The sequence below is a fragment of the Heterocephalus glaber genome, unplaced genomic scaffold (genome assembly GCF_053883595.1).
Source record: "Heterocephalus glaber isolate CG9 unplaced genomic scaffold, H.glaber_assembly_v1.0 deba00001428, whole genome shotgun sequence".
NCBI classification, from domain to species: Eukaryota; Metazoa; Chordata; class Mammalia; order Rodentia; family Bathyergidae; genus Heterocephalus; species Heterocephalus glaber.
The window spans coordinates 20,705,356-20,812,483 of NW_028258293.1; the positions used below are offsets into that span (position 1 = coordinate 20,705,356).

At 41.2% G+C, this 107,128-nt stretch overlaps 2 protein-coding genes across 4 annotated transcripts; both read left to right on the forward strand.

The window, feature by feature from the left end:
• Window positions 1-7,687: 7,687 nt before the first annotated feature.
• On the forward strand, window positions 7,688-105,688 carry Dennd5a (DENN domain containing 5A). 3 transcript variants are annotated; one of them, XM_021263775.2, is made up of 24 exons: window positions 7,688-8,053; window positions 53,236-53,307; window positions 54,059-54,168; window positions 56,612-57,269; window positions 60,372-60,559; window positions 67,879-68,196; window positions 69,744-69,959; window positions 71,667-71,901; window positions 75,125-75,275; window positions 76,121-76,214; window positions 79,787-79,918; window positions 82,987-83,139; window positions 90,133-90,217; window positions 91,925-92,009; window positions 92,440-92,568; window positions 98,043-98,164; window positions 99,575-99,720; window positions 100,280-100,398; window positions 100,798-100,979; window positions 101,665-101,747; window positions 102,301-102,424; window positions 102,966-103,134; window positions 103,939-103,990; window positions 104,644-104,828. In XM_021263775.2, the coding sequence occupies exons 1-23, from the start codon at window positions 7,930-7,932 to the stop codon at window positions 103,967-103,969; spliced, it is 3,726 nt and encodes a 1,241-aa protein (XP_021119434.1). In that variant the 5' UTR covers window positions 7,688-7,929; the 3' UTR covers window positions 103,970-103,990; window positions 104,644-104,828. The 3 variants fall into 3 exon arrangements, with proteins under 3 accessions (XP_021119434.1, XP_004851831.1, XP_021119433.1); XM_004851774.3 differs by lacking the exon at window positions 103,939-103,990 and having other exon boundaries at window positions 104,644-105,688; XM_021263774.2 differs by lacking the exons at window positions 53,236-53,307; window positions 103,939-103,990 and having other exon boundaries at window positions 7,909-8,053; window positions 104,644-105,688.
• LOC101700068 (mitochondrial import inner membrane translocase subunit Tim8 A) lies at window positions 40,056-40,600 on the forward strand. Its single transcript, XM_004851398.3, has one exon. The coding sequence runs from the start codon at window positions 40,155-40,157 to the stop codon at window positions 40,446-40,448; it is 294 nt and encodes a 97-aa protein (XP_004851455.1). The 5' UTR covers window positions 40,056-40,154; the 3' UTR covers window positions 40,449-40,600.
• Window positions 105,689-107,128: the final 1,440 nt, after the last annotated feature.

The following is a 107,128-nucleotide window of genomic DNA, read 5'->3' on the forward strand; positions in this document are numbered from 1 at the left end:
GAATGTAGGATGGGCAGGGAGCCTGAGGAGTCACGCTGGGAGCGTTTATCTAAGAATTTTTGGCCAGTGGGTGTAACATGGCCAGAGATCTGTGTGGCTGGCTGAATTATCTCCTGTGAGTACAGGAGACTGGAGGAAGGGAAGAGGAATTTTTTTAAAGTTTCAATTTTTGGGGAGGGGGGATTAGTGTGGTGGTTAATTTTAAATGTCAACTTGACTGAGCTAAGAGATGGCCAGGTAGCTGGTGAAAGTTGTTTCTAGATGTGCCTGTGAAAGGGCTTCCAGAAGAAATTAGGATTTGAATAGGTAGTCTGAGGGCGCCCTCACCATCATGGGTGGGCATCATCTAGGCCATCATCGGCCTAAATCCAACAAAAGGCAGAGAAAGGGGAAATGTGCTCTCTCTTCTGGAGCTGAGATCCATCTTCTGCCCTCTGGCATCAGCACTGCAGGTTCTCAGGCCTCTGGGCTGCAGCAGTGGCTCCTGGGACTTCTCAGCCTCCATGACCATGTGAGCCAAGCCCTCATCATAACCCTCTTTCTGTATATCTACAGATTGCCTATTGGTTTTGTTTCTCTGGAAAAATGCTAACACAAACAGAAATTGTAGCTGGCCGTGGTGGCACACGCTTGTGATCCCAGTATTCTGGGAAGTAAGGCAGGAGGATTGCAAGTTTGAGCCCAGCCTGGGCAATTTAGTGACTTACTGGGAGTCTATCTCAAAATAAAAAAATAGTAAAGAGGCTGGGGATGTAGTTCAGTTTGAAGACCCTGCTTTCAGTCCCCAGTACTGCAAATCCAAACCAAACCAACGACAACAACAAAAAACCAAATAGGAATTATGTTCTTATGTTTAAAACCTCAGGGTACAGAACAATATACAATGAACCATTTTCCTTTCCTTCAATTTTTTCCATCCTATTTTTAATCCCAGCCATTCAGTTTCCTTCCCTAGTAGGAATCCATTTTAACAATATTTTATTCTTCCAAAAATAGTCTACGCATATCTAAGAAAGAACCACATAATTATTTTCTCTTTTATACACAGATGATAGTGTATTATACATACTGAGTTATTTTGGATTATCTCTTTCAATTCATACGGAAAACATATGAGACAAGTGTATTATTTCCTTCACTTTATAGATGAGGAAATTGGGTCATTGAGAGGTTAAGAATTTATCTGAAATTATAGATTTTGTAATGACGAAGATCTGAACATGGGGAATCTGACTTCAGAGACACATACTGTTGTAGGAATAAATAAGAATACCAGGGTTTAGGGCTGGGGATTTCGCTCAGTGGTTTCACTGCCTATTGTGAAAGCGCAAGGACCCGAGTTTGATCCCTGGTACCAAAAAAAAAAAAAAAAGAATACCAGGTGTTTTTTTTTTTTTTTTTCCCCTGGTAGCAGGGATTGAACCCAGGGCCTTGGGACTGAGCTACATCCCCAGACCTTTTTATTTTGAGACAGGGTCTTCCTAAGTCCCTAAGTTGCCCATGTAGGCTCAAATTTTCCAACCTCTCTGAATGCTGGATTACAGGCATGCACCATCATGGCTGGCTACCAGCATTTGTTATACAATATTCCAACAGTAAAACTTGTAAGTCAGGAATATAAATCAGGGAACTGAGCCTTTTAGCATTAACTGAAAAATACCATAAGCATTAATTTCCATAAGTAATTTTCCAGTTGATTATAGAATTTTCATTTCTACTCAGAGCTATCCTTCAATAAATGAGTTAATTTTTGCCTACATAAATAATTGCTTCTGATATGTGTCTAGCTCAGATATTTCTTTCTTTCTTTTTTTTTTCTGTACTGGAGATTGAACCCAGGGCCTTTGTACTGAACTACATACCCAGTTCTTTCTTTCTTTCTCTCTCCTTTTTTAAAAAAAATTTTGAGACAAGGCCTGATGAAGTCCTTAAGTTGCCCAGGCTAGGCTCAAATTTGTGATCCTCCTGCTTCAGCTTCCCATAGGTCTGGGACACAGGTGTGCAGCACCATGCCCTGGCTACCTTTTCATTTTTCCCATTTCTTTTTTTTTTTGGTTCCAGGGATTGAACTCAGGATCTTGTGCTTGCAAGGCAGGCAACGGCACCCCTAAGCTAAATCCCCGGCCCCTACCTTTTCATTTCTTTTCTTTTTTTTTCCTACCTTTTCATTTCTACTTATTTATTTATTATTTATTTATTTTTCCTTTTCATTTTTAAAAGCCAGCGTTCAAGGGCTGGGGAGGTAGCTCAGTGGTAGAGTGTTTTCCTAGCATGTGGAAGGGCCTGGGCTTAAACTCCAGTGCTACTAAAAAATAAAAATAAAAAATACAAGCCAGTGACTAGAAAATGAGTTCAGAATGACCGAAGAATTATTATTTAACTTGAAATTACATTTTCCTTCAAGTGTGATCTTTTTCTGTTTTAAAAAAATTGTGGTAAAATACACATGTAGTTCAATGGCATTAAATGCATTCACATTGTCGTGCAGCCAATACTATCACACTTCTCTGGGACTTTTTTCATTTTGCAAAACTGAACTTGGCCAAGGATGGGGCTCATGCCTATAATCCCACTCTCAGCAGGGTGAAGCAAGAGGATCACCTAGCATTTGAGGCTGGCCTGGATACATAATGAGTTCAAGGCCAGCCTGAACTACATAACAAGATCTTCTCTCAAAAAACCAAAAGAACAAAGAAAACAAGCTGAAACTCTGTGACCATTAAATGATAATTTCGCACTCCTCGACCTCATCCCAGCTCCTGGCAACCATCATACTACTTTATGTTTCAATAAATTTGACTAATTTAATTAACACTTATGAGTTGACTCACATAGTATTCAGGAGTGGCTTATTTCACTTAGCATGCCTTCAAGATTCATACATGTTATGGGCTGGGGACTTAGTGGTTCCACTGCCTGCCTTGCAAGCGCAAGGTTCTGAGTTTGATCCCCGGTACCAAAAGGAAAAAAAAAAAAAAGATTCATACATGTATGAATTCAACAGTATCAGAATTTCCTTCCTTTGCAAGGCTAAATAATATTTTGTATGTGTATACCACATTTTGGTTATCCATTTATCTGGTTGTAGACAATTAGGTTGCCTCCACATTTCGGTTATTATGCATATCATTTTATACCCTGCTTTTCGAGGGGGATTGGTTTGAGATATGATCTCACTGTGAGGTCCAGGCTGGCCTTGAATTTGCAGTCCTCCTGCCTCAGCTTCCTGAGTGCTAGATTACAGGTGTGTGCCATTATGGCCAGCTTTATTCAGTTTTTGGTTTTTTTCCAGTGCTGGGGACTGAACCCATTACCTTGCACATGCTAGGTAAGTGCTTTACATCAAGCTATACTTTGTGCACCCCAATCTCCTTTCAGGACTGGGGATTGAATCCAGGGGCAGCCAACCACTGAGCTAGATCTCTCACCATTTATTTATTTATTTATTTGGTACTGGGAATCGAACTCACAACCTTGAATGTGCGAGGCAGGTGCGGTCCCTTATTTATTTATTTATTTATTTATTTATTTATTTATTTTTTGGGTACTGGGGATTGAACTTGGGACCTTGTGCTTGTAAGGCAGGCAGCAGAACCACTGAGCTAAATCCCTGGCCCTTATTTATTTGTTTTTGAGACAAGGTCTCCTTATGTAGTCCAGGCTGGTCTTGAATTCACTATGTAGCCAAGACTAACCTAGAATTTGTGGTGATCCTCCTGCCTCAGCCTCCCTAGTGCTGGGATTATAGGAATGCACCACTATGCATGGCTGATTGGCCTTTTAAAAAAATGTTTTTTTAGGTAGGGTTTCCTTGAGTTGCCTAAGCTGGTCTCCAACTTGGGATCCTTGTGCCTCAGCCTCCCAGAGTGCTGGGATGACTGGCATGTGCCACTGTGCCAGGCTGCAAAAGTCTTTATTTGTAATGTGCCTTCAAGGCTCTCGGTAATCCATCCTCTCACTACTGTTCTGCTATAACAAATAAACCCCAATAGCTCCAATGGCTTGGCGTAACTGAAGTTTATTTCTTTTCTTTTCTTTTTTTATTTTTTTTGCTGCCAAGGATCAAACTCGGGTCCTTGTGCTTGCAAAGCAGGCAGCAGAACCACTGACCTAAATCCCTGGCCCTGAAGTTTATTTCTTCTTCCCCACAAAACAGTGCAGTGTGAGTGCTCTTGGTGAGGCAGACCCTTTCCTCCATGTACTTGATTCAGAGATCAGGCCCCTTCTGTTTTGTTTTACCATTGCTGAGAATCTCTGAATTTTGTACCCATACCTGATGGAAGCCAAAGAACATAGAGGGGACAAACCTCATTTCAAGTTCTCATTACTTTGAAAATTTCAGATAGAGGGCCTTGTGCATGTTAGGCAAGCACTCTACCACTGAGCTACATCCCCAGCCTGAAGTTCTCATTTCCCAAATGCCTTGACCTGGCAGCTGCATGGGTAAAGACATGCATATATTTCATTCGCCACATCTGGATGCAAGTGGGACTGGGAAATGTCCCTGACATTACCTGCCTCTCTGGGATAGCCCCACACACTATGGAAGTTGAAGTATAGGCTAACTCCACCATAGCTTCTACCACCTTCTACATCTGTTCCCAATCCTAACCCTCCCCAGCCACCCAGGCCTTGCTCCACAGGTACTCCAGGGCCTCTCTGCCTCACCCTTTCCTAGAATTATGTTTTTTCACATGTACTAAGGCTCTCTCATGTCCTTCATGTTGAAATAGTTGCCACTTATTAAGATAGCTGGGTGTGGTAGTGCATACTTATAATCCTAGCACTTGGAAGGCTGAGGCAGGAGGATCGACATAAGTTTGAGGCTAGCCTGGGCTACATAGTGAGTTCAAGGCCAGCTTGGATTATATAGTGAGTTTCTGTCTCAAAAAAATATATATATATAATATATCCTAGATATATAAAGTTCCTTTTTTGTTGATTTTTAAAACTAATTCACAAATCGTCAGTGCAATCCAGTGAGTTTAAGAATGATTACTGGGAGTCCATAGAAGTTAACTGATGTGTCTCAGTTTACACAGCTAGTAAGAGTGGATGGCGGTGGGGATCTAAACATTAAATCATAAGAGCATCCAGTTCTGCATTTCCTTTCTGATTCTCTTAAGAAGCAATCATTCTGCCAAACACATTTCCTATTGGGAAGGAGATCACTTTACAGTTGGGTATTCTGGGCCTCTGAACAGTTTCATTTCCCAGGGCAAATTAATAGTCATGGTTTTGTTTTTAACTTGTGTTTTATGAGTTCAGTTAGTGTCAGAGGTCTTCTAGCACCTGGTTACCTCGGAGACTTTGGTTTAAAAGTTTCTGGACTTTTATACTTGAGACACAATAACATTTATTTCTTTTTCAAGTCTCTTCTATGTTACCTTCAGAGTGATCATTCTAAGATATGGGTAAAATCTTGCCACTCCTTGGTTTAGATTTTTTTTTTTTGTAATAGGGATTGAACCCATGACTTTTGCATTGAACTACATCCCCAGACTTTTTATTTATTTTATTTTGGTACTGGGGATTGAACTCAGGACCTTGCTCTTCCAAGGCAGGCATGGTGCCACTGTGCTAAATCCCTGGTCCCAGCCTTTTTATTTTTTGAGACAGACTCTCTCTAAATTTCCCAGGCTGAGCTCATATTTATGATTTTGCCTCAGGCCCCCAGAGTCCTGGGATTACAGGTACATGCCACCATGCCAAGCAAGGATAATTTCTTTATTTAAAAAAAATTTTTGGAAGTGCATTTTATTTATTTTGGTGGGTTTTTTTTTGGTACCAGGGATCAAACTTGGGACCTTTGGCTTGTTAGGCAGGTGTGGTGCCACTGAGCTAAATCCTGGGCCCCATTTTGGTTTTGAGCTCACTCTGTAGTCCAGGCTGGCCTCAAACTCATGGTGATCCTCCTGTGTCAGCCTCCTGAGTGCTGGTTTGCACCATCACACCTGGCAAGGATAATTTCTTTAGTCTGGCGTTTGAAGCCTTTCTTCCTTCCTGGTTCTGACCCTTTAAATCTCCATTTCTCATATTCATGCATTACTCACTGATGCCCGAACACCATTTTATTTGTCATCCCTGTTGTACCTGCTGCATCAAATACAGTATCTTCTTTCCCGCTCTCTTTTTACCTGAGAAATTCCTTTTGATCCTTCCGATCTCAGGTCAGAGTGGATCTCCTGGAAGTTCTCTTACCATGCCCCAACTGGGCCGAATGCTGCATTTCTGTGCTCTGTAACTACTGAGGCCTCTGATCTTCATCTCTGTCTCTGTGTCTCCACATGCAGGACAGGGTGGGCAACACCTTTAATGGGCTCTGTGAAGCCACCTTCTTCTCCCCACCTTTCTCCATCAGTTCAGGCAGGTTAGATAAAAGGAGCGACAGGTGCTATGGTTTCCAGCGACTTTGGCTGTGACCTCCAGGTCATACTCCCCAAGGGCACTTGAGACAATTGCTCAGGAGAGAGCCCAGGCTGAATCCTTGGGGAAGTCAACTGCCTTGTGGCCCTTAGTGGCAGCTTGCCAGGGCAGAACTTGAGCATGCCTCTTTCTGGAACAACAATAATAAACTGTAATATTTACTGAGAGGCTTCTCTGTTTCAGGTACTCTTCTTACCATTTACCTATCCATGCTTCAGTCTTATGTTGTCCTCACAAAAACCATGACTGCTGGCTCCTAGAGGTTAAGCAATTTGCCCAAGGTCACACAGTAAATGATAGGATTTAAATCTGAGCACTGTTTGTAGAGCCCATGCTATAATGTGTTGCCTTCTGGGGCTCTGATCTCCTGTCCAATAAGGACACATGTTCTTTAGTTTCTGTGGGAAACAAAATCACAGGGTCCCAGGACCAGGACTAGGGGGTAAATTTCCCTCTGCCTCATCTACCCTCCTCCCACACAGGAAGAGGGCTCAGGTATGGACAGATTTCTCACAGAAGAGAGAAAGGGGCTTCCAAGTGGCAGGGGCCCTTGGAGGTTCCCAGAGAGAAAAAGAGGGTTGGCTGGGGCAGGAGAAAAGGCCTGGCTGGGATGTGGGGGAATGATGAGCTGAGTGACAGCACAGGATCCTAGTACAAGTTTGTCTCTTAAACTCAACATAACCTTGGGGAAGTCCTTGTTTTTCTCTGAGCCTGAGCCTCAGTTTCTCTATTTGTAAATGAAGTGTAAATACTGTGTAAGACCTTCTCTAGCCCAAAGAGGCATCTGGAGTCCTATGAAGGAAAAGGCCCAGAACGGACACCAAAGAGGAGGGCAGAGAGAGAGAAGGCGCTGAGTAGGGTCTATGGGGCCAGCTGGAGAAAGGATCGGCTGGGCTTCGGAGCTCAGCCCTGCAACTTCACTCATTCGGGATGACAGGGCCGGGTTTAAGATATCCGGACCTCTAGTGTGTGTGGGGTGGACGGGTCGGAGCCCAGCACCGGCCAGGGTCGCGGCTCTGAGGGATGCGCCCTCTCTTCCCGAACTTCGGCCCTCCGCATGGGAGTCGTAGTCCCGCGGGGAGGCGGTTGCCGCGGGCGGGCAGCGGTGGACCGCGCTGCTGCGGCGGCCACCCGGGAAGCTGCGGCCCGCTGGGCCCAAAGAGCATCACGTCATCCTCTCCGCCCGGCGCCGCCCCCTCCCCGATGGCGCGTGCGCAGGCGCGCCGGGGGCTCCCGGGCGCTTTCCGCCCTCTCCAGGCTCGTTCTGGCCGCGGCGCTCTCGGCCGGCAGCGAGGAGGGAAGGTGTCCAGGATGCGGTGCGGGGCGGCCCGGTGCCCCCCTGCCCCGTCACGGCCGCGGCGGCCGCGGGGACCGGGCCAGGGCCGGGGGCAGCGACCCGAGCCGCGGTAGCGGCGGCGGCGGCGGCGAGAGGGGCGGCTGAGGCGGGCGGGCGCCCGGGTGCGGGGGGCTCCGCGCCGCTCCGCACGGCCCGGCCCCGGCGCCATGAGCGGCGGCGGCGGCGGCGGCGGCGGCGGAGGAGGTGGCTCGGCGCCCAGTCGCTTCGCCGACTACTTTGTCATCTGCGGGCTGGACACCGAGACTGGGCTGGAGCCGGACGAGCTGTCGGGTGAGTGCGCGCCAAGCCCGGGGCGCTTCCCCGCGCCCGCTTCGGCCAGGGACTCTGGCGGAGCCTCCCCCTTCCCTGCTTTGTCCTGTAGCCTGCCAAGGGTCGGTCAGCGGAGCGCTGAGCGGCGCGGGCGACGGGGCTTTCGCCGAGGGGGACGGTCTCGGGGTTCTGCCCCCGCCGTGGGGTCCGCGCGGCCGCTCTTGCCCTCTGCGCTGCTGCGCGTCGGCGGCCACCGAGAAGGGGGAAGGCAGGGTCGTGCGAGCTCAGCCCAGCGGAGGTCCAGTGACTTGTTAGGAAATAGAAAAAAGCTTGCCCTGCAACAATCATATGGGAGAGGAGGAGACATCCTACGTCCTAGTGAAAGTAAGTTCCACCCAGAGTTTAAAAAGCAAAACAAAAACTTGGTGAGTTTATTTGGCCTCGCCCCAAGATGCTGGGAGGCCGGTTCCTCAAAACCGTTAGAACCCAGCCCATCCGCTGGGCCTTCGAGTTTTCCTCCCGATTGCAGCTCTGTCCTTCTCCATGGGACAGGAATGAAAGCAGTGAAGTTGGACGACATCAAGAAGGATGGGAACTCTCTTGGCACTAGAAAGGGCTTGTTTGTACTCTAGGGGCATACCTTTTTTTTTTTTTTCGGTACCGGGGATTGAACTCAAGACCCTGCGCTTGCAAGGCAGGAGGCGGAACCACTGAGCCAAACCCCGGCCCAGGGGCATGCCTTTTTATGAAAAGTTGTGACCTTTATGAGGCCAAGTTCGTTTGTGAAGAAAAGGGCAGCATCTTAGTTGGAGAGGCTGGGATGTGTTGTGATGCTTCTCATATCGTCTTTCAAAGAGCAAGTGTGGTGTTAAGATGGATCCTGACCAGATTTAGCACTCCTTACAGAAGGGTTTCAGAATGATAATATCCCCCAGAATTCCACTACACTCTCATCGAAGCCTTTGAGTTATGGCAGTTTGGAAAAGTTTTTGTCTGGAGTATCCAGTTATTGGGGTTTCAAGTGGGTGGAAGTTTGTTGTGGCATACTTTAAAGTTATGTCATCCTGATTTGATCAGGGAAACTCCTTTCTACTTTTCTGTCATTATGTGGTTACTATTCACTTTAGAGTTTCTTTTTTGAAAGTGATTATCCTGTTGACTAATCTTACTTTATATATGACAGGATGGTTTTTTTTTTTTTTTAGTCACCAGAAAATTTCCAGTATTTCTTTTTTTCCCCCAGTGTTTCTTAAGAGAAAAATTAGATACACACTTGAAATGACAAAAGTGGGTTGTCTTTTCTAAAAGTACAAGCTGGGTTTGGTGGTGCACACCTGTAATCCTGGAACTCTGGGAGGCTGAGGTAGGACAATTTGCAAATTTTAGTCCATCCTGGGCAATTTAGCAACTTGGGCAGCCCCCCTAAAGGATAAATTGATGCTTTATCAAGGTAAAGAAAATAGGCTATTTCCTCAAATTGATAGCAAGTGGAAGAAAATCGTGAAGCAGTAATGTAGTTGGTAGTAGACCATTGTTGGGGTGCTTTATTTTGCTTTTTTTGTTGTTGTTGTTTTTATTTTTGTACTGGGGATCGAACTTGGGACCTTGGGCTAGTGAGGCAGGATGCGGAACCACTGAGCTAAATCCCTGGCCCTGGGGTGCTTTATTTTTTAAGTTCACTGTTTTAGGTTTTCAATTTTTTTTTTTTTTTTTTTTGAGACAGGATCTTATTATGTAATTCAGGCTGGCCTTGGACTCACGGTGATTTTCTTGCCTCAGCCTCCCAAATGCAGAGATTACAGGTGTGGGCCACACACTTAGCTAGGTCTTCAAATTCTTATAATACAGTTGGGGTAGTTGGCACACACTTGTAATCCTAGCATTCAAGAGGCTGAGGTAGGAGGAGTGCAAGTTTGAGCTCAGCCTGGATAATTTAGACCTTGTCTCCAAATAAAAAAGGGATGGGCTGTAGCTCAGTAAGAAGGCCCTGGGTTCCATCCTCAGTACTACAAAACAAAACAAAAAAACCCAAACTTATAATATAGATGTTGGTCATGTTTCATATGTATTAAATTTGTGATTTGGGATGATATAGTTGGAATTTAGTTCCAGGCATTAGTGCTGGAATGGGCCTCAAAGAGGAAAATGAGGCCCAGGAAGTGTGTAGGGCCTACCTCCTGCTAATTTTGTTGCTTGACTCTTTGTCCAGCTCTCCATCCCCATTTGCAGTGGTGGGGATGGAACCTAGGGCCTTGCACATGCTAGGCAAGCGCTTTACCACTGAGCTACATTCCCAGCCCAGTGCTCCTCTCTTGACATGTAACCGTATTTCATTGTCCCAGCTGGAGGTCTTTAGAAAACATTAACATATTGAGAAAGGTTTTAAAAATAGCACAGTGATTCAGGGATGGGGGGAGGTGACACGCTTGTAATCCCAGCACTCTGGAGGCTGAGGCAGGAGGATCACCTGGAGTTCGAGGCCAGCCTGGGCTACAAAGGGAGTTCAGGGCCAGTCTGAACTACAAAGCGAGACCCTGCCTCAAAAAAACCCCCCCAAAACAAAAAAAACACCCCAAAACAACAACAAAAAACAAAACAAAAAACAAAACAAAAAAAAAGTGTACCTAGTACAAGTAAATCAGATGTTCAGCTGGGCATGGTGGTGCATGTCTGTAACTCAGGAGGCTGAGGCAGGAGGATCGATGTAAGATAGAGGCCAGCCTGGGCTACATATCGAGGCTGTCTCAAAAACCAAACAACAAGCAAACAAACAAAACATAAAGATGTTCATTGTTCTTTCTGGTTTTGTGGAGAAGGATTAGGATTTATCCTATTTTGTTTTCATCAGTAAAGTATGCAGCTTGCAGTGTTGCATAGACTCAGATCTTTGGATTTTTTTTTTTTTTTTGGTGCTGGGGATCGAACTCGGGTCCTTGCGCTTGCGCAGCAGGCAGTGAAACCACTGAGCTAAATCCCCGGCCAGATCTTTGGATTTTTGTAGGTGTTTCCTGCTGTCACCTCTTCCTCTTCTTTGGAGTCTCAAGCATATTAAGCAAGTCATGTAGCTCTTTGATGTGTGAGAGACTAAGGAAGGTGTGAAAATTAATTTTCTTTTCTGATTAGTTGAGGAAGTACTTTAGGTTTGAAGGAGAGGAAGGTAATCTATAAAGCACAAATATTGGCAAACTTCAGGAAATGATATCTACTTGTGCCATTTATTTGTTTATTTAGCTTGTGCCTTTTAGATAAACTGGACAGGAAAAATTGCTTGCAAGTTTTGTTTTCCATTATTGTTGGTGCAACCTAAATGGGGGAGGCAGATCATAGCAGAGTCCAGAACTTTCTGCCTGTTTGATATGTAAGTGTCCTGGGGAATCTTCATTTTCCTTGTTTCTTCTTATGGTCACAAACAGGTGACTGCAGGAGAAGGGTTTATCTTGATATAGGATTCCTGTGTCAGCTTATCTTTTCTCTATCTGAGAGTTATGTTGCAGAAAGCTTGTGACCTATTTCTTTTTGTTTTCTTGCCTTCTTGACTGCTTGCTTGCTTTCCTTTCCTTTCCTTTCCATTTCCTTCCTTCCTTCCTTCCTTCCTGTCTTTCTGTCTCTCCCCCACCCCCCTTTTCTCTCCTTCTCTCTTTCTTTCTCTTCTGGTCCTGGAGATTGAACCCAGGGCCTCATGCTTGCTAGGCAGGTTGCTCTGCCCGCAAACCACATCATCCCAACCCATTTTATTTTGAGACAGTCTCACTGAGTTGCCCAGGTTGGCCTTGAACTTGTGATCCTCCTGCCTCAGTCACCTAAGTAGTTGGGATTACAGGTGTGTACCAGCATATCCTGCCCAGTACATCTTTTAGCCAGATTCACCGGTAACACTTTGCCCTAGATATATATGACAGTTTACTCAGATAAAATTCACCTTATTTTGAGCATATAGTTCAGTGATTTTTAGTGCGTTCAAAGTGGTACAGTTAACCACTACAATCAAATTTAGAAAATATTTATTACTTTACCCCAAAACCTATACATCTTAGTATTTTCCATTTTCACTTAAACTCCTACCTTTCAGCCCTAGGCAACTACTAATCTAATTTTCAATCTGTGTATAATTGCCTGTTTTGGACATGACATACAAGTAGAGTCATGTAGTATATAATGTGCCATCTCTCTCTTTTTCTTTTGAGACCATGTCTTGCCGTGTAGTTCAGACTGGCCTTGAACTCTGTAATATATAATCTCTTACTGACTTCCTAGCATAAGATTTCCAGTGTTCATCCATGTTGTAGCATATAGCAGTGTATCATTCCTTTTTATGGATGGTATGAATGAATTTACCACTTTTTTTTTTCTGTGGTATTGGGAATTGAATCCAGGGCCTTCACACTAAGTTACATACCTCCCTCTTCCCCTTTAACTCTTTATTTTTTTAAATTTTTTAATTTTTTGGTACCAGGGATCGAACTCGGGTCCTTGCGCTTGCAAGGCAGGCGGCGAAACTTAACTCTTTATTTTGATACAGGGTCTTGGTAAATTGCTAAATTGCCCAGGCTGGGGTTGAATTAGAATCTCCCTGTCTCATTCTCCCTGAGTGCTGGGTTGCAGGTGTGTCTCCATGCCTGGCCGAATGTACCACATTTTAAAAATTTATCTATTTGCTTAATTTATTGTTAATTTTGAGACAGGAACTATGTAGCTCAGGCTGGCCTTGAACTCACTGTGGATCCTGGGCTGGCCTTGAACTTGTAGGGATCCTCCTGTTTCAGACTCCCAAGTGCTAGGATTACAGGTGTGCGCCACTACGCTTGGTGACCACATTTTATTTATACATTAGTTAATGGACATTTTTTCCCACTTTTTGATTATTATGAATAATACTGCTATGTATATTTGTGTACATTTTTTGTGGGCATATTTTCATTTCTCTTGACTATATATATAGTATCCAGGAATGAAATTTCTGGGTCTTAGGGTAACTATGTTTATCCTTTTGAGGGACTGAGTACCCGCTAGGCTCTTTTTTTTTTTTTTTGGCACCGGGGATTGAACTCGGGTCCTTGCGCTTGCACAGCAGGCATTCGAAACCACCGAGCTAAATCCCCGGCCCACTAGGCTCTTTTTTAAAAAGAGCTGTATCAGTTTTCGTTTCTACCAGCAGTGTCCATATCCTCATCAATACGTACTATTTTTTTTTTTTTAATTATAGCTACCCTAGTGTATGTGATGGGTTATCTTGTGGTTTTGATTTTATATCCGAGATCCCTAAATATCTTATTTAAAAGAAATAAAGGTTATCTCCGCCTCATTTTATAGAGATGAAGTGGCTATAAAATTTTGATGAAGGGGCTAGGTACATGACCCAATTTGATCTCTAGCCTAGAAAAAAAAAGTTTAATGAGCCAGTTTCAAACTGGGAATCAGTATGAATTAAACTTAATTTTTATCTTTGCCTACCAGTTTGGTTGCTGAGCAGATTCTTTCATGTTCATTTTATAAGGATATCTCTGATGTGAAACCCAGATTACTAGCTGTAGCAACACTCAAACCCTGATGGCTTGCTTTAGTCAAGGCTGCTGTGGGAGTGGGAGATTTTGTAAGTCAGGTCATGTGTTTTCTTTTGTAAGGTAGAAGTCAGGAGAGGAGACCAGCCCACAGGAAATAATTACAGAGCCACCCAAAGCAGTTTAAAACACATGCTGAATTTATTTGAAGAGAATTTATATTTCTAGAACACAATAACCCTACTTGTCTCCTTCATGTAGAAAATAAGTTGATTTTACTTTAATGACATTAGGGTTCTGCTTTCTTCTTAGGAGTCACAGTGTTTGGTGCTTAAACAAAATTCTCTTAGATTCTACTCAGCCCTTCCTTCCTAGGTTAAAAATAAAGTATTCTTTGCCCAAGGCCTCCTTTGGCAACACCCTTTTCCAGGCATATATCCTTTTATAAGCTTATTTTTTTTTTTTTAGTTTATGTTTTTCAGTTAAGACTGGTAGAAGCTGTACTTGAGCTTGGCTCAGCTCTCAGTTCCTGTTGTTCCTGGATTGGATTTACTGTTATGTAGGGTTTTTTTTGGGTTTTTTTGGTACTGGGGATTGAATTCGGGTCCTTGTGCTTGTGCAGCAGGTGGCTAAACCACTGAACTAAATCCCTGGCTACTGTTATGTAATTTTAGCGGTCTCTCAAGAACCCATTTCAGATGGGAGCCCCTATACTTTGCTGTAAGTTCCTGTTTGACTTGACATAGGAGACACAGAGAGAGAGAGAGACAGAGAGAGACAGAGAGAGACAGAGAGAGACGGGGGGGGCAAGTTTGCCTTTCAGGAGCTGGTGGCTTCTTGTGAAATTCGTTGATTAAACCCAGATTATCACTGGCAGATTTTTAGATTTATATCTTAAAAGTTATTAAGTGAGGCAGGTAATAGTCATATGCTTATATTGTAGATGTTCTGTGTTGATTTTAGTTTGGGAATATTTAGAACTGCAGGCTGAATATATGAGTGACAGCGTCCTATCATAATGGAAAGTGAGAGTCTGTGCCAGATCACAAACTGTTCAGTAAGTTCCCAGGGGATCAGATATAACTCCAGGAAATAAGATGGCAACAGCTACAGTTGGGCCCGTTACATTTCTCAAATATTATATATATATATATTTTTCGGTACTGGGGATCGAACTCAGGTCCTTACTCTTGCGAGGCAGGTGCAGTTCCACTGAGCTAAATTCCTGGCCCCCCATTTCTCAAATATTATTCTTAAGATATTTGCTTGGTTGTCATCCATGGGATCTATCATAGCTTCCTGTGCAAGGTTAATCTTTTTGTTGTTGCTCATTAGTGTGATAAAAAGGTCAGGTCAAGCCAAGCATGCTGGCTCATACATACCTGTAAATAATCCCAGAACTTGGGAGGGTGAAGCAGGAGGATCACCAGGAGTTTAAGGTCAGCCTCAGCTACCTAGTGAGTTTAAAGCCAGCATGAATTACATAGCAGGACCATTTCTCAAAAAGGGGAGTGGCTGGGGATGTACTGTGTTTCCTGGAAAATAAGACCATGTGTTCTGTTAATTTTTGCTCCAAAGATGCAGTAGGGCTTATTTTCAGAGGATGTCTTATTTTTTCATGAATAACAACCTATATTTATTCAAGTACACTTATTCAGATGTAGTCGTGTCATCTTCTGGAACATCATCATAACTCTCCAAACCCTGAGTTCCGCCTGAATTTCTTGCAACTCCATTTCCTGTAGAACCACTGGTCCTAATCTCTCATGTCCAGCAGTAGCGCTCTCCTTAAATGAGCACTTCTTGTCCATGTGGCTGTTCGTAGTGCATTGGCACACAGCCATCAATGATTTTATCCCATGAATTCTTCACCCAAGTCATGACCTCTTGTAGGCCAGGCTTCACAAAGTTTCCATCAAATCAAGTATTAATTGAAGACTTATGAGACAGGAATGGTAACAAAAATGATGACAAGTTAAGAATGAAGGTCCACACAAAAGTGATGAAAAATTGCAGGCACCAAAATTCAGTAAATTTTTAATTTCATAAGAGTGTATTAAGTATGTCTGTTACAACACAGAAGATATTAAATTATGAAGATTCATATTAGGCACAACCACATCTGTTCATTCACGAATATGTTATTCGTGTGTTGTGTCTACTTCAATTGGTCACTCGGCAGTAAGTCTTGAGTTCATCTGTTTACAGAGGCATTTACCTCTTATCCAAAGGTTCCCGTGTGGGTATTTACAAATACTTAATTATAATTTATATTATCATTTATTTTAAGTATTAATACCAATAATATTTATTTATATTTAATTATATATTAATATTATTTTATTATTCAATACCTCTGTCGTGTGTTGCAGCAGATGTACTAAATGTGTCTGTCTGGCTGATAATCTTAACTAGGGCTTATTTTTGGAGTAGGGTTTATATTACGAGGATCCTGAAAAATGGTAGGGCTTATTTATCAGTTAGGTCTTATTTTCTGGGAAATATGGTATAGCTCAGTGCTCCCTGAAAAAAAGAAAATGTTCTCATGGAATGCTGAGAGGGCTGAGCAGTGAGGAAGTCTTGGAAGTTCCTGTCATTCAGCCTTATTCCTCTGTGAGTGTGGTATTCTTTGATTTTCAAACTATTCCCAGTTGGCAAAACCTGAGTGTGCACTAGTTTATATTGGTCACTGAATCAAAAAAATGCCAGAGCTAGAAATCAGAGATAGTCCAAGTCACCATTTATGACAGATGATTGTGGTTAATATTTGTAAATTACCTTATAGTTTTGCAATGTACTTTTTTTTTTTTTTGGTACCAAGGATCAAACTCGGGACTTTGTGTTTGAGAGGCAGGCGGCGGAACCACTGAGCTAAATCCCCCGGCCCCTCTGCGGTGTACTTTTAAACTTTAGTTTTTTCAGATCCACATGTAATATAATGTTCTGTTTGGTGTCATCCAGCAAGTTAGAAAGAACTGTTAGAATACAAGTGTTCTGTCTGTTGCTGTACGATTGATGAGGTTTGGCTTCGTTTTTGCAGTACTGAGAATTGAAAGCAGGATCTTGCCCACACTAGGCAGAAGCTCTACCACTGATGTACATTCCTAGTTCTTTTTTTCTCGGTTTTTTGAGATAAGGTTTTTTGTTTGTTTGTTTGTTTGGGGGGGGTGGGGGGGCAGGGAGATGGGAGGAGGGCCTTTTTCATCAAGCTGGCTAGTGTTTCCTACTCTGGAGTCTCCAGGCTGTGAGGAGTAACCCCCCAGGAGAAACATAGATGTTTAAAGGCCAAACAGTTTGAAATGAATCACACTTATCACTTGGTCTAGTTCACAACATGCCCCTGTTGCCCCTACCTCCAATTCCAGGTTGTAGGATGGTTCCATGCAGGATTCTAGCCCACTTCCTGGGGCAAGAGAGGTCCCAGCTGGAGCACACCAGCACCACTCAGCACTGCTCCTCTAGCACTGCACACTGGCCCTGCTACTCCTAGCAATCGCCACTTACAGGAGAATCTCTGCAGTAGGAGAGATTTTCTGTGGTGGTTTGGAGAAACATCTGGACTTTGTAATAATGAGCCATGGTGTAAAAGACATGGAGTTGTTTGACAACTGTGTCCAACACCACTCTCACATCCCTTCTTTTAAGAACAAAGATGTTTTTCTTATGGGAAATCCATTTTATGTGGTTCTGGTGGAGCCAACTTTCCCAAACAATGCCAGAGAGATGAATATGAGATTTGATTCTGGTCAGGCAGAGTGGTTCATACAGTTGGGTCAAAGTTGGGCATATGGCTAAAGTCAGGTAAATCAGTGAAACTTGGCTAGAGCTACTGTGTCCTCCAGGGTCTCCCTCCATCTTTTCCTTCCTGGGAGGCTGTGCTTGGCCTCCCTTCTCTCCTCCTTCCTGCAGAGCCTATCTTCTCCTATATTTACCTCTTTGATTTTAATCCTTGGGATGCACCAAGGCTCCTCCCACCTAGCCACAAAATTCTTAGGGCAGCAGTGGTGTCTCAGACCTGCACAAAGCAGGATGTTCCAGGAAAGACTGAGTGGAAAGCCCATGGGGCCAGTCCATTGGCCTCCAACTCCTCTCAGAGGAGGTCACCTGCATTCTGAGGATGAAGCACCTGGGAAAATGAACACCATCTCCTAGGTTATTTCTTCTGTGACTTGGGACGCTAATTCATTAACATAAAAAAAGTATCAATGTGTTGTCTCATGTAAGGTTATAAAAAGGCAAACACATGACTTCCTGGGAAGAGAAATCTGTTCCCTTAGTTTAGTAAATAAGAAAACTTACAAATAGGGAAACCAAAAGTGGGCTTGGTGAGGCGCTTGGGAGCAGGTGCAGCTCTAGCCTTAAAAGAATGTCCAAAAGGAAACAGATGTGAAGGCTCTGACCTTCAGATGACTTTCAGAGTACCTTGGCTTTCCATACCTGGCTGATCTTGGTTGAGAGAGCAGAGAAGGGTTCTGCAAAGTGTTTCTTGAGACTGCCACATGTTAGTTGCCAGCTGGCATTTATCTTAGAGACAAGGATCAAGAATTTAGAAGTGTAAATGGATTTTGTCCACTTGTGAGATGTCACAGGGCATGGATTTGGCTTGAAGGTTGTTGCACTTAGCAGTGCTTTCCAAGTCTTCCCAAAGACACGAGACTTCATATTTATCTCTTAGAAAGAATGTCAGAAGTTTTCTTATCACTTCTATATTACCTCAATTTAAATTCTTAATGGAACACTTGAGACAAGGTTTTGCTAGGTAGCTCAGACTGGCCTTGAACTTGCAGTGATCCTCCTGCCTTAGCCTCCTGAGTGCCGAGATTATAGGCATGCACCATCATGCCCAGCAATTCCTAGCTCTTTGAATTTTATTTTGAGACAAGGTCTCATTAAGTTTCCCAGGCTGGCCTTGAACTTGTGGTCCTCCTGCCTCAGCCTCCCAAGTAGCTGGGATTAGAGGATGATGTGTCTTTTTTTTTTTTTCTGGTGCTAATGATAGAAGCCAGGACCTTAGGACTGAGCTGTACCCCCAGCCCTCAGCCCTTTTTTATTTTGGAGCAGGGTCTTGGTAATTTAAAAAGTTGCTCAGGCTGGGCTTGAACTTGTGATCCTTTTGCATCAGCCTCCAAGAGTCTTTTTTTTTTTTTTATTTGATACCGGGGATTGAGCTCAGGACCTTAGCTTGTGAGGTAGGCAATGGAACCACTGAGCTAAATCCCCAGCCAAGAGTCATTTTTTTTAATTGAGAAAATTTTTTTACGGATGTGGGGGAAACTAGTGCAATGGCTTAGTCATTGACTCTCAGGGGTTCCGTGATGTGGCATTGTGTGATGTGGAGTGCGGCCTCTTTGTGGTTCAGTCACCAACCCATATTTCAGTAGAGGAGATGTGTCAGCAGAGGAGGCACACCCCTTGTTTTCTGAATTGTGGTTAAGACTTCTTGGTTTTTCCTTTCTCCCCACTGTTTATCAGTTCTGCAAATGCTTTTCTTAGACTAAATACAGTAGTGGGATTTTGCTTCTAAGAAGCACACTCTTTTGTCTTACATGTGGTGGTGGTTACAGGAAGTTTTATGCTTTTTACCTGAAGCCTGTTTTTTTTTTGTACTGGGGATCGAACTCGGGTTCCTTGAGCTTGCGCAGCAGGCGGCGAAACCACTGAGCTAAATCCCCGGCCCTGAAGCCTGTTTTTTTTTTGAAAAAAAAAAAAAGATTTGCGTATGGTAAGCTCAAGAATCCTTCTGTGTAGACTTTAGTTGCGTCTTTTGTGATTGTAGTTGGGGTCTGTTTGTGACATTTATTATTTGCAATGAAAGGTTATGGGAAGTAACAAGTAAACTTTTAGGATTATTAAGGGAATGAAGCCAGGCGTGATGGTGCATGCATATAATCTTGGCACTTGGGAGGCTGAGGCAGGAGGATCACCCAAGTTCAAGGCTAGCCTGGGATACATAGAGTTCAAGGACAGCCTGAGGGCTGGGGATTTAGCTCAGTTATGCATCCGCCTGCCTCACAAGCACAAGGTCCTGAGTTCATTCCCCAGTTCTGCAAAACAAACAAACAAACAAAACCCCCAAAAAACTATTGTCAAGGATAGCCTGAACTACATAGTGATATGATAGCCTGTATTGAAAAAAAAAAAAAAAAAAGGAATGAAGACAGGGGGTGGAAAATGACTTAGAGATAATAATCACAGGCCATGATTCATAAAACAGTATTAATTGTAGATAAACCCAATTAGTTTATAGCAAATCACATGTATTTTTGTTGTAATGTATTTGAATTACTTTCCGGGAATATTGAAGGACTTGGTTCTTCACTTAGGATTGGAGGTATCATCTCTAATACCAGTTTCTTTCCTCATTTTTGGAGTTTTGAAACATGGGCCTCCAATAGTGTTTTAGCCTTGTTAGGATGATAGGGATTAATTTGGGGCTATATTGTTGTTGAAGAAAACCTGAGATTTTATTTTGGATAAGTTAGATGTCTCTTCTTGTTTTTCCCGGTCTTCATTTGATAGTGACCATTAATTCTTTTTTCCTGATTATAAAGCCATGGGCTATTATAAAGCAATGAGTCATTATAAAAATTAAAACATTATAGAATTATAAACTCTTGTTGCAGACAGGATAATTTAATAGTGAGCAGAACTTGCTGGGTGTGGTAGCACACACTATAATCCCTGTACTCAGGAGGTAGATGCAAGAACTAATGGTGAGTTTGAGGCCAGCCTGGACCACATAGCAAGACCTTGTCTCCAAAAAAAAAAAAAAGCAGAACTTTTATTTGTCACTGTCCTGTAGGTTGGTGATGCTATGTCCTCACATGGCAGAGGCAGAAGGCATGCTAAGTGCCATGTGATGCGTCTATATTAGAAAAAAAGACCCTTAATCCCATTAATAAGACTGGGCTCAGGGGTTGACCACCTCTTAAGGGTCCCACCTCTTAATACTGTCACATTGGCAATACCTGAATTTTGAAGAGAATCTAAATAATAGAAATACAACAAATATCTAGAGATACTATGTGCTAATCTGACATCCAGTTTTGTCGAACTCTGAGGTTATGTCCAAATAGTGTTTCTTTTTCTCCCTAATACTTGATGTAATATTCTACCTGTTCCCTCTTTTCTCACATTTATGTCACACACATTCTTTCTCCCTCATTTCTATTACATGGAAGATGGTGCATGTGTAATTTTGTCTACCAGAAGAATGTTTAGTGTTTTGTGGAGGATTATTGTTCTGCTGATCTAGCTCACTTGGTTCCTTTATTCATTTGGTTATGAGTTTGGCGCATTCAATAAGGCCAATGTTATTGAACTGGTTGCCATAAAAACCAGTTAGCTTTTTTTCTACCCACTTTTGTGCTAACCTCAGGTGATTGCTTGGTTACAAGTGCCCTGTGGGATATAAGGAGGCAAGAAAGTGAGGTTAGAGCAGCAATTTACCCATTATTATTATTATTATTATTATTATTACTACTACTACTACTATTATTATTATTTTTTTTGAGACATTGGCTGGCTATGCAGTCTAGGCTGGCCTTCAACTCTTGGCAGTCTTCCTGCCTCAGGCTTCCTAGTGTTGGGGTTATAGGCATGCACCACCATGTCCAGCTAACAGCTATTGTTTATTTCACTGTTTTTGTTTTTGGTACCGGGGATTGAACTCGGGATCTTGCACTTGTGAGACAGGTGCCGGAACCACTGAGCTAAATCCCCGGCAAACAGCTATTGTTTATTGACTGCAGTTCAGTGCCACATACCAGATGGCACTATCCCCATGTTGCAGGTTAGGAAGCTAAAATGCAGAGAATTTAATAAGCCAAGGTTAAAAAAAAAATTTGGAAATTTGTTCTCCTTGTCTGTAAAGTCCTCTACCATGTACCTTTGTATTGAAAGACCAACTTGTTTTCAAAGATGTGTGTGACACAGTTCTGCCCTTGAGGAGCTTATAGTTTTCTGAGGTTAGGGATATAAATCAATAACTGCAATATGGTAAGTAACATAATGAAAGTATGGTTATAATTTAGAAGCTGGGCTTGGTGGTGCACGGCTGTAATCCCAGCACTCTGGGAGGCTAAGGCAGGAGGATTGCAAGTTTAAGGCCAGCCTGGGCAACTTAGTGATTTAGTGAGACCTTATCTCAAAATAAAAAGATAAGAGATAAAAAATAAAAAAAAGGCAGGGGATGTAGCTCGGTTCAATGCCCAGTACTGCTAAAAAAGAAGAGTGTGTTTATAATTTAGAGTTGTATTATAGGTAGTTATTTTTCAGAAGACCACAAAGTTAGTTTTCTTTGTTTTTCATTCCCTCATTCAGATATTTTCTGAGTTCCAGTTACTTCCTTGTAGCTATTTGAGGTACTTGATGCGTTTCAATGAATGAAGCTCTCTTTGTGAATCTTCTGTTATACTGGAAGCCAGAAGCTAACAAATTAAACATAAGGTAGTAACTTATATAGTACTATCTTAGGAGGCAAAAAAGGCTGTGACAAAAGTAAAGCAGGGTAAATGGGATCAGGAATGTTAGGACCACACAGCTACAAAAGTTGCACTTGTCCTTTTTTTTTTGGTGGTAATGGGCCTTCACATTGAGCTATATCCCCAGCTCTTTTTCTTTTCTTTTCTTTTTTTTTGAGACAGGATCTCACCAACTTGTTGAATTCCCAGGCTGGGCTCAAAGTTGCAAGCCTCCTGCTTTACCTCCCAGAGTGCTAAGATTATAGGCATGTGCCACCACTCTGGCTGTATTTTTTTGTTGTTTTTTTTGAGACAAGTTCTCACTATGTAGTTCAGGGTGGCCTTGAACTCCTGCCTCAGCTTCCTGAGTTCTGGGATTACAGGTGTGTGCCACCATGGCTGGGATCCAGGCGCCGCCCCCCCCCCCCCCCATCAAACCCAGGACCTTGCGCTTGCGAGGCAGGTGTGGCGACACTGATCTAAGTCCCCAGCCCAGCATCTACTTTTAAGGCCTCATTGAGAAGGTGATAAGTAAGGAAAATTTTAAGGAATCAGTGGAGTGAGCCAGATATATATGTGGAGAATTACGTTGAGGGAGAAAACAAATACACACGCATAATTTGCCATGGAGCATTTGGACTCCCTTTTTGTTGGATTGTCTCATATTGCATCTGTCAGTCAAAAATATATTTTTTGTGGGCCTTGCACATAGAAGGTTAAGTGCTCAATCACTGAGTTATATCCCTAGCCCTAAAATTTTTTTTCTTTTTGATATTGGTGAATCACTGAACACACTACTCCCTGCCCTCCTTTGTTTAGCCCTTCTGTGAGCCTTAGCTTATCAGATTCTGTGCTGAGTGCTGGAGAAGAAGGGTGTGTTGTAAAACAAGGTAGACAAGAATGAGTTCTTTTTGTTTTTTTTTTTTTTAAGAATGAGTTCTTAAGAGAGGAACATCTATCTTTTTTTTTTTTTTGTACCGGGGATCTAACTCGGGACCTTGTACTTGCGTGGCAGTGCCAGAACCACTGAGCTAAATCTCTGGCCCAGGAATGTCTATCTGATGATGTTCAAAAGAGGGATAGAGTACCGTTCTGTAGCCCTCCAGATTATGTCTTGCAAAATTTGCTGTAGAGGTAAGAAAATATGGTTTCTCTAATTTCTTCATTAATTCAGTATTCATTTAATACAGTACATGCACAATCACTCATAGCCTGGAAAAAAGTGAAGGTCTCCTTCATGTATGGAATAGCTTCCCTCTTCTCTCTTTTTCTTTCCCTTCCCCTTCCCCTTCCCCTTTCCTTCTCTTCTGTTCCTTGTACTAGAGATTGAACCCAGGCCCTTCACTCTGAGCTACATCCACAGCCCTTTTGGTATTTTGAGATAGGCTCTTACTAAATTTCCCAGGCTGGGCTTGAACTTGGAATCCTCCTGCCTCAGCCTCTTGGAGTACTGGGATTGCAGGTGTGCACAAGCTTTAATGTTCTATTTTTAAGGAGAGAAACATGACATTTCAGCATAATGGTGTACATTGCAACTTAGAACTGCTTCAAAATAAAAAAAGGATTGGGGATGTAGCTCACTGCAAACCCCCTGGGTTGAATATCTAGTACCGCAAAATAAACAGATACACGAAAAGTTGAGTTTTAAGCTATATATTTCCAATAGAGAACTTAGAAATTATAAAAAGATATAGAAATCTCACCAGGGATTTAGCTCAGTGGTTCTAGTGCCAAGTGCAAGGTCCCGAGTTCGATCCCTAGTACCAAAAAAAAAAGATAATAGAAATCTCTTATAATTCCTCTGTAATTGAACTCAAAAACATTTGGTTGTCTTTAATGAAGTTCCTTTCAGTATTGAAATATTTTTATTGTATAATTTAAACACAGTAAAGTGCATAAATCCTAAATTATAGCTTAATATATTTTTTATCTTTGTATATATGCATGTAACCATCACCCATATCAATTCCAGTTTTTATTGTGTGTGGGTGTATGTATTTGATAATGTAAAGTGTAAAATTTTATTTTGACTTTTCTCTTGATGTTCTATCATGAGTGTTTCTCAGTTTCATCACTGTAGTCTCCTCAAATTTCATTGATTATAGTTAGGAGTTATTTAATTACAAGGAACAGAAACTCACTCAACATGATGGGGTCTGTTTCACATTGTGACATGTTCTACATTTACAGATAATTTCCTAAGAGAATATCTTGTATCAATACAAAGATCTTTCTGCTGGCCATTTGGAATACTTTTTTTTTCTTTTGAGACCAGGTCTTGCTATGTAGTTCAGGCTGACCTTGAACTCACTGTGTATTCCAGGCTGGCCTGGAACTCGTGGCAATCCTGCCTCACTCCCGAGTGCTGGTATTACAAGCATGCACCACCATGCCCAGCTTGGCATACTTTTAAAAGTATCCACATACATTTATTTTTACAGACTTAAGGGAGTCATTCTGTGGCATTAGTTGCTAAAACTGGACCTTGTTTTTTTTTTTTTAAGCAAAACATTTATTGGTACATTTTTAGACATACATTATTATTATTATTATTTTTTGGTACTAGGGATTAAACTCGGGGCCTTGAGTTTGTGAGGCAGGCAGCATAACCACTGAGGTAAATCCCCGGCCCTAGGCATACATAATATTAACACTTATCATAGGGAATTTGAACCTGTACTTGATATATCCTGACTATTCTTTTTTCCCCATTCCCCACTCCCCTCAACCTCCTGCTCCATATATACAAAAGCTTTGTTTTCATTTTTCCTTCTATTTTTACTTTTTTTCTTGTTCCTTCTTTCCTTTCCTTCCATTCCCCCTCCTTTGTTCCCCTTCCCATTTGAACACTTTTTTCCCATTTCCCAATATCGTACATTTTAGTCCTTATTTCCACTTTCAGTTTCTCATACCAGAGAAACAATGTGGTATTTAAATGTGTGTGTCTGATTTATTTCACTTAAGAGTATGGTCTCAGGGTCCATCAATTTACCTAGAAATGTCTCAAGCTCATCCTTCCTTATGGTAGAGTAATATTCCATTGTAGGAAAAGACCACATCTTCTTTATCCATTCCTCAGTTGATGGGCATTTGGGCTGTTTCCAAGATTTAGCTATTACAAACTGTGCTGGTATGAACTTGGGTGTGCATATATCACTATGGTATGATGCTTTTAATTCTTTTGGGAGGATACCAAGAAGGGAAATAGCTGGGTCAAATGGAAACTCTAGCTTTAGTTTTTTGAGGAATCTCCACACTGATTTCCATCGTGGTTGCACCAGTCTACACTCCCACCAACAGTGGAGCAGGGTTCTTCTTTCCCCACATCCCCACTAGCATTTGTTATTGGTTAATTTCTTGATAACAGCCATTCTTTCTGGAGTGAGATGGAATCTCAGCATTGTTTTAATTTGCATCTCTTGAATAACCAGTGATGTTGAACATTTTTTCATATATTTATTTGCCGTTTTCTGCTTCTTCATCTGAGAAGTGTCTATTCATTTCAGATGCCCATTTTTGGATTGGATCTTTAAAATTGGGGGGAGTCTAGTTTTTTTGAGTTCTTTATATGGTCTAGATAGTAGTCCTTTGTCTGAAGAAGAGCTGGCAAAATATTTTTCCCATACTGTGGGTTGTCTCTTCACTCTGTTAGTGGTTTCTTTTGCTGTGCAAGATGAGATCCCAGTTGTTAATTTTTTGTGATAGTTTCTGTGTGATCAGAGTTTTGTTCATAAAGTCTTTGTCAGCACCATTGTCTTGAAGAGTTCTACCTATTCTATCTTCCAGCAGATTTAGTGATTCTATTTTAGTATTTAGATCTTTGATCCATTTTGATTTTAGTTTAGTGCACGGTGAAAGATATGGGTCTAGTTTTCATCTTTGACATGTGGAAAGCCAGCTTTTCCAGCACCGTTTCTTTTTGGTACCTGGGATTGAACTCAGGACCTTGGCTTGCAAGCCAGGCAGCAGCACCACTAAGCTAAATCCCCGGCCCTTCCAGCACCATTTATTGAACAGGCTATCTTTCTTCCAGTGAAGGTGTTTGGCTCCTTTGTCAAAGATAAGGTGGCTGGGCCGGAAATTTAGCTCAGTGGTTTCGCTGCCTGCTGCAATCCCTGGTACCAAAAAAAAAAGATAAGGTAGCTGAGTGTGTTTGGAGTTGTTTCAGTATCTTTTAGTCTGTTCATTCATCCTCAGGTCTGTTTTTTTGCCAGTAACATGCTGTATTTATCACAGTAGCTTTATGATATAATTTCAAGTCAGGGATTGTGAATGCCCCATGCCTTGCCTTTGTTGCCCAGAATTGTTTTTGGTATTCTAGGTCTCTTCTGGTTCCAAATGAATTTTAGGATTGTTTTCTGTAATTCTCTGAGATATGATATTGGTATTTTGATCAGGATTGCATTAAATCCGAATAAAAATTTTGAAAGTATGGCCATTTTCACTATATTGATTCTTCCTACCCAAGAACAAGGGATATATTTCCACTTTCTGGTATCTTCTTTGATCTCCTTTTTCAGAGAACTGTAGTTTTCAACATAGAGGTCTTTTACTTCCTTTATTAGATTAATTCCTAGGTATTTCATTTTTTTGCTATTGTGAAAAGTGTTGTTTCCCTAATTCTCTCTGTGAGTTTGTTGTTTGTGTACAGAAATGCTATTGATTTTTGAGTGTTGACTTTGTATCCAGCTATGCTACTGAATTTGGTTATTAAATCTAGAAATCTTTTGGTAGAGGTTTTGGGGTCTTCTATGTAGAGTATCATGTCATCTGCAAATAGTGATAATTTAACTTTTTCCTCTCCTGTCCTTACTTTTTAAATTTCTTTCTCTTGTCTAATTGCTCCAGCTAATGTTTCCAGAACTATATTGAACATGAGTGGTAATAGTGGACATTCTTGTTTTGTTCCTGATTTTAGAGTGAAAACTATCAATTTTTGTCCCTTTAGTATGATGTTGGCTGTTGGTTTGTCGTAGATGGCTTTTATCAGATTGAGATAAAAACCATCTATACCAATTTTCTGTAGGGTTTTTATCATAAATGAATGTTAGACTTTGTCAAATGCTTTTTCTGCATCTTTTGAGATGACCATATGGTTTTTGTCCTTAGGTCTGTTAATACGGTATATTACATTTATTGATTTGCATATGTTGAACCATCCCTGCATCCCTGGGATGAGTCCTACTTGGTCATGGTATATAATCTTCTTAATGATTTTTGCTGCATCCTGTTTGCCAGTATCTTATTGAGGATTTTTACATCTATGTTCATTAGGGAGATTGGCCTATAATTCTCCTTTTTGGTTGGATCCTTCTCTGGTTTTGGTATCAGGGTAATGCTTGCTTCCAGGAATGAATTTGGGAGTATTGCTTCCCCTTCAGTTTAATTTAATTTTTTAAATTTTTATTTATTTATTTTTTTCTGGTACCAGGGATCGGGCTCAGGACCTTGTGCTTACGAGGCAAGTGGCGGCACTACTGAGCTAAATCCCCAGCCCCTATTTCAGTTTTATTAAATAGTTTGAGAAGTAGCGGCATTTAGCCTTTTCTAAACTTTGTGAAAATTCAGCAGTGAACCAATCCATCAGGCCCTGAGCTTTTCTTTGTTGGTAGGTTTCTGATTACATCTTCAGTTTCATTGACTGATGTTAGTTTATTTAGAACTTTTATATCTTCTTGAGTCAGCTTTGGTAATTCATATGTATGTAACAATCTATTTCTTCTGTATTTTCTATCTTATTAGAATACAGGTTCTTGGGGCTGGAGATTTAGCTCAGTGGTTTCGCCACCTGCTGCGCAAGCGCAAGGACCCAAGTTCAATCCCTGGTACCAAAAAAAAAAAAAAGAATACAGGTTCTTGAAGTTATGTATTGATGATCTTCTGGATTTCTGCAGGATCTGTTGTGATTTCACCCTTTTCATTCCTAATTGTGTGGATTTGGGTCTTTTCTTTTTTTGAAAGTTGGCTAAGGATTTGTCATTTTTATTTAATCTTTGAAAGAACCAACTCTTCAATTCATTCCTTGTATTGTTTTCTTAGTCTCCATTGCATTAATTTCTGCTTTGATCTTTATAATTTTCTCCTTTATACAAGCTTTGGGCTTGATTTGATCTTCTTTTTCTAGAAGCTTGAGGTTCAACATTGAGTTATTCATTTGAGCTTGTTCTGTTTTCCTGAATGGGAATTCACTGCCATAAATTTCCCTCTTTTTTTTTTTTTGGTACCTGGGATTGAACTTGGGTCCTTGCCCTTGCAAGGCAGGCGGTGGAACCAGTGAGCTAAATCCCCGGCCCTAAATTGCCCTCTTAAGACTGCTTTCATTCCATCCCATAAGTTCTGATATATTGTATTGTTATTATCATTTAATTGTAGAAACTGTCAAATTTCTTCTTTGACTTCATCTGTGACCCATTGGTTGTTCAGAAGGGTGTTATTTAATTTCCATGTGTTTATGAAGTAAATATGCCCTCAATATGGTGATTTTTACCCTCAGCAGAGAAAATTTAAAAGCGGTTAGGGAGAAAAAAATAGAGAAGTAGAAGAAGAGGAAGAGATTAAAAGCAAGGCTGGAGGAAAAAGGGAAGATTACATGAACTTTGGGAAACTGGTGAAGAAGACAGGAGGGAACAGGAGAGGGAAGAAATAAAAGCATGAACAGAACAACAACAAAAGTAGAAACAATGTTCATACTCGTAAAAACAAGAACAAATAAGAAAAAAACAAAACAAAACAAAAAACAAGAAAAAAATGAAGGAAAAGAAAAGTCTACTTCAGGGCATGTCTCTTTTGTCACTGGTAGACAGAGTGGGCAGGAGCCCAGACCTGTGTTGATTAATCCCAGCAAGCCAGCCCTACATTTATGGCAGGGGATAGTCGATAATTCTAGCAAGCCTGCACCTTTAGTTCCGCTGAAGTTCAGGTTTCTGGTGTGGCTGGAAGCTGATTTGTTCAGCCCGCAACACTCTGTGTGCCTCCTACTGGCTTGAACTCAGTTCTGCCTCACCCTGACACTGGGAACTGCTGGATAGAGCCAGCTTGCAGCTGCTCTGAGTTCCAAGCTCAGTTGGCCCCTTTCCAAAATGGCTACCAGCTGGTTGCCCTCTTCTGGGGAGTGTCTGAACCTGAATAACTCACCAGTCATTGCAGTCCTCTGTGTCCACTACTATGTTCCACTGGTACATTTTTCTGTGGAGGCCTCTGGAGTCACCAGTAGTGACTGTGTGCAGTTTTGAGCTGTGCCTCCCCTCAGTGAGTCAGGGCTCAGGGAGAAAGTGCCACTTGGCACCTCCTTCTTCAGTATTGAAGTCTCTCTCTTCACACTTCCTGTGGGCTTCTTCCCACTTCAGATCCTTGCTCGGCCCACTTCCCTCCTCTTCTTCTTCCTCACATTGCTACTACAGTCCAGTGTCTAGACACCAAATTTTGGAGAGGCTGTTTCTCTGCTATTCATGACTCTGCCATCTTTCCAGAAGTCTCAATTCTTTAACCTTTTAAGGAATTCCCAAGTTTTATTTTTGGTGTCAGGAATTGAATTCAGGACCTCACACTTGCCAGGCAGGCACTGTGTTCCTGAGCTACATCCCCAGCCCTCCCAAGTTGTTTTAAAATTTTTTTTTTTAGTAAACAGTTGAGTTCATGATGATTACATTCATTGTGAGGAGTTGGTTCATGTATGTAGCACATGTTCAAGGTGTTTTCTATAGGAGCTGCATCAGTTCACATTCTGACACTATATCATGTTTCCACTTTCTCCACATTCTCTCTAATACTTGTTATTTTACATATTTTTGATATAATTTTATTTCATGCTACATTTTTTGACTATTTGTAAATATATTTTTTTTTGTTTGTTTTTTGAGACAGGATTTCACCTTTTTTTTTGGTGCTGGGGATTGAACTCGGGTTCTTGCGCTTGCAAGGCAGGCAGCAGAACTGCTGAGCTAAATCCATGGCCCCCTAGAATCTCACTTTTAAAATAGCTTTTAAAAAAGCTTTTCATGGGCCGGGGATTTAGCTTAGTGGTTTTGCCGCCTGTTGTGCAAGCACTTGGACCCAAGTTTGATCCCTGGTACCAAAAAAAAAAAGCTTTTCATTAGTCCTTTATATTTTTATTGTGTATTGTCTGTATATGCTTGTTATTTCTTTTTGCTCATTTAGGGGTTTTTTGGGGGGAGGTAGTAGAGAAGGTAGTATTGGGGTGCTTTTTTTTTTTGGTGCCGGGGATCGAACTCGGGTCCTTGCACTTGTGCAGCAGGCAACAAAACCACTGAGCTAAATCCCCGGCTTTATAAGTTCACCACCACTGCCTTTTCTTTCTTTCTTTTTTTTTTTTGGTACCAGGGATTGAACTCAGGACCTTGCACTTTCGAGGCAGGTGGTGGAACCACTGAGCTAAATCCCCGGCTGGGGTGCTTTTTAAGGGTAATATAGATCTGTCTTGCTTAGGAAAGCTGATGAATTTACTGTGGAAGCAGGGAGGGTAATTTTGTTTCAAGGATACATTAGTTTGCTATCCTGCATCAAATTACCAAAAACTGGGTGGCTTACAGCAGCACAGTGATTTATTTTCTCACTGTTTTGGAAGCCAGAAGTTCTGCCAGCAGGCCAAAGTCCTTCAGAGACTCTTGGGGAGAATAATTCCCTACCTCTTCAAGCTTCTGGTGGCTTTTGCCATTCCTTGGCCTCTGGCCATGTCACTCTAATTTCTAACTCTGTCTTCACATTCTCTTTACCTTTGTGTGTGTCTTCTCGATGTTTCTATCTTGTAGAGATTCTTGATGTTGGATTTTAAGTCCACCCAGCTAATCTAATATGATCTCATTTTACAACCCTTAATTACATCTGTGTCTTAGTTACTTTGCCTTTGCTGAGATACAGTAGCCAACATCCATAATTTAAAGGAGGGGAGATTTATTTTGGATTATAGTTTTACTCAGTAGTTGACAGCTCCAAGGCAGAAACAGGATGGCAGTAGGGCATAGTGGAGGAAAAGGTTCTCAATCCTGATTGGAGGATTAGGGGAAGAAGATACATATTTCTAGGTCACATCCCCCCGGTGACCTGCCTCTTCCAATCAGGCCCCACCTCCTAATAGCACACTCAGCTATGAGCTCATCAGTGGATGAATCTACTGGTGAGTATAGCACCCCTGTGATCCATTTTCCTTCCACATACATAAGAATTTTGGGAGGCACTTTAGATCTAAACTGTAACAGTCTTTATGAACCTTTCCCAAACAAGTTAACATTCACTGGTCCTGGGGATTAGGATGTAGACATGTTTTGGTGCTACCAATCAACATACTGCAAAAATGCTAAAAGATCAGGTCTTGAATTTCTTCAGTTGTGAGCAAGAAATAGAGAGGAGTAAAAGGGAGAGTCTAGGAAGAATTACCAAGGATGGGCCCAATTCTACCAGTGCTTTTACTGTTACAGTAAACCCTTGAGTTATGACTGGCCTGACATGCGAACAACTTGGGTTATGACCAGAATTTTAGTTTTAACTTATGAACAAAGTCTTGAATTATGACTCAAATGCCAGCTGCTTGTGCTTCCAGATGGTCTCAGATACAGATTTAACCCTTAAAGAGTTCTGGAAGGAACATTATAACATTCTTTCCTGTGTGGGGTTAATTGAGAAATCTTGGACCAGTGTCTCTCTAAGGACACTGAGATCTGCCTAGAACAAAATATGGCTTAAAATTATACAGGAGAGAGGCTTTCAAGGCTGTGCAGAGGAGCCTGAGCCTTAAATGGACCATCTGGAGTTAAAATCAACCCTTGAAAACAAATTGAGTTTGTCGTAAGTCAAAGGTCCATTGTACCATACTGGATATTCAGAGATTTCACAGGATTTTAGGATACACAAAAATGACTTGGGTATGACATTTTTGACAGAAGCTCGTGTATCTCAGACAAAAATCAAACTTCTAGGTAGAATATTGCTATCTGAAAAAGTATCTTATTAGTAGCCAAGTTGGAGAAAGTCAGGCACTGTACTATTTTCTTCTTCTTCTCCTTCTTCCTCTTCTTCTTCCTCCTCCTCCTCCTCTTCCTCCTCTTCTTCTTCTTCTTCCTCGTCATCATCATCTCTAAGCCTGGAATTTGTGACATATTCTTATAAAATAGCCAAATACGCCTCATAGATGAGAAGAAAGGTTAGAATTTCCAAGATTTATTTTATAGAGTTTATTTTCCAGAAGAAGAAAACGTGGCTGACAGGGTTCTGAGTGACTTGTTCAAGTTTTCATAGCTGGTTAATACCAGAGCTCATACTTGAATTTGGATTCCTTAACTCTTACGTGCCTGCTTTTCCCAGTGTGACTCCCTGGAAACTGACAAAGAAGTCTTCTCCTCATTTAAAGTTGATGTTCTGGGCCTGGGATTTAGCTCAGTGGTTTTGCCACCTGCTGCACAAGCGCAAGGACCTGAGTTCAATCCCTGGTACCAAAAATAAGTAAGTAAGTAAATAAATAAATAAAGTTGATGTTCCCTACTGTGATGATAAAGGAGACGGTAGTGCAGCTGGGGGTTACATTTGTCACCTGGGTTTCAAACCCACCTCCTCTTTTTACTATTTGTGTGACCTTGGTCATTTTATCTTTGTGTTTCAGTTTCTTAATCTTTAAAATAGAGATAGACCGGGGATTTAGCTCAGTGGTTTCGCTGCCTGCTGCTGTGCAAGCTCAAGGACCCGAGTTCAATCCCCGGTACCAAAAAAATTTAAAAAAATAAAATAAAAGAGATAGAATAGAGTTGCAGAGATTAAACACACTGGCACAGTGATGGATGCCTGTAATCCCAGCTACATGGGAGGCCAAGGCAAGAGGATTGCAAGTTTGAGGTCAGCCTGGGAAATTTAGTGAGACTGTGGCTCAACATAAAGTATAAAGGGGGTTGGAGATGTAGCTCAGTGGTAGAGTACCCCTGGATTCAGTCCTCAGTACCCCACCCCCCAAGATGAAATGAATTAATACACTAAATTTTACTGTTACTAACTTTTTATTTTTCATTACTTCTATATAATTTTGACATCATTGGGACGTATTGATAGGGTAATGCTACTATATACATGATCCCATTTGGGCTTGGTAGCAACAACATAAGGAAACTCTATTCCCATTTTATAGATGAAGCAACAGATGTACAGCACAGTTAGGTAATTTGCCTAAGGTTACACAGCTAAAATGAAGAAAGACTAGGTTTTATATTCAGATCTATGAGAATCCAGAGTTTATTTTCTTAAATTCAAAAGCTATTGAGGGCCGGAGATCTAGCTCAGTGGTTCTGCTGCCTGCCTCGCAAGCGAAGGGACCTGAATTTGATCTCCGGTACCAAAAAAGAAAGCTATTGAAATAATCGTACATAAAGTGCACATATCAAAGTGTACACTATGATAGCATTTTTACAAACTGCATCCACCTGTGTTGCCAGCATTCCAAAATCATTATTTGCCTTCCCACTCACCAGTCACTATTCTGACTTTTAACAGCATAGTTCCGTACATAGTTCCATATGACTGTAATCATATACTGTGAGCTCTTTTGTGTCTGGATGCTTTTGCACAATTATGTTTGAGAGAATCATTCACTTTGTATGTAGTTTTAGATTGTTCATTCTCATTGCTGTATAGTTTTTCACTGTGTGACTTTACCACAGTTTATCTCTCAGTTTTGCAGTTGGTAGGAATATGAATAGTTTCAGCATGTTGAATATTACAATATTGATATGTTGTGAACATTTACCTAAGTACATTTTTTATAAATATGCTTTTTGGTCTGTTAGGGGTGTAGTTAGGATAGAATTGCTGAGTCATAGGTATAAATAGGTTCAGTGTTAGTAGACGCCATATGGTTTTCCATAGAGGTTGTGCCAGTTTACATTCCTGGCTGCAGTGCATCAGAATGTAGGTTGCTCCCTGTCCTCACTAACACTTGACATTTTCTTTCCTTTTTGTTTTACCTATTGCCCTGGTTATGCAGTGGTATTACATTATTTGAATTTGCAAGTTCTGGATAACTAATGCAATTAAGCACATCTCCAGGTTATCAGGTATTTGTGTGTAGCCTTTTCTTTTTTTGAGGAATCTAGGTCTTTTTACTATTTTTTTCTTTACTGATTTAATTACATTCTTTATATGTTCTAGGTATGTCTTGTTATATGTGTTGCAGATATCTTCTTGTATCCTTTGTTTTCTCTTTTCATTCTCTTAATGGTGGCTTTCAAGGAACAAAAGTTAAATTGTACTATTAATTCTTTATGGTGTATTTTTTATTTTGTATCTTTGCTATTGTGGAGTTATGATGATGTTTTGTGTCTTCTTCTAAAGGCTTTTTTACCCTTCACATTTAAATATGTAATCCTAGAGCTAATTCTTTTAAGTATTATGCTTGTAACACTACTGGTGTAAAAAAAAAAGCATCTCCATGCTTTTTGGGGGTTATTTTTCAGTATTCTACAGAGTGAAAGAGATATATTTCCATTGCTCACAGCTGGCCTTGGAGTACAAGAAGTCTTTGATATGACCAATATAGTGCTTTTAATGCACATTTTGCTAAACAAATACTAGTCTTTGTGGTTTGATATAGTACCGATTTGTAAAATTTTAGTGGTTAGAAAACTCTGTAAAAGAAGAATTTACTACTATAAAAGGTCTTATGGATATGGGAAACTTTTCTGTCTTTGAAGGTAAGTTAGTGAAGTACTCAGATTCCCTTTTCTTTCTTTTTATGGCGATGGAGATTGCACATGCTAGTTAAGTGCCCCTATCACTGAACTACATCCCCATCCCTTTTTAAATTGTTTTTTTTTGAGACAGGGCCTTGGTGTGTATGTAGTTCAAGGTTGTCTTGAACTCAGAATGTATCCTAGACTGCCGTGGAACCCATGGTGATCTTCCTTCCTTAGCCTTCCGAGTGCTAGGATTATAGGAATGCACCACCACACCTGACTTTAAATTGTATTTTTAGGGCTGGGGATTTAGCTCAGTGGTTCTACCACCTGCCTTGCAAGCACAAGGTCCTGAGTTTGATCCCTGGTACCAAAAAAAAAAATTGTACTTTTGAGATAAGGTCTTGCTAAGTTGCCCAGGCTGACCTAGAACTTTTTTTTTTTTGGTATGGGGGAGCGAACTCAGGTCCTTTCGCTTGAGCAGCAGGCAGCGGAAACCACTGAGCTAAATCCCCGGCCCAACCCTGAACTTTTGATCCTTCTGTTTCAGCCTTCCTAGTAGTTGGGCGACAGGCTTGGGTAACCTTGCCCAGTGGCATCCAGACTTTTATTTTAATTTTATTTGGTACCGGGTATCAAACTCAGGTCTTTGCGCTTGTGCGGCAGGCTGCAAAACCACTGAGCTAAGTCCCTGGCCCCGCCTTCAGACTTTTAAACCTCGTTGTGTGCTTTTGGGAAGAGGATGCTGGGTAGTTCTTTATAAGCTGTAGGCTGAGACACATGTTAGTGTTTGGGAGATGGCATTGTTTGCTGCCATGCTCTTTACTTTGGAATACATTCTGTGAAGTCAATGTATGTTGCCGTTTCATGCAGTAGAGACTTCCTTCTTGGGAAGTATTTGGGAACTTCCAGGACATTTCTGTATCTTGTTTTTAGGGACTAAAGATTTGGAGATGACTGTTACACGTGTGGCAGTCCATTTGGGAGGAAAAGAGTTAATATTTGTAGAGTATCTTGTGCTCCATACAAATATGTTCCATATGCTTTACATATGTTAATTTACTCAGTCCTCCCAATAGGCTTGATAAGGTAGGTATTGTTATCTCCACACTGCAGATGAGGAAACACATTTGTAGAAGAGAGACTGTTTTTAAGTGTTTCTATATATGATACTTTTTTTTTTTTTTTGGTACCGGGGATTGAACTCAGGACCTTGTGCTTGCGAGGCAGGCGAGGTGCCACTAAGCTGAATCCCTGGCTATATATACTTCTGACAGTGTGGTTCCCCTCCCCCTCATTAACCAATTCTCCAACTCTCTGGGGATCAACTGGGTGTCCTCAATTTCATTCAGTTCTGACACTAATGACCTAGAGTTTATGCAGCCTCTACAGGTTAAGGGCTCAGTCCTATAAAAATTCTTTCCACTTTAGATGTTAATCAGAAGTCTCAGGTGTTGCCCTCTATACTGCTGACCAACCAGCTGTATATAATAGGGGTTTTCACAACTCCTTAAGTTCAGTAATTTGCTAGAAAGGCTCACAGAAACCAGGAAAATGCTTTACTTACTATTATCCATTTATTATAAATGATATAACTCAGAAACAGCCAAAATGTGTCTAGCTCCAGACCCTTTCTCTTAGGCCACTCTCTAGCACCTCAGTGTGTTCAACAGCTCAAAAGCTATTCCAGTCTTCTTGCTTGGAAGTACTGTGTGTGTTTGTGTTTCATTACTATGAGGCCTGATTGATTAAGCCATCACTCATTGCTGATTAACTCAGTCTCAAATCTCTTTCTCTTCTCTGCCTGTAGTGTTGGGAGGGTGAAAGTTTCATTCTTTGAGTCATCTTTTTTTTGGGGGGGGGCATCAAGGATTGAACTCAGGACCTTGCACACTTGCAAGGCAGGCAGCAGAACCACTGAGCTAAATCCCTGGCCCCGATCCTTGGTCTTTTTGGTCACTAGCCTCTATCCTGAAGCTGTCTCCTGGTCTCATGGCCCTGGTCGCTAGTCATCTCATTAGCATACAAAAGACACTCTTGGCACTTAGGTGCTCTGGGAAACCAAAGGCCAAATACACATTTATTACAGAGACCATGGGCAAGTTTCTTAAAGATCAACAAAACATGGAACTAGTATTTGAGTTTAAATTTGCCTATCTTTAAACATCTCTTTTTCTCCTACTGTAGTGTATATATCTTAAGATATATTGTGGTATATTCCCAGCTGTATGTGCACGAGAGACCCTTTCAGTTTGAGAGTGCCCTTTGGTTAGAGGAGGAGAGACAAACTTAACAAAATGTGTTTATGGATTCCATAAGGAGTCCCCCCCCACACCCCCTGCCCCCGAATGAGGGATCAAACTCAGGACTTTGTGCTTGTGATGGGTTAAATTCCCGATGGGTTGGTTTTAATTTTTTTTTATATTTATTTATTTATTTATTTATTTATTTGTATCGGCGATCAAACTCGGATCCTTCCGCTTGCAAGGCAGGCGGCGGAACCACTGAGCTAAATCCCTGGCCCCTAATTTTAATTCTAAATTTGTTTGTCTCCTGTGGAGACACTTAGAACAGAGCTTTTTGAATGGTAGGAACTGGATAAAAATTGTGCATTAATTGAATATGAATAATATAGCAAAATGGCTGAATATGGGAAAGATACAATCTTTATAAATCTCATAGGAGCTAAGTCAAGAAAATATCACTGCATTCATTTATTCATTTATTTTTGAGACAGGATCTCACTCTGTATGCTAGGCTGGGCTTGAACTTACTATGTACCCAAGACTGGCCTTGAACTCTCAGCAATCCTCCTGCCTAAGCCGCCCCAGTGCTGGGACTACAGGGTTGTACCACCATGCTCACTGCTTATTTTTATGACTTGAATTGATTGAGAGGGTGTGAACATGATATGAGCTTTTAGGTGAGTTGTTTTGCTTAAGTGTTTTTGCGTATTGAGAAAATATTTGTGGGTTGATATGTTGATGAATTGTGAGAAAATTTTCACCTTGAACTAAAATTTTTGGCTTGGCACATCTCTTTCTCTGTGGTAGCAAATGTGTGATAATTTTCAGAGTTTTTTTGCGGGGATACTGGGAATCAAAATTCTTTAGCTCATTTTATAATAGATTGGCTAGTTTGGTTTTAGGAGAATTCTGTTATAATTAACTTACTTGCTTTCTCTAACTTTTTTTTTTGTTTGTTTTGGTGCCGGGGATCGAGCTCAGGACCTTGTGCTTGTGATGCAGACGATGGCACCACTGAGCTAAATCCCCGGGCCCTTTCTCTAACATTTTTATGGATTTGTTTTGAAGAACCTAACAAAACCCTTTTATTGTGCTAAATATTTCTGGAAGATGTGTATTTTACTCGATGCTCTAATGTGAAACTGCAAATAACTATATTTGAAAAAAATAAATTGAAGAGTGAGATAGCCTCATAAGTTTTTTTTCTCATTGTCAAGGTTAAATATGTATAGATCGGGAAAGATAGAACTGAGTTCGTAAGAAGACCCTGAAACTGATCCTTAGGCATCTATGCAGAAACATTTAGTTCCTGTAAATGAATGAATGTCTCCCAGCCCAGACAGTTACACTGAAGAATTCCAAAGAACTTTGGGATGAGGTCATTCAGTCACATTCAGTAACCTTTAAGGGATCATAAAATTGCTGCAATAGATGTATTTTTGAAACCAGAAAAAAGGTGAGAGCTTGGATATAGTCCTTGTCAGAATTTAGAATGGAGGCTAGGAATGTAGCTTAGTGGTAGAACACTTGCTAGCATGCTCGAGGCCTTGGGTTTGATCCTCACTAGTGCAAAAAAGCAAAACAACAAAAACAAAACTAGGGCATGGTGGTGCTTACTTGTAATCCCAGGACTCTGGGAGGGTGAGGCAGGAGGATCAGAAGTTCAAGCCCAGCCTGAGAAATTTAGCCGGTTAATGAGACTAAGGAGGATGGGGTGGGCTGTGGGGGCTGTGGCTGTAGCACAGTGTGAAGGCCCTGGTTCAGTTTCTAGTACTGAAAAAAAAAATTAGAGTGTTGGAATCCCTTGCTTTCTTCCTGTCCAATGTGGGCCCGGCAGAATGGCTGCTCCAAAGGAGAAGGATGACAAAACCTATGTTATACTTTGGATATAATATGTTCTCCAAAGGCTCATTGTTGTTGAAGGCTTGGTTCCTGGTGTGCTTTTGGAAAGTGATTAGATTGAGAGGACCCTAACTTTATCCATTGGATTAATCAATTTATGAGGTCATAATTTGATGGCATTAAAGGGGTGATGGAAACAGGAAGGGGCCTAGTTGAAGGGAATGGGTCATGAAGGCCTGACCATGGGGATATCCCATCCACAGTCCCCCTTTATCTGGCATTTTTCTCCCCTTTCTGCTTCTCTGCTGCCACAAAGTGAGCAGCTTTGCCTCACCAACCTTTTCTGCCGTTTCTGCCTCACCATAGGCCTGAAAGCCTTGGGGCCAGCTGTTCATGGACTGACACCTCTGAAATCTTGACCTACAATAAACCTTTTCTCCTTTAAGTTGTTTATGTTAAGTATTTTGTCACTGGAACAGAAAGCTAATACAGGGAATTCTGCTGTCAGTGAGGTGGTGACAGAATATGCCGTGAATGTTCTTACACGCATTCATGGAGTGGGCTTCATGTGTGGCCCTTGGGCACTTGAGATCCTGGAAATTTGACGTGAAGGACAGGGATACTCCGGATTGTGCCTTGATGCTAGGCTCAACAGAGCACTCTGGGCCAGAGGAGTTAGAAAGGTCCTAATGTGTGTAGCTGTCCAGAAAACAAAGTGATGTTGAAGATTCACCAAACAAGCAGTATACTTTGGTTACCATGTACCTGATTACACTTTCCAAAATATGTCAGTAGGGATGAGAACTGATTGTCGAATAAAGTTATAAAATTGCAAAAAAAAAAAAAAAAAAAAAAGAAGACTTATTAAGGGTATTGTATGGGGGCTTAAAAAAAATTTATAATGTTAAGAGCCAACATGGCCCGAGATTATGTCAGGTCAGAGAAACCACATTTTCTTCATTAAGGTGGGTACTCTGGTAGAACCAGGGAATACTTTCAGCATCCATTTTTGAATTGAGGAATATTTTGATGGGAATAATTAGGATATACTTGAGGATAAATTTGAGCTCTCTTAACAAGTGATGCAGAAGTAGAGGTACAGGAAGGAGATGTGCTAGAAACAACACTCTTAAAAGAAAAAAAAAAAAAGTAGGACATTTAGGCTCAAGGCGCAGCCACAGCCAAGACAGTCCCGCCGGCCGGGAATGCAGCCTCCCGCGGATTGCGGGGCGCCAGCTCTGGCGGGCGAGCTGGGGCGGACTTCCGCGCCTGCGTCACGCAGGCGCAATCGCTCACAGGGCGGGCCAGAGGCGGCTGGGTTGTGGTTCCGGTTCCGCTGCCCACACGTGAAGTGAAGGTCGGTGAATTGGTGCGGTGTACGTCTAGGCAAGCGTGCTCGCGCTGGCATGGATTCCTCCTCTTCGTCTTCCGCGGCGGGTCTGGGCGTAGTGGACCCACAGTTGCAGCATTTCATCGAGGTGGAGACTCAGAAGCAGCGTTTCCAGCAGCTGGTGCACCAGATGACTGAACTTTGTTGGGAGAAGTGTATGGACAAGCCAGGGCCAAAGTTGGACAGTCGGGCTGAGGCCTGTTTTGTGAACTGCGTTGAGCGCTTCATCGATACAAGCCAGTTCATCTTGAATCGACTGGAACAGACCCAGAAGTCCAAGCCAGTCTTCTCAGAAAACCTTTCTGACTGATCTTAGCATTACCTCTTTAGAAAAGGAAGGTAGTTCAAGAAAAGAACTGCTGATGGGATGAAGAAATGGCTGTTGGGGTGACTGACTCCCACTTTCTGTCACTTTTGAGACATTTTGTCATTTGAGAATAAACAAAGACTAGTTTTTGTGTGTGGGGTTTTAGGGTCATATATGTATTTACTTTTTTTTAACTGCTAATCTTGTGAAAATAATTGACAGACGAGTGAGAGATTAGATGTGTGTTATTGTATGCGGGAGTATGCTTTTCTCAAGGCTCCCTTACCTCTTCCTGTAATTTTTTTTTTCTTTTTGGTACAGGGAATTGATCCCCCCTTTCTGTAATTTTGATAGTGGAACTTCATTCTATAATTTGGTAGTGGAACCATGTAGATAAAATCTAATTGTGAATTCGTTCAGACTTTTGGGGAGATCTTTGTGTCTTGTCAGAAAGCACATCAGTGAGAGAACAGTTTGGCACGTAACTGGGACCATCTTATTTAGTGATTGTGTCAGTGCTGAAAAAAAATCAGTAGAGTATACAGTGTATTTTAATTTTCTAGGTTATTTCCCTTCCCTATACCATGATTCACTTAAATACCTATGTTAAAGTTTGGTCTCAAGGTAGAGCTGACAACCTGGGAATCCAGAGGCCTTTGTTATAAAGAAATCTAGACAGTGAATATAATTCTCATTACTATATGGCCACAGGAATAAATTAACTTACCCTATATGTCACGGTACAAGAAATTCGAAAGATATGTTTAAAGAAATTTAAAGATTTAGGCCAAAGACTAGCAGTTTTAGGTAAAGGTGTATGTCTGTTAGTCATAGATTTAGTTGGCTGCATTCTTTTGATCACTGAAATAAAAAATTCTACAAGATTTTTAAAAAGACAAACGACTGCACGTTTATGCAAAGTACAGTTTAGTTGAGGGATTGGATAGTCCTATTTTAAATAATGTTAGACTACATGTACAGTAGATTTAAATTCTATAAACAAGGATGGTGAGAACTGAAAATCATGCTGTGTGAACTACAATCAAAGAACCAGATTTTTTTTATGACCAGTAAATGGCTTTGACAATAGCTCCTACAGAAGAGTTCCAGAAGTACTTGGGCATGGGGAAATGGCATTACCCCATGGGATACCCTGTGTTGGACTACCATGGATTTTGATAAAGCTCACTGGATAAATGTAGATTGCCTAATCAGGCAGAGAAGAACATCTGCAAAAGAATGAAGGCATGAAAAAGCATGCCATGTTTGGGGAAATGTAGAGAGGGAGAGAGGAGTGGTAAGAGACTAGATGTTGGCAGGTGCTTTATAGGCAGGTGGATATTGGAACCAGGAAGAAAAAAGTGCATTTATTTTTTTATTTATTTTTTGGTACCTGGGATCAAACTCGGGTCCTTGTGCTTCCACAGCAGGCGGCGAAACCACTGAGCTAAATCCCTGGTCCAAAAGTGCATTTTTTTCAGTACTGGAGGTCAAACCCAGGAGTACACTATAGTGTTGTCAGCCCTTTTTAAAAAAGACTTGCCAAGTTGCCCTGGTGCGATTTGAACCTGTAATCCACTTCTCTGGGCCTCCTTATGCTAGCAGTACAGGAGTGTTCCAACAAGCCCAGCCATTTGTGTTAAGCCAGGCCAGGACTCAAGTTTTTTCATGTCCCTTTTAAGAGCTCTCCTTCCCTTCCTGTGTGTGTGTGTGTGTGTGTGTGTGTGTGTGTGTGTGTGGTGACAGGGTCTTGCTGTGTAGTTCAGGCTGGCCTTGAATTTTAATATGTAGTCCAGGCTGGTTCCAAACTTGCAGCGATCCTCTTGCCTTAGCCTCTTGAGTGCTGGGATTACAGGTGTGTGCCACCATGCCGGGCTCCTTCCCTTCCTTTAAGTATGTTTAGGTTTATGAAAGGATTCTGAGATGATCATACAGAAACCATGTAGGACTATCTTTTATATTCTTTGTGTGTGTGCATGTGCATGTGTGCAACCAAGGATGGAATCCAGGGCCTTGTACATGCTAGGCAAGTGCTCTACCACTGGGCTTACCACCAACCCCCCACCCTCTTAAAAATTTTTTTTTTTGAGACAGAGTCTTGCTAAGTTTTGCAGGCTGGGGTCAAATTTTCACTCCTATCTCAGCATCTGAGTGGCTGGGATAACTGGGTTGTGTTGCCACATCTGGCTATCTCTCTCTTTTTTTGGCCAGGGGTCTGTACTGGGGATTAAACTGAAGGCTTTCGTACTGAGGAACATCTCCAGCTCTTTAAAAAAAAAAATTGTTTTTTGAAACAGGTCTCGCTAAGTTGCTAAGGCTGGACTTGAATTTGGTGGCCTCCCAGAGTGCTGGTATTACAGACATGAGGCACCATACTGGGGTTCCTCTGATTATCTTTTGCATTCTTTTTTTTTTTCCGGAGATAGACTTTGCTGTGTAATTTAGGCTGGCCTTGAATTCACCATGTAGCCCAGGTTGTCCTTGAACTCAGTGCACTCCTCCTGCCTCAAGCCTCCTGACTGCCTGGAATACAGGCATGTGCCACCACGCCTGGCTATCTTTTATATTCTTTTACAAGAAAAGCTATGACCTACAAGTAGTAATTTGAAGGGCATTAACATTTCCAGTTGTTAGTGCCAGATATTCTGGTTATAATCAGCTTATTTCTTTTAGGTCATTCTACAGTCATTAATTTTTTTCTACTTTGCCATGTATTTGCTTAAGAGAGGATTCATTGCTTGTTCCAGTGGTAGATGCTAGAATTGTCAGTTGCAGCTATAGTGATCCAGTAGTTAATAGCCATGTCAAGTAGAGGATGTATTTTTATGTTTATCAAAACTGTATGGTAAATGTCTTGGCAGTCTGGGCACCCCTTTTCTTGGTAAAGATATTTTTACTAATTTAGATTTCCTCTATAGATGTAAGTTTTCTTTACATAAGGGCTGCTTATTGTCAAATTTCTCCAAATAACCAGCTGGAAATATTTCTAACAAGTATATTTTGGACTGGAGTGGCATATCTGGTCTCTTAAAGTTGTATTTTGAAGGGTGGTTATATTACCAACTTGGTTCTTTTTCCTTCTCAGAATTGTGGAATCAAAAATAAACCAAACACTGATTGAACAGCAAAGGAGACTTATTCTTGGCTAAGACTAGGAGAGGTGGTATATAAAAATTGCAAATCAACTTATCCACCTGTTAGGGCTCAAGATACGGGGTAAAAGAAATGAGAGGGAAGAATAGGTTAGTAAAAGGGAGGAATAACCATGTCTTTTCTGGGGATTTGGGTGTCACTTTTTGCTTCTTTCTTGGTTCTTTTGATCATTGTTATGAAAACTGTCACCTGTGGTAGTGCCAGGAGAGTTAACATGGAGATGGAGTTATAGTGAGCTCACAGATTATGTAGTAGACGACTGGCAGCCATCTTAGATCCAACCAGCTTCAGCTGGCCCACTTGAAGAGGAACTCAAGGCATCATGTCTTCAAAGATAAATAAGTTTTATGGCAGGATGGGAATTCAGCTAGGTCAAGCAGGTAGTACAAGATTGGGGCAGAGTGACAGTTCTGAGCCTCAACCACAGTTTTATTTATTTAAAAAAAAATTTTGTTTTTGTTTTGGTACTGGGGATTGAACCCAGGGGTTTCAGACTAAGCTACATTGCCAGCCCTTTCTAACTTATTTTTTTATTTAAAATTTTTTGAAATTAAAAAATTTGTGTTTATTTATTTATTGGTACTAGGGATTGAACCCAGGGCCTTCACACTGAGCTATATCCCTAGCTCTTTTAATTTTAATTTTTTATATTTTTGATGCTGGGAATCGAACTTAGGACCTTTCGGTTGCCAGGCAGGTGTGGCATTGCTGGACTATGTCCCCGGCCGATCTTTTTTAATTTTGAGACAAGATCTTGCTAAGTCTTCTTTTGGTGACTTCAGTAGTTTTGAAGAATATTGGTCAGATATTTTTGTAGACTATCCTTCAATTGGTATGTGTGGTATTTAGGTAGGAATTTTGGTTTTTGGAGGAAGATCCCAGACATAAGTTGCCATTCTCATATCACGAATACATGTAGTGAGTATAACTTATCAGTGCTGATGTTAATCTTGATAAGCTGGTAGTGTTTGTAATGCTTCTCAAATGTAAAGTTTAAAATCTCTATTCCTTACTTTGTGGCAGAAGTAGATGCTCCAGGTTCATTTTGTATGATTCTTGCCTCAGTTGTAGAACTAGCCTTTTCTACATGTTCCAAGTTTCTCCAGGTTCTGTATTTTGGGGAATGGTATAAGATTCCCCAGTGGTATAAGACCTGTGGTAGTTGTGCTCATTGTTACTGAGATGATGTTGCTTCTAGGTCCTTCGATAGTAATTTTTGTTGTTATTTTGTTTTGGTTTTTTGAGAGGGTCTCCTTGTATAGTCCAGGCTAGCCTTGAACTCACTACGTAGATCAGGCTGGCCTTGAACTCCCAATGCTCCTCCTACCTCAGCCTCTTGAGTGCTGGGATTACAGGTGTGAGCCACCATGCCTGGCCTTCTATTCTGGACTTTTAAAAATATAAATGGAATCATACAGTATGTGGTCTTTTTGTTTCTAGCATCCTTGATTTAGCATGTTTTAAAGGTTTTCTGTCATGAACATGTATAGTACTTTACTCCTTTGTATAACTGAATAATGTTCCACTATGTAGTCATAAAATATTTTGTTTGTTGATGAATAATCAGTCAGTCCTGTTTTTAACCCCATCTTTATCTCCACTTTCCTAAATGTCTGGTACTACAAGTTCCTGAGCTTTTGGAGATTATGTTATATCTTAATTTTCTCATGTCCCCTGTCAGTAATCACTCATCCATGTGCTTTTTAGCAATCACTTCCCTCTGCTTTATGTTATAGGTAAAGAAATTGAGACTCACAAAATGCAGTAAATTGTTTAAGATACTACAGTTAGTAGCTAAGATAGGATCCTGTCTCTTGGCTTCTAGGCTAGTTGCTCAGACTTATTTTAGGCTACTTTTAAATTTGAATGTGTGGCGCGATGCTCAGGTTTGCCTAGTCCAGTTTTTTGGAGGGGTTAGCTTTTACAGAAAAGAGCCTGTGTGCATGGATAGCCTTTGAGGACTCTTGCTGTGTTCACAAGAGTGTGTACATATAGAACTAATTTATTAATTAGAGAGGAACATGGGATCGGGGATTTTGACAGTGTGCTGCATCTGCCATGGAACACAGCAAAGTGTCCAAATCTGATTTTTTTTTTTTTTTTTTGGTACCGGGATCAAACTTGGGACCTTGTGCTTGTGAGGCAGGTGGAGGAACCACTGAGCTAAATCCCTGAGCCTCCAAATCTGAGATGTTACCACAGTAGATGTGTTCCCTGCTTGGCATTTGTCCCAGCAGTGGTTTGGAACAATCTTGTCTGGGTAGGTTCTCAAATGTCAGTCCCTTTTATAACTGGTGAAATAAACTTGCTACGAGAATTGGATTGGGTATGGTGGCTGTGTATGAGGCAAAGCCTCTATAAAAGCAATGCCTGAGCCAGACATGGTCGCACATGTCTGTAATCCAGTGTTTTGGAAGGCTGAAGCAAGAGGATCGCCTGTTTGAGCTCAGCCTGGGCAACTTACTGAAACTCTGTCTCAAAATAAAAAAGAAAGGGCTGGGGATGTAGCTTAGTGTAAATGCCTTGGCTTTAATCTTCAGTACTTAAAAAAAGCCATGACTGTAAGTATTTACAAATGTAAACTTCTCTGACAAAGAAAACATGTTGGAAAGCAAAATGGACAACCTGCCTCCTGGGGAGTTATAAGAGTAACAGATGGTTTCTCTTAATTTTCCCTTGAAAAGATTAGTGAGCAGTTTTCGTCTGTTAGCTCTTAGAAGAGGCTTCTGTGGCCTGTCCAATGTGGGGATTGCTCATGCTGGTGTAAGACTGCATAACGCTGTAATCATAAAACTCCCCTAGCCCCACCTGTGATTGAATATGAGTAAATAGATAAAGATGCTTCTTAGTTCCGAGACACTAGATAACATCCCTATCAGTCATAATTATCCAACCCTTTGTTCCGGACACCACTATCTATAGACCAATCTCCGAAGCATCTGCTGACTATCATGATGTACACGTCAGGCTAATTAACGTACAAATGTAAGACCACTAAACCTTTGTTCCTTCTGTAAATTTCGCCTGTTAACTCCCCTGCAAGCCCCTATAAAAAGAGCCTGGACTCTGGACTATGCCTCTCTAAGCTACTTTGCTTTGGGAGTGCCGTCTGGCCAGACTAAGGTCTGTTTCACTTTCCAACTTGTCCGGTGTGTTCCTTCTCGGGTGTTCTTCGCTGCAGTCAGCTCCTTGGAGCATTTGGTAAGGCCTTTGGTCTTACATTCTGGAGGCACCGCTGGGATCCCCAGGGGTGCTCCACTCCAGCTCCTTGGAGCATTTGGTAAGGCCTTTGGTCTTACATTCTGGAGCCACCGCTGGGATCCCTGGGTGTGCTTCACTATAGTCCGCTCCTCAGAGCTTTTGGTAAAGACAGCGGTCTTACACCTGTATTCTGGCTACTTGTTTGTGAATATGACTTCTGAGCACTGTAGTCAGCTGGCTACAGGCTATCTCTTCAAGGAATAGTTACCGTCTTCACTTTATATTGTAGGAGCTGGAAATTTACCTCAGTTTCACACGAAAAAGAGATAAGGGAGAGTGATAGATTTCAAAACTTTATGATCCTTATTATCTTTTTATGTGTGTATTTGAGGTGTTTGTGTTTTTTAAAAGTGCTGGTAGTAATGAAGTAGTCATCTAAAAGTAATTGCCATGGTACTTTCCATGTAACTAGAAGCCTGCATTCTTTCTCTTTCTACTGCTGTGCCCCAGTTAGTCAAAATGGCAGGAAATGCTGTCTGATTTGTAAAGAGATTATCTGGGTGTGGGGAGAATTGAAATGCTGGGCAGCAAAGGAGCTGGAGACAAAACAAGCTGGGTTTTTAACATGCACCAAAAATAGAAATATGAATTGCCAGCAGTACTGTCCTCGTGGATAGCTTGGCTTAGTAATGTTTGTAACAGGATAGATTCAGTAACATCTTTTAGTGCAGGAAGTAAACAGTATATGAATAGGTGACTAGTTACCAATAGGATCAAGCTAGTGGTAATTTCTTTTTTTTTTTTTTTTTTTTTTAATTTAATTCTTTTGGTACCGGGGATCGAATTCCCAGCCTTGCACTTGAGAGGCAGGCATGATGCCACTGAGCTAAATCCCTGACCCAAGCTAGTGGTAGTTTCAATCATTTATTTTCCCTGATTGTATTGTATCCTTTCCTTTCTCCCCTTTCAAGACTTTCTCTTTGGCTCTCAAAAGTTTGAATACAAAGTGCCTATGTATTATTTTCTTGGTATTTATCCTACTTTGGGTCCACTGAGCTTATTGAGTGTGTATTTTTTGTCTTTTACCAAATTTGGTGAACTTTTGATCATTATTTTTTCCAATATGTTGTTTTTTGCCCCATTCTCTTTACTTTTCTTCTGGAACTCCAGTTGCCACAGATCTGTGAGGTCCCCTTCCTCATTGCCTTTTTTCCTCTCTAGTCTTTTTTTCTCTCTGTTCTTTAGATTGAATAATTTTTGTTACCCTGTTTTCAAGTTTACTAACTTCTGTCATCGCCAGTCTGCTGTTAAGCCTATACATTGAATTATAGTGTCTGTTTCTCTGTTGAGATATGTTTTGTTATTCATTATAATCATAGCTTTAAAAAAATCCTTGTCTACAAATTTCAATATTTAGACCAACCCAAAGTCAGCTTCTGTTGATTGATTCTTCTTTTGAGAGTGGGTCATATTTTCCTGTCTCTTTATGTGCCAGGCAGTTTTGGATTTGTTCTTGACATTGAGTATAAGTTGATTTTTATTTTGTTAACTGTTTCCCTGCAGTAAGTAGCAGCTTAAATCTCAGTCCTTAGCTAACTTGGCTGCTTGGAGTCTGTTCCATGCATGCGTGGTTCCTGAGTTGGCCAGAGATGTAGGCAGAGCTTATACACAGATTTTGGGGTTCCTCTCCAAGTCTGGTACTCTCTAGCATTTCTTCCTTCTCAGCTGCTATAGTTTCTTTAAGTTTTTCCTCTGGTTCTTGAAATTGGTAAGACTGGGTTTTTATCGGTTTTAGCCACCTCTCCCAGCACGAAGTGGGTCTTGTCTGCTGGAGAGTCATAAAAACAAAACCCACCCAATGTTACCTTCTTTGAAAGGTTGATCCCTTTTCTCCTGTCAGAATTTTCCTGCTTTTCATTTTCCACTTCCTTTAAGTAATTATTTTTTTCTGCCGTAGGGATTAAATCTAGAGCCTCAAGCCAGGCAAGCACTGTACTTACTCTTGAACTGTACCATCCATCACCAGCCCTGAGCAATTGTTCTTTGTATTTTGTCCAAAGTTGCTTTGATAGGAAGCAGAACTTTTGTCAATTAGATACAAATTATTTTGTTGAAAAAGTCAATTTTTTTGGGGGGGGGGTGTACCAGGATAGCAGCAGGCAGTGGAAAAAATCAGTTTTTAAAGTTATAGTTTTGCAAATATTTATGTTATTTTCCCCCTTTCCCTTTAGGTGCCAGTTTTAAAAATGACTTTATTTTTACTTTTTATTTTTTACTTTTGGAGACAGGGTCTCGATATGCAGTTCAGGTTGGCCTTGAACTCACTATGTAGCCCAGGCTGGCCTCTAATTTGAAGGGATCCTTCTGCCTCAGCCTCCTGAGTGCTGGGATTACAGGTGTTCGTCACCACCCCTGGCCTTATAAAAATGAGTAGCTAATTTTTTTTAACACTTCAAATTTTATGTAAAGCCTCTTAACGTGTATCTCAACTCTGATTACTGGTAGGTTTAGGAATTGAAATACCTATTTGGTATAACTAAAGTGTGGATGTAACAGTCGTATCCTATGAACTGTTTCTTAGAAAATGCTGGTTACTTCATTTTGCTTGAATCTAAGTGTCTTAGTTCATTTTCTGTTGCTGTAGCATAATACCTAAGACTGGAAAAGAAGTTTACTTTGGTTCATGGTTCTAGAGGCTAGTAAGTCCAGAATTGGGCAGCCACATCTGGTGAGGTCCTTATGTTGCATCAATTCATGATGGGAAGCAGAAGGGCAAGGGGCACGTGCAGAAGTGAGAAAAGGGGGCTGAACTCCTGTGAGGGCTAACCTTTTTTTTTTTTAACCAGGAATCAAACTCAGGGCCTCATGCTTGCCAGGCAGGTGCTGAAGGGCTAACATTCTGTGAGAAGGGGATTAATCTGTTTGTGAGGACTTTGCCCCCACAGTCTGAATAGTTCCCCACTTGGCTTCATCTTTCAATATTGCCACATTGAAGAACTATGGTTCTAACACTTGAGCTTTTGGGGGACACACTCAAACCATAGCACGAAGCTGCGTTCTGGAGTAGCTTCATGTAGTACAACAAAAACCCGATAAAGGCCACATGGGTCTCTTAGACAGTTGTTTGGGATGTGCCTTTTCATATCCACTCTTCACCATTTTGAAACTATCATTATATCTCAAAGATATAATACCTTGGTTCATGAGCTTAATTATTTCCACGATTCTGGTCACAAACCGAATTGGAGAGAACTGAATCAAATTCAGTGGTTAGGCTCAATGTTGACCTTATGGCGAAATTTGATTCAGCTCTCAACTCCAGTTTAAATACCTCTTGTTTAGGTTTATTCAAATCAAGTTAGTAAAGCAGTCTGATATCAATACAAATATCAGTTTTTTTCTGCCATGGTCAAAGCAGAACAAATAAAAGAACATTAGAAGTCATTGTAAGGTATGTATACTTTAAAAAAAAAATCTATTATGATTTGTCTGAACTGTACTTCCAAAGAGGCAGATTTCAAAGATAGACCAACACCTATTTAGCTGACTTTTAAGCTGCTGTTAGAAAGGGGGTTTAGTTTTTATATCTAGACCTGCTGATGATAGGGTATGTTATTTGTGTTGGGCAAAATAGTGCTTGCTATTTCTAGGATAGTAAGGCAATTGTGATGTCATATTCCTTATATTATTTGGATTTCCAAAGGTCTAAATAGTAGAGAAATTAAGATACCTGTGACACACAGGTTTCAGGAAGTGAATCTATGCAGGTGTTTTTGAGGCATTAAGTTTTTTTTGCTGCTACTTCTAAAACTCAGCTCTCAGTAAATGATAACAGATCGCATAGTTTCAATAGATAAATCTTAGGTTTGTGAATCCCCTTCTTTTACCTTTCTGACATTTTTTTTTTCTTTCTGACATTCTTTATAGGGTGGCTGAAATGAATGTGGTTTGTTCTCTAGATCTTTGTACATCTTTATATATACCTCTTTTCTCCTTGCCAAGATATTACTGTGCTCCTGCTGTTGGTCCAGTCTTAATTCACGGGACTTTGTCAAAGGTTGGCACCTGATAGCACATTTTTATTCAGAACCTGACTCTTTCACAAGACTTCCTTCCCTCAGCTTGTTTACTGTTCTGGTTTTGTTTTTGAGACAGGGTTTCACTGTACTGTTCAGGGTGGCCTCGGAACCCACTTATGTGGCCCAGGCTGGCCTTGAACTCACAGCCTTCTCCTTCCTTCTCCTCCCAAGTGCTGGGATTACAGGTGTGCACTGTCATACCTGGCACTTTTCAAAAATTTATTTTATATTTTTCTTGTGGCTAGTTTAAAGAAGGGTTAGGAAGTGGAGAGGTGGTAGAAGGGACAGAGGCTCTAAGGGCCACCTTTCCATGTGATTTATAGCCTCTCATTCCTCTTTAGCTATATTCTAGATCAGCTTTCCTGCTTACCTCTGACTACACTCTTACCTCACTGGCTCCCCTTACATAGTCCCCTTTCCATTATCTGATTGCTCATCATATCTTAGGGGGCACCTCCTAGTCATCTTAGGAAAATATCCTAACAAGCTGTCATACAGGACAGCGGTAGCTGCCTGGATTCCTGTGTATGTTCAGATATTTTGTGTTTTTTCCTGAGGGGATTTTCTACCCCAGTTAGACAAAAATGAGCAAAATGACAACTAAAAGTGAAGAAACTTAAGAGGAAGAAATGGTTATCTTCTCTCAGAACTGAGGGTGGTTTAAAAATACTTTCTGAGACTTTCAGACTGTAGAGAAGATCATTATATGAGCTGCTTGCTGCTGAATTACTTTGTGTGGTTAAGCACAGGCTTGGCTTGGGTGAGCTCTTAGCAGGAGCTACTGAAAGCACTGAGTCTGGCTCAACATAAGCCATAGGCCTTTGTTGCTGTAGCTGCTGCCAGATGCCTGCTGATTTTCTAGTCTTCCTAAGTGAAGATTACCAGGTGTATTTTTGAGATGAATTATGTTAAAAAAAGAAGAAGAAGAGGAAGAGGAAGAAGGAGGCGGAGGAGGGGAGGGAGAAGGAGGAGGGGGAGGGGAGGAGGAGGAGGAGGAAGAAGAAGAAGAAGAAAGAAAGTTTCAGAAGAATCAATTTGGAAGATGGATCCAGAATGTGATACTTGCTTTACTAACAAAGTTTGGGTCTTATCAGAAGTTGAAAATGATTAATAATTCTTCTAAAGAGGGATAAAACCTCAAAGTAAATGAAGAGATTTTAGTTATAAAAGGAATAACTTTGACTGGAATTATTGTTAATTTTTGGAACAGGTACCTTAGAATTATTTTAAAGTCTTTAAAAAAAATTTTTTTTATTTTGGTACCAGGGATTGAACTTGGGTCCTTGTGCTTGCAAGGCAGGCAATGGAACCACTGAGCTAAATCCCCGGCCCATTTTAAAGTCTTTTTAAGATATTTGTGAGGTGCTTCTGGGATGTGATGATTTAGGGTGAGGTACTCTCTGACTCTAGGTCCATCTTATCCTGTGATGGTGAAGTATGTGCTTTCCTGAATAATCATCTTAGAAAAACTATAGTTGAATAGAATTTCTCCTGTGAGCTAGAGCATACAAACAGGATTCTTTACAAGTATTCTCTGAATGGTTAGACTACAAGGCTGAGGCTCTGGAAGATAATAACCTCCCTGTGAAGTGGTTAGTTGTGTATGTTCTTTTTCCTCTGCACTTGACAGTAAGATCCTTGAGGATAGGTACTTTGTTTTTTGGTTTTTTTGAGACAGGGTCTCACTTTGTAGTGTGAGCTGGCCTTGAACTCACTATGTAGCCCAAGCTGGCCTTGAACTCCAAGCGATCCTCCTGCCTCAGCTGCCTGAAGGCTGGGATTATAGGTGTGTGCCACCAAGCCCAGTGAGGCTATGCTTTATCTGCCTTATCTCTATCCCCCCCCCCCCAAATTACCTGTGTCCCTTATATAACATGATTCCCCAGTAAATATGCATAGAATTCATTTGACTTGTCCTTGATCATGTTTTTCATATATTTTTCCATGATACCTACTAAACTTATTTTTTGAGCTGTTTTGGTGCATTTGTCTACCACTACCTAGTCCTTAGGAAAAGGTCTGGTTTTGAATAAAACTAATTACTTTATAGTAATTTAGTATCAGTTGAGCTCTTTATTATACCTTATTGTAATGTTTTTCAAACGGTGAATTGTGACCATTAGTGGGTCGCAATCACCATTTTTTGTTTTAATAATATAGTGTAGAATACATGAGAGAGTATCATATAGTTAAAAGGTAAATACTGTTTTGTGAAATTTTTGCTGTAGCTAATTTTGTATATATGTATATGCATGTATGTGGTCATTGCTTTATGATGTAAAATGTTTTATACAGTCATGGTCAAAAAGTTTAACACTGCTTTATTATAATATTCTGTTATTTCATTTATCATATAGCATTATGCCAGTACATTCAGGCTTCTAAAGCCAGAGATGGTGCCAGCCCTTTCATTTCGAGTACAACTGAAGGTAAAAACAAAACGAAATTGAGAACACCCAGAGCTTTCTGGTGGCTCTTAACGTGTCTCTCCAGTGGCATTTTATACCCTTTAACCTTCTAACATTCTTGTACCAGTAGATTTTTTTCCAGATTTGTATCCTTCTTGGTGGTGGGTTCTTTGGTTCTTCCCCTCCTTACTTTAATGTCTTTTCTTCAGTATATTCTAGTATTTTTAGGTGGAGGAAGGGAGAAAGGAGAATTCTAGAAATTTCAAATGATTCTGAATTGACAAAATAGCTAATTAGATTTACTTTGAAATATGCTTTATTATGTTCTTGTATCTTTTAGTCTCTGTATCTTTTTTTTCAGTGATCATAGAAATACATAGTTTACTCTGAATGTAAAATACTATGCTTCTATGATGTTTTCAGTTGACTTTAAACAAAGTACAACTTTCAGGGGAAAAAAGGATGGATACAATACTTTATTATTTCTTGGGTTTTCTCTCCTCTCTTCCAAACAAATTAACCATTGGGATTATAGTAATAGTTTCATTTTGAAGAAAAGCAAAGACAACTAGTAGTGTTCACTATTAACTATGCTACACTTTTTCAGCTTGTTTAATGATCTAATAACTTTAATACTTTGCTATTCTTAGATCTTTGGCATACTAACCCCCTTGCCTTCATTTCTGTACCTTGCTGGACTACCAAGCTCAGATTTCATAACCCCGTGATTTAAATGCACTTTGTAGAGTTGAATTGCTTCATTCTTTTACAGGAGAAAATTTTGAGCAGACACCATTGAGACGAACATTCAAGTCTAAGGTCCTTGCCCGCTATCCTGAGAATGTAGAATGGAATCCGTTTGACCAGGATGCAGTGGGAATGGTTAGTATTTGTTAGCTGCAAGTGTGAGATAATTTAGAGTAATTTATAGTAGGATTATGAATCTAGGTTATGATAGCAGTGCCCTCACCAAGTAGCAGTGACTTTTGAAGAAAGGATTGTAATGGATATTGTTCATGACTCTGTATTTTGGTCAATATATCAAATATTCATCATGTATCAAATACACTAAAAGTCATAATATATTTCTATTATGTTAGACAAATATATAGTATTAAATCTGAATTTATTTGAGTGCTGAGGTATTGATTGTGTATTGTATTGAGATTACATGAAGAATGAAGTTTAAAGTAGTTTCTCTCATTCTGCATTGTATGTATCTGAGTAATGTGGCGAAATGGAACTGTATTTTCATCATAATTTTAGATATAACATCATTTTAAATCTCATGTAGAAGAATGTTACTCTGAATAAGCTAACCTTTATTGAATATTTAAGGTACTAAGAAGCATTTTACATGGATTAATTCATCTAGTCCTTACAGTACTCTTTAGGTAATATTAAATAAACAAATACACAAACATACATGTGTACATAATTTATAGATAAGGAAACTAAAATCTAGAGAGATTAAGTAATGTGTTAAGGTCATATGGCTAATAAATAAATCAGCCCAGTCAGGTGTGCACACCTGTAATCCCAGTACTTGGGAGGCTGAGGCAGGAGATAACAAGTTCAAGGCCAGCCTAGACAACATAGCAAGACCTTGTCTCAAAAAAAAGTCAAGCTGGAGTTTGAACATGGTAGTCTTTGCAGTTCCCAAACCCTGTTTTTTTGTTTTTTGGGGTTTTTTTTGCTATCAGGAATCAAACTCAGGACCTTGTGCTTGCGAGGCAGGCAGCAGAACCACTGAGCTAAATCCCCGGCTCCCAGACCCTGTTTTTAGCCATATCTTTGTACTGTGTCTATTACATTTTCAATAGGATTCCGTAGTTTTTCAATTTGTTGAGATATATGGTAACCCTCTAAAGTGGGTAGAGCAAATTATATTATCTTACAGATATGAAGAAACAGTCTTTGAGAACTTCAAGGTGTTATTTATTTATTTGGAATTTTGAGACAGGGTCTTGCTGTATGGTTTAGGCTGTCCTTGAACTTACTACGTAGCCCAGGCTGCCCTTGAACTCGTGGTAATCCTTCTGCCAAGTTAGCCTCCCAAATTCTGGGATTATGGATGTGTGCCACCAAGCCCAGCCAAACTTCAAGTTTTTTGACCATTGCTTGTTTCATTTTTATATGTTAAATGCTAGGAATGCATAGGCTTTGGGAAATTGAGCTCAGGGGCTAGTGAATGTAATATAATGCAGGTCCTTGTATTTGTTAATCCAGACTGTTGGTATTTCATTTGTACAGCTAGGTTCATGTAAAACTGGAAAATGGGGATTGATTGATTCAAGTCAGTTTGATTAATTGTCCAGTTTCTTTGTATAATTCATCTGAGTTAAAGTAAAAAATACATCTTTATCCTGATTATGCCATCTCCTTGGTTTATATGAAATAAGTACCTTTTTTGATGTGAAAAGAAAAGGTTTTGGGCCGGGGATTTAGCTCAGTGGTTCTGCCGCCTGCCTTGCAAGCACAAGGACCTGATTCGAACCCCAGTACCAAAAAAAAAAAAAAGAAAAGAAAAGGTTTTAATTGATGACAGAATTTTGTGAGTGTTTTTTTTTCTGGTATCTGAGATCAAACTCAGGACCTTGCACTTGCCAGGGAGGCAGAGCACCACTGAGCTAAATCTCTGGCTTAGTAGAGTCTTAAACTATATACAGCCAGGTGTGGTGATGCTCCCCTGTAATCTCAGCACTCGGGAGGCAGAGGCAGGAGGATCACCACAAGTTCAAGGGCAGCCTGAACTGCATAGCAAGACCCTGTCTCAAAAAACCAAACCAAAACAAAGCAACAAGAACAAGACTAAAAACAACAAAGAAACTATATACAAACATTTTATTTTTAGGTATAAAGTTGCATCTCTCTGATTTTCAGATGTATTTCAAGCATCATTTAATATGTATCTTACTCTATCATGTTGTCATGCCTAATGGTCGTATCATTTCCTAAATTCTCCAAGCTTTTACTTCTATATCTTTGTACTTTCTTCCTGTTTCTGAAATGCTCTTACTTCCCTTGTCTACCTGATGAATTCTAGTATAACCTCATTTCTGAAGCTTTTTCTCTTGTTCCTAGGCTGAGTTATCTGTTCAGTTTTTTCTAGTACTTTGTATTTACTTCCATATAGTCCTAAAGACTGTTTTTAAATTTTATTTACCTGTGTGTCATACAGCAGAATGGGAGAGGTTTAGAGCAGATAGATGTATAGTGTATCCAACACAGCAGGTGTTAGGTAGATTGGTAGGTAAATAGAAAATACGTTCTGGAGAGGATCAGTAGTGAATGTTCTCACTACTTGTTTCCTTGTTTTTTGCAGCTATGCATGCCCAAAGGGCTGGCATTCAAGACCCAGGCTGATCCTAGGGAGCCCCAGTTCCATGCCTTTATTATCACAAGGGAGGATGGCTCTCGGACATTTGGGTTTGCCCTCACATTTTATGAAGAGGTGACTAGCAAGCAGATCTGCAGTGCAATGCAGACCCTCTATCACATGCACAATGCTGAATATGATGTCCTTCATGCCGCCCTTACTGATGGCCAGGACCAGAGTGGCATGGAAGATGGTGAAGGCACTCCTGGGACCAAGCTGCAGCGCTTCAACTCATATGACATCAGCCGGGACACTCTCTACGTCTCTAAGTGCATCTGCCTCATCACACCCATGTCCTTCATGAAGGCTTGTCGGAGTGTGCTGGAGCAGCTCCACCAGGCTGTCACTTCACCTCAGCCCCCGCCTCTACCCCTTGAGAGCTACATATACAACGTACTTTATGAGGTGCCACTTCCACCTCCTGGTCGGTCCTTGAAGTTTTCTGGGGTCTATGGGCCGATAATCTGCCAGAGACCAAGTACCAATGAGCTTCCCCTATTTGACTTTCCTGTCAGAGAGGTCTTTGAACTACTTGGTGTGGAGAATGTGTTTCAGCTTTTCACCTGTGCCCTTCTGGAGTTTCAAATCCTGCTCTACTCACAGCGTAAGTTGATCCTTACTAGAGCTCTCTGCCTGATAGGGGTTCCCTGCTTTCCATATTCACATACAGTGGGGCTGACTGTGAAGGTCAAAGGCTATTATAATTTGAGCAAAATCCAGAACTTTTGCAGATAGGAGGGCTTGGCAAGTTGGAACATGAGCAGCCTAACATTTCTGATTGGCTCTTATTATGGCCTTCTGCTAGGCACTCCAGTTTGGGAGGGGAACCTTGCCTCCTCACATTCCTTCTGAATGAAGTTGTAAAGAGGGGCCGAAGTGATGGTCACCAGAAGTAATGTTCCAACATTTCAGTTCTGTTATTCAGTTATTTCTGCTTCTTCCTCAATCTGACAGTAAAATCAAAGATTCATAAAGGTTGATCTTTTTATATCCGAGAAACTATGTTTGAGAGTTACTTCTTTTTGGTGTTGTTCAACTGAATAAGAAGTTGAATATGAGCAGCAGTTTTGGACAAAATAGTAAGTAGATCAGGAGGAAACAATGCGTACTAGATGAGCCAGACAAGTAACATAAAATTCATTCATTTAGTGCACATTATTGAGAGGATTCTATGAGCCAGGCATTGTTTCAAGGGCAGGAAATACAACAGTTGACAAAACACAGAGAAATTCTTTCTTTACTAAAACTTCTATACTATTGGGAAAAGAAGAATGATTAAGTAAATACAATGTACAGTAGGGAAGGTAGTTAATAAGGTCTATGAAGAAAGTAAAAAAAAAGGATAATATTTTGGGGAAAAAACTTGCAGTTTTTTGTTTGTCTTTTTTTGAGACAGGGTCTCTATGTAGTTCAGGCTGGCCTTGAACCCACTACAGAGCCTAGGCTGGCCTTGAACTCATGGCAATCCTCCTGCCTCAGCCTCTGGAGTGCTGGGATTTTAGACATGTGCCACCACACCTGGCAAAACTTTCAGTTTTTAATAGGGTGATAAGATTAGGCCTCTGAGTGACTTATTGATCTGTAAGAAAAGTATTCCATTTGAAGGGCACAGGAGATATAAGGTGTCTAAGACAAGAATGTGTTTTGTGTGTTCAAGAACAATGAGAGGCCAAGTGTGATGCTGTGTGCCTGTAATCCCAGCACACAGGAGGATTGCTTGGAGTTCAAGCCCAGCCTAAACTGAATAGAGACATCCTATCTCGATAAAAAACCCAGTAATTTTGATGATGGTTAAAAAATGGTTTTTGTAACTCTGTATTAACAAATGGGCATAAGGAAGAGCATTTCATTCTCCCTTGTTTATTTAACATTCTCTGGAATCATAGATTTCTATATTGTTTAGTAGGTTATAATTCATTACTGTAATATTTATTTTGATGGTCACATTACCCCAGATTTGGTCCATGGGCAAAAGAGTGACATTTAACCTGCACGGTGCCAAGGCTTTTGCCTTTTGCTTACTGATGTATTCTAAGCATAGAACAGTTATTCAGTAAATGTTTAAGTCAAGAACTGACACTTGTAACAGGACACTGTAGCCACTGTCTTAAGACTGTATCCCCAAGGAGGAATGGAGGAAAGGAAATAATCTAGTTAGGAGCCCATTGTGATAATCCAGGTGAGAGGTGATACAGGCCAGGAAGTGGTATGAAATGATTGGGATTTTGATCTAGTTTGAAAATGAAATAATGAAGACTGCGTTGGATTGAAGAGTATATACCCTGTCTACAGTGGACAGCTACTATTTAATTCCAGTTAATTCTTAATAGGGATGCTGGCCTAACGTTACTCAGTTTCCAGTTTGTTTGTTTGTTTATTTATTTTTTGTGAGGACCTAGACTTTTTTACATGAAGTCTGAGATTTTAAAATGTTGGTGGCAGTGTTCTTGCTAAACATTGTAGGCCAAACAAAAAACATCTATTGGGTGAATGTGATTCCTGAAGCTTCACTTTGCAACTTCTGGTTTAAAAGACCTCATTGTAGCTGGGCCTGGTGGTGCATGCCTGTAATCCCAGCACTCAGGAGGCTGAGGCTGAGGCAGGAGGATTGCCCTGAGTTTGAGACCAGCCTGGGTTACATAGTGAGCTCAAGGCCAGCCTGGACTATAGACCAAGACCCTGTGTCAAAAGCAAAACAAGAGCCAGGGATTTAGCTCAGTGGTTTTGCTACCTGCTGCACAAGTGCAAGGACCCAAGTTTGATCCCTGGTACCAAAAAAAAAAAATTTTTTTAGTGCCAGGTATTTAGCTGAGTGGTTTCGCTGCCTGCTTCGCAAGTGCAAGGACCGGAGTTCGATCCCCGGTACCAAAAAAAAAAAGTGTTCAAAAGCAAAACACAGCAAAGCAAAGAAAAACCAAAACCCTCATTGTGTTCACTGGCCCAGAAGCTCTTTGAACCCTGTCACTTAAGGATTTTTTATGGAGGTTTCAGTACCACATAGGCCTGCTGGTGAAATCTTTGCTCACTGGTGATTAACTCAGTCTCTGACCCCTCCCCTTTTCCAGGGTTCTCTTTGGGGCTGAAAGTCCCAACCCTCTAATCTGGTGACCAGCACCTGTCCTGAAACTATCAAGGGACACCATGTACCAGTCATTCATTAGCATACAAAAGATTCCAGGGTTTTTAGGAGCTGTGTGGCAGGAACTGAGGTTGAAGACCAAGTATGTATCTTTATCACACAAGTAAAAAGTTACTTACAGGTCATGCTCTTTGATTAGCCAGAAGCAAGGTGGTAGGTAGCCCTCAAAGCTCTATGGCTGTGCAGAAGTGTCTGAATAGCTTCCCCACTGAGGCAAGACGCACTCTTCCTTTTCCTATTGTTCTGCTCCCCCTTACCGCTTTCTACTTAAGAAAATCTGCTTAGCATATTCTGAGGTAGTATCTGAAGCAGGGTACTATTTATTATTTCTATTGTACTTCTGAATTAAATTTTACTACTAGTTGAACCTGTGTGTGTGGTCCACCACACTCTTTGAGTTGTCTCTTTGATACCTACAGAGGAGTTCACTGAGCATATCTCTGCTCAGATTTATTCTGATTCTTTTGAAATGTGAAATTGCATTGAAAACTTTAACTTAGTATTTAAGAAGTAAGTGTCTCATTTTTGACTTGGTTTGTATATGTGTTTTTTTTTTTTTTAACCTAGATTACCAGAGACTGATGACTGTGGCGGAGACGATTACAGCTCTCATGTTTCCTTTCCAGTGGCAGCATGTCTATGTCCCTATTCTCCCGGCTTCTCTCCTGCACTTCTTAGATGCGCCTGTTCCCTACCTGATGGGCTTGCACTCCAATGGACTGGATGACCGGTCAAAGCTGGAGCTGCCTCAAGAGGTGAGAGCCCGAGGGTTGGTATCTCTGACCTTAATCCAGGACTGGGGAGGCAGGAGCTTAGGAATGAGCTCAGAATGGTGTCACCTAGTTTATTTTTATATTTTTGGGTACATGAGAAAACAGTCAGCATTTAGTTCAATTTATATCATTCTAGAGACACCATCTTCATCAGCTGTATACATTATAATCTTTTTTTATGAGATTCCTTTTCATACACATTTTCCAAACATATTTTACATTCTTTTGAATAGATTTATTAGAAAAATATTTCATTTAAAACTTTTACCCAAAAGTTATAGCATAATGAATCTGTTTTCAACTTTGTTACCATGTATTAACTTGTATTTTACTTCTAATACCTTTTATCTCCTGTTATTGTAAATCCTGCATAATATAATTTAATAACTACCTTAGTAGTCAGACATATTAGTGGTTTTCTTTTCTAGGTCGCAGTTGATCTGTAAAACTTGACCTGATTAGAGTGATTCTTGTGGTCTTGAGCCAGTTTGTTTTTGTTTTTTTGTTTTTTGAGTCAGGGTCTCATTAGCCCAGGCTGGCCTCAAACTCCGAACTCATGGTGATCCTCTTGCCTCAGCTTCTAGTGCTGGGATTATAGGTGTGTGCCACCATGCCCGCCTGCCCAGCTCCAGTTTTGAAAACTTTCCTAGTCCAAGATAAAGAAGGCCTTGAGGAAATTCTTCTCTCTTGTTGTGGCCTGCTCTTTCTCTTGTTTCAGATAACAAAAGAACTGACAAAAATATTTATTTATTGCCTACTTCATACTGAAATAGATTGAAAACATGGTTAGAAATAAGATACTTTTGGCACTGAGAGTGTGACTCAGTGGTAAGGCACTTTTCTAATATGGACAAGGTCTAGGCTATCCCCCAGCACCATAAAAAGGAAAAAAAAAGATTTTTTTATTTTTCATTTTCTTAGACTTACCAATAGAACTGGTTTACCTTTTTATATTATTTTGTAGCTGATAAGAAACTAACCTGACATGGAGGGAAATACTTTTCTAAATTTCTTAGTTATTTTTTTTTCTTAATTATTTATTAGAAAGGGCTGGGAAGAAGTCTTTGGAGCACTGTCTTAGCATGACTTGTTTCCTCCCTCCACCATTCCCCCCAACCTCAGTGCTGGAGATTTAGCTAAGGGCCTTGCCTATGCTATACAAGTGCTCTCCCACTGATTTACACCTTTAACCTGCTCTGAAAACTTTTTAGGGGACATTTTTTTTTTTTTTGGTACCAAGGATCAAACTTGGGTTCTTGTGCTTGCGCAGCAGGCGGCGAAACCACTGAGCTAAATCCCTGGCCCTGGGGGACATATTTTTGTATGTAACCAGGGAGTGTAAGTAGAGAGACCTCTGTAGAAGAGAGCATTCTTATGGAATTGGATCTGGGAAACAGTTATGTCACTGGACTTGTCTGGGCAGCATCCCTGATGAATGTCCCTGATAATTAGACCATATCCGTGATACTTATAGTCAAATGCCTCTTTTTGTCCCCCACCTTCCTTTGGTTTTAGAATCAAAATGTCTTTCTGTAACCTTCTTCCGTTTCCACTCCTTTTTCTCCTCTGACTCTGCAGAGTTTTCTGTTCTTCTGGGATAGGAGAAGATTATTTAAAGGAAAAAAAGATCTAAATGATGGTGCAAACTGTTGAGTTATTGGATTTTTTTTTAAGTACTTGACTGCTATATACATAAATATACATGAAGAGTAGATAGCAAAGACTGTAGAAAAGGAGCTTTTGGCTTTAAGCAAATGTATATTTAATATTGATACATACTTCTAGTTATGATTTTGTAAGTCAAAATAAGAATAACAAGAAATGATCAAAGACAGAAGTCCAAAGAGGCATGCTGAAGGCATAATCTGATAAATAGATCATTAAGCAAGAAGCCGGATTTTTCAGTTTTGTTTTCATCTTTGGTATCAGCTTGTTATATATACTTGGGACAAGTTCTGTTCCCTATAGGATCTTTCGGCATCATTCTCTGTGTGCTTATGTATTTGGATGTGTGGAAATCTGTTGGGAGATGAGCAGTTCTCCTAATGGGACGGTTTGAGAAACTATGGGTTGAAATCCCAAGCTCTCTCCATTCTGAGATATTAGAATCTCTGTTTTTGGTGCATCCCCATCACTGCTGCAGCCTTTGTACCTGAGCTTCTGGCCTCTCCCTGTAGTCAGCTTGGGAGGAGTGGTTCATAACAGTTCATAAGCAGTTCTCATAAGTTCTCATAAGCAGTTCTAGAGTCTTGGAGTCCCACTTTACCCAGACTTTTTCTCTGAAGGTCATATACTCCTTCCTTTTTTGGGGGGGTGAGGGGTACCAGGGATCGAACTCAGGACCTCAAACTTGCCAGCCAGGCACTGTGCCGCTGAGCTACATCCCTGGCCCAAGGTCACACACTTGTGAGGGCAGTTACACAGCTGGATACTTTCTACCTTGGTTTTTAGCATATAACCTCTGGAATATCTGAATTTGTATAGACCCCGTGGAAAAACTGGCTTTCTAAAGGAATGAAACAGCGTGAAGGTACACACTATATAATGAGTGGAGAGAGACAATATATATATATTTTTTGGTACTGGGGATCGAACTTGGGACCTTGTGCTTGAGAAGCAGGCAGTGGAACCATTGAGCTAATTGCCTGGCCCGAGAGACAATATTTTTGAAACACAATTTTGGCTATTTCAGAAATGATAGATGTTTATAGTAAAATCTAACAATAAAAATTACCTCATATTTTATTACCCAGAGATTACCAGTTTCAGCATTTTGGTGGACATCTTTAAACTCTGTTAGAAGGAAGTTTTGAGGCAGAACTAGAGACATTCACCGTGTCTCTACAGGGTGGTACAAGGGGGCATCATGAGGGTAGTGAGGTGAGGCAAGCTTGGTTTATAAAAGGGACTTTCTCCAGAAGGAGAGAAAGTATACATTTCTTAGTCCTCTGAATCAGAATTCATCAGTTGCTGCCCATCTTTGGACAACAGAAATCTGTGAAAAGGCCTTTGTCCTTTTTTATACCAACACATGAGCTCAGATGGCCGTGAGCAAGTGAAAGTGTTGAGCTGCCTTTGTGAGGCATCCTTTGTCTTGTGCTTCTCTTTGGGGCTTCATTGTCTGAATCCAGGAAGAAGGCATTTCATCCACATCCAGGGAAGTAAGCAGAGATATTAAAGGGGAGGGTGTCACTTTTCTGTTTTGGACCAACCCTCCCTCTGATCCTTTCTCCTTTCAGATTCTTTTGATAATTTTCCTCTAGTAATGTGTGTGTTGAGCACCCTTGCAGTGAATAACATGAGGATAGACAGGTGGGAGGGGTGGAGGAGTGGGGGGTGGAGTTGGTTGTGATATGTTGTTAGGAACTCAGGGTTGGGAAAGGGCATTGGGACCCCCTGCAGGAAGAGATTTGGGACACTTTGGGATTTGGGGATCCGTGTGATCACTACCCCAGGGTAGCTAAGTCTTCCCATGACCCCTCCCAGAAAGGCAGGAGGTCAACAGGGAAACTGATCCCTTGGAATCCAGTATCTGTTCCATGTGTTACTGCTCCCCAAAGCTGTTATTAGGAGCTGAAAAAGGAATAAGCAAAAGTTGCGTGTTTTTAGGTGGTAAACGTTTATTGGCCCTTTAGACAGTGCTCGAAGTTGTTGTCTAGTAGATGAACTCTGGGAAGTTCTTTCTCAGCTAAGGAAAGAGGTGGTTGGTAGGTTGTGTCTGTTTGCCAGGTCCCTCTGTATGCTGGAGGAAACAGTATGAGGTTACTGTATGCATCTAGAAACTGAATGGCCTTTTTCACATTGTCTCCTATTTTACCTTAATAAATCCCATCTCTGAAATCTGTCTGAGCTGCTTTCTGTCCTCAGTCTCCTCTTACCAATATGGGCACAGAATATGGGGTTTATAAAATCCTTTACAGACACTACATTTGGCTCAGAGCAATGGGAGAAAAGCCAACCATGCCTTGTTGACTGGATTTTGTTTTTGGCTGCCTCTTTGTTTCCTATTAGAAAAACTGGCTTTAAAGAGAGGAGAACTAAGGGCATAAATTACTATATTGTGTATCTCTGGTGAGTCACAATGCCTTGTTCTGTTAGCTGTATGAACAGAGCCCATAAGGCAAGTGATTTCATAACTAGTTGAATGAGTTAATTATATTTTCAGTATCTTTTCTTGATGGCTTGGTTTGACAGCATTTATGATTTTAAAACTAAAGGGATAAGCAGAAAGGAGTCTGTTTTTAGGTAGTAAACATTTGGTCCTTTTACCAGGCAGGGCTCAGGGTTGTTATCTACTAGAGGAACTCTAGAAAGTGAAATTTAAAGCAGTTCTTTTAGTCTTTGACTTTTTGAGATGAGAAAGCTTTCCTTTTTAGTTGTTGGTTGATAGATAGTAATTTATGGTCTCAGCAAGTGTTTACATCCAAGACCCATTGAAACATGCGGTTTTAATAGATCAAAAGTTTATGGAGTAGCTGTAGAAAACTGGGATTAACATGTTACCTTCCCACCTCCTCTTTCAGAATGTAAGACTTAATTGGCCTGGGGATAAACAGATTGATCAATGGAAGAGCATTTTGATATACAGTAGAGGAACCGTGCTAGAGGAAGGGCTACTTAATAATGGAGCTAGAAAAATTGCTTATCCATAGGGGAAAAAGTAAAAAAAGAATTTGAACTTCATGCTATAACAAAATCAGTTTTAGACAAATTAAAAATAAAATGTCAAAAGCACAAGTTGAAATCTTGTAGAAGAAAATATTAATACCTTTCTGACATCTGCATAAAGATTTAAAAAATAATATACAGAAAACACTATCCATAAAATAAAAAGACTGATAAATTTGATTTCTAAATTGGGAAAACTTACCTTTTTTGGGGGTGGGGGGAGGTACTGGGGATCGAACGTGGGATCTTGCACTTTCGAGGCAGGCGCCGGAACCACTGAGCTAAATCCCCGGCCCTGGGAAAAATATCTTAAAGGTAAAAATGAGAAAATATTTATAACATATAATCTACAAAGAGTTAGCATCAAGAAAGTAGAAATGTAAAGAACTCCTACAAGTCAGTAAGAAGGTAATAAGTGCCTCAGTAGGAAAATAGCATAAGATAGAAACAGGCATTGCCCCTCAAAATGCACATTTAAAATTTTCACTAACAGGTAAGTGTAAATCAGATGCAACATCCAATACCATCTTATGTTCATTTCGTTGGCAAAATTTCAGAAGTGAGGTGATAGCAAGTTTTGAAAGTCCCTGGGTTCCATGGGAGGGATTTAGATCAGTAGGATCATATCGGAGTGCTGGTAAAAACAAATTATTGCTACTACAATGGAACACGGCTAGAAATTATCTTATAAAGTGAACATTTTATATACCATGTAACAGTGGTTCCATTTCTAGGATATTTCCAAAATAACCTCATAGAAAATTTTAAAACATGCAAAACTTTAAAAGCATATATATATATATACACACACACACTCATATATACATATATATATATATATATACATACATACATATATATATACACACACTATAAATTAAAAACAAAAGGTGGAAGGGCCAGGGATTTAGCTCAGTGGTGCCACCGCCTGCCTTGCAAGCCCAAGGTCCTGAGTTCGATCCCCGGTACAAAAAAAAAAAAAAAAGGTGAAGTAGGGTGTAGCACTATGGTAGAAGACTTAGATAGCATACATGAAGCCCTGGATTTGATCCCCAGCTCTGAAAAAAAAAAAAGTTTAAAAAAAAAAGTATAGCATTCAGGGTAGTGATTTTACTGGGAGTGGGAACAGGATTGTAGATAAAAGTAGTGGTAATATTCCAGTTTTGGGGTTGGGCTCGAAGAAAACAGTCTTTAGGATTATCCCCTGAAAATCATCAGTTTACATTCCTAATAACAATGTATGAGGGCTGGGGATTTAGCTCAGTGGTGGCTGCTGCCTGCCTCCCAAGTGAAAGGTCCTGAGTTGGATCCCCATACCAAAAAAAAAAGGGCTAGGGATTTAGCTCAGTGTTTCCTCTGCCTGCCTTGCAAGTGCAAGGTCCCGAGTTTGATCCCTGGTACCAAAAACAAAACAAAACAAAAAGCCCAAAAAACCCACAATGTATGGGATCTCTTGCCATAGGGAAGAGATCCAAGGGAAAAACCATGAGGGGTGAGGAGGGTAAGAAGGGGAAAAAGTAGAATAAAGGTGTGCCATGTACAGGAACCTCGTAACCTCAATTAATGTAAACATATGCCGTAACATGAGCTAAGATTAATAATATCAATAAGAATGAAAAATGGGATAGGGGAATTGAAGGGATGGAGGGGGAGGGAAGAGGAAGAAGATTAAAAAAAAAAAAGAAAAAAGCTGTGATATGTACATGTAACAACTCCCCAAGGTGATTGTAAACGGCATGAACTACAAACATGCACTAAAAAAATAAAATAAAATAAAAAACCCCAATAATGTATGAGATGTTTGTTTTCTAATAACTTTGTCAGCATTAGGCATTATACATTTTTTAAATCTTTGTCAATCTAATAGGATGAAAATTTAAGTGAAACGTGTTTTGTGTGCTTTCCTTGGTTCAGTTGAAATTGAACGTTTTTATGTATTTGAAATTAATTAATGCATAGTTAGAAGTAGCCAAGTCCTTCTTTGTTAATTCAGATACCCAACCCATCAACATGGTATGAGAGTGCTTTCCCTGCATCCTCTAGGAAGCAATCTTAAAGCCAGAAGGAAGTGTTGGAATCATCAAGATCAGCCACCAGATCTTACAAATCAGCACTGAGGCTCAGGGATAATATACTTAGTATGTTCAGAACCAAATAGGAAAATAGTTTCAGAGTCAGGACTGGAACCTGTATTTTCTAACTTATTCCTCATGTCCTTCCACTGACTGTGGTATTCGTGGATGTTTCCAACACTTAATAAGCATTTACTATATGTAAGACTTGTGTTAGGTGCTTAACATCTATGATATCATGATACTCAAACCACTCTCTAGCGTGTTTTTTCCTCTTTTAGAAAGTGGCAAGGGAGGATTGGAACACAGATCTATCTCAACCGCCCCCCCCCCCCCCCCCCGCCTTTTTCTGTAGGAGGGATAGAAGTCAGGACTTTGCGCTTGCCAGGCAGGCATGGCACTACTGAGTTACATCCCCAGCTCTGTCTCACTTTGAGCCTCACATTTCTCACATATGCCCATTTCAGATGTTTTTTCTTACCTCTCATGTTCAGTATCCTTTCTAAGACTTCTTCCTTGATGCTCAGTTGTTTGTGCTCTTCATCCTGTTTTGATTTCCAGGCTAACCTCTGCTTTGTGGATGTTGACAACCACTTCATTGAACTGCCAGAGGATCTGCCTCAGTTTCCCAACAAATTGGAATTTGTCCAGGAAGTCTCTGAGATTCTCATGGCATTTGGCATTCCCCCTGAAGGAAACCTTCACTGCAGTGAGAGTGCCTCCAAGCTGAAGAGGCTCCGGGTTTCTGAGCTCGTCTCTGACAAGAGGAATGGGAACATTGCCAGCTCTCCTTTGCATTCCTATGAACTCCTCAAGGAGAATGAAACTATTGCCCGGCTCCAAGCCTTGGTCAAGAGGACTGGGGTGAGCTTGGAAAAGGTAAGATGCTGTATCTGAGTCTGTGACAGTTTGATCTGTGCTAGAGTGCTGTCTTGGTGAAATAAGGTGTCGGGTGAGGAAGTACCAAGTTCAGGACTCAGCATATTTGTGAAAGAATGCTCTGCATTGGAGGCTCTGATTCTGCTTTAGCAGATGTTATACTTGCAAATGCTGCTTCAATCTAAATGTGGGTAGCTTCTCACATGCATGTCAAGGAGAGCCTGCTGCCATTCTGTGTGTGAACAAAGTGACTTGGAAGGATGATGATGGTGATCCTTTTGTTCAGACCTTTTCCAGATCCATTTTCCTGTGAGTTTCATAGCAACCCATAGAACAGCTATTAACTGTTTTATGTCTCAGAGAACCTCAGTGTTCTCCCTAAGATTCAGTGGCCTAGAAAGTAGTTGAGGTGAGTCTAGAACTGGTCCTCTTGAGTTCTAGTCCTGTGCTGTTATATGGAATGTACTGTATACTTGACCCTCCCCTTTCCTCCCCTTCCCTCTACTCTTTTCTCCTTCCCTCCCACCTTCCCTCTGTCCATCTTTCATTCATTCGTTCATGCTGGGGATTGAACCCTGGGTTTTTACATGGAGTTATCTCCCCAGCCCTTTATTTATTTTTATTTTGAGACAAGTAGCTAAGTTGCTCAGACTGGGCTCCAACTTGTGGTTCTCCTGCCTCAGCCTCCCAGAGTGCTGGGATCATAGGCATGCGACACCATACTTGGATGGGTTTCCTTTTTTTGACTTTGAAACTGAGCTTTATACTTGTTTGCCCATCTCTTTACCCTCTCCATTCTCATCTCATTGTTAAATTACTTTTGTGAATTACATGGAAACAAGTTGGTCAATGTATCAATTTTGTTGGAATTCTTTTAGTGAAGTGTGAAACATTTAATTTTTCTGCTTTAGTCAACACAAAAGATACTTTTAAAAAATCATAGCCATTTAAGGGCAGAGAAAGGTTTAGGAAGATTTAAAATTTTGGTGTTTTTTTTTAAAGGAAAATTCTTAGAAAGATAAGGAAAGTGATATGGGGGAGGCACAAAATCAAAGAGATAGAGAGGCAGTAGTATTATTTAGTTACTAACTTCCTAGAGTCCCTCTTTCTCCTTGATCCTTGAGATAATTAGCACTTTCTCCTTTGTGGCTGATTTCTCTCTGCCTACAATATTCTTTTTTTTTTTTTTTTTTGGACCTTGTGCTTTTGAAGCAGGTAGTGGCACTACTGAGCTAAATCCCTGGCCCTCTTGCTCTTTTATTTTTCTTCCAATTTTTTCCTCTTTTGTTTTCACCTTTTCACCATTTGCTGGTAATAAAAGACTACTGGAAAAAAATTAGATGAGTCACATTTCTTTCTCTTTTTTTCTTTTTTTTGAGATGAGTTGAATTTCTTTGTTTTGAGACAGGTCTTGCTATGTAGTCCAGACTGGCCTCAAGAATCTCCTGCCTCAGCCTATGAGTGCTGGGGTTATAGATACTGTATGTGTATTTCTTTTGATAAAAGGTAAAGTATCTGTTTTCTTAGCCATTGTTTCTTTTTTGTAGTTGGAAGTACGTGAAGACCCCAGTAGCAATAAGGATCTCAAAGTTCAGTGCGATGAAGAAGAACTCAGGATTTACCAGCTAAACATTCAGATCCGGGAAGTTTTTGCAAATCGTTTTACTCAGATGTTTGCAGATTATGAAGTGTTTGTAATTCAGCCAAGCCAGGATAAGGAATCCTGGTTCACCAATAGGGAGCAGATGCAAAATTTTGATAAAGTGAGTATAATCCTGTTTGGGAGGTGGTGAAGAATGAGAACTTCAGTTATATCTTAAAGAAGAACTGAAAATTAGTTTTTCTTTCCTATTACCAGAGCTAGTTTCATGGTCTTCTGATGTAGGCAGAGTAGAAGTTCTTGTTGCTTAAGAACAATTGTTCTGGTTATTACTGTAAGGTGATTTACTTCCAGCTAAAGGACCCCTCTTTCTTTTCCTGCCTCCTTCTTTCCTTCTCTTAAAATGCTGGGACAAAAGGACTTTTTTCCCCCGGTATTGGGTGTTGATCCCAGAGCCTTCACATTTTTAATTTTTTTATTTGTTTGTTTGTTTGTTTATTTTTGGGTACCCGGGATCAAACTCAGGACCTTGCAAGGCAGGCGACATTTTTTTTTTTTAATTTCGAGACAGGATCTCACAAAGTTGCCCAGGCTGGGCTTGAACTTGCAGTTCTCCTGGGATTATAGATGTGTGCCACTGCACCCAGCTAGAACTTTCAAGGCAAAGTGTAATGTGTAGATCAAACATCAGAACTGATGAGTTGTCCAAGAAGATTTCCTAACTTGACACAGTGAGAAAGTTTTTTTTTTATTATTGTTTATTGGTACCTTTTAGGTATACAATACAGTTACGTTCATCATTGGGATGTACATGATGTATCTTGGTTCTTATTTTTTCCCCATTCCCCTGCCCTCCCTTCCCTACTTACAAAGAATTTGTTTCCACTTTTTCCTTTTCTCACATTTTTTCTTTTCCCTTCTTTCCTTTCCCCTACCCCTCCCACTTCTCTTACTCCTTTAGACCTTTTCTTCCTATTTCACATTATCAATTATGAAAAATTTTTTTCTTTTTTCTTTTAAGACAAGGTCTGGCTTTATAGTTCAGGCTGGCCCTGAACTCACTATGTGGTCCATGCTGGCCTTGAACTTGTGGCAATCTTCCTGCTTCAGCCTCCTGAGTGCTGGGATGCCAGTGTGAAAGTTTTAATACTTGAATTTATATGAATTTTTTGTTTGTTTTGAGTTAGGGTCTCATTGTGTAGCTTAGACTGGCTTTGAACTAGCTCTGTATCCCAAGCTGTCCTCGAGCTTGTGATCCTTCTGTCTCAGTCTGCTGTATGCTAAGTATATGAATGTATATGGTTGCTGGTAGTAGTGCATGCCTGCTATCCCAGGTACCCAGGAAGCTGAGGCAGGAGGATAACAAGTTGAAGGCTAGCTTGGGCAACTTATTAAGATCCTGTCTTAAAATACAAAGGCTAGAGGGCCAGGGATTTAGCTCAGTGGCACTGTGCCTGCCTCACAAGTGCAAGGTCCTGAGTTCAATCCCCAGTACTGGGGCCGGGGGGAGACACAGGGCTAGAGATATATCTCAGTGGTACAGCACTTGGGTAACATATGCAAAGCCCTGGGTTCAATCTTCAGCATTACAAAGAAAAAACAAAAAGAATAAAAAAACAAGAAAAGCTAGGTGTGGGAGTATAATCTTAGTACTCTGGGAGGCTGAGGCAGGACAAATTCAAACCCAGCCTGGGCAACTTAATGAGACCCTGGCTCAAAAAACAAAAATAAAAAGAAGGGATTTTATAGATTTTTTTCATGAAGACTTAAGGCACTAGAAAAAAGAGTTAATTTACTGCATCCTTTGAGCATGTTTACTGTGCTGGTCAGTGCTTCCTTATCAGTGACGTTTTTCTTTTGGTCCTACCAGGCATCTTTTCTGTCAGATCAGCCTGAGCCCTACCTGCCCTTCCTCTCAAGATTCCTGGAGACCCAGATGTTTGCTTCTTTCATTGATAACAAAATTATGTGCCATGATGATGATGATAAAGACCCTGTACTCCGGGTATTTGATTCCCGAGTAGACAAGATCAGACTGTTGAATGTTCGGACACCTACTCTCCGCACCTCCATGTACCAGAAGTGTACCACTGTAGATGAAGCAGGTAAAGCCTCCTTTCAGTGGACCATTTAGTCTCTTGGGCTGTCACTAACAAGTCCCTATCTCTAAACACACTCTTGCTTTGCTTTTGCATATGTTACTATTCCTGCATTGTCTTGTCTTGCTGCTGCTGTTGCCTGACAATCTTCTTTTCACCCTTTAACATTGTGTTAGGAATGGGTGCTGTGTAACAAAGAACCTAATCATCAGTATGCTTAAACAGATGTGAGGAGGGGTGGAAAGCCAAGCTGGTAGTTGCTGGTATTTGCTCAGCCTCTCATCAGTGTAACCAGACAACTGAGATTCTCTCTCTTTGTTCAGCTCTCCTTAACATGTTGATTTTTATATTGATGCTGTTGCTTCCTGGTTATAAGAGGCTTTTTATATTCACATTCAGGGCAAGAAGAGGGGAAAGTTAATGCCAACTGTATTTTTCCCTTTATCAGAAAATGAACATTTTTCCAGAGATTCCCAACAATTTCCATTGTCTCATAGGCCAGAATCCTATTATATGACCACCTTTAAAGTCCAAGAGAGTTTGTGAAAGTGAACAGTGAGCTGGGGCTAATGCTACACTGAATAACATAGGAATTCTGTAATCAAGAAAGAAGGGGTGAATGAAACAGAATAAGAAGTTGATGTTTGTCAAAAAACCCAAAAACCTAGCCAATATATCTTCTCTTCTGTGAAGCCTTCTCTGATGCCCCAGGTTGAGCAGGTGATTCTTCTGTGTGCTCCCATCTTCTTAATTCTTGCTTCCTCTCAATCATCCCTGTTCTTTTGAGCTGTCATCATTAGGGAACAACTTAAAGGCAGAGATTATATTTATTCATTTTCTTACTCCTAAAATAGTATTGTGCTGGAACATATGGATATTAAAAATTGTACACTACACAAATGACTGAGTGTATCTTGCTGCATATTTCTTCAAGACCAGCCTGAACTACGTGGTGGGACTCTGTCTCAAAACAAAAAAGTTACTGTTAGAAAAGATCTTAATATCTTAACTCTACCCACCTAATAATTTTACACATAAAGATATTCCTAATTCATCACTGTATCCACAGGGCCTCAAACTGGGCATTTAATAAGTTTTACTGAATTAGAATAAGGGTAGGGTGAAGTGAGGAAGACCCAAAGAGAAGATTGCTTGACCTAGAACACATAGCAAGGCCCAAAGATTGAGATATTTTTGTATAACTAGAAAATACCAGGAGAATGGTCAGCCTTTCTTCTTTTTTTTTTTTTTGCTACCGGGGATCAAACTCAGGTCTTTGCGCTTGTGGGACAGGCAGTGGAACCACTGAGCTAAATCCCCAGCCCTCTTATTATTTTTCTTAAACTCCGTAAAAGTTTTGAGGTGTAATTGGCATGCTATGTATTTAAAGTTTTGGCATAGTGAGCAAATCTATAACCTCAAAAGTTTTCTCATGTCACTTTGTGATTATTTTTAAATAAATATTATTTTATAAACATAATAACTGTTAATAACCCTGTGTAATTCTTTTGTTTTGTTTTTTGAGACAGGGTCTATGTGATTTAGGCTGGTCTTGAAGTCACAATGTAGTCCAGGTTGGCCTTGAATTCCCAGTGATCCTCCTGCCTCAGCCTCCCACGTGCTGGGGTTACAACTATAGGAGTGTGCCACCACACCCGGTTAACCCTAATTCTAACATTTGTGTCAGGTTTGGGCCATTTTGATTTTATATACATTTATATATTTAATACATATATATTATTTTATTTATTTTTGATGGTTACCATTTTTTAAATTTTTATTTTATTGGTACATTTTAGGTATACAATGTAATCACATTCATCATTGGAAATTTGCACCTTTACGTAATCTCTCTTGGTTCTTATTTTTTCCCCCTTCCCCTGCCCTCCCTTCAACCCATCCATCCCTATTTACAGAGATTTTGCTTCCATTTTTTCATTTTCTCATATTAATTCCCTTCCCTTCTTTCCTTTCCCCTACCCCTTCTACTTCCCCTTCCCCTTTGTCCCTTTTCTTCCTATTTCACACAATCTATTATACCTTTTAGTCCTATATATATATTATATGTATTTTTTTCATCAAGTGTAATATCTGGCTTCTTTGCATGCCTAATAATCTTTGATTAATGAATTTTACCATTTTGAGTCCTGAATACAAAGTATTCCCATGAATATTCTTGATCTTTGTTCTGGGACATAGTTACTTAGAAATAGTTTGACTTTGGGGCTTTCCTTTTAAAATTTGCTTGGCAGTACTCAAGAATCCTGTTTATGGCTAATTCTCCATTACTGAGCCAAGACTCTTCTGTGTCCTCAAAGCCCTGGGAATGACAAGGTTTTCTAGCCTGGCAGCTCCCCAACTCTGAATGAGAGTTGTGTACTGTTCCTTCTAAACCTTTTGGTACCAGGGATTGAACTCAGGTTTGCCAGGAAGTCACTGTGCCGCTGAGCTACATCCCCAGTCCCTTCTAAACCTTTTGGATGATTCTTTCTACAGCCTTAAGTAGTTTTGCTTTACTTGCATGAACTGATCAGTTACCCTGCTGAGTACTCATGCAGGACTCTGTAGGTTTCCTGGGTTCTCTCTCCTCTCTTCTGTCATTTATGTTTTTTCTTTCTTTCTTTTTTTGTATCAGGGATTGAACTCTGGACCTTACGCTTGCAAAGCAGGCAGCGGAACCACTGAGCTAAATCCCCAGGGTTCCCCCCTACCCTTTTTAGACAGGATCTTGTCGTATAGTCTAGGCTGGTCTTGAACTCACTATGCAGTCCAGGCTGGCCTCGAACTCATGATGATTCTCTTGCCTCAGCCTCCCAAGTGCTGGGATTACAGGTGGGCACCACGATGCCTGGCTTCTGCTATCATTTCTTGTTAATTCTAGCCACCTTGTTCTCTCTGATCTTTTACTTTGGTCTCTTAACTGAGGGAGTCTACTGGATTCTGCCTAAATTTCCCCTCGGTGTGTCCCAGGCCTGGAAACTCTCTCAAGGCAGTTAGCTGAGGCAATTATAGTAATTACTTCATCTATTTTTTGTTTCTCAGGGACTGTCTTTCATTATGTGATGTTCAGTGTGTTTAAATTCATTCTTTCATGTACTTTGCCTGCTTTTAATTTTTATTCCTGGTTTTTCAGGTAGGAGGGTAAAAATCAGTCACTCTTGCTCCATCTTATCCTGAAGTAAAAAAACATTTGACTTAGACTTTTTTTTTTTTTTAAATTCTCATCCAGAGAAAGCAATTGAGCTACGCCTGGCAAAAATTGACCATACTGCAATTCACCCACATTTACTTGACATGAAGATTGGACAAGGGAAGTATGAGCCAGGCTTTTTCCCTAAACTCCAATCTGATGTACTTTCTACTGGGCCAGCCAGCAACAAGTGAGTCAACCCCAGATATTACCTCCCCCAGTCTCAGGCACACTCATGAGGGTCGTTCAGTTTCTGAGCTGGAGATGGTATCCCCAAAAGAACCTCAGAATTTTCTAAAGTAAATATGGAGAAGACCCAGATTATATAGGGTTTTTACTTGTTTGAATGAGAAAATAGGTGACAGAGTATTGGTCAGTTCCTGTCTCCATTGTGCAAACTGTGATAGTTGTACATGCTTATGACCTGCAAAAAGCCAGGCTGGGTACGGGTTCAAATCATCCTGTGCCTGGATCTCATACAATAGCTAGCAGGCCTTGTTAAGTAAATAGTGGCTGGAATAATTGGATCCTGTACTGAAAGTAGGTAATTTAGCTGGATTGATCTTCTTTAGTTACCTTTAGAGATGAGTATATCAAAGCCCCAGGAGAGCTGAATGACTGTAGTTTCAAATCTGCATGTGAAGTTTTATAGTTGTTTCAAGACAGATATATCTGTGTTCCTTGGAGAGATCTGTCTCTTCTGTTAAGGCCCTGCTTTTTAAGCTGTACTTCTCCAGTGTATCTGAACTGTTACTGGTGACTTAGTGGTTTCCTGTGTTCAGCATTGGCCTCCTTAGACATTCAAGTTTTCTCCTGTTGAACTTACTCCCCGTCTCCCTAGTACTGGGGGTTGAAGTTAGAGCCTTTGCACTGAGCTATAGCCCCACCGCTTTTTTATTTTTTCTTTTGAGACAGGGTCTCCTAAGTTGCCCAGGCTGGGCCTGAAGTTGTGATCCTCCCAAAGTGCTAGGGTTACAAGCAGACAGCATCTTGCCCAGCAGTAGGATGTTCTTAATTGCGTTTTGATTCTTTCAGGTGGACGAAAAGGAATGCCCCTGCCCAGTGGAGGCGGAAAGACCGACAGAAGCAGCATACAGAACACCTACGTTTAGATAATGACCAGAGGGAGGTAAGAAACCTTAAGAATGACAAGAAGTGACCCTATTAGCATGTTACACACACCTCTTCTTTCCTTGGTCTCTGGTCTGCGTCATGTGTCCTAGCAATGACCTCTCCCCATAAAGAAGGGTTAATAGTAGGTCTGGTACTTGATATGTGATACTGGTTTTAGGGTTATAACAATTCAGAATGTAGGATGTTTAACAAGTGATAGGCAGCCATTGGCCATGGAGGTCCTCTTCACACTCACCCATGCAGATATGCCTTACCTCGAAGGTGGAATGAAAAACCTCGGAAGATGAGACTTTGAAACTTGGGAGAAATTCTTTTGAAATTAGTAAGGTTTTGTTGTTGTTTCATTTGTCTGATTTTGCAGTACTGGGGATTGAACTGAGGACCTTCACCTGAGCCTTTTTATCTTATTATTTTGAGACTGGGTCTCGCTAAGTTGCCTATGTAGGACTTGAGTTTGCGTTTGATCATTCTGCCTCAGAGTCCTGAATGCTGAGGTTACAGATGTGTACCCCCACACTGGCTGGCCTTTTGTTTTTGTGGTGTGGTAAGATAGGAGTTAATTTGTTAGAGTGAAAAGGAGGAAGAGTGAGCTTGGGTTAAAGCTGTGAATATCTGAATCTGAGAAGGTGGGGCTTTTTTCTGTATTTTAATTTAAAACAGGTAATCTTGAAGTTTTTTTCCCTTAGAAAAGAGAAAGGAAGGACATTATCAAGTGTTTTGGGACTGATCATTCTTGAATTTATTTACTGAATTCTCATTGCTTGCAACTGAGTTATTCTGCTCTTGTTTCTGTGGTAGTAAAGTTTCTAGCTCTGAACTGCAGGTTGGAGATAGTTCCTTATGTAGATGCAGAGTAGTTGTGAGAATAGGATTTTACCTTTAGAAGCCTATTTCAGGGGCCGGGGATGTGGCTCAGTGGCATAGTGTCTGCTTGACAATCGTGAGGTCCTGAGTTCAATCCCCAGTACCAAAAAAAAGAACAGCCCATTTTAGGAACTTTTCTTTTGGAGAAAAAACCCTATAATTTTCATTTTACACAGCGAAACCCCAGTAAACCACACTATTTTTATGTGTCTGTCACCTCATTGAGTAGGAAAACAATATGTTTTGCTATTGCTATTTTTATTAATTTTTTATTTTATTTTATTTTTTGGTACCGGGCATCAAACTTGGGACCTTGCCCTTTTGAGCCAGGTGCTGAAACCACTGAGCTAAATCCCCTGCCCTCCATTGCTATTTTTTTAATTTTTTGATACCAGGGATTGAACTCGGGACCTTGTGCTTGCAAAGCAGGTGCCAGAACCACTGAGCTAAATTCCCGGCCCTCCATTGCTATTTTTAAAAGGAATAAATTAAAACTGTAAGGTATGGCTATGAATTATTTTATTTTTATTTTTGCATGGTACTAGAAATTGAACCCAGGGTCTTCTCACTGAGCTTACCCCCTTCCCCCCCTTTTTTTAAATAAGGAAGAATCTTTTATTGGTACATTTTAGGTATACAATACAGTTACTTTCATCATTGGGATCTTGTACCTTTACATGATGTATCTTGGCTCTTAATTTTTCCCCACTCCCCTGCCCTCCCTTCAGCCCCTCCACCCCTCCCTATTTGCAAAGACTTTGTTTCCATTTATTTCTTACCTCATATTTTTTCCTTTCCCTTACCCCTCCCAAGCCCTTTTTATATTTGTTTTATTTTACAGACAGAGTCCTGTTAAGTTCCCCAATTTAGCAAGGGCTTGGACTTGTAATCCTCCTGCCTCAGCCTCCTAAGTACCCAGGATTACAGGTGTGTGCCACCACACCTGTCTGGTTATGATTTTTTTTTTTGGTACCTGGGATCGAAATCGTTCTTGCACTTGCGCAGCAGGCGGCGAAATCCCTGAGCTAAATCCCCGGCCCTGGTTATGAATTTTTAACTACTGATTACAAGATCCAGTTGTGCCTAGACTTGTGACAGTGACATAAAGGGTATTGGTACTGATGTTGTATTTATTTTATTTTATTTTGATACAAGGTCTCACTCTATAATTCAGGCTTGCTTTGAACTTGTGGCAATCCTCCTGCCTCAGCCTCCCGAGTGCTGGGATTACTGGCATGTACCACCACGCCCAGCACTGGTGTTCTAAAACTTCCCATGTCTTCCATTTCATCTCTCTGTTATTGTTTTTAGTAGTGTTTATTGAGCCCACTTTCTTGGTCAGAATCACAGAGGTCAGCACTTTGAAATATAAAGATGACAAGGAGGTAGCCTTGTCTCAGGGAATACCAGTTTATTAAGGGAACAAAGTCAGATACACAAATAATTTTAATGGGAGAATCCTGACGTGACAATATGAGGGGCAAACTCTTACAGGATCACTGGCGAGAGAAAGCAGAGATCAGTTCTACTTGGGTAATCAACAAACAGAACTATGTGGAGGAGGGGCCAGCATTTGTTTCATTTGTTCCTGCTGGCTTGAGCTGCTGGTCGTGTGTGCACGACTGGCCCATCCACCCACTGGTGGTTCACAGACCTGTTGTGAACTTGTTAATTCTTGCAGGATGATAGAATCTTCAGAGAGAAAGAAGAGTAATTCAAGTAGAGGAAATGGCAAGATTGAAAGCATGGTATGTCTTGTATAATGCAGGCTGAGAACAGAATATTTTGGAGGAGGGAGGTATATTAATAGCTGGCAAGTTAGGCAGGTAGCAGTGGTCCAAGTGCTAGGAATTGAACCCTAATCTTGAGAGTTGGTGGTAGGAGCAGATTAAGGAGTCAGAATATAGAATGGACAGAGTTGTGCTGCTGGAATAAATGTGTGGTAGGGAAAAGTACAGGGTAAAAGTGTTGGTCATGAATGTAGGATAGTGAGATGTCAGTGTGCAGTTAATTGTATTGATATCAGATAAACAACAGAAAATCAGCATATTGTAAAAGAGCCAGATATGCAGTTGTTTTGAGTATGTGGTCTTATCTTCTCAGGTTCTAATTTAGCAAGGTTAGAAAGAATAGATATCTTTTTTTTTTTTTGGTACCCAGGATCGAACTTGTGCTTGTGCAGCAGGCGGTGAAACCGCTGAACTAAATCCCCGGCCCAAGGATAGATATCTTTGATATGGGCAGAAGAGGTTAATTCTTCTCAGGTTGATGGAGAAAATTATTTTCTGAATGGTAATTTGATTAAATTTACACACTGAGCTATGAATGGATGCATACATACTATAGCTATGTATCTTTTGCTTTTTTTTTTTCTTTTTGGTGGTGCTGAAGATCAAACCCAGGACCTTGTGGATGCTCTGCCATTGAGCTACATTTCTAGCCTTGCTTCTTGTATCTTTAAGTAAAAGGTAATTATAGTATTCACAGAGTGCTCCACATTAACAAAAACAGAAATCATATTACCTGTTTTTCCCTTTGGTACAGGAATTATGTTTTAAACTTTTTGCTCCCAACTTTCTCTGAGCCCAGAAAGAGGCAGGTAAGAGATGGCGTGATAGTGCCCTCTTCAGGTACCCATCAGTACTGGTTTCCCCTGGTCTGTGTGCAAGGACAGTAAGGGTCTTTGATTTTTGTTTGATGTAGAAGTACATCCAGGAAGCCAGGAATATGGGCAGCACCATCCGCCAGCCCAAACTGTCCAACCTCTCTCCGTCAGTGATTGCTCAGACCAACTGGAAGTTTGTAGAGGGCCTGCTGAAGGAATGCCGCAACAAGGTAAGCTGTGGATGCTGCTGCGTGTGTGCTGTTTGCCTGGCAGCAGAAGGGAAACCATTGGCAGGCTCTTACCACTCCCTCTATATTTAGAAAATACTGGAAATAGGACAGTATTGATTTTAAGATCATGTTAACCTGGAATTAACTATATTTGTCTTAAATAAAATGTACCAGCAATTGAGAGCAAGCATGCTTTGCTTTCTTCTATAAACTTATTTTCTTGAAAACAGTTTTAAAATTTAGACATCTTATATAACTTGAAATCAGAATAGGGTCCACTGTGACTTGACTTCAATGAAGTCTTCATTGACTTCCACAGATTTAGTCTCACATACATGAGAAAATTTTTGCCTCTCTGTTTTAATCTGAGAGCAACGATCCCTTATGTCTAGAAACAGGTATTTATTAAGTGCCTCCTGTGTGCCAGGGCTGAGGATGTAGCTCAGTGGCGCCTTGCCTGCCTTGGAAGCACAAGGTCCTGAGTTTGATCCCTGGTACCAGAAACAAAAATGTGTTATTCAGTTGAAACTTAGGTGGTTTGGATGATTTTCTCTATTTACAAAGACAGTCATTAATAATGTTTTATTTATAAATTTAATTTCTTATAAATAAGATAAATAAGAGTCTACCGAGTCATATTACCATCATTTTTAGGGCAGTTCAGCTAACTTGGTCTCTGTTACATCCAGTTTCTCAATGAAACAAAAAGGTTTTCCTGTTTTTTCAGTTTGTAGGTGGTTCTCATTTGTAGGAGGAAATAAAATGTGCTTTTTCTTGTAGAAGAAATTTTTGCTCTTAAATTATTATGTCAGGATTGATATTTTAGAACTTCTGTCAGTCTACTCAGAGTCATTGATACCTGTGATTTTCTATACAGTGTTGTCTTTCCTGCTATCAAGAACACTGGTGATGCTACATTTCTTTTTTTTTTTTTTGAGACAGGGTTTCACTATATAGCCCAGGCTGGCCTTGAGCTTATGGTGATCCTCCTCCCTCAGCCTCTTGAGTGCTGGGATTATAGGTGAACACAACCATATCCAGCCTTACATTTCTTGGAAGAATGTTCTTCTGTTGTCTGACATTTGTGCTCAAGTTTTGGGGTACATGCTCAGGCAGTGACGGCTGCCTGTCTCCACTCCTGCCTAAATAATAGCTGTGAAAGACAGAATTTTCAGACATGTTACTGTGAGGAAATGTGCATCTTAGAGTTGAAGAAATACAGTAGGCAGTCTAACACCACCATGTGGAGCAGCAGAAAGGCTTATATTGTTGGAGGTGTAAATTGATATGATCACTGGAAAGCAATATACCATTTTGTAGTAATTCTTCTAATAATTATCTAGGAATTCTTCTGCTAGATATATTCCCTAAAGAAACCTTTGCGGGGTGTCCCAGGAGATATATGCAAGATATTTAGAGAAACATTCTTTATAATAGCAGTTTGTTTCCTAAACTGGGGAAAACCAAAGGCCAATCAGTAGGAGAATTAATAAATTGTGGTTTATTCATTCAGTGGAATGCTGTATGGCAGTGGAACTGTGTAACCGTTATACCCCTCTATTTGGATTAATTTCATAAACATAATACAGTTGAGTGAAAAGTAAATCACAAAAGAAAATATACAAGCAAAACTAAAACTGCCTAGGGATACAAATATATATGGTAATTATTACCTTGCTTTTCTGTAGTTTCATTGTATAAGATGTCACTTTTATTTTATTTTATTTTTTTGGTACCGGGCATCGAACTTGGGACTTTGTGCTTGTGAGGCAGGCAGCTGAACCACTGAGCTAGATCCTCGGCCCAAGATGTCACTTTTAACATGGGAATGTGATTTAAAGGGGGCACACAGGGTGCCTCAAAGGTATAGATGGATAATGTTTTATTTCTTTTTTTTTTTGGTACTGGGGATTGAACTCAGGTCCTTGCGCTTGCGCAGCAGGCGATGAAATGACTGAGCTAAATCCCCGGCCCCAACAGTGTTTTATTTCTTAACCTGAGTGTATACAACACTCTCTCTCCCTCTCTCTCTCTCTCTCTCTCTCTCTCTCTCTCTCTCTCTCTCTCTATATATATATATATATATATATGGAGTATGTATATATTTTATATCATGTACAGTAACACTGTACAATATATCAAAATATTAAGAATTGTTGCTTCTTCAAGCTGGTATCGGGGGTGATTTTTCTACTTGCTTTGTAGATTTTTATATGTCACAGATTTATATATAACTAAATTTTACTTAAGAACTTGAACTCAGATTCAGGCAGATTTGGGTTCAGAAGCCAGATCTGCTATTCTTTTGGTGTATGATTTTTGGGCAACTTAAACTTATGTTTTTTGGCTTCAGTTTCCGCATCAGTAAATTGAGAATGACAATAGTTATCTTTTAGGATTGTTAGGAGTCTTAAATGAGATAATGTAATACCTAGTGCAATGCCTGACAAATATTTCACAAAAACAGTGACATGTATTTCATATACAGCTTGTGTTCTTTTTATTACATTTTTTACTATAAGCATTTGAAGATGTTTATCTAAAAGTAAATTATCCTTGATTTTTCTTTTGGCAATTATTTCAGATATATTTCTAGATTATATGTATGTTTGAAGATTTATTTAGTAAGGTTGTTTAAACAGTAATAATGAGAGGATGTCAGAGATGAGTATGATCAAAGGTTCTTATAAAAATCTTTCATCTCGCTGGGGATTTAGCTCAGTGGTTCTGCCGCCTGCCTTGCAGGCACAAGGACCCGAGTTTGATCCCTGGTACCAAAAAAAAAAAAAAAATCTTTCATCTCATAAATATAAAATCTGAATCGCTTATGATGAAATCACTTGCCAAGGGTCAAAGGTGATTACTGTGTTCTCATCTCCTTCTTAACTAACCTTTAAAAGCATGCACTCCCCATAATCTAATCTACTTGGGTACAAAGTCCTCTGTTCCCAGGGCTTATTCATCTGGTCTCTCCCAGCCTAGCCGATGTCCTATGCAGGCTGCCACTGTGCTCCCATTGCATGCGGTCCTGCTCACTGTGGTTATCTATCTTACCAACTCATTCCTAGACCAAGAGGATGCTAGTGGAGAAGATGGGCCGTGAGGCTGTGGAGCTAGGGCATGGGGAAGTGAACATCACTGGCGTGGAAGAGAACACCTTGATTGCCAGCCTCTGTGACCTCCTGGAAAGGATCTGGAGTCATGGGCTTCAAGTGAAACAGGTAATGGATGTCTGGCCTTTCCTTGTTAAGCAAACTCATTCCTGGTTTCATGGACCACTCCTTGTACTCTTTTCTTCAATTGGCTGCCTTTGAAGAATGTCTGCAGTGCTCATAGAATGAGACTTGAAGTCACTGAACAAACAAATGTAATCCAAATGATTTTTTTTTTGTACCCGGGATCGAACTCTGGTCCTTGTGCTTGCAGAGCAGGCGGCAGAACCACTGAGCTAAATCCCTAGCCCCTGAATGATTTTTTAAAAAAATAAGCTTCATAAATCCGTGTTTGTCAGACTTTGAAAATGATGTCTTCCTTCCTGCAAGTGCAATTAAAAATTAGCATAACTTTGGCAGCTGGCCCTTGTCTGAAGATAGAACAGAGAGTGAGAACTGGAGCTTGGAAGGTACTAGGCCCCTTCACTAACTGTACATGGATAAAGGTCTGTCACTGACATTTTCTTTCTTTCTTTTTTTTTTTTTTGGTAAGAAGACGGTTTATCTATCTCAAGATTTGAGAGAAGTCCTTAAGTGTTTCATTTTTACCACTTAATACCCAGAAAATTTCCCTTCCTCCCTCCCTCCCTCCTTCCCTCCTTTCCTTCCTTATTTAGACAGGGTCTAGCTATGTAGTTCAGGCTGGCCTTGAATTCACTATGGAGCCCAGGCTGGCCTTAAACTCCTGACAGTCCTCCTGCCTCAGCCTCCCAAGTGCGTGCACCACCGCACCCAGATTTATATCTTCTCATTTAAATACAGTGTTCAGAATAGGCAAATTCATGATAGAAAGTAGACTAAAAGATCACTAGAGGCTTAGAATAAAGGAAGATTGGGTAGTGAGTGCAAATGTATATGGGATTTCTGTTGAAGGTGATGAAAATGTTCTAATATTAGATAGTGGTAATGGTTACCTCTGCAAATATACTAAAAATCAGATCTTGGCGGGAGGTACAGAAAATGGTACATTTTAAAGAATGAGTTTTATAGTAATGTGACTTATGTCTCAATAAAGCTGTTTTTTTTTTTTTTTTTTTAAAGCCAAACGAGATTGTACTGTAGTTAGCATTTTGTAACTTGCTTTTTTTGGTACTGGGGATTGAACTTGGGCCCTTGTGCTTGCACAGCAGACGGTGAAACCACTGAGCTAAATCCCTGGCTGTAACTTGCTTTTTTACACCCTTTTCTGTGTCTTAACCAAGTTTTTAGGTGATAGTACAGTGTTTAAGAGCTTAGACTATAAATCAAGTAGGCCTTGTTTTGAAATATAATTCCCATATAATAACATTAATAAAACTAAACAGAGTATGAGGTCTCTCTAAGCCCATTTTCTCATAGGTACAATGGAGTTTTAAAGGATTTGATAAAATAATGTAAAGACCTAAGCTAGTGGTGGCAAACCTGCTGCAGGGGACCGTTTGTATTATTGAAATCTCTAAAAGTTTCACCATCACTGCTCTAAGGCCAGAGCCTACTACCATATTTCCCTGAAAACAAGACCAGGTCTTATATTAATTTTTGCTCCAAAAGACACAAGAGGGCTTATTTTCAGGGAATATCTTTCCCCCTCTCCACATACAACAATCTAGATTTATTCATGTACAATAGTCTACATTTATTCATGTACAGCAATCTATATTTATTCACATATAGTCATGTCATCTTCTGGAACATCACCATAACTCTCCAACCCCTGAGTTCCAGCCTGAATTTCTTAGGACTCCATTTCCTATAGAACCATTGGCCCCAATCTCTCATGTCCAGCAGTAGCACTATCCTTAAATGAGCACTTCTTGTCCATGTGGCTGCTCATAGTGCATTGGCACACAGCCATCAGTGATTTTATCCCATGAATTCTTCACTCAAGCCACGACCTCTTGTAGGCCAGGCTTCACAAAGTTTCCATCAAATCAAGTATTAATTGCAGGGCTGGGGATGTAGCTCAGTGGTGCTGCACCTGCCTGGCAAGTGCATGATCCTGAGTTTGATCCCTGGTACGGGGGGGATGGTATTAACTGAAGACTTATGAGACACGAGTGTTAACAAAAATGATGTTAAGAATCAAGGTCCAGGGCCAGGGATTTAGCTCAGTGGTGCTGCTGTCCTGAGTTCAATCCCCAGTACCAAAAAAAAAAAAAAAAAAGAATGAAGGTCCATCACAAAAGTGATGAAAAATTGTAGGCACCAAAACTTAGAAAGTATTTATTTTACACGAGTGCATTTACTCAGCTACAACACACAATGTGTTGAATTATGAAGATTCAAAGAAGACCCAACCACGTCCATTTGTCATCAAATGCACACGTTATTTCTGGGTTGTGTCTACTTTGATTGGTCACTCAGCAGTAAGTCTTGAGTTCATCTCTTTACATAGGCATTTACCTCTCATCCAAAGGTGCCCACTTGGATATTTACAAATACTTAATTATAATTTGTTGTTATTTATTAAAGTCAATAATATTTGTATTGAATTATATATTAACATTATTATTTTATAATTCAGTACATCCATTGCATGTTGCAGTGGACATGCTAAATATATCCATCTGGTTCACTATCTTAACTAGGGCTTATTTTTGGAGTAGGGCTTACATTATGAGCATCCCCCCAAAAATCATGCTAGGATGTATTTTCTTACATCTTATTTTTGGGAAACTACAGTGTCTGGAAATTTCTCTGTAAATGTTTGTGGTTATTTTTTCTAAAATTTTGATTTGAATTACTATATTATGTAGAGGTCACACTTTAATCAGTCTTTTATCGGTCATTTGGGCTATTTCAGACCTTTCATTATTAAAAGACTGTGATTATGGAGTTTTTAAAATGTTAAAAATTATACATTTAATCTCTCAAATTTTGCGAGTCCTATAGTATAATACAATGTAATACACCTTGAATTGGGTCAGAAAGACTTGGCTTGGAATCCTAGCTCAACTGGAAGACTTTAAATAAATGTCTTACAATTTCTGAGCCTTGTCTTCTAAATACATGAAAGGCAGGTAGTTAGTAAAGCCCACCTTTCAGGGCTGGTGTGATAACTAGATGTAATAAAAATGAGAACCTGGGATGTGATGAGTATGTAACACACGACCACTTTTCTGGGTTTTGTTGTTTTTTTTTTTCTTTTGGTACTGGGGATTGAACTCAGGTCTTGTGAGGCAGGCGGTGGAACCACTAAGCTAAATCCCCAGCTCAGCAACCACTTTTATTATGCTAGGTCCTACTTGAAGAATTTCCTTTTCTCTGTAACAAGTGAGTAGAATATGCATAATCCTTTTACCATTTTTCTTAATATTCAGCAAGATTGGCACTATAGTTGAACTCTTTCAGATTTTTGACAAAATATATGACCCTAAAACTTTTTAATATTTACCATAAAAATCTTAGGGATAAGCCAGGTACAGTGGTATTTACCTGATCCCAGCACTTGAGAGGCTGAGGCAGGAAGATTGCTTGAGCCCAGAATGTGAGACCAGCCTTGGCAGTGTAGCAAGACCTTGTCTGAAAAAAAAAAAAAAATCTCTGGGGAGTTAGTGAAGTTTCTTTCTGCATTTTGAAAAATAGTACCATATCATTACATATTCCAGAACTATCCTCTGAGGGTTTGCAGCAGTATTCTTCAAAATTCTCACAGCATGGGGAATTTCTTTTTGCTCCATTGATCTTTCTCTCTCATTTTAGGTAGACAGGCAGCTGCTTTGGTGAGAAACTAGTGCAGAACAATTTACATGAAGTTCTATTTTGTTGAGTCCTGGATTAGCACTCCAAATGTGAAGCAGTGACACTCTCACTAGAGGACAGTGAGGGTCTGTGTTTTCTGGCAGGGCTTTTCTGGCCTCAGGGACAGTTGTGCAGCCAGAGGTTGACTCTGTGTTGGCTCCTGCCAACATGTTCTTTCACCTGTTTTGCTGGCTTGTGTGTAATCACCTTTCTCCTGCTGAAACATTCTTCAGCTGTGTTGCAGTCCAGTGGTCTCACCCTGATTGCTTGCTTTCTGTTGTGGACCCAGATTGTGACTAAATTCACTCTCAGTGTGATCTTACTGCTCCTATCCAGGGTACCTTACTGAGCAACACACTTATTTTCTGCTTAGAAAACAAAGAATGCAAATAGCAGTCCTGTATTTTCTTAGTAGCTAATGATCTCCTGTATTTTTTTAGTAGCTTTGACTGGTTGCATGCAGGGCTGCCTGCAGCAGGTTTTCATGAGAGCCTGTCTTCTTCACACTTTTTTCAGTGATGAGATGAGATTTCATCTCTAGTATGCTTTTCTGTCTGTTAGAGGTGAGATTTAGATTTTCATACTGGTTTTGTAACTGCTGTAATTTGGGGACTAGTATGTGAAAAGGCATTTCTCATCATCTCGTGCTTATGATATTCTTGGACAATCTGGTACTCTATATTGTGTGGCCAGGCCCCTAAATGGGCAGTCAGGCTGTATTGAGCCTTGCAATCCCCAGCAGCCCCTCTGCAAAAGAGGACAAAGAGTGGCCCCGCCCTCTGCCATTTTGCTGTTGCTCTTTCTCCTCACCACTGTGACTGCTGTGAGCCAGGGGCTTCCTCCTTCTGGCATAGTGGCCAGGCTTTGCTCTTCAGCATCATTGCACGTGAGGGGTCTCTGGTAGCCAGCTCATTTCATGTGTGTCACATTGAATGGACAGTTCTGTTAGGTTCTGCGAAGCTTAGTCTGTCTAGGTGGAGGGGATTCAGAGATGAGTAAGACAAAGTCCCTGCCCTTCCAGGAGCCTACTTTGTAATGGTTTTAGTAAATGGATGGATAAATGGATTTCTAGATGTTGAATTATTAAGTCAAAGAGCATGAATATTTTAAGCTCTTGAATTATCTTCCACATATATTAATATACTTCACTAGTATCAGTGCATGGGAGTCACACATCTCATTAAAGTTACTGAAAATTTGTTTTCAAATATTTACATATTGAATAAAATAGTATTTTCTAATTTTAATTTGTATATATTTTTATTATAATTGAAATTGTTGAGTTTTGTTTTAAACTGCATAAATCTTGTAGGAAACCCAAACATACAGCAGACTTACTTAACAGCTTGCTAATTTATAAATGAGGGTCCCCCCTCAATTCAAATGTTTGAATTTTTTTTCCAAAATAAATCCACTTGGTGAATAGTAACAAAATAGGTCTTTGCTATTCTCATAAGTCTTAAGACTTTAAATCTTCACATTCATCATAGGGCTTTAAATCTTCACATTCACCAATTTGCTCTTCTCTAAAGAAAATGGAGTAGAAGTAGCTATAGTAATTTGTAGGATTGTTGACAGCATTAATTAAAAGACTGTATTTTAACCATTTTACACGGTGGTTAATTAATAATAAGCCTTGAGTTTGGCATGGAGGTGCATACCTGTATTCCTAACACTGGGAGGTTGAGGATCACAGGTTTGACCTCAGCCTGGGCAACTTAGCAAAACCCTATCTCAAAATAAAAGATTAAAAAAAATAAGGGCTGGGGATGTAGCTTAGTGTGAAGGCCCTGGATCCAATCCCCAATACTATAAAACAAAATAAAAAACAGCAAGCCTTGAAACATTATAGCATCAATAGTATTACTTTTATTCAATACAGGGCTAAGTTTATAAAATTATAATACATCCTATTTCTAAACCAAACTTTTTTTTTTTTTGGTACTGGGGATCAAACTCGGGACCTTGCGCTTGTGCGGCAGGCTCCGGAACCACTGAGCTAAATCCCTGGCCCTAAACCAAACATTTTATTAACCACATAGAAATATTTACCATGAATCTGAAATAAATTTTTTTATCATTTAAAAAGTCATACTACATTGAAGGATCATTAGAAAGAGACGAAGCATCTGAGTGTGGTGGCATGTGCCTGTAGTCCCAGCTTCCTGGGATGGTGAGGCAGGAGGATTGAAAGTTCAAGGCCAGCCTGAGCAGTGTGAAGAACCCTTACCTCACAGACGATGGCAGTGGCAAAGACACATCCACTCAAGCAGAATGGAGCTTTTCAAACCAGCTCAACTACCTCTTTCTTCCAACCCTTTCATTCCATCTGGGCTGCAAGCCTATTGGAATGGTGCCACCTACAATCAGGATGGGTGTTCACCCCTCAGTTTGCTGGCCTACATTCCAGTCATCTCTAGAGACACCCCACAGACACGCCCAGACATGTGCGTTACCAATCCAGTCAAGCTGACAGTCATGATTAATGGCCACAGGTGGCCAGCTGGGAGCACTCACTGAGGGGTGAGTTGCTCCTTTATGTCAGACTTGTAAATGCTATTCAGATTTGTGCTTTGGCAAAATGACAAATTACTTTGTCTCAAATAGTTTAAATTGCACCTCTTACATTTCTAAATGGCAAGGTTCTTTTATATTGACTATAGTTTATCTCAGGCTTGCCATTAGGTATCAGCCCACCTTTCTACAGGCTTCCCTAGCTATACCGTTAATAGTAAATCCTCATCATAGTGATGAATTAGCCTCTCCAGCCTGCATTAAGGGAAGGGATGCCCTTACATATTTTAGGGAATTCAGAAGGTTTCATAGACTGGATATACATATGCTCTTCTATCCGGAAGCCCTCCTGCTGTGCCCAGGCCAACCTACAACCACCAGATCATTTAGAGATTGACAGGGTATTCGTCTTTTTCTCTTATCTTCTGGTCCCTTCCCAACCCCTCTTGGACAACTCTTTATTTATTTATTTATTTTTGGTACTGGGGAGTCGAACTCAGGACCTTGTGCTTTCGAGGCAGGTGGTGGAACCACTGAGCTAAATCCCCGGCCCAGACAACTCTTTCCTATTCTCAGTGGAGGACCATTCCTTTTTCTATTCCTTTCCAGTTTTTATGTTTCTCTAATATTTTAGTAAGGGTATATATTTATATATTGTGTGCCTGTGAGATTCAAACAAGAACAGTACAGATGCTTTTAGCAGTATTTATATGTTGAAAGCTTTGGCCTCTAAAATCCAAACTTATTTCTCACTCACACTGATTGCAGGGGAAATCAGCCTTATGGTCTCACCTGTTACATTATCAGGAAAACCGGCAGAAAAAACTCCCATCAGGAAGCCTCAGTAGCTCAGGTAAGATGATCCTGCACCACTGCAGAGAAGTCTCTCAATCCAGTCTCCCATCCCTCACTGGAGTGATCATCTACAGCAGATTGTTCAGGCCAGTAGATCTTTGCTCTACCATGTTTTCTGTTTGAAGCTCCCCGAGCATTCCAAATGTTTGGAGTTTGCTTTCATTCTGATATGCTTCTATATCCTTTTAATCATCATGATAGAAAAATAATAATCAAAAGGCCAGTCTTAGAATGAATTTGGGCTTTACCATGATGCTCCTGTCCTGTGTTTGGAGGGAGCTGTTTTTAGAGAGAGTTTTTCTCTGACACAAGCATTGAGATTACTGTATCTACCTTATGAGTCAAGTCATTGTCTTTGGAACTCAAGGGCCTGGTGTGAATTATCCTTTATGATGCCTTTCTGTTTCTAAATTAATAAAAATGTTCATTTGTAGGGACTTTAGAGATCATCTAGTCCAACCCTTTTATTCTATAAGAAGAAACTAGGGTCTAGATAGGAATTGAATTTATTTAAGATCATGAAGTAAATTATTTGAAGAAGCCAGATTAGTAGCGAGGTTCAGTGTCTCCTTGTCCATTGTTGGTTCAGTGTTTATTTGTTTGTTTGTTTTCTTCCCTTTTTCAGTACTGGGTTTAAACCTAGGGCTGTCACACTGAGCTACATTCCAACCCTTTTTATTTTATATTTTGAGACAGGGTCTTGCTAAATTGCCCAGGCTGGGCTCAAACTTGAGATCTTTCTGCCTCAGCCTCCCAGAGTGCTGGGATTATAGTCATGTTCCATTGTGCCTGACCTTCAATGTTCTTTATACCATCCTGTTGTGTCTCTTCCATGACAGTTTCCTTCTATCTTTTACCTCATGGCTGGATCTCCCCTTCATACTATCCTTTGTTGCCTCTTCTATGCCAGAGTTTGTTTACTTGGATATTCTTATCCTACTAGTAAAAAGTTAGTTAGTAAATGGATGTGAACTCTTTGCTTTGAACTAGTTGACCTTAGTATTGAATTTGGGCAGATAATTGGATGAAAACCAGGGACAAGAGTTCCCTATGGAGCCTTAGGAGGATTTTTTTTTGAGGGGGGGGTGTCTGCTTTCTGGATGTGAGAGCAGAATCTTCTCAAAAAAGTTATAGAAGTTATTGCTAAGGAATGAACTGTAGCCCAGAATTCTCAACAGCTTGGTGATGAAAATACTAATTGTGAACTATGGATCAGATGTAAGGACATGCAGGCATTGGAGCCTCTCAGCCTTCTGGAGGCCTGAGTGCTCTGGCACAGGTCCTTCACATTTTCCCTTGGCTCTTCTGGACATGAGTCTAGGACATGAGTAGCAGCTCCAAGCAGGATCACTGCTTCCATAGATTATGAACTCATGGTAGATAAGGAGCCAGGAGAGCTGTGTCCCAGTCCTGGCTTTGCCAGTTGGTGACCTAGGCAAAGGTGCTAACCTCTCTGAACCCTGCTTGGTTAAGTGGAGAAATTGTGCTATCTTCCTTGACCATCTTATAAATTGTTAGAGAATAAACAAGATAATATACATAAAATATAAAATATGCTTTCTAATGAGAATCTAATAAACATTTGTGAAATGATGCTTAAGTTGTTATCAATGTAACCAACTGTTTCCATGGAAACTTGTGATTTGAGTAGTTAGCTCTTTGGATTTTCAAATCTCTTTGGACATGACCACCTTTGCTGTTCTAGGAATACTTCTTGATTCAGAACGGAGGAAGTCTGATGCCAGCTCAGTCATGTCTCCCCTGAGGATCTCCTTGATTCAAGATATGAGGTCAGTCTGGGCTCATGTGTAATAAGACACTAAAATCCTCTTCACAGTTGTCACTTTGGTGTCCACTTTAGCTAACAGGATCTCAGGGGCTGTTATAGCATCACAGCTACCAGGAAGCCCTCCTTATTGTTCTCATGCTTCTTGATGCTTTTGTCAAGTTGTAGAAGTAGAAGTGAAGGAACATAGGAGAGTATCTCAAGGCTCTGGCTCTCAGAGTTACCCTCATTTTTTGAGGGCTGTATTGTCTTTATCCTTCAAATTGTGGTGAACTTGTATGGTAAAGCCACGCTGAAGCTCAGAATTTGGAGATGGACTCTTGTTGGGTGGTGTAGGGCTTCCTCACTAGGCTTCATTGACTTTACAGGTGATCTGTTGACAGTGAGTTCATCTCCCATCCATACTGCACTTCCCTTTTTTGGTTTCCTTTCAGGCATATCCAGAACATTGGGGAAATTAAGACTGATGTGGGCAAGGCCAGAGCATGGGTGCGACTGTCCATGGAGAAAAAATTACTTTCCAGACACCTGAAGCAGCTTCTGTCAGACCATGAGCTCACCAAGTAAGGCTACTCCACTTGGAGTAGAACTGGGCTTCCAGAAATGGTGGGGGAGATTGGAAACCCTGTGTGGGAAGGCGGAGTATTAAGTATGTCCTTGCAGCTACATTCAGCTAAACTCAACTGCACATGAAAGGTTTGCAGTATTTCCTCTTCTCTGTCTAGCTATAGAATACTTTCTTGTCAATCTGCATGCCTAAAACTAGGTAACAAAGCCAGCTGTGGTGATACATGCCTGTACTCCTAGCACTATGGGAGGCTGAGGCAGGAAGGTCACAATTGAACCCAGCCTGGGCAGCTTAGCAATTTAATAAGACCTTGTCTCAAAATAAAAAATTATAAAAGGGCTAGGGATATAGCTCAGTGTGAAGGCCCTCATTTCACTATCCAGTACTACCAAAAAAAAAAGAAAAAAGGGTAACAAGAAGTGATGAGGTCCTTTGTTCCTTCCTGTATTCAGGTGATATGTATGCTTCCTAAGCATAAACCATTTCCTCTGTTCCTGTCTCTTTCCTGCCCTAAGGAGTAAAGCTTGGAGAATTAAAAAGAAACTTCTGAGTTATTCCTTTATTTCTTTTGTTCTTTCCTAAATCCAGGGCTGCCCAAAGCAACTGATTCCTTGGTCTTCCTCGCTGGCCTGTGTCTCCCTAGAGCTTAGAGAGCTTTTAGATAGCACTTGTAGGCACCTTCTACCCAGAAAGAGAGAAAGAGACCAAGGCTTTCATACTCCCAGGAGCTACTACACTTGCAGTTCTCTTAATTTTTAAATGCCTTGCATTGTTTGTGTATCCTAGCTACTACAGGAGGAGGGGAAAGGAGGGTTTCACTCTTCTTGTCTTTTCAGTCTTTTTACTGTCTTTTCAGATACATGTTTGGCTCTTGCTTCATTAGCAGGCCTATTGAGCTTTTTAAAAAAAATTTCTTTAGGCATCCTTTCAAAGGTACTGTTTATTATGTGACTTCCCTATGGATGATTAAGTAGAGGAATGGACTTTGGGGGAAATTTTGTATAAGCTAATTGACCTAATGATCTGATTTTATCCCAAGTAAAATAGAATTTTTAGATTGTGTATTATATATGTGAACCACAGCAAGAAACCAGGTTTAAAGTCTTGGTAAAAATTAGAGAGCTCACCTGATTAGTTAGGAAATAGCAATTCTGAAGGTGGTTTACTTTGATTCCCTAAAGTGATGAAGTTTAGGAATAAAATCTGAAGATTGAGAGGACAACTGAAAGAGAACAAGTGAACATGGTAGCCCAGAGTTTGGAAGGGATACATTTGCATACCAGATTCCAGAGGGCATGAATGTGTCCTGAGAAAATCTGTCATTGTACCTGTGCAGGCATCAGGGTCTGACAGGATAGAAGTCATTCCTGGGGGGCCAGTGTGAATGTCATCTGTCAGGAGAGGCTGCAGTCAGCAGGTGGACGGGCTGCGAGGCAGGTAGAAGGGGTTAACACAAGAACTTCACGAAGGTCAGGACATGGCTCGGTATAGGGCATATGAATTTAAAGGCCTTGGCAACAGCAAATGAAGCACAGACCTTGGTGAGGAAGCTAATCTTGGTTAAGACTGTAGCCCTGTTGGAAGAGATAAGCTCAGTTTATTTACTACATAGTTTCTTCTCAACTGATATTCTGACCCCTGTGCTACTCCAGTGAGTGGGAAATGAGAGTTTTGCTTCTGTAGATTGCAGTTTGAGTGGAGTACAGTATAGGAAAGAGAAAGAGGACTCCTTCAAGTATTACTTTGTTTTGTGTTGCTGTAGAATGCTGGGTACTTTATAAAGAAAAGTTTCTTTAGCTCACAGTCTGGGAAGATGAAAGTACAGGATCAGGTGGCTTCATCTCTTTGGTCTCTAGTGAGGGCTTTCTTGGCTGTGTTATAGCATAGTGGAGAATTGCAAAAGGAAATAGCCACATATAGAAGGGACACAGTGTACGAGGTAGCCTTATTTTATAACAACCCGTGCTCATGAGAACTCACTCCATGAGACCAGCATTAATCTCTTCTGGGGGTGATGCCTCATGATCTGATTATCTTTCAATTAGGCTCTACCTCTCAAAGATTCTGTCACCTCAGCATTGCCACAGTGGGGACCAAGCTTCCAGTATCTGAACCTGTAGGGGACACACTCAAATCGTAGCAGCCTCTGTCCTATATTCTCTCATCTTTCTCCCTAGTTTGCTTAGAACTCAGCCCTGTCATTACCATTCATTCTTTTCAGGATGTCTTCAGCTCTTTCTTTCTTTCTTTCTTTTTTTTTTTTTTTTTGCCTTTGGCCCTTTCTTGTCTATACTTCTGTTTGACCCTAGTCATCCCTGACCTCTCACCCTCAATCAACTCTTTGGGGCCTAGTCAAAAGTTTTCTTTGCCAGCTTTTTCTTAGATTTCCCAGCAATGTGGTCCCTTCCTCCTCCAGACATGCATAACATTTGTTATAGTATTGTTTTACCACTGATATGCCGTAATTGTCAGCTTGCTTGGTGCTTATTAAAATGTGATTTTTTTTGAGGGGATGAACCATGTACCTTTTCTGGTGCTGAGTATGTTGCCTAGAGCTTAGTAAGTATTCAGCCAGTGCACATAAAATGTGTGCATAGCTGTACAGATAGGAGGAGGAGAATAGCCTTTGGAGAATATATCTTTTTTTTTTTTTTTTGGTACCAGGGATCGAAGTCAGGACCTTCCACTTGCGAGGTAGGCAGAGGAACCACTGAGCTAAATCCCCAGCCCTGGGGAATGTATCTTTTTTTTTTCCCTTTGGTACCAGTGACTGAACTCAGAACCTTGTGCTTGCGAGGCAGGCACCAGAACCGCTGAGCTAAATCCCTGGCCCCAAGAATATATCTTGATAGAATGTTCCTAAGTCTCTGGGACTTGCTGCTAGCTCCTAAGACTGTCTCCAGCTTGGAGATGGGTTAAGGTGAGGTAGGGTAAGGGGGCCAGATATTCATGGGATTCAATGAACTACATATTATAAAGGAACAAATTAGGTAGCTCCTGTATTGGGAGCCCAAACTCTTTTTCCTTGACCTTTCTGCAATGACTAATACATGTAGTGTCCCCTTTATCTTGTAACTGACAGTGTATGGCTGCCATGACCTGTTCCCATCCTGTTCCTTTTATTCTCTTATTCTTTTGGGATGTTGGTTTTCACAGCCCTCCAACTTCTGCATGCATTCCTTTTCTTTGTCACTTTTCCCTACCGCCTGTGATCTCACCCATTCTCATGACTCTTGTCACCTCTTAGCAGGTGGCTCCTGCTTCTTAAGCTTCCAGCTCTGATGATTCTTCTGAGCTGCATTCCTGGATTTATTTCCACTTAGATGTCTTAGCTGTAGCTCAGAGAGAACAAAAGCAAGTTCCATAGTGAGTTGACCAAAACTGCCTCTCTCTTCAGTTTTGTTAATGTCATCAGTGTTCACTCTAGACATCCTTCTTCCACTCCTTCTCACCTACATTGCAAATTTGGAGTCAGTTTTGGCTTTTTGCTTTGTTTTACTGCTCATATACAGATTTTCAGTCTTTAGCTTCTGCTTCACATGGCTCCTTCCTTTATTTTTTTCCTGCACTGCTTTATTTATTTTTGTAATTTAAAAATGTATTTTAATTCACTTAATTTGCTGAACATCACAGCCTAACAGCATGACACATGGAAGTGAGGTTGTGCTCTCTCGCTGCGGTGGTGACTGCATAGCTCACTCCAAGCTCTGGGCTGCTCTTCTCCAGCGTCATGAGAGGCGCTGCCTTCTTTTAGTCTTTTTTCTCTTTTCACTCTTCACCTACACTAACTTTAAATTTCCTGGAATGGATCTGGGCTTTCCTTTTATTTCTAAACAGGGTTTTCCCTTTATTTCTAGGCAGGGTAGATTTCAAAACCTGTTAGTTAACAGAGGAAATTGTAGTCATTAGCCTAAAAACTTGGGGCCTTACTTCATTTGATACTAGTCTAACTTTTCCATTTCATTGCTAGCTGGGTATTTTCCTGAACCCTCAATCCTAGCCAAACTAGTTTCCACACTGGTCCTTCATCCTGTAAAACACCAGTCTAAATTTGTGCTATCCTTCAGACCCCTCTTATTCTAAAACACCTTCTGGGACTTTTTTTTTTTTTTTTGGTTCTTGGGACCTTGCATTTGTGAGGCAGGCGGCAGAACCACTGAGCTAAATCCCCAGCCCCCCTTCTAGAACTATTAAAGCTCATGGTTTTTAAATTCCCAGAAAGAGCCTATCATTTGGCAACTCATTATGGCCAGTCTTATACCATGATCTTTACCCAATTTATTCACTTAGACTGTAATTTGAGGCTCAGCACTTCCCTCTCCAACATCTGTACTTAATGGCCTCGGTTAGTAAATTACCGGTTAAAGGTACCTTGTGAGCCTGTCAAGGTTCACCCTCACAGATCTCTTGACTCCCGTATTCTCTGGTCATGGTGATTGTAATCTGTTTGGTAATCAGGACATTTGTCTCTGCATGTGTGTGTGTGTGTTGTATTTCTTTTTGATGAGGGCCTGCACATTTGGCTGTTAGTGTCTTTATTTGGGGAAGATAATCAGTGCTGTACAGTTGCAGAAGAGGGGTTGCCTTTTGAAGAATGTGCACTGGAGATGAAAGGAGAAAGCTTGAAAAGAGGGGAAGGATATGATCTGCACAGCTTTTCCTTGACCCGTGACCTGGATCGGAGGCATAAGCAGAAGCCTGCCTGTCATTGCCTCAGAAACTGCCTGGGCCTTTCATCCATATTCAGAGCAGTGTTTGTGACTTGTGGCTCTTGGGTCTGCTGAGGGTTTGAGAGTAGGCCTGGTAACGTATTGTGATCACAGATCCCTTGCCATTGCTGCTGACATTCTGTACATTGTGACAGCCTAACTGTACCATCCATGATGGAATTTCATCTGAGCCCTTAGTTTAGGAAAAGAGGTTCCACGATCTGTCACACTTAACATTAAAGTAGTGTCAGCCTTGGGCACAGGCAGGGTCTGATTTTTGTTGTTCCTGCCTAGGCTTCACACGTTCCTGCAGCCTTGAATCACTGTTGGTGCACGCATGACTGTCCCAGTGGGAAGGTTGTACCTCTGGTACAAACATATCTAATCACTTTTATCAGTATTTTTACTAATAAAAAGCTGCCTAATGGGACAGTCATGCATGTACCACCGGTGGTTCAAGCCACCAGCAGCAAGATATATGAATTAGGGCCGGGGATTTAGCTCAGTGGTTCTGGCGCCTGCCTTGCAAGCTCAAGGACCAGAGTTTGATCCCCAGTACCCCCCCCCCCCCCAAAAGCATATGAATTATGGCCTCATTGTGAACGTGTTAAGCTGCTTTCTTTCTGTCCCAGAGCGACCATGAGGAACTTGAGACTTGATATCTTATGCTTCTAGAACTCTCTGCTTCTAGAACTGGGTAATTGTAGCTTCTTTCCCCTCCTTTTGGCTGAGGACTAATGTGTTGCCTCCACTCCTACAGAAAGTTGTACAAGCGCTATGCCTTCCTGCGCTGTGATGATGAGAAGGAGCAATTCCTCTATCACCTGCTCTCTTTTAATGCCGTTGATTACTTCTGCTTCACCAATGTCTTCACAACGATCTGTGAGTAGCCATGTGCTCCCCATTGGCCTGCTCAAGGCCACCTTGGTGAACCTGCCACAGGCTTGCTCACTGTCCCCTTTTTAACACATTCCCATAGGCTTCAACCATCAGAGGTACATGCATGACTGTTCCATGGAGTAGTTTGTACCACCCGATGGCACTGTACTATGCCACCCAGTGGGACAGTCATGCGTGTACCACTGGTTATTCAGCGCCATCCAGCAGTGAAACATATGAATTACAGCCCATCCTGAACATGTTAAGGAAAGAAGATTATGCCTTGCACTTTCTGTCTGCCTTTTGCTTCTGTAGGGAGAGGCAAGAAGGAGCAGCTCCTTCCTTGGAGGTTGTATTTTCCCTGAAGCTTTTTGTTCTTATCTAAACCGAGAAGCACAATCCTTTTGGCCATCATATGGTTGGTGCTGTCCTGGGCACTGCCCTGGAAGCCTCAGGTGATGAAAGTGGAGTGGGGCAGGGTAGGGAGGGCAAGTTACTTCCCTCCCTGCTTGTCTATAAAGAGTCTCTTTTGGCCTGAGAGGTCACTTGGCACAGATTTTGGAGCAGGCCTAAGGGAGAAAGATCTCTTCTTGAAGTAGAAAAAACTCAAGGCAGCAGCAGGTTCCAGACTGGCTCTGTCCCTGACTCATGATGTATCTGTGAGCAGAGTCCACCCCTGCTGTGGGCCTCAGTCTCCATATTGACAGAGTGAGAAAGGGAGTTCAGTATGGTCCCAGGCCTCCTTGTTCTCTAATGCCAGGATTCTTTAGTGGGTGGGGTAGTCTCAAATTGCCCATTGGCTAGTTCTGCCCAGTAGCCAGCCATTCTGTTGCCTGAACTGCATGCTCTTGTTTTTGTCTGACACCCATTTTCCCTCTCAGAGATCAGAGCTGTGGCTTAGCAGAAGTAGCATCAAAATACCTGGGCATAATGTTTCCCTCTCTGTGCTGTGAAAAAACGATACAGTATTTGTAGGGCCTCTCCTAAGATTGTTACTAGGGTGCATGAGATGAGAGGTTGAAAAGTGCTTTAAAACACAGCTCAATGTGATGTCAGGAGTTGCTAATATAGTTTTAAAAAGATTCACTTAGTTCTAACCCATAGATGGGCTTGAGTTTTTTTTTTTTTTTGTACTGGGGATTGAACTCAGGACCTTGCACTTGTGAGGCAGGTGTCAGCACCACTGAGCTAAATCCCTGGTGGGCTTGAGTTTTTGATGTTTGGGTGTTGACCCTTGGAGGAGTGAGGTCGAGAGGGGATTGGCTAGCACTCTATACCATCCAGGGCTGGGCCTGCTGGAGCTGGTCCAGCAGAAGCTGCAGCCATGCCAGTCTGCTGGGCAGGCCAGGGCCCCTCAGGTGTGGGAGAGGTTCCTCATCCCCCACAATGCCTTTTGTGGCTTTCATCAAACAGTGATCCCATACCATATTCTCATCGTACCAAGCAAGAAGCTGGGGGGCTCCATGTTCACGGCCAACCCATGGATCTGTATCTCGGGAGAGCTCGGTGAAACACAGATCCTGCAGATTCCCAGGAACGTGCTAGAGATGACCTTTGAGGTGGGTATTATCTGTGGTCCATAACCCCAGTTCTATGGGGATCTGAGTTGCTACAGCTGCTTTGGGGAATTTTCTGTAGGGATTTATGGAGACCTTGCTCTGCAGAGTGTTATGTGTCAGAGTGTTGACTTGTCCTGAGATGATCTGAGCCTGGAGCCAATGGTTGACCTCAAGGAAGAGGAGCCTGCCTTTCCCACCCGTCTCTGGTTGGAAACCATTTATTTATCTGGGCTTGCATACCTCCCTGTGCTTGGTGTATTGAGAAATCCCAGCGGTCTTTCAGCTGTTGAGCCCAAATGTTCCCTGAGATCTCAGAACCCATATCCAGAGCCTCCTGCACCCAGGCCATATTCTTTTGAGTAGCAGATCTTCTTTCTAAACCATACACTGCTTGGGAGATAGTCCTGAACTGCCAGGCCTGGCAGTAGTAGAGCTCTGAGCTCTCCCCCTGCAGATGCTGAGGTTCCAGATGGCAGGCAGTCAGTCAGATTTATGCCTCTGAGGATTGCCATTCTTTCCTGTTTTCCTGACCTGCCCTGTCCTTTGTGTTCTCTCACAGTGCCAGAACTTGGGGAAGCTTACTACTGTCCAGATTGGCCATGATAACTCTGGGCTGTATGCCAAATGGCTGGTGGAGTATGTGATGGTCAGGAATGAGATCACAGGACATACCTATAAGTAAGTGTTCCCTCCAATGTGCCCTGCAGTTGTGGAGCAAGATGTACCACCAGGGGCTGTCTTTGAGGCTTAAGGATGTGCATTCTCAAGGATCCTCTTTGAAATTATGATAGGGTGAGGTAACTTCCTGTTGGCTCTCTTCATGCACTAGAAAAGAAACAAGGAGAGTTTCAAAGTGAAGATGGATAGTATTGCTATGCTTAGGTCTCAGGCGATGCATGCCATTTAGGTGGCTTCTCTGATGATACGTGGTGGGATGAACAGGGCCTCAAAAGAATCCCAGGTTGGTTTCGTAGTCTCTCTTTGGGGATTAGCTTTGTTTATGTCTCTTGTTGAGTAGCAAAGGGGGAAAGACATTGGAGGAACTGGAAGCTCTGAAGGGCCTTTGCCTGCCTTTAGGTTCCCATGTGGCCGGTGGTTGGGGAAGGGCATGGATGATGGCAGCCTGGAGCGGGTTCTAGTTGGGGAGCTGCTCATATGCCTGCCTGAGGTGGATGAGAGGCCATGCCGGACCCCGCCACTGCAGCAGTCCCCCAGCGTCATCCGGAGGCTTGTTACTATCTCACCCAACAACAAGCCAAGTAAGTGGGGGAAGGGGAGGGGCCCTTATGCCACCCAGCCTGGGGATGCACAGATCTCTGGGAGCCCTCATCCCAGCCTATACAACTGCCCGAGGAACCACCTCTGCTGACAAACCTGTCTGAGGGATTTGGCACCCTCCCCTTAGGGATCAGAGATAGTATGCAGCACTCTCCTCAGAGGCCTTGAAGGAGAAGGGAAAGCTCATGTAGCCCAGGCTGGGTGCTCTTAATATTTTTGCGTGATCCTGTAGAGGAGAGGCCTACTTTCTAGCCTTCTTCATCCTGATTCACAGGCTTTGCAGTCAAGTCTCAGTCATCTATTGGTTGTCAAAAATTCTGGGGTAAAATGGAAATAAATTTTACCAGCATTTCTTAGAACTCTGAGTATTAGCTTTGGCTTTCCCTCCAACATTTTGGGAAGGGCTAATTCAACAAAGTTGGGTGGGTAAAAGTCTCTGCTTCCTGGGGTCTAGCTGTCCTGTGTGTCCCCTGGGCCTTCTACCCTGTGTCCTCATTTCCTACTCAGTCAGCTAAGCATTCCAAGATTGGTGAGGATGTCTGCTTGATTTTTTTTTTTTTTTTTTTTTTTTGGCACTGGGGATCGAACTCAGGACCTTGTGCTTGCAAGGCAGGCGCTGGAACCACTGAGCTAAATCCCTGGCCCAATCTGCTTGATTTTTATTAGAGCTGAACACTGGGCAGATCCAGGAGTCCATTGGGGAGGCAGTCAATGGCATTGTGAAGCACTTCCATAAGCCTGAGAAAGAGGTGAGCCTTCCTGCCCTCCAACCTAGGCCTTAGGTTGAATAAAAAGGAGTCATCTTGATTTTGCACTTTTCTTCCTGGGCTCTCTAGGTCCATGTGCTGTGGACAGCCCAGAGTCTGGTAGAATGTGTACCTCAGCTAGTTGGGGGTAGAGCCGACCCCTTCCTTTGGGGCCCTTGTCCCTGGTTGCTCTGTTTTCTTCCACACTGATGACACAGTGGGGTCTATAGCATCCCCTGGTGAACAGTGCTGATTCCTTTCTGCCTCTAGACTTGCCTGGGTCTCTGCAAACAGTGGCTATACTGGCTTTGATTCTTCCTGGTGGGGAGTCTCCTTGTGTGCCACCCAGATCCATCATCTGTTCCTTAACCATTCCCTTGCAGGTGTTTATTGAGAGCTGCTTTGAGCCAGAGTATACTGTGCCAAGTGCTGGGGGAACAGGGATGATCCTTGCAGTCTTTTGCCCCTGCCGACTCTGGGCTGTGGATTTGGGGATGTGGTGATGGGAGGCAGTTCAACTGAGACCAGCATGTTATTCACCCTTTTCTTTACCTAGCGAGGCAGTCTGACGCTGTTGCTTTGTGGAGAGTGTGGGCTTGTCTCAGCACTGGAACAGGCTTTCCAGCATGGATTTAAATCACCCCGGCTCTTCAAAAATGTTTTCATTTGGGATTTCTTGGGTGAGTTGGGCTAGGGTGTGAAGGTGGGGAAAAAAATATGTGTTGGGGGGGTCACCAGCATGGCATGGATGCTGACCACTGGGGTCTGGGTACAGAATCTTGGATTTGTTGTTTGTCCTGGTTTTCCTTGCTGGGAATGATAGGACCCCTCTTCCCCCCTCTTCAGGGAACCTTTACCTCCTGAGAACTGGGTGGAGAAGATTCTTTCTACTCTTATGTAGTGTGGGGTTAATCCTGAGTCTCACACTTTCACTTTGTAGATCCAAAAGGTCAGTTGAGAGTAGTGGAGCCCAAGCTATGTGTTTGGTGTCCACTCAGAGAATTTTCATGGAAGATGCTATCCCCAGGGCTGCTTCTGTCTTCAGACTAGGGAAAAGACCATCTTTATATTAAAGACCACATAAGTAAATTTATGATCAGTGATTTCTGAGCATTCATGTTATTCTTAGGAAGTTGTCTGCATGGACTTGAAGAGGTTTGCAGAACAGACAGGTGGCTTTTATAAGCCTTTGTCACTGGCAAGCTTTTCTATTCTTCACAGAAAAAGCACAAACCTATTATGAGACATTGGAGCAGAATGAAGTAGTCCCTGAGGAAAACTGGCATACAAGAGCCCGGAACTTCTGCCGATTTGTCACTGCAATCAATAACACTCCTCGGAACATCGGCAAGGACGGCAAGTTTCAGATGCTGGTGTGCTTGGGAGCCAGGTACTGGAGCTCCAGGGCCCAGGGGACATGCCAGCCAGGGTTGGAGGTGGCGCCAGAGTTTAATGTCATGGTGGGTGGCAGTGGATAGTGTTCAGGGAGCCTTGGGCAGGGGATGCCTTGAAGGGCTTCCTACAGGCCATTAATTTCTGTTGTGTCCCCTGTATGGGTTGGAATCTGTTAGGGTAGAATGTGTGTAACTGGCAGAGGTCGTATTTTCATGGGTAGGTTCATAATCACCCCAAGCTGGGGAAATTGGAAGCAAAATATATATGTATTTATTCCTTCAGTAAACATTTGAATGTACCAGGCCTTATCCAGAGTGGTAGGAAGAGGACTGAATAAAACATGGTCCCTGCCATTTAGAAGTTTATTTGTTCTAATTTTAAAAGGCAGAAAATTGTGAGAATCCCCCAAAGAAGTACCCACTCATTGAGGTCGGGGATTTAGCTCAAGGTCCTGAGTTCGATCCCCAGTACCAAAAAAAAGAAGTACCCACTCATAAGATATTCTGAAAAGTTTTGCCTCCTGCCTGCAGGCACAAGGTCCCAAGTTTGATCCCCGGTACTAAAAAAAAAAGATATGCTGAAAACATAAAGGAGAAAGATCAGAGAGGGCTTCAGAGAGGAGACAATATTTGGAGATGAGCCTTTAGTGGGAAGAAGAAACAGTTAGAATGTGGGAAGGGCAGTGATAGGAAAAGTTGGAAAGTTGGGGGTCCTGAGGACCCGGGACAGAGAAAGATCTCTCCTATATTAGGACAGTATTATTTAATCAAGGGGCTGAAATAATATGAATTTGATATAGGTGGTGTGCTGTGGAGTGGGAAGGATTGTGAGGGGCTTTTCCACTGTGCCAGGTGAGTGAGCATGAAGCCCAAATAAACTTGAGGCAGTAGTTTATTCAGGACATATAAAGGAGAAAGGTGGCATAAGGTTAAAAATAGACTAATCTAGGCACCATTTGGAAGGCTAAGGCAGGATGGCTTGAGCCCAGGAGTTTGAGGCCAGCCAAGGCAACATAACAAGACCCTAGATCAAAACTAACAAATACACAGACTCTAGAGCCAGATTTGCTGGTTCACATCTCAGGTTGGTCACTTACTAGTATGTGACCTTTGACAAGCTGTTTTAATTTTTTTTTTAAGCTGTTTAATTTTGTACCTCAGTTTCTCCATTTATGACGTAGAGATAATGATGGCACCTACCTCGTAGCCTAGGGCTGTCATGAAGGTTAAATCTCATAACTGCTTATTCCCGGTGGTGGGAGGAGAGACTGGTGGCAGGTGGAGTAGTTAGTGCTCACTGCAGCCTGGGTGAGGCTGAGTTGGTGTCCCAGGCCTGGGTAGCTCCCAGAGGGAGGCAAGCTGTGGTAGGGAGGGGAAAGGGGACTGTGGGAGCTGTCAGCTTCTCCAGCTTCAGACTTAGTTCATATCTCCCCTCTGACCTTGCATTGTCTCTCTTTCTTTTCCCTTGCCTCTCTTACTGGCCTGGATCACGTCTGCCCTGTCAGAGATCACCTGTTGCACCATTGGATAGCCCTGCTGGCCGACTGTCCCATCACCGCACATATGTATGAGGATGTGGCGCTCATCAAAGACCACACACTTGTCAATTCCTTGATCCGTGTACTGCAGACACTGCAGGAGTTCAACATCACGCTAGAGACTTCCCTCATCAAGGGTATCGACATCTGACCTCTCAGCACCAGCCAGCGGCAAGACCCAGAAAGACTCTCCCTGCAGCTCCACTCTTCTTCCCAAAGGGACCCAAGCGAGATGTGCAGGGAATGGAGAGGAGATGTACACTCATTGTAAAAAGAAAACTAGAGGATTTTTGGAAAAAATAATCTATTTTAGAGTTTATTTGCCGATTTGCTTTTTACACACTTTCATGTGAAAGAGTGATAGGGAGAGGGAGCGAGGTTGGTGCTGCTTATTTTGAAGCTGGTGCCCTCCCTCGCATGGCCACGCACTGGGAGCCTGCAGCCTCCTGGACTGAGACTGCGCGCGGGGCTATTCTGCTTCCTTGCCCTGTCGTGTTGATGAGGCCATTCCACATCGTTTTTAAACTGATGTTTTCTATATTAACATTATGGATATTTGGCTTTCATGGGCCACACACAGGTGTGCTGAGCGGGAAGCCCCATGCTCCAATCAAGGGATTTTTAGTAGTGCCTCTAAGCAAGCACTGAGGAGTCAGCCCCATGTCATGTTTTTTGGGTGTTTTGTCTTGTATTTTTGGTCAGTATTATTTGGGAAGGAGACATGCCAGGACGTGTCACAATGCTGTCACCGTGCAGAAAGGCACATTTCCTCTTGGCACACAGTTGCACAGAAGTAAACATAAGCTTATTTAACAGATTTTCTTTTCTTTTTTCTTACACTTTATTTATTTAATCCTCTATTATGTGTTTTAAGTGTTTCTTTTTCTTTTTTTAAGGAAAGGAAAAGCTTGTCACAATCTAACTGGCTATGTTATTACTGTTAAATTTATGTTGTTTTGCAACTTAGAAACCAGCTACAGTATGGCCCACTTAATAAAACACCTGAAACAAAGCTGTACTGTATGGGTCAGTGACTTCTGTGGGGGGTTTGTAATTAGTTGGTGGTGGAGGGTGCAGCTTGGTCTGCCTGAGAGAGCTGCACTGTGCATCGCCTCGCCACTGACAGCTGAGGGGTGTGGACTGCCCACGATGCCCTGCACGCCTGGGGGCTCCTCGGTTCTTTCCCCTGCAGGGCCAGGAGCTCTCATAGCTGGTAAGTGGCTAATTGAGAGGGATGTACATAAGGGTTATTTTCCTACTCCATGGGAGAGACTGAGGAACAGAGGGAAAAGACCAGGCCAGGGTTGCAAAGATTGTCACTTGGCTGAGATAGGATGGGCCATTTCTTGACAGGATAAGGGAGACAGCCTGTTGGAACATAGGACACAGAGGACCCTATCTGCCCTCAAAGAGAAAAAGCCCTTTCTTGGGAGAATGGATTGCTCTTTCAGGAATGGCAAGGCAGAGAGTTTTATGAAGTCTTCCCAAACTCCCTGGACAGTCATTACCTCATTGTAGTCCTGTAATTTCTTGGATGCTGGGACCTCCTCTCTGCCTACTTCATGCTGGGCTGCCCCCTGGACCATGAGTTCCTACAGGGCCGAGAGAACCCCTTCTCCGTCTCTGTCTCTGTGGCTGGTGGGTGGTGAGGGTCCACTGAAAGCTTTTGAAAGGGATGAAGAAAGGGAGGCAGGAGAGCTGCAGTGCAGCATCCTGCCAGCAGGAGGCATGAGCAGGCTGCACTGCACCCAGCTACCTGAAGGCCACCGAGTCAAAGGCGAGGGGAGAATGGGCTGTGCCTCTGGGCCAGGAAGAGAGGATTCCTGGCCAGGAAAGAAGGCAGTGTGAGACTCAGCTGTATGTGTGCATATTGGAGGCCTAGGCCCAGACTTACCTTAAGCTAGGAGTTTTACACACCTGTCTCTTTCTCTCACAACTCTATAAGGCAGGTGTCGATTACCCTAGGTTTGTAGGTGAGGAAATTGAGGCTCAGAGAAGTTCTTACTTGCCCAAGCCACACAACTTTTAAGTATTTTGTTTGTTTTTTTGTGAAACAGGGTCATGTTATGTACTTCAGGCTGGCCTTGAACTTGCAGTGATCTCTTGCCTCAGCCTCCAAAATGCTGGGAATACAGGTGTACACCACCACACTCTGCACAACTCTTAAGTATTTTGCAGTTTCCAAACTTGTGCTTTTCTGTTGACAATGACTCCCTAATTTGATTCAGATCTCTGCTCAGCTGTCTTCAGAGAGACCTGTCCTAACCACTCAAAAAGACTGACTGGTTCCATCAGTCACTTTTTATCCCTTTATTCTCTTCTATTTTTCTTTCTAATACCTGCAGAAATCACACTGTTTATTCTAAAAGCAAGCCTTAGAAACGTGAGACTTGGTCCACTTTGTTCTTTGAATAGTATCTGACACATGATAGGTGCCTAGTGTTTAGAGTAA

Excerpts from the sequence above, each read along its gene's own strand:
- LOC101700068 (XM_004851398.3), top strand. The coding sequence starts at position 40,155 with ATGGATTCCTCCTCTTCGTCTTCCGCGGCGGGTCTGGGCGTAGTGGAC.
- Dennd5a (XM_004851774.3), top strand. The coding sequence starts at position 7,930 with ATGAGCGGCGGCGGCGGCGGCGGCGGCGGCGGAGGAGGTGGCTCGGCG. Across the intron at positions 57,270-60,371 it reads AATCCTGCTCTACTCACAGC|ATTACCAGAGACTGATGACT; the intron begins GTAAGTTGATCC and ends TTTTTAACCTAG. Across the intron at positions 79,919-82,986 it reads TGAAGGAATGCCGCAACAAG|ACCAAGAGGATGCTAGTGGA; the intron begins GTAAGCTGTGGA and ends ACTCATTCCTAG.